Source organism: Gopherus flavomarginatus, chromosome 23 (assembly GCF_025201925.1).
Source record: "Gopherus flavomarginatus isolate rGopFla2 chromosome 23, rGopFla2.mat.asm, whole genome shotgun sequence".
Classification (NCBI taxonomy): Eukaryota; Metazoa; Chordata; order Testudines; family Testudinidae; genus Gopherus; species Gopherus flavomarginatus.
In genome coordinates this window covers 15,555,654-15,684,764 of record NC_066639.1, presented here as the reverse complement: position 1 = coordinate 15,684,764, position 129,111 = coordinate 15,555,654, and the positions used below count along the sequence as shown (strand labels likewise).

The following is a 129,111-nucleotide window of genomic DNA, read 5'->3' as shown; positions in this document are numbered from 1 at the left end:
CCCTCCCAAGATAACTTGTTTACGCACAGAGTGCTTAAGTTTTCATATAGACACCAAGAAAGCGACTGCAGCTTGATTAATTCTTCGGAAAAAAGAATTTCTAGTGAAAGATGTTTTTAAAAAGCCTTTTGGGTCTTCATACTCTTCCAGTTCCAATCAAGTCAAAGTGCCGACCATTTTAAAAGGCAGCACTAGCCACAAAAATCTATTAACTCAGCAGTTCCATCTATCCACCCTGTGACAACTGTATTTTACTTGCCTGTCAAAAGTAGGGTGACCAGATAGCAAATGTGAAAAATCGGGACAGTGGGGGGGGGGTAATAGAAACCTATATAGGAAAAAGCCCCAAATATCAGGGCTGTCCCTATAAAATCAGGACATCTGGTCACCCTAGTCAAAAGAACTCCCCCTGGTCAAACACGATTTTCAAAGTCTGGCCACTATTGGTCGAAAGCAGGTCTATTTCAGTTTTCATTTTATCATTCAGGTACACACAGGTTAATTTAAAAAAGCTGACCCCCCCAGTTCCAATTCAGCATTGTCCCTCGGGTATTCACACATCAGAGGGGAACAGGAATCACTCCGTGTCAACGGTGGTGGGAAGGAACTTGCAGGGCGGAGCAGAGGTGGGAATGTGTCACTGGAGCATGTCGGAGGACCACCAAAGTAGGACTCACAGTTGAGAAGCCCGAGGGGTCTCCTAAGCTCTGCGGTTTGCTCGGGAAAAGATGGTTACCACTGTCTCAGCTCCGCTTGAGAAAGCCTGATCCCTGCCCGACATTCTTCTCCCCGCCAGCGAGCCCCCCAGCCTCAGCCCCGATGAGTCCCAACAGGCTAAGCAGGGGGTGGAGAGCTCACCTGTTAATAAATCCGTAGCCGTTGCGAACATTGAACCATTTAACTGTGCCCAGCACCTGCGTTGCTGCAGGTTGTTTCCCAGGAAAGAAAGTTGAGAGGTTACAGGTCAGTCACCTGCCTCCCTCAGCCGGCAGCCCATCCGGCTGCACTGCTGATGGGGTAGGCAGAGAAGCACCTCTGTATAAGCCCTAGAAGTCTAGGGTGCTCCAGCCCCAAGGCAGAAACCCCATACTACTCACCCCCAGTCAGGGTCAGCCCTCCCAATACACACCCCACGCCGCCCTCTCCTTCACATCTCTTCCCCCGCACTCCCATGGCCAACCGAGTTCATAGACGCCGATTACAAGACCAGGCAGGACCACTGATAAGCCCATGATCTCCCCCTACACAACCCACATATCCCATCCCTCCTGATCCCACCACCCCTTTCCAAATGCAAGAAGCTAGTCTCCCTCCCACAAACCATCCCCCTTCCAGCTCCCTCCATCCCTCTTGCAGCCACAACCTCACACACAGAACCATCCCTCCCTGGAGGCTGCCTCCATTTACCCCCAGCCCCTTAGGATTCCCTCCCTCTCCAACACTTTCAGGTCCCAGCTTCCCTTTACAGGCCCCCAGGTGCCTTCCCACCCCCATCCCTCACCATTTGGCCCCACCCCCATCAGTTTGGCTCCACCCACTCTGGGGTCCAGCCCACTTTTCAGATTCCCCTCAGCTCTCAGCCATGCCACCTCCCATCCCCACCCCCTGCCCAGAATGGGTCTCCTCACAACCTCCACCCCCTCTACTCACCCAAAGAACGCTTAGCCCCATTCCTGCTTGATTTGGAGTCTGTTTGATTCCCCCCAAATGTAGCTGGCTCCACCCCACCCCTGCTGTTCCAGCTCGGTTTAACCCCTCCCTTGATGCACACAACCTACTCGCCCTTGACCTCATCCTCCCCCTTAGAGGCACTTGGACCCTCCTCCCCCAGGCTCCACCCCCAGGACATACCCACTGCCCCCTACTTCACCCCTTTCTCTCCCTTCCTTTGGGCAATGCTTGGCTCCACCCCCACTCAAGCCCCACCCTCTCAGACCCCACTTGGCCCCGCCCCACCCAAGTCCCACCCCTTACACCCAAACCCACCCCCTAGGACACACTTGACCCACCCATTATCCCCCTTGCACCCCTTCCCCTCCCTTTGACAGCGACTGGCCCTACCCCTGCCCCACCAACTACGCCCAAGCCCCACCTCTAGGACACACTTGGCCCCTCCCAATATCCCAGATCCCCCACCTCTCCCAGAGGACACACTTGGCCCTGACTCTCCCCAAGCCCCACCCCTAGGACACACCCAGCCGCCCCCACCGACGGACATGCTTAGCCCTGCCCCTCCCCAAACCCCACCCCAAGGACACACTTGGCCCCTCCCCTCCCCAAGCTCCACCCTTAGTACATACCCAGCCCCCCCACCCTGAGGATATGCTTGGCCTTGCCCCTCCCAAAGGACACATTTGACCCCTTAAATTATCCCAACCCCCCCCACCTCTCCCTAAGGACACACTTGGCCCCGCCCCTCCCCAAGGCCCACCCCTAGGACACTTGGCCCCTCCCACTATCCCAGCCCCCCACCTCTCCCCAAGGACCTGCTTGGCCCTGCCCCTCCCCAAGCCCCACCCTTAGCACACACTTGGCCCTGCCCAATATCCCAGCCCCCTGAGGACACACTCAGCCCCACCCCAAGGACACACTGGGTCCCTCCCAATATCCCAGACACCCCTAACTCTCCCAGGGGACACACTTGGCCGCACCCCTCCCCAAGCTCCACCTAGGACACCCCCCCCCCAGGATATGCTTGGCCCTGCCCCTTCTCAAGGACACACTTGGCCCCTCCCAGTATCCCAACCCCCACCTCTCCCTAAGGACACGCTTGGCCCCAAGCCCCACCCCTAGAACACTTGGCCCCTCCCACTATCCCAGCCCCCCACCTCTCCCTAAGGACACGCTTGGCCCCAAGCCCCACCCCTAGAACACTTAGCCCCTCCCCCAAAGCCCCACCCCTAGAACACTTGGCCCCTCCCACTATCCCAGCCCCCCACCTCTCCCTAAGGACACGCTTGGCCCCAAGCCCCACCCCTAGGACACTTGGCCCCTCCCACTATCCCAGCCCCCCACCTCTCCCTAAGGACACGCTTGGCCCCAAGCCCCACCCCTAGGACACTTGGCCCCTCCCACTATCCCAGCCCCCCACCTCTCCCTAAGGACACGCTTGGCCCCAAGCCCCACCCCTAGAACACTTGGCCCCTCCCACTATCCCAGCCCCCCACCTCTCCCTAAGGACACGCTTGGCCCCAAGCCCCACCCCTAGAACACTTGGCCCCGCCCCCAAAGCCCCACCCCTAGAACACTTGGCCCCGCCCACTATCCCAGCCACCCACCTCTCCTTAAGGACGCACTTGGCCCCGCCCCCCAGGACACTTAGCCCCGCCCCCGCACGCGCTCACCTCCAGGCCCCGCCCCTTCTCCTCACCTCCCGTAGGCACGCGCGCAGCCCCGCCCCCCGGCTCGAGGCCCCGCCCCCTCAACAGCCGGCGGGCGCCGGAGGCCCCGCCCCTTCCCCTCACCCAGGACGCGCTTGGCCGCCTGGCCGCGGGCCGGGGCGGGCGCGGGGGCCGGGGCGGCCCCGCCCGGGCCGGGCTTGGCCGCCTCCCCCGCGGGGCTCTCCCCGGCGCCGGCCCCGCTCTCCGCCTCGCTCAGCATCGCCCGCCGCTCCTCAGCCGCCGCCTCGCCTCGCGCCGCCGGCCCCGCCCGATCGGCAACCGCCCCGCGCGCGCGCGCCGCCCAATGGCCGGCCCGGCTTTTATCCCCGCCGCGCGCCCGGCCCCGCCCCCGCGCTCCCATTGGCCCGCGGGGCCGCGGCGGACCGCGCCCTCACGCCGCCGGCCGCCCCCACGTGGGGCCGCGTGGCGCGACGCCGGCCCGGGCGCGGGGCCTCGGGGAGGCGCCCAGCTGCACGGGTCGGCATATATTTGCATACTGATGAGGCTATTTGCATAGCGTGGTCTCGCGGGGCCCCCTCGTTGGGTGTTTTGCGTCTAAATGCGTCGAGGTCCTGTTCCTATATGTCTGTCTGCATAGCCTATTTGCATATCTTTGCATACATTTAAGTATATTTGCATATATTTGCATATGTCTCTCTGTCTATATAGTCTATTTGCAAATCTTATATATGTATTTACGTGTGTTCGCATGTTTTTGCACGTATTTGCATATATTTGCATACATATATGTCTGTATAGTCTATTTGCATATCTTTGCATATATTTAAGTATGTTTGCAACTTTTGCATATATTTGCATATGTCTCTGTGTCTGTCTATATAGTCTGTTTGCAAATCCTATATATGTATTTACGTGTATTCACATGTTTTGCATATATTTGCATATATTTGCATACATATATGTTTGTATGGCCTATTTGCATATCTTTACATATCTTTAAGTATATTTGCATATATTTGCATACGTCTCTGTGTCTGTATAGTCTATTTGCAAATCTTATATATGTATTTATGTATGTTCGCATGTTTTACATGTATTTGCATATATTTGCATACATATATGTCTGTATAGTCTATTTGCATATCTTATATATGCATTTACGTAGTTTTGCATGTATTTGCATGTATTTTGCATTGTTTTCTTCCGGAGGGGTCATTATTTGCATCTATTTCTGTTCTGGGTGCTGGTCCTCTATGTGCCTGTATTTGCATATATTTGCATTATGAGCTCTGTCCCTCCAGTTGAAGATTTTTGCACGGATGCCTTATTCTTCTATTTGCACAGCTGGCTCTATGCCCGGTGCAGCTCTATTTGCATAAATTCGCATATTGTGCATCTATTTACATATATTTGCATCGCTGATACTATTTCTTTCTTGGTCATAGGCAGATGCTTCTGCTTGCTCTAGCTCTGTGCAGGGCCGCCCGTGGGGGGGCAAGTGGGGCACCTTGCCCTGCCCGGCGGCGGTCCGGGTCTTCGGCGGCATTTCGGCGGCGAGGGGCCCTTCAGTGCTGCTGAAGACGTGGAGCGACTGAAGGGCCCCCCCTCCGCCAAAATGCCGCTGAAGACTCGGCCCACCACCGGGTGAGTACAAGCACCACAGCTCCCCCTGAACCCTCCGGGCGGCCTTGGGTCGGTGTGCGTCTATTTGCATTTATTTGCATATAAGTTGCTGTTGGCTTCATCCTGTGTTCGCATATCTTTGCAAATCATTTCATTGCTGGGTCCCGTTCCTCCATGTCCACATAGTGGCATATTTCTGGAACTGTTTACCAATAATTGCATACCTTCCAGTTTTGGCTTGCCCCTTCCCATCCATATATTAGCATAGATAACATATATTTGCATATATCCCCATCAATGGCTTTATCCCTCCGCATACATAAATATGCAGATTTTGCATCTATTTGTGTATGGCCCATTATATTTGCATATAATATAATTGCCGCCTTTAAGCCAGTGAGTGCCTAGCTTTATTCGCATATATTAGCATGTGGATCCAATTGAGACTGGTTTTGTTAAGCTATCTGCATCTGTATAAATATACCAGAATGAAAACTGTCCAGTTTTAATATAGAGTAACAGGCATTTGCATAAACCTAACTTTGCACTATTTGCATCTATTTGCATCGCCACTAATTATGATGTGTCATTTGCGTACATTATAATAGGAATCCCCACCAATCCTGGGCATATTGGAAAATTGCTTGCATCTGTTGGCTCCTAGGAGCACGGTTAATGATGCTTTATCATTGTATTTGTTGAAATTGTTAATACAGATGTTCTGTTGGCGTATCATTACCACAAAGTGGATCTTATTTGCATAAGTCATCGTTTTCTGTCATTACCAGGTAGGCTCATGCCTGTGAAATATTTATTTCTGCCATGAATTGAGGTCGTCTGGTTTGACCTCTCGAGACGACAAGCCGTAGTAGGAGCTTTTAACAGCCAATCTCGATCGGCGAATGGCCGGTGCTGGAAAATCCGGCCCAGATCTAGGTAAATCGTTTAATTAAAAAGTTGCATCTCATTTCCAGTCTGAATCTATCTAGCTTCAACTTCCAGTCACTGGGCCATGGTAGACCCGTAACCAGTGCTATTGATGTGCGTGTGCGAGTATTCATTGTAATCGTGTTCGGTTATCGGCATTTCTGCCTGTAACTATACGCTAAGCTGGCTGCAGTGCGCCGATATTTGCAAAGATGATTCTCTGCGTAGCTTTGTTCTGGGCACTTGTGTCAGCGGTATTATTCGTGCGCTTAAGATTAAGTGTGCGGTTGTGTGTTTGCAGGTGTTACCAGTGGTGGCTCCCCACCCCAGAGGCGGCTGCATCTCAACAGTGGGTGAGGGATCCCTGAATAAATATCTGTGCCATCCTAGAGGTGGGGACATCTCAGCAGCTCGTGAGTGATCCCTGAATAAACCACGGTGCCATTCCAGAGGTAGCTGCATCTCAGTGCCGGACAAGGTATCCCTGTATAAACAGCTGTCTCCACCCCAGAGCTGGCTGCATCTCAGCCTTGGGCAATAGATCCCTGTATAAACAGCTGTCTCCACCCCAGAGCTGGCTGCATCTCAGCCTTGGGCAATAGATCCCTGTATAAATAGCTGTCTCCACCCCAGAGCTAGCTGCATCTCAGCCTTGGGCAATAGATCCCTATATAAATAGCTGTCTCCACCCCAGAGCTGGCTGCATCTCAGCATTGGGCAATAGATCCCTGTATAAACAGCTGTCCCACCCCAGAGCTGGCTGCATCTCAGCCCTGGTCAATAGATCCCTGTATAAACAGCTGTCTCCACCCCAGAGGTGGCTGCATCTCAGCCTTGGGCAATAGATCCCTGTATAAACAGCTGTCTCCACCGCAGAGCTGGCTGCATCTCAGCACCAAGCAAGGGATCCTTGTCTAAACAGATGCCCCACCCCAGAGCTAGCTGCATCTCAGCCACAGGTGCGAGATCTCTGCAGGTCATATTCAACCAATTTCATCCTCTAACATCTGTTACACATTCATCCATCTGCAAACACGGTCTTTTACTGTCTCCCCCTCGTTCTTCATCTATTGTAGATTACAAACCATTTGGGACCCGGGGCCAAATTGTATCTTCGCATGTGTTTGTACAGTACTATGCAGGGCGCTAGGGTATTGGAAAAACGAACTCATAATAATCATTCACCCTGCGCTAAAATGGAGCTGCCTCTGGGTTGGGGCGCAGCAGCTGCGTATACAGGGAGCCTGCGCGAGGCATCCGCCTCTGGGACGGGGCAGCTGTTCATGAAAAGATCTTTTTGTCTGGGGTTGAGATGCAGCCGCCTCTGGGACGGGGCAGCTGTTTGTTTAACAGCCCACGACAACAGGCAGTGGGTGTGCTTGATCCTTTTGCAAAGTCCCAACATCTAGGCAGGTAAAGCTCCACTCTGCTTCCTTGAATCATTGGCCAAAGAAGTTGTGTTGCTGTGTGGGTGCAGAGCAGGACTTGGGACTCTTCCTGCCACACCCCTCCACCTGCCTCATGTCTCTCTCACAGTGCCCCCCCCCACACACACACTCACTCTCTCTCTCTCTCTCGGGCAGTGGGCAGCACACATGGATTCAGTCCAGCAAGGGACACTACAATAGACACAGACACACGCACTGATTCTCTCCAGCAGGGGGCAATGCACACACACACACACACACACACACACACACACACACACACACACACACACACACACACACACAGAGATTCTCTCCAGCAAGGGGCGGAGCGCAGACACACCTGTGCACACACACACTGATTCTCGCTTACCACTGATTCTCTCCAGCAGGGGGCAGTGCACACACACACACATGCACAAACACACAGAGAGATTCTCTCCAGCAAGGGGCGGAGCGCAGACACACCTGTGCACACACACACTGATTCTCGCTTACCACTGATTCTCTCCAGCAGGGGGCAGTGCACACACACACACATGCACAAACACACAGAGAGATTCTCTCCAGCAAGGGGCGGAGCGCAGACACACCTGTGCACACACACACTGATTCTCGCTTACCACTGATTCTCTCCAGCAGGGGGCAGTGCACACACACACACACACACACACACACACACACACACTGAATCTCTCCAGCAGGAGGCACTACACACACACACACACAATCTCTCTAGTAGGGGCCATCTCTCTCTGTCTCCCTCTCTCTCTCTCTCTCACACACACACACACTGATTCTCTCCAGAAGGAGGCACTACACAGACACACACACAATCTCTCCAGCAGGGGGTTTCTCTCTCTCTCTCTCTCTCACACACACACACACACACACACACACACTGATTCTCTCCAGCAGGAGGCACTACACAGACACACACACAATCTCTCCAGCAGGGGGCATCTCTCTCACACTCTCTCTCTCTCTCACACACACACACTGAATGTCTCCAGCAGGAGGCACCACACACACACATACACACACACACACACACACAATCTCTCCAGCAGGGGGTTTCTCTCTCTCTCTCTGACACACACACACACACACACAGATTCTCTCCAGCAAGGGGCACCACACACACAGACTTATTTTCTCCACCAAGGGCAGTGCATGCGCGCGCGCGCGCACACACACACACACACACACACAGCTTCTCTCCAGCAGTGGACACCACACACACACACACACACAGAGAAGGTGGAGGATCGTTAACTCTCCAGGATCTGCCAGGACAGGCAGGGGAGTGACCCCTGTGGAGGACAGTGATGGGGGGGGGGGACTGGGATGGGGTGACCTGGGGTGGGCTCAGTGAGGTAGCAAGGAGTGGGGTGACTTGGGGGGGACAACATGAGGGGGACAAAGGAGGCAGGTGAGCATGTGGGGAGGGGTGTGACCCCTTGAGGGGGCCAGCACATGGGGGGCAGGGAGAGGGGTGATCCTGTGGGGGGCAGCACATGTGGAGGCAGGGAGGGGGTAATCCCATGGGGGGAGGTGACTCGGGGTGGGTGGGAAGCAGAGACCTTCGGGGGAGAGGGGTGATCCTGTGGGGGGGGGAGACCCCACGAGGAGTATGGAGGATTGACTCAGGGGGGAAGGGGGAGGCCTTGGGGTAGGAAGGAGTGACCCCGTGGCAGGAGGGTTGACCTCCGTGGGGTGGGATGACCCCAGGGGGGTGGAGAGGGGGTGACTCCGAGGGGGCGGGGTAACCCCATGGGGGGCAGGGAGGGAGTGACCCTGGGGGAGGTGATTCAGGGGGGTGACCCCATGGGGGCGGGGATGATTCAGGGGGGTGGAGAGGGGGTGACCCCGATGGGGCGGGGTAACCCCGTGGGGGAGGGGTGACCCCGGTGGGGAGAGGATGATTCAGGGGAGTGGGACGGGGGTGACCTCATGGGGGAGGGGGGCGACCCAGGGGGCGGGGTGACCCCATGGGGAGGGGATGATTCGGGGGGGCAGGAAGGGGGTGACCCCATGGGGGAGGGGGGCGACCCAGGGGGGCGGGGTGACTCCGTGGGGGAGGGGATGATTGGGGGGGGCGGGGAGGGGGGAGACCCAGGGGGGCGGGGTGACCCCACGGGGGAGGGGGGAGACCCAGGGGAAGGGGGTGACCCCATGGGGGAGACCCGGGGGGCACGGTGACCCTGTGGGGGAGGGGATGATTGGGGGGGCGGGGAGGGGGTGACCCTATGGGGAGGGGAGGGGGGAGACCCAGGGGGCGGGGTGACCCCACGGGGGAGGGTGGAGACCCAGGGGGCGGGGTGACCCCATGGGGAGGGGGTGACCCCGGGGGTTGATTCGGGGGGGGCGGGGGGTGTAGAGCTCCCCGAATCCTTTCAGGATGCTTGTTCATTTTGTATTATTAAATTAGCCTCATTAATATTAACTAATTTGCATAAATGCAACGACGAAAGAGGCGCAATTTCACGGTTGCTATGGTAACCATGGCGGCCACCCGGCTTCCAAGATGGCCGCCTCTTTCCCCGTCCCCCGGCGGTGCGACTCTCTCTCCTCCCGGGTCCCGCTCTATGGTTTCCCCCAACGGGTTGACGGAGGGCAGGCCGGAGGGGCGGATAGAAGTGCGCATGGGTGCAGTGGACGGTCGGGGAGAGGGTGCACGTGGATTCCTGCGCGCATGCTCAGTAGAGACCCCAGCGCGGTGGAATGGCGCATGGGCACGGGGTAATAATAGAGAGGGGTGGGCGCTTTCGCGCCTGCGCGTTGGAGCGTTTTGCGGCGAAGCGATGAGGCAGGCGTTTTCTCGGATGCGCATGCGCCTTGAATGGCTAGCAGGATGGAACGAGGCGAGGTGTCATATGTACGCATGCGCATCGAGCCAGTCTGTGTGCCGGGGCCGGCTGCGATCCTCTGCGCATGCGCACTGTCGGCCTGGTGGCCGGGCAGCGCTCCTGCGACTTGGCCGGCGTGTGCGGAGGGGTGGGGCCTCGCCGCTCCTCGCGCGGCCCTCTCCCGAGCGCGCCTGCGCCGCGACGGCCGCCGGGCCGGCAGGCCGGAGCTGCGCAGGCGCGGCGCCCTCTGGCGCAGGCGCGCTGCGGCGTGGGCGTCTCCCCCCCCCTCCCCTCGCGCCGCTGTCAGGCGGGGGGCCGCCTCGTTTGGGTGTGGGGCGGCATAAGTGCGCGTGCGCACTGCGGGCTGGGTTGCAGCAGGCAGAGCACAGCGCAGGCGAAGCCCGGCGGCGGTTGAGCTCGCGGTCGGGTGAGTGCGCGTGCGCGCGGGAGCGAGGCCGAGGGGCGGTTGGGGGCAACCCGCTCCCCCTCCCCCCTCCCCTGGCGCGCGCGGGGAGTGCGGGGTCGGAGCGGCGCGCGAGGGAGGCCAGGCCAGGCCGCCCCGCCCCTCCCCCCGCCCCACGCCGCGTGGAGAGGCCCGGCCGGGGGGGTGGGAGTCCCCCAATGGCTAGTGGGGGTTGAGGGGGGTTGGGGTCCCCTGAGGGTTATGGGGGGGCTGGGGGTGGGCTGAGGTGGGTTTGAGGTCCCCTGAGGGCTATGGGGGGGCTGAAGGCTAGTGGAGGACGCTGAGGGCGTTTGGGGTCCCCTGAGGGTTGGGGGGGGCTTGGGAGTGGGGTTCTGAGGGCTATGGGGGGGTTGGGAATGGGCTGAGGTGGGTTTGGGGTCCCCTAAGGGCTGGTGGGGGGCTGGGGGTGGGTTGAGGGCTAGAGGAGGAGGCTGAGGGGGGTTGGGGTCCCTTAGGGCTAGTGGGGGGGCTGAGGGCTAGTGGAGGGGGCTGAGGGGGGTTGGGGTCCCCTGAGGGCTATGGGGGGGTTGGGGGTGGGCTGAAGGCTAGTGGAGGAGGCTGAGGGGAGTTGGGGTCCCCTGAGGGTTATGGGGGGGCTTGGGAGTGGGGTTTTGAGGGCTATGAGGGGGTTGGGAATGGGCTGAGGTGGGGTTGGGGTCCCCTGAGGGCTATGGGGGGGCTGGGGGTGGGCTGAAGGCTAGTGAAGGGGGCTGAGGGGAGTTGGGGTCCCCTGAGGGTTATGGGGGGGCTTGGGAGTGGGGTTCTGAGGGCTGTGAGGGGGGTTGGGGTCCCCTCAGGGCTTTGAGCGGGGTTGGGAATGGGCTGAGGTGGGGTTGGGGTCCCCTAAGGGCTGGTGGGGGGCTCGGGCTGGGCTGAGAGCTAGAGGAGGAGGAGGCTGAGGGGGGTTGGGGTCCCCTGAGGGCTTTGAGGGGGCTTGGGAGTGGGCTGAGGTGGGGTTGGGGTCCCCTGAGGGCTTTGAGGGGGCTTGGGAGTGGGCTGAGGTGGGGTTGGGGTCCCCTGAGGGCTATGGGGGGGTTGGGAGTGGGCTGAGGTGGGGTTGGGGTCCCTTAAGGGCTAGTGGGGGAGGCTGAGGGGGGTTGGGGTCCCCTGAGGGCTATGGAGGGGCTCGGGAGTGGGCTGAGGTGGGGTTCTGAGGGCAGTGGGGGAGGTTGAGGAGGTTGGGGTCCCCTAAGGGCTAGAGGGGGTGCTGGGGGGGTGAGGGCTAGTGGAGGAGGCTGACGGGCTTGGTGTCCCCTGAGGGCTATGGAGCGGCTTGGGAGTGGGCTGAGGTGGGGTTGGGGTCCCCTGAGGGCTATGGGGGGGTTGGAGTGGGCTGAGGTGGGGTTGGGGTCCCCCGAGGGCTTTGAGGGGGGTTGGGAATGGGCTGAGGTGGGGTTGGGGTCCCTTAAGGGCTAGTGGGGGGGCTGAGGGCTAGTAGGGGAGGCTGAGGGGGGCTGGGGTCCCCTGAGGGCTATGGAGGGGCTCGGGAGTGGGCTGAGGTGGGGTTCTGAGGGCAGTGGGGGAGGTTGAGGAGGTTGGGGTCCCCTAAGGGCTAGAGGGGGTGCTGGGGGGGTGAGGGCTAGTGGAGGAGGCTGACGGGCTTGGTGTCCCCTGAGGGCTATGGAGCGGCTTGGGAGTGGGCTGAGGTGGGGTTCTGCAGGCTAGTGGGGGGGGGGCTGAGGGGGTTGGGGTCCCCTAAGGGCTAGAAGGAGGGTTGGGGGTGGCCTGAGGGGGGTTGGGGTCCCCTGAGGGCTATGAGGGGGGTTGGGAATGGGCTGAGGTTGGGTTCTGAGGGCTAGTGGGGGGGCTGAGGGGGTTGGGGTCCCCTAAGGGCTAGAGGGAGGGTTGAGGGTGGCCTGAGGGTGGTTGGGAATGGGCTGAGGTGGGGTTGAGGTCCCCTAAGGGCTAGTGGGGGGGGAACTGTGGGGGCAGAAGGCTAATGGAGGAGGCTGAGGGGGGTTGGGGTCCCCTGAGGGCTATGGGGGGCCTTGGGAGTGAGCTGAGGCAGGGTTGGGGTCCCCTAATGGCTAGTGGGGGAGGCTGAGGGGGGTTGGGGTCCCCTAAGGGCTAGAGGGAGGGCTGGGGGTGGCCTGAGGTGGGGTTGGGGTCCCCTGAGGGCTATGGGGGGGTTGGAGTGGGCTGAGGTGGGGTTGGGGTCCCCCGAGGGCTTTGAGGGGGGTTGGGAATGGGCTGAGGTGGGGTTGGGGTCCCTTAAGGGCTAGTGGGGGGGCTGAGGGCAGTGGGGAGGCTGAGGGGGGCTGGGGTCCCCTGAGGGCTATGGAGGGGCTCGGGAGTGGGCTGAGGTGGGGTTCTGAGGGCAGTGGGGGAGGTTGAGGAGGTTGGGGTCCCCTAAGGGCTAGAGGGGGTGCTGGGGGGGTGAGGGCTAGTGGAGGAGGCTGACGGGCTTGGTGTCCCCTGAGGGCTATGGAGCGGCTTGGGAGTGGGCTGAGGTGGGGTTCTGCAGGCTAGTGGGGGGGGGCTGAGGGGGTTGGGGTCCCCTAAGGGCTAGAAGGAGGGTTGGGGGTGGCCTGAGGGGGGTTGGGGTCCCCTGAGGGCTATGAGGGGGGTTGGGAATGGGCTGAGGTTGGGTTCTGAGGGCTAGTGGGGGGGCTGAGGGGGTTGGGGTCCCCTAAGGGCTAGAGGGAGGGTTGAGGGTGGCCTGAGGGTGGTTGGGAATGGGCTGAGGTGGGGTTGAGGTCCCCTAAGGGCTAGTGGGGGGGGAACTGTGGGGGCAGAAGGCTAATGGAGGAGGCTGAGGGGGGTTGGGGTCCCCTGAGGGCTATGGGGGGCCTTGGGAGTGAGCTGAGGCAGGGTTGGGGTCCCCTAATGGCTAGTGGGGGAGGCTGAGGGGGTTGGGGTCCCCTAAGGGCTAGAGGGAGGGCTGGGGGTGGCCTGAGGTGGGGTTGGGGTCCCCTGAGGGCTATGGGGGGGTTGGAGTGGGCTGAGGTGGGGTTGGGGTCCCCCGAGGGCTTTGAGGGGGGTTGGGAATGGGCTGAGGTGGGGTTGGGGTCCCTTAAGGGCTAGTGGGGGGGCTGAGGGCTAGTAGGGGAGGCTGAGGGGGGCTGGGGTCCCCTGAGGGCTATGGAGGGGCTCGGGAGTGGGCTGAGGTGGGTTTCTGAGGGCAGTGGGGAGGCTGAGGGGGTTGGGGTCCCCTGAGGGCTAGAAGGGGTGCTGGGGGGGTGAGGGCTAGTGGAGGAGGCTGGCGGGCTTGGTGTCCCCTGAGGACTATGGAGCGGCTTGGGAGTGGGCTGAGGTGGGGTTCTGTGGGCTAGTGGGGGGGCTGAGGGGGTTGGGGTCCCCTAAGGGCTAGAAGGAGGGTTGGGGGTGGCCTGAGGGGGGTTGGGGTCCCCTGAGGGCTATGAGGGGGGTTGGGAATGGGCTGAGGTGGGGTTCTGAGGGCTAGTAGGGAGGCTGAGGGGGTTGGGGTCCCCTAAGGGCTAGAAGGAGGGTTGGGGGTGGCCTGAGGGGGGTTGGGAATGGGCTGAGGTGGGGTTGGGGTCCCCTAAGGGCTAGTGGGGGGGGACTGTGGGGGCTGAGGGCTAGTGGAGGAGGCTGAGGGGGGTTGGGGTCCCCTGAGGGCTATGGGGGGGCTTGGAGTGGGATGAGGGGAGTTGGGGTCCCCTGAGAGCTCGAGGGGTGGGCTGGGGTCCCCGAGGGCTAGTGGGGTTCCCTGAGGCTGGGGAGGTTGCCTACCCCCTGGAGGCGAAGGAAGCATGGAGGGGGAGTTTGGGTTCCCCTGGGAATGGGGAGGGGTCTTGCTGTGGGGGATGGGAAGGTGGGCCTCATGGGGAGGGAGAAGCAGCGATCTGGTTGGTGGCCCTTGGTTCCTCCTGGCGGGGCAGGAAGAAGGGGAGATAGGGGTCCTGCTGAGGGGAGGACTATGGGTCCTCCTAAGGGAAGGGGTTTGGGGTGATGGGGTCTGGTGGGGTCCCCCTTGGGAGGAATGAGATCTGGTTAGCTGTGGGGGGAGGAGGCCCTTGGATCCCCTGACAGAGGATTAGCTAATGGGGCCCCTTGTGGGGGCAGAGTGGGGAGGGGATGAGGAAGGTGGGGGGCTTGGGTCTCCTTAGAGTGGGGCACAGAGGGGAGGGGTTCTCAATGGCTTTTGCCTTGCTGTGGAGGAAATTAAAGGGGGTGAGGGGGACCGTGGGTTGCCCTAGAGTGAGGAGGATTTGGGGGAGGGGTCCCCTTAGCAGGGTGAGGGATTGGAGGTGATATCTGGTTTTCCCCTATAGGATAGAGGGGTTTGGGGGTGGGTGGGATCCCCCTAGGGAAGGAGAATTGGGGGGGTGGCTGTGGGGACTGAGCTGGCCATCTCCAGGGAGGGGTTGGGCGTGGGGGGAACCCCTGTTGGGGTGTGGGAGGAGTTCCCCTGGAGAGGGCTGCCTGGGAGATCTGGAGAAGCCTCTGGGGGGAAGAACTGGGGTTCAGGGAGTGAGGTCAGGACCGTGAGGTGAAGACATTAAGGGGGGGTGGGGAATAGATGGGGGAGACACTTGCCTCCCTCTGTAAGGAAGATCTCCGCCTCCCCCTGCCCCCCCCATGGGTCTGGAGATCCTTCGCTTCACTGAAATTGGGGGGCGGGGGGAGAGGGCCTGAGTGCTGGTGGCTGGGCCTGCATTGCTTAAAAGAGACTCTGGGTCGAGAGAATGGGGGTGCCTGGACCTGCATCGTGTCTTAGACCCCCCCTTCTTGGGGGAGTCACGGCTCCCTTCTGTGCTGGGGGGGAGGTCTGTTGTAATCATGTCATCGAGGCCTCTGGAGTGAGGAGGGGGAAACTGAGGCAGCCTGGAATCTGCAGCAGGGTTTTGGGGCTATAGCCTCTAGGCGGTTTGAGGGGTGCAAGGGGGGCTGTACCCTGGCCTAGGTGGGTTGTAGTGGCAGACCAATGTGGAGTGGCCCTTGGAAGAGTTCCCCGGCTCTGGGGTGCAGGAGAGCGATGGGTGAGTGGCCCCCGGATGACGCATAGGGCAGAGCCGTGGGGCAGGGAGGGCCCCAGCTCTGCATGTGGCGTGTGGGAGGGAGCTGCCCGAGCCACCGAGCCGGCCTGGTTCCTTCCCCAGCGCTCGGGGCAGGAACTTTTTTCACCGATTTCTCAGCTGCCGGAGTTTTTTTTTTTCCTGCCTCCCCCCCAGCTGCAGACGGAAGCACGTGTGTGGAGCCGCGGCCCGGCTGTCACCCTGCGTGAGCTATGGGGAGCAGTTGTGCTAATCAGTTATGGGTGGGAGTGGGGCGGCGGCTGAGCCGGTAATGAAACGGAAACGGAAAAGCCTGTCCCCGATCTGGTGCCCTCGGGAACCGTTAACCGACCCAGCCGCCTGCCTCAGCGGGGGAGGAACAGCCCCCCCCTCGTGGCTAGCGGGCCCTGCGGGGAACTTGCCTGCTCTGTAACCGGCCTCGTGGAGCCGTTTCTGGCCTGTCATCGCGCTTGGCAAGCAGACCTGGCCTCCTCGCTCCGCTCTGCTTGAACCTAGGTCAGGGCTGAGTCATCTGGTCCCCGCCCCCATGCCGGGGGGGGGGGGTGGGATCCAGGCCCTCACCCCATGCCCTGACTTGCTTTTGGGGGGGGGTGTTTGTATCTGACTGAGGTGGAGTTTGGAGCAGAGCCGGAGAACAGGTGCTGGGAGTCACCTCAAACAGAGGCACCAGGAGTCTCTGAACGGCCCTAATAGGGGGTTTTCTCAGAGCTGGGAAGAGAACCCAGGAGTCCTGGATCCCAGCCCCCCAGCTCTAACCACCAGCCCTCACTCCCCTCCCAGAGCCGGGGAGAGAACCCAGGAGTCCTGGCTCCCTGCCCCCCGCTCTAACCACCAGTCCCCACTCTCCCCCTAAGGAGGAGGGGCTGTGAAGCAGGACTCCTGGGTTCTTGTGCCCTAAGAGGTAGCCAGTAGCCCGTCCCCAGGCTGGTGCCCCTGGCTGGCTCCTGGCCGTCTGCCCTGTGGCTGGGGCTCCCTGGGGGAGGGGAAATCCCCTGGGGCTGCTGGGGAGATTTCCCCAGCTGCCATGTGTGCTGGCCCTGGCCCTGCTTCCCAATGGCCGGGGCTACCGGGCACCCGGCCCTGCTGGCCAGGAGGGGGCGGCTGCTGCACTCACTGGGTGGCTGTGGGGGGGAGTTGGGAGTCAAGTCCTTCTGTAAACCAGCGCTGCTGTGGGCTCCAGTGTGTTAGCCCCCTGCTAGCCCGGCCTGGGCTTCCTTCCCCTCCACCTGCTGTTAGCCCCCTGCTAGTCCGGCCTGGGCTTCCTCCCCCCCCTCCCGGTTAGCCCCCTGCTAGCCCGGCCTGGACTTCCTTTCCCCCTGCTAGCCTGGCCTGGGTTTCCTTTCCTCCCCCAATTCTGCCGGTGCCCCCCCCCCAGCTCTGCTGCAGCCCCCTGCCCCCCCCCCCAGCTCTGCTGGTGCCCCTCACTCCTGACCTGCAGCCCCCTGCCCCCCCCCCTCCCAGCTCTGCTGGTGCCCCTCACTCCCGACCCCTTTCAGACCCAGGAGCTGCAGTGGCCCTGGTGTTTCTGTCCTGTCCTCGCCCGCTGCCGCCTCTCCCCAGAGCTGGCTGCAGCCTGGTGCGCTGGCCCCTGGCAGGCTCGAGGCGGAGTCACCGTGCCAGGCCCCCCTCCCTGCCCCCTCTGTATTCTAGTGCCTCCGAGGTCGCGGGGGGAGCGGAGGAGGGTCTGAACCCAGCCAGGCCCATGTTGAGGGAGCAGTGGCTGGATCTGGGGGGGCTCTAGGTTACCCCTTGCCTGGAGGGGGGGGCTGATTGTTGATCAAGTGTTGTTCCACTCCCTGTGTCTGGTTAGGTGCTCCGGGACAGGGAGTGTCTCTTGTTGTGGAGCGGGGCAGAACATTAGTGTGTGTGTGTGTGTGTGGGGGGGGGGATCATCTCTGGGCAGAAGGGTCTGCGTAACCCCTAGTGTGAGGGGGGGGCAGATCTTGGTGGGGAGGGGTCTGTGGAGCCTCTGGTCTGTGTCCACCCTGGGGTCATGGGATGGGCCCCAGCTTTGGGGGGGGAGGGGTTTGTGCCACCCCACTGTGGTGGGGAGGGGTCTGTGGAGCCCCTGGTGCGGTGGGGGACCCAGATCTCTGGGGGAGGGCAGAGTCTGCATAAGCCCTGGTGTGATTGGGGGGGCCCAGATTTGGAGGGAGGGGGGCTGTGTAAGCCCTGGTGTGATGGGGGGAAGGGGTCATCAGCTCTGGTGTGAGGGGGTGGGCCCTAGATTTGAGGGGAGGGGTCCCTAAGCCTTGGTTTGCTGGGGGAGTGGGGGGGGCCCAGATCTCAGCTGGGGTCTCTGGGTGCCACCATAACCCGCCTGGTCCCTGCCCCCCGGCAGTTCCTCTCACGCCCGATCACCATGGCCGATGACCTGGACTTCGAGACCGGCGACGCCGGGGCCTCCGCCACCTTCCCCATGCAGTGCTCGGCCCTGCGCAAAAACGGGTTCGTGGTGCTCAAGGGGCGTCCCTGCAAGATCGTCGAGATGTCCACCTCCAAGACCGGCAAGCACGGGCACGCCAAGGTATGGGGCTCTGCCGCCGTGGGTCGCCCCAGGGGGCGGGGGGCACTGTGGGGCGGCTCCCCCCCAGCTCCCAGGCTGACTCTGTCCCGCCTCCCCCCAGGTGCACCTGGTCGGCATCGACATCTTCACCGGGAAGAAATACGAAGATATCTGCCCTTCCACCCACAACATGGACGTGCCCAACATCAAGAGAAACGACTTCCAGGTAAGGGGGGGTACCCTGGGGTGCCAAGCGGATGGGGGGCAGCTGAACCCCTTCCCTGCGGTGCCGCTGAGGGCCCCCCATCATGCCTTGCAGCTGATCGGGATCCAGGATGGGTACCTGTCCCTCCTCCAGGACAGCGGGGACGTGCGGGAGGACCTGCGTCTGCCCGAGGGCGACCTGGGCAAAGAGATCGAGCAGAAATACGACTGCGGAGAAGAGATCCTGGTAAGGGGGCAGTGCTGGTGGGGGGCTCCCCCCGGGTCCAAGGGGCGGGGCATTAACACCCCTTTGCTGCCCAGTGCGACTCAGTCTCGGCAACGGGCTCAGGCTCTCGGCAAACTCAGGCAGCGTCACTCCGAGGGCTGAGCCGTGACCCCGGGTCTTCCAGCAGCAGATCTCAAACACCTCGCGGAGGCGCTCGGCAACGCTAGCCCCATGATGGGGAAACTGAGGCACGGAGGGGTGCTTGGTGACTTGCCTGGAGTCACCCCACCAGCTAGGACTAGAACTCAGGGCCTTTTGCCCCAGTAGCATCTAGCGACCCCCCCCCGGAAGGGAGCGGGGGGGGGCAGGATCTTACCAAGTGTGGCCCCCTGACGCCTCCTCCCCTCTCCCCCCAGATCACTGTGCTGTCCGCCATGACCGAGGAAGCTGCTGTCGCCATCAAAGCTATGGCTAAATAAAGGAAGCACAGGTGGGTGCCGGGGGGCGGGGTGGAACCTGGACCCCCAGACCTGAAAGCACTAGCCACTTCTGGGTCTTGCTAGCCAAGCCTGGCTGCTGCGGGGGTGGGGTGGGGGTTTGGCAAGGGTTGGGGGGGCAGGGCTAGGTAGTGCCCCCCCATAACTGCTCCTTCCTTTTCCAGGGCAGCGGCAGCAACTTTTACTACGAACCAGAGAGAATTGCAACCCCCCCCAAAACCGGCTCCATGTGGCTCAGCCCCCCCTTACCCCCCCAGCCCCCCCCGGGGGGGAATTAAACCCACAGAACAAAAATCCTTTTAAGTTGGTCTTTTTGTTTGGTTCTGGAAGCTGATCTCTCCCCCCTGCCCCCCCCCCCCCGGGTGCTTGGAACACTACATGGGTGCGAAGGGGGGGGATTATTTAAAGGGGCGGGAGAGAAATTGACAGAAGTGGGGTGGGAAGCCCCCCAAGCATTTTTTGGAATGGCCCCCCCCAAACCTGGCCATTGTGGGTCTCAGAGCCCCCCAAAGTCCCTGCAGATCTCAGGCCCCTCTGTGGGGGGGGGGGTGCCCCAACCCCAGCAGAAAAGACTCTGCCCCCTCCCCCTGCAGGCCCCCCCTTGTTTAGCCTCTCCTAGATCAAAAAGGCTAGTGAGTGATGGGGGGGGGGGGGGCACAGTATCCTGCTGCCTACTCATTGGCTGAGATGACCCTGAAGTGTCTGCTTCCTGTTGTCCCCCCCCAGCTGTGGGGCAGCTGTTGCCGGGGCGATGCCCCTGTTCTGGCGCTGCCCCTCACTCTAAAAGGGCCCCCTGTCCACCCCACTGTTTGGAGGATGGGGCCCGCCTGGCTGAGGAGGTGGAGCTGCTCCCCCTGCCCCAGCACCCTCTGTTGCCTCCCTGCTGGAGTTCTCGGGGTGTGGGCAAAGGGGGGGTGTCCTTGGTCACTCACTAGCCCCCCTTCTCTTGCCCCCTTCTCCAGGATTACCCCCCCACCCTGCTGTCAAGGGGTCACGGCCCCCCCTTTGTTAATCAGCCTCAATAAAAGGAGTTTAATACGAAGCTGTGGGTCATGTCTCCTGCTGCGACCTGCTCTGGGGGGGAGCGGGGGGGAACCCTGCTGTCTCTCCATCTCCTCTCCCACTGTGGGGTGTTCACTTCCTGTCCTAACATGGGGCCTGCTCCCCTCTCTGCCCCTGATCTCATGGGGGGCCATGCAGCCTGCACCATGGGGGGGTGTCTCTCACGGCTGGTGTGATTTGGGGGGGGGGGTGCTGGGCAGTACCTAGCACAAGCAGGGGCCTTGGTTTTTTTGGGGGGGGGGGTGTCTGGCCCATGGTGCCCCCTGAGTTTGGCTGGAGGAGGAGCTCAAAGCCCTAGGGTTCGATGGGGCCAAAGGGGATGTCTCTTCTCTCCCTCGCGGGGGGGGGGCTGCTGCAGCCACTGGTGGAAAATCCACCGGGGTGGTGCCAGGCTGAGTGTGGGGGCAATTCCTGCCTCAGAATCACAGCCGGTGAGTGAGCGGCACGGGCGGCCCTGGCTCGGGGCTGGAGGCGGTTTACCTCCCGGGGCCCGTGAAGAGCCCTGGGCTGCAGGGGCGAGCTCCAGCAGAGGTAGCGCCCCCTAGAGGCCTGGGTAGCCATTGGCTCCTTCCTGTTCCCAGCTGGTGCTGGGGGCTCTCTCAGGGCAGCAGCTGCAAGCAGGGGGGGATGGGGTGTAGTTACATGCCAGGGCAGGATGTGACAGACAGGGGGTGGGGCCATACACTCCCAGGGGGTGGAGTTATGTGCCAGGGCAGGATGTGAGAGACGGGGTGGGGCCAGACACACCCAGGGGGTGGAGTTATGTGCCAGGGCAGGAGGTGACAGACAGGGGGTGGGGCCAGACACATCCAGGGGGCGGAGTTACGTGCCAGGGCAGGATGTGAGAGACAGGGGGTGGGGCCACACACACCCAGGGGGCGGAGTTACGTGCCAGGGCAGGATGTGAGAGACGGGGTGGGGCCAGACACACCCAGGGGGTGGAGTTACGTGCCAGGGCAGGATGTGAGAGACGGGGTGGGGCCAGACACATCCAGGGGGCGGAGTTACGTGCCAGGGCAGGATGTGAGGGACAGGGGGTGGGGCCAGACACACCCAGGGGGTGGAGTTATGTGGCAGGGCAGGATGTGACAGCCAGGGGGCGGGGCCAGACACACCCAGGGGGTGGAGTTATGTGCCAGGGCAGGAGGTGACAGACGGGGTGGGGCCACACACACCCAGGGGGCGGAGTTACATGCCAGGGCAGGATGTGAGATGGGGTGGGGCCAGACACACCCAGGGGGCGGAGTTACATGCCAGGGCAGGATGGGAGAGACAGGGGGCGGGGCCAGACACACCCAGGGGGCGGAGTTATGTGCCAGGGCAGGGTGTGAGAGACGGGGGATGGGGCCAGACACACCCAGGGGGTGGAGTTATGTGCCAGGGCAGGAGGTGACAGACGGGGTGGGGCCAGACACACCCAGGGGGCGGAGTTACATGCCAGGGCAGGATGGGAGAGACAGGGGGCGGGGCCAGACACACCCAGGGGGCGGAGTTACGTGCCAGGGCAGGATGTGAGAGACGGGGCAGGGCCAGACACACCCAGGGGGCGGAGTTACGTGCCAGGGCAGGATGTGAGAGATGGGGGGCGGGCCCAGACACACCCAGGGGGTGGAGTTATGTGCCAGGGCAGGATGTGACAGACAGGGGGCGGGCCCAGACACACCCAGGGGGTGGAGTTACGTGCCAGGGCAGGATGTGAGAGACAGGGGGTGGGGCCAGACACACCCAGGGGGTGGAGTTATGTGCCAGGGCAGGATGTGAGAGACGGGGGGTGGGGCCAGACACACCCAGGGGGCGGAGTTACGTGCCAGGGCAGGATGTGAGAGACGGGGGGTGGGGCCAGACACACCCAGGGGGCGGAGTTATGTGCCAGGGCAGGATGTGAGAGATGGGGGGTGGGGCCACACCCACCCAGGGGGCAGAGTTACGTGCCAGGGCAGGATGTGAGAGATGGGGGGTGGAGTTACATGCCAGGGCAGGATGTGAGATGGGGTGGGGCCACACACACCCAGGGGGTGGAGTTACGTGCCAGGGCAGGATGTGAGATGGGGTGGGGCCAGACACACCCAGGGGCGGAGTTACGTGCCAGGGCAAGATGTGAGATGGGGGGGTGGGGCCACACCCACCCAGGGGGCGGATTTACGTGCCAGGGCAGGATGTGAGAGACGAGGGGTGGGACCAGACACACCCAGGGGGCGGAGTTATGTGCCAGGGCAGGATGTGAGAGACGAGGGGTGGGACCAGACACACCCAGGGGGCGGAGTTATGTGCCAGGGCAGGATGTGAGAGATGGGGGGTGGGGCCACACCCACCCAGGGGGCAGAGTTACGTGCCAGGGCAGGATGTGAGAGATGGGGGGTGGAGTTACATGCCAGGGCAGGATGTGAGATGGGGTGGGGCCACACACACCCAGGGGGTGGAGTTACGTGCCAGGGCAGGATGTGAGATGGGGTGGGGCCAGACACACCCAGGGGCGGAGTTATGTGCCAGGGCAAGATGTGAGATGGGGGGGTGGGGCCACACCCACCCAGGGGGCGGATTTACGTGCCAGGGCAGGATGTGAGAGACGAGGGGTGGGACCAGACACACCCAGGGGGCGGAGTTATGTGCCAGGGCAGGATGTGAGAGACGGGGGCTGGGACCAGACACACCCAGGGGGCGGAGTTACATGCCAGGGCAGGATGTGACAGCCAGGGCGCAGGGCCAGGCACTCCCAGGGGGCGGAGTTACATGCCAGGGCAGGATGTGACAGACGGGGTGGGGCCAGACACACCCAGGGGGTGGAGTTACATGCCAGGACAGGATGTGACAGCCAGGGGGCAGGGCCAGGCACTCCCAGGGGGCGGAGTTACATGCCAGGGCAGGCTGTGACAGACGCGGGGCAGAGCCAGACACACCCAGGGGGTGGAGTTATGTGCCAGGGCAGGCTGTGACAGCCAGGGGGCGGGGCCAGACTCACCCAGGGGCCGGAGTTACGTGCCAGGGCAGGATGTGACAGCCAGGGGGCGGGGCCAGGCACTCCCAGGGGGCGGAGTTACATGCCAGGGCAGGATGTGACAGACACGGGGCAGAGCCAGACTCACCCAGGGGGCGGAGTTACATGCCAGGGCAGGAGGTGACACCCAGTGGGGAGGGCCAGGCACAGCAGAGAAGCTGGGGGGGGCGGTGTCTGACCATCCCTCGGTCACACAGCAGTTCCCTCCCTACCCCTTCCCCCCCCTACAATGTCCAGAGACCACACGCTGCAACTGGAGGCTCCCCATTTATTGGGGGGGGGGGGAGGCACGGGCCCCTCCCCAGAGCTGGGCGCCCCGCAGGCCGGGCGGGGGCTCACTTGTGGTAGAAGCGCTGGCCCTGGGCGTGCTGGATGAAGGGGTGACGCGAGGCCGGCTGGCCGCTGGCAGGGAAACCCGACTGCAAGAGACAGACAGACGAGGGTTAACAAGGGGAACCCTTACACCCCCCCCGCCAGGGTCACCCGGCCCCCACTCACCGTGTGGGGCTGCTGGGGGGTGGAGCCGTGCGGGAAGCTCCCGGGCGAGGCCAGGCCAGACTGTGGGGAGCAAAGATGGGTGAGTTAGAGAGGTGGGGGGCCTGGCCCCCGGAGAACGGTGGGGGTGGGGTGAGGGTCACACACCTTGCTGGCCGGCTGCATCTGGACGGGGATTTGGGGGCTGGGCAGCAGGGTCTGGTTGGGGTGCAGGGCCTGGGGGTGCATCGGGCGGAGGGTCGCCTGCGGAGACAGGAGCAGTGTTAGGGGAGAGACCCCCCCAGGGCAGAGGCCCCAGGCCCCATTTCCCACCCTGAGCCAGCCAGTCCCTGCCCTGGGGCCGGGTGGGAGCTGGCGCCCCCTAGAGGGGACAGGCCCCTGCCCCATTCCCCGCCCCCCTGAGCCAGCCAGTCCCCACCCTGGGGCCGGGTGGGAGCCGGCGCCCCCTAGAGGGGACAGGCCCCTGCCCCATTCCCCGCCCCCCTGAGCCAGCCAGTCCCTGCCCTGGGGTCGGGTGGGAGCCGGCGCCCCCTAGAGGGGACAGGCCCCTGCCCCATTCCCCGCCCCCGAGCCAGCCAGTCCCTGCCCTGGGGCCGGGTGGGAGCCGGTGCCCCCTAGAGGGGACAGGCCCCTGCCCCATTCCCCGCCCCCCTGAGCCAGCCAGTCCCTGCCCTGGGGCCGGGTGGGAGACGGCGCCCCCTAGAGGGGACAGGCCCCTGCCCCATTCCCCGCCCCCCTGAGCCAGCCAGTCCCTGCCCTGGGGCCGGGTGGGAGACGGCGCCCCCTAGAGGGGACAGGCCCCTGCCCCATTCCCCGCCCCCCTGAGCCAGCCAGTCCCTGCCCTGGGGCCGGGTGGGAGACGGCACCCCCCAGAGGGGACAGGCCCTGCGGGTGGGAGCCGGCGCCCCCTAGAGGGGACGGGCCCTGCGGGTGGGAGCCGGCGCCCCCTAGAGGGGACGGGCTCCAGGACACTCACCGAGTCAGTGAAGCCGGACTGCTGGTTCGCATGTTCCAGTTGCTTCTGCAGGGGGATGGTTGTGCTGGGGGGGATGAAACCTGAGACACAGAAAACCGGGGGGGGAGGGGGGCAGGGCTCAGTGCCGGGGGGCTCGGAACCAGAAGGGTGAGGGGGGGCAGCGGGGGGCAGGGCTCAGTGCCGGGGGGCTCGGAACCAGAAGGGTGAGGGGGCGCCGGGGGGGGGCAGGGCTCGGTGCCGGGGGGCTCGGAACCTGAAGGGGGAGGGTGGGCGGGAGGGGGGGGCAGGGCTCAGTGCCGGGGGGCTCGGAACCAGAAGGGTGAGGGGGGGCAGGGCTCAGTGCCGGGGGGCTCGGAACCAGAAGGGGGAGGGTGGGGCGGGGGGCGGGAGGGGGGGGCAGGGCTCAGTGCCGGGGGGCTCGGAACCAGAAGGGTGAGGGGGGGCAGGGCTCAGTGCCGGGGGGCTCGGAACCAGAAGGGTGAGGGGGGGCGGGAGGCGGGGGCAGGGCTCAGTGCCGGGGGGCTCGGAACCAGAAGGGTGAGGGGGGGCAGGAGGGGGGGGGGCAGGGCTCTGTGCCGGGGGGCTCGGAACCAGAAGGGTGAGGGGGGGCCGGGGGGCTCGGAACCAGAAGGGTGAGGGGGGGCCGGGGGGCTCGGAACCAGAAGGGTGAGGGGGGGGCGGGGGGGGGGGGCAGGGCTCCGTGCCGAGGGGCTCGGAACCAGAAGGGTGAGGGGGGGCGGGGGGGGCAGGGCTCAGTGCCGGGGGGCTCGGAACCAGAAGGGTGAGGGGAGCGGGGGGGGGCAGGGCTCAGTGCCGGGGGGCTCGGAACCAGAAGGGTGAGGGGGGGCAGGGGGGGGGGGGGGCAGGGCTCAGTGCTGGGGGGCTCGGAACCAGAAGGGTGAGGGGGGGCAGGAGGGGGGGGGCAGGGCTCAGTGCCGGGAGGCTCGGAACCAGAAGGGTGAGGGGGAGCCGGGGGGCTTGGAACCAGAAGGGTGAGGGGAGCAGGGGGGGGGGGCAGGGCTCAGTGCTGGGGGGCTCGGAACCAGAAGGGTGAGGGGGGGCCGGGGGGGGGTAGGGCTCAGTGCCGGGGGGCTCGGAACCAGAAGGGTGAGGGGGGGCAGGAGCGGGGGGTAGGGCTCAGTGCTGGGGGGCTCGGAACCAGAAGGGTGAGGGGGGGGCCGGAGGGGGGGGGGCAGGGCTCAGTGCTGGGGGGCTCGGAACCAGAAGGGTGAGGGGGGGCCGGGGGGCTTGGAACCAGAAGGGTTAGGGGAGCGGGGGGGGGGGCAGGGCTCAGTGCTGGGGGGCTCGGAACCAGAAGGGTGAGGGGGGGGCAGGGGGGGGAGCAGGGCTCAGTGCCGGGGGGCTCGGAACCAGAAGGGTGAGGGGGGGCAGGGGGGGGAGCAGGGCTCAGTGGCGGGGGGCTCGGAACCAGAAGGGCGAGGGGGGGCAGGGGGGGGAGCAGGGCTCAGTGCCGGGGGGCTCGGAACCAGAAGGGCGAGGGGGGGCAGGGGAGGGAGCAGGGCTCAGTGCCGGGGGGCTCGGAACCAGAAGGGTGAGGGGGGGCAGGAGGGGGGGGCAGGGCTCAGTGCCGGGGGGCTCGGAACCAGAAGGGCGAGGGGGGGCAGGGGAGGGAGCAGGGCTCAGTGCCGGGGGGCTCGGAACCAGAAGGGTGAGGGGGGGCAGGAGGGGGGGGCAGGGCTCAGTGCCGGGGGGCTCGGAACCAGAAGGGCGAGGGGGGCAGGGGAGGGAGCAGGGCTCAGTGCCGGGGGGCTCGGAACCAGAAGGGTGAGGGGGGGCAGGGGGGGAGCAGGGCTCAGTGGCGGGGGGCTTGGAACCAGAAGGGCGAGGGGGGGGCCGGGGGGCTCGGAACCAGAAGGACGAGGGGGGGCACGGCTCCGTCTCGGGGCAGACTCAGGGTCTCTCCTGGCCGGCGGGGAGAAGAGGTGTCGAGGGGTCACTCCCGGCCAGGCGGGTGAGGGGCACTGGGGGGTTCGGGCCAGGCGGGGGCACGGTTGTTGGGGGGGGCTAACGCTGGCGGGAAGGGGGTCTCCAGTGGCCAGGCGGGGGAGGTGTCGGGGGGGGTCTCACACGGCCAGGCGGGGGAGCAGGTGTTGGGGGGGCGGTCTCACACTGCCAGGTGGGGGAGCAGGTGTTGGAGGGGGGGTCTCACACGGCCAGGCGGGGGAGGTGTCGGGGGGGGGTCTCACACGGCCAGGCGGGGGAGCAGGTGTTGGGGGAGGGCGGTCTCACATGGCCGGGGGGGGGAGCAGGTGTTGGGGGGGGTCTCACGCGGCCAGACGGGGGAGGTGTCGGGGGGGGTCTCACACGGCCAGGCAGGGGAGCAGGCGTTGGGGGGGCGGTCTCACGTGGCCGGGGGGGGTCTCATACGGCCAGGCAGGGGAGCAGGTGTTTGGGTGGGGGTCTCACGTGGCCAGGGCGGGGGAGCAGGCGTTGGGGGGGGCGGTCTCACGTGGCCGGGGGGGGTCTCACCTGGCTGGGCGGGGGGGAAGTGCCCGTGGAGCGCGAACCCCGGCGGCTGCTGCGACAGGTACTGCATTGCGGGGAAGGCCGAGGGGCCTGTGGGGCAGAGATTGGGGGTCAGCGCTGTGCCCCGGCCCGGCCCCCCGCTCCCCCCCCGGCGGGCCCCGACTCACCGCGGATGGGCTGGCTGCCGGCGTAGCTGACGGGCACGGCCTGGCCCGGGGCGAAGTGCTGGCCCTGCCCCACGGCATAGGGGCTGTGCCCGGCCTGCCCGCTCTGGTACTGCCCGTGCTCCGGGGTGCCAGGCGCGAAGGCCGGCTGGGTGGCAAAGTGCCGCGTCTGTGAGACAGAGGGGGGGTCAGCAGCCCCACAGCGAACCCCCCCCTCCTGGAGGGGATCCGGCTCCCCCCACACCCCCGGCCCCCCGACACTCACCGTGATCACAGGGGGCGCGAAGATCTGCTTGCTCCGGTCGGCCGATATCAGTGTCCCGGCCCGGCTGTGCCCCCCGGGGCTCCCTGCCGAGAGACCGAGGTGAACCGGGGGGGGCGTGTCCCACACTCGTGGCCCCCCCCCAGGACTGCTGCCACCCCCTACCTGCCCTGGGCTACCTCGCAGCCCCCCGACTCCTCCAACCCCCTGCCTCCTGCCAGTCCCCGATCCTTCACCCCCCCAGCCCGGCCTCCCCAACTGCCTCCCTGATCCTTCCCCGACCTCCCTGTTACCCCCCAGCCCCTTCCCCACCCCTCCAAACTCCGTTACCCCCCCCAGCCTCCCCATCACCCCAACAGCCTCTCTGATCCCCCCGCACCTCGCTGTCACCCTCACAGCCCCCCGATCCTTCCCATCACCCCTAATCCTCCTCTGCCCTCAGGTCCCACCCCCCAACCCCATACCCTGCATGTTGAGGATGTGGGTCCCGGCGTGCGCGACCATGCCCTGCTGATAGGCTGCCGCCGTCAGCGTTGTCAAGTCGCTGTAGGGGTGAAGAGAGAGAAGAGGCTGGCATGGGGCCCCCTGCCCCATCTCCCCCCCCAAGTCAGCCCTGCCACCCATGCAAAATCACTGCAGCAGGGAGTTCCCCAGCTTAACAGTCACCTCTCCCCACCCCTGCCCACTTCGCACTTTATCCCAGCGATCTCTGGTGGTCCCCTGAGCCTGGACATGACCCTCCCCACCCCCCCCGAGCCTGGACAGGACCCCCACCCTGCTCCCCCCTCACCTCTGCTCCTTGCGCCGGCGCTTCTCCTCCTCATGCAGCACCTTCTTCAGCTGCAGGAAAAGCTGATGCTTCTCCTCTTGTAAAGCCTGCAGCCTTTCCCCCAGCTTACAGATCTGGGGGGGGGGGGAAGTGGGGCAGCGTGAGATGGGGGGCTGGGATCTGGGAGGACCCCTCCCCGAGGGCAGGACCTGGAAACCCATTCCTGAGGGCCGGGGATTGGGATCTGGGGGAGCCCCTCCCCAAGGGCAGGGCCCAAACACCCATTGCTGCGGGGAGGCTGGGATCCGGGGGAGCCCCTCCCTGAGGGCAGGGCCCAGACACCCATTGCTGGGGGGCTGGGATCCGGGGGAGCCCCTCCCTGAGGGCAGGGCCCAAACACCCATTGCTGCGGGGCGGCTGGGATCCTGGGGAGCCCCTCCCCGACGGCAGGGCTCAGACACCCATTGCTGGGGGGCTGGGATCCGGGGGAGCCCCTCCCCGACAGCAGGGCTCAGACACCCATTGCTGGGGGGGTTGGGATCCAGGGGAGCCCCTCCCTGAGGGCAGGGCCCGGATACCCATTGCTGGGGGGCTGGGATCTGGGGGAGCCCCTCCCCGAGGGCAGGGCTCAGACACCCATTGCTGGGGGGGGCTGGGATCCTGGGGAGCCCCTCCCCGAGGGCAGGGCTCAGACACCCATTGCTGGGGAGGCGGGCTGGGATCTGGGGGAGCCCCTCCCCGAGGACAGGGCCTGGAGACCCATTGCTGGGGGGCTGGGATCCGGGGAGCCCCTCTCCAAGGGCAGGGCCTGGGGACCCCGACACGGGGGGACGGGGGGGATGGTGCTGCGAACTGGGGCATCACCGATGTCGGACTGTGAACCAGGGGAGCCCAGACCCCCCTCCCCTGCCCGGCTCACAACCCCCCACCCCAGGAGGACCGGGGGGGGCGGTGGGGGGGGGGACCGGCGCCCCCGCCACCTGCTCTTTGGTCTCCTCCAGCGACATGCGTTCCTCCATCTCCTTCTTCCGGCGTCGTTCCTGCTCTTCCTTCATCTTCTGCTCCATCATCTTGTCCACCTCCTCCTCCTCTGCGGGGACACAGCCGGGGTCAGGCCGGGGCCGAGGGGGGGAATCGGATCCACAGCCCCCCCGCAAACACCCACCCTGAGGGGCTGCGAAACGGGGCAGGGAGAGGGGGGGGTTCACCCTAAAACAGGGCCAATTCGGGCTGGAAAGTAGCAAAAAGTTTTGACGCGTCGAGGGGTCTGTGGGGGGGCCCCATAGAGGTTGTGGGGGGCACGGGAGGGGAACCCCATTTTAAGAGCCAGCGGGAGAAACTAACAAGGACGAAAAAAGCAGAAACCTGCTTCGGAGGGAAACCGAATTCGAGGCGAACCAGGGGCCTCCCCTTTCGTCCCATCCCGGCCGAGTGTGGGGTTTGCCCCCCCCGGTTCTGGCATCCGCCGACCCCTAAGCCATTCTCCCCGGCAGGCGGGGGCCTCGTTGGAAAGGGGAAACCGAGGCTGCGCCCCCCCCCCCCCCGGCCCGTGGGTCGCAAACGGGTCCCTTCCGAAACGAAAGCGGCAAAATTTCGTTCCGACTCTGTGGCCAAGCCGGGGCGAACGGCTGCCCGTGGGGGGGGTCTGTGTGCGTCAGGCTTTACAACACCCCCCCTCCCTTTTGTGTTTAATTAGAAAAGACGTCGCTCCGGCCCGTGGCCTCGTTAGCGCCTCCGGTTCGTTACAAGCCCCCAGGTCGGGCTTGGAAGGGGGATTTAAACCGGTCCTGTGGGGGTGGGGGGCTTGGGGGGGCGGCCCCGGGGGCCCCTGCTGAAAGCGGAGGAGACTGGCCACCCCCCCCTCCCGTGTGTTGTGGTTCGGGGCTGCGAGGGGGCCGTCTCCCCGGTACTTGGGAGGACGTGGGGTGGGGAAGGAATCAGGACACGGGGGTCCCTGGGGCAGGACGGGGGGGGGGCTGTGAGGTACTGGGGAGGTTGGGGGGGTGCCGCAGGGGGCAGTAGGACATGTGGAGGAGTTTTAGGGGGGGGTCCCTGGGTCAGTATGATGGGGGAGGAGTTGGGGGGTAACCTGGGGACAGTAGGATGTGGGGGTGCTGGGGGGTCCGTGGGGGAAGGGTTTATGAGGGAGCATAGAAGGGGCTGGGGGGGTCCCTCGGGCAGTACGGTGCATGGAGGAGCCGAGGGGGGTCCCGGGTGGGGGTACCCTGGGGCAATAGGACATTGGGGGGGCTGCGGGGTCCCTGATGGAGGGGAGGGCTGGGAGTTGGGGGGCCTGGGGCAGTATGGAGTGGCCCAGGTGGGGGAAGGGGTTTTGGGGGTCCCAGGGGCACTATGGGGAGAGGGGGTCCTGGGTGGGGGAGCAGTTTGGGGGGGGATCCCTGGGGCACTATGGGTGGAGGGGGGGTCCCTGGGGTCAGTATGGTGGGAGGAGGGGGTCCAGGGTGGGGGAGAGGTGTAGGGGGGGTTCCTGGGGGAGGGGTGTGTGGAGGGGTCCCTGGGAGCACTATGGGGGGAGGGGGGTCCCGGGTGGGGGAAACGTGGGGGTCCCTGGGGGAGGGGTCCCGGGTGGGGATCCTTGGGGGCAGAGGGGGGAGGGGTGTGGGGGGGTCCCTGGGGGAGGGGTCCTGGGTGGGGGGTCCCAGGGGGCAGAGGGGGGAGGGGTCCTGGGTGGGGGCGGGGGGGTCCCTGGGGGCAGTGGGGGGGAGGGGTCCCGGGTGGGGGGGTCCCAGGGGGCAGAGGGGGGAGGGGTCCCGGGTGGGGGCCCGGGTGGGGGGGTCCCTGGGTGGGGGAGGGGTGTGGGGGTCCCTGGGGGCGGGGTCCCGGGTGGGGGAGGGGTGTGGGGGGGTCCCTGGGGGCACTGGGGGGGAGGGGGTCCCGGTGGGGGAGGGGAGTGAGGGGGTCCCAGGGGGCAGAGGGGGGAGGGATCCCGGGTGGGGGAGGGGTGTGGGGGGGTCCCTGGGGGCAGAGGGGGGAGGGGTCCCAGTGGGGGAGGGGTGTGGGGGGGTCCCAGGTGGGCGGGTCCCTGGGGGCAGAGGGGGGAGGGGCCCCGGGTGGGGGAGGGGTGTGGGGGTCCCTGGGGGCGGGGTCCCGGGTGGGGGCGTGGCTGACTCAGGCCCCGCCCCCAGGGGCGGCGGGCGGCGTTGCCGGGAGACGGAGGGGCGGGGCTCACCCTGCCGCTTGCGCTCGCGCTCCACCATGACGTGGCGGTGCAGGGCGCGCGCCATGGCCGAGGAGAGCTTGGGCCGCTCCAGCAGCGCCGGCATCTTCGCTGCGCGCCGGGCCCCGCCCCCGCCCCGCGCTTCCGCTTCCGGGGCACGCGCCGGCGCGCGGCCTCTGCCCCTCCCCGACAACGAGGCTGGGCCCCGCCCCTTCCCCTGCAGCCAGCTCACAGCGAGGCTCGGCCCCGCCCCGCCAGCCGAGACTCCGCCCCCGGGTGCCGGCTCAGAGCGAGGCCCCAGCGCGAGACGGATGACAGCGAGGCGCGGCCCCGCCCCCTTCCTCGCGCTTCCCAGGGAGCCCGCCTGCCCCCCCCCCCCGCCCGTCTGAGAACGAGGCTCCGCCCCTTGCCCAGTGGTGGCAGTAGTGGGATCCCGACTCCTCCCCCCGCCCAGGGCGCTGGGGGTGGGGAACGGCCCCGCCCTTTGCTGTTTGGGGGCGGGGGGGACCCCCCCCACCGCAGGGGGCAGCTCCCCATTGCTCCCCCCTCCCAGACCCCAGGCAAGGGCCGAACCCCAGCGGGGGGGGGGGAACAGGGGGAGGCAGGTGGAACCCCCCAGCTCAGACACCCCCCCCCAACCACATAGCTGGGGGAGAACCAATCTCCTGGGGGGCCAGGGGACCCCCACCTGGGGACCGTCACCTCGAGGGCTGTAGGGAGCCAGCCAGGGCATGCCGGGGGGGTAACTGCTGGGGGGGAGAAGTGGGGGGCAAATCTCAGCAGGAGGCAGTTCTGCACTAGGACCCCCCCCCGTATGACACACACACAGACACAGTTGAACTGGGTGGATGGCAGTTTATCAATGGGGGGGTGTGTGCTCCATGAACAACCCCCCCCTTACACCCCACATTCAACTCCACCCCACCCCACGGCTCTGCGTCCCCCTTCCCCCAGCCTTACATGGAAAAGCAGCTTAAATAAAAACTTAAAAAAAGTAACAGGGTGGGGGGGAGGCGGGAGCTGCCCCCCCTGCCATCCCCACCCCCAAGGAAATTCACATTTCAACACCACCGACGGGTAATAAATAAGGGGGGGGGACAAAATAGGGCTGATTTGGGGGACAAGAGCACCCTGGGGGAAGGAATGGAGAGCTGGCTGGGGGGGTAGGGAGGGAAGGGGGTAGCGGACAGTGATAGCCGGGGGGGCAAGGTCACTTAGTTGACATTTCCCCCCTCCAGCCCCCCTAACCAGAGCAGGGGGGCAGCTCTAAGTGCTAAAATTCACCCCCCTAAAATCCAGGGTTGGGGCACCCCCCAACAGACACCAAGAGGGGGGAGTAATTGAACAAACTCCCCCCCCAACTCCCCATGGACTAGTCCAACCCCCCTCCCCGCCCAATTCATCTAGTACTCCCCCCTTGAAATGTTCAATGGAAAACCCTAACCTAGGTCACAGCTGAAACTGCCCCCCCCCCCAACATGAAATCATGCGGGTGGTATACTTTCTCTACCCCCCGCCAACTGAAGTAGTTTAGGGGATCCCTCCCCTGCCGAGGTAGACCCCCCCACGAAAAAAATTAAGTCCTTTGTGGTTCAATAAATCCCCCTCCCCCAAATCTCCCAGCATGCTACAGGTGCCCCCCCCCCAAAATCCTTAGCATTTTCTATGTGCAAAAGACAGCTCTGGCCACCACACGGAGCTGTGTGTAGGGGGGGGCCTCCCCCCAAGGTTTAAAACAGTGTCAGACTCTTTGCATCTTGTCCAAATTCTCCCCCCCCAGGCTGTGCCACAGGAGGGGGGATGCCCCTCCCCAAAAATGGCAGCCGCTTCTGGTGTCATGCCCCTCTGCTGGGCATCTGGAGAGGGGGCGCAAAGACACCCCTCAGAAATACAGTCGTCCTCTGGAATCGGGGGGGGGGGGGGGTTCACACAGCTAGAAGCCCCCCCCACAGCATCCGGCGCCCTCTGCTGGTCCATATGGGGGGGGTCACTCGACACGCACCAGCAGGCCATAGAGGACGGTGGCCCCCTTCTCCTTGGTGACCCACTCGAGCTCAGCGGGGCTGAAACGGGGGTCCGGGGGGTCAGGGGCGCCGGCCGAGGGGGGGCCCGGCTTGTAGGAGCCGGGGCGCACGCACACTTGGAAGGCCACCTGCGCCCCGTGCTGCCGCTGAGACTTGGGGTCCCGGAATCTGTCCAGAGGGAAAAGAGAGAAGGGGTCAGGGACCCACTGCTGCCCCCCAACTCGCTGCCCCCCCGCCCCCCCAGTGGCGGGCAGCACTCACTGCACTTTGGTGGCGAAGGCCTCCAGGCCGGCGTAGCGCAGGGTGGGCGAGAGCAGGACGCGGTGGGGCTCAGCCCCCCGGCCGGGGGAGCTGTTCTCCGGCTCGTGGTAGCCCCCGCCCTGGGGGTCCGCCTTGGCAGGCCGGCAGCTCAGGATGGACGTGCTGCCTGGGGGGGGGTGGGAACGGGACAGCCAGTCAGTGAGCCCCGATCTGCGCCCCCCCCACCCCAGGCCCCACCCCTAAGCACTGCCCCCCTACCCCAGTGGGAGGAATCTGGGGCTTGGAACCCATTGGCCAGGGCCAGGTCATAAGAGCTGGGGGGCTGGGAGCCAGGACTCCTGGGTTCTCTCCCTGACTCTGGGAAGGGAGTGGGGTCTGGTGGGTTAGAGCAGGGGGGCTGGGAGCCAGGACTCCTGGGTTCTCTCCCCGGCTCCGGGACGGGAGTGGGGGCTGGTGGTTAGGGCAGGGGGGCTGGGAGCCAGGACTCCTGGGTTCTCTGCCCGGCTCTGGGAGGGGAGTGGGGCTGGTGGGTCAGAGCAGGGGGGCCGGGAGGGGCGCAACAGGCTCGGTGCCAGGTCCCTCCTACCTGCTCCCAGCTCCCCTTGGTCCAGCATCCTCCGGACGGCACCCACGCTGGTGCCGTGATAAGCCATGTGCCACTTCTTACAGGTGATGGCCACCTCCAGCTGGGGGTTCACCCTGTCAGGGGGGAGGGAGAGGGTATCAGAGCCAGGAACCCCCCCCACAACCCCCCCGTGCAGTCCATTCCCAGCTAGACACCGCCCCACCCCAGCCTCCCCCCTTCCAGTCCGATCCCCCTCCCGCCCGGCCGGGTACCTGAGGTTGAAACGGCACCAGCCGAAGGGCAAGGCGTAGTCCCGGGGGGGGTCCCCCCGCTTGTAATAGGCCTCGTCCCCCCGCAGCTTGTGGCACGACTCGCAGTAGCAGAGGCTGAATTTAGGATCTTCCACAAAGTAGTCGTCTGGGAGGGAAGGGGGGGGCGAGTCAGGTGTTGGGGGGGGAGGAGAGCTGTCCCAAGCCTGAGAAATTGGGTGTTAACTCTGAACCCTAATGACAACGTCCACCATCCAGCTCCCCCTCACGCACACGTTCCAAACCAGCCGGCCCTGTTCGGTCACTAACATGGCACCATCTAGGGCGGGTTCATGAGAAGCGGGGTGCCCCCCACCCCGATGCCCACGTAGAGGCGGGTCCCGGCTCACCTGGCAGCAGCAGGAGGTCCTTGAAGCGGGCGCAGAGGGCGTGGTACTCGCAGGTCTTCATGGTGTTCATGTCCACGGGGGGCGTCCAGCACACGCTCTCTTTAATGCCTGCAACAGAGAAAGAGGGTAGCCAGCCCCGCCCCACACACACCCTAGAGGCGCAGAGGGGAGGGCCCAGCCCCAGCCCCACTCCCTCACCGGGGCAGATCCTGCCCCCCACCCAGCAGAGGGCAGCCAAGCTCCATCACTCACCATCCACCATGTCTGCCTTCTCCATGTCCCCCTGGGCGTGGGAGTCTGTGCTCTCTCCTCCCAGCGCTGGGGTGTCGTTCGTTACTATGGTAACCTGGGGGGACAAATGCACTGGTTGGGGAGTGGGGGGGAGTGGGTGCCAGGGTTCTCCCCCCGGTTCTGGGAGGGGAGTGGGGGCTAGTGGTTAGAGCAGGTGGAGCTGGGAGCCAGGACTCCTGGGTTCTCTCCCCGGCTCTGGGAGGGGAGTGGGGACTAGCGGTTAGAGCAGGGGGGCTGGGTTGTCCCCCCTCCGGGGGTGGGGCTCACCTGCTCGCACTGCCCGTAGAGGTCGACGAGGACGTAGCAGGGACTGGGGATGTCCTGGGCGGCCACCCCCTGGTCCATGCCGTTGACGTAGAGGTGCAGGCAACTGCTCGAGTCCACCAGCAGGCCCAGCACCGTCCCCTCAGGGCACGTGTCCAGATTGGGCCCGTAGTTCTCACAGATCTGCGGGGTGGGACCATAGTGAGCCCCAGGACCCATTCCCCACCCCCCTGAACCAGCCAGTCCCTGTCCTGGGGCCGGGTGGGAGCTGGCGCCCCCTAGAGGGGACAGGCCCCTGCCCCATTCCCTGCCCCCCTGAGCCAGCCAGTCCCTGCCCTGGGGCCGGGTGGGAGCTGGCGCCCCCTAGAGGGCACAGTGGGGCCCCGGGCCCATCCCCACCTTGAGCGAGTTGTGGAAGACGGAGTCGCGCTGCAGCAGCCAGGCGGAGCGCTTGAGGGAGCAGGCCGTGGCGGGGAAGTTGAGGCGCTCGGGCGAGGTGCCGATGACGCCCAGGGACAGGGACGACGTCCACTGGGGGTTCAGGAAGTCGATCTGAACCTGGGAAAGGGGGAACGAGTGGGAGAACAACCATGATGCCATTGGAGAGGAAGTGATGTCAGAAGCCACCGGGACCCACCTCCCATGCGGCCCTGAATGTTGCCACCCTCTGTGAGGTCACATCCCCATCATGACATCACACACGCCCTAGACAGACAGGAGCAGGACCAACATCCTCCCTATCACGACATCACATCCTCCCCTAACAGGAAGTAGCAGACCCCATAGCCACCTCCATCATGACATCACATCCTCCCCTGACAGGAAGTAGCAGGCCCTACACTTGCTCGCATCATAACATATCCTTCCTCGACAGGAAGTAGCAAGCCCTACACCCACCCCCATCATGACATCACATCCTCTCCTGACAGGAAGTAGCAGGCCCTCCTCCCTCCCCTATCATGTCACATCTTCCCCCATAATGACATCACATTCTCCCCAGATAAGAAGTAGGAGACCCTACAGCCACCTCCCCCACCCATCATGACATCACATCCTCCCCTAACAGGAAGTAGCAGACCCTGCAGCCACCTCCATCATGACATCACGTTCTCCCCCGACAGGAAGTAGCAGGCCCTACACTTGCTCGCATCATAACATATCCTTCCTCGACAGGAAGTAGCAAGCCCTACACCCACCCCCATCATGACATCACATCCTCTCCTGACAGGAAGTAGCAGGCCCTCCTCCCTCCCCTATCATGTCACATCTTCCCCCATAATGACATCACATTCTCCCCAGATAAGAAGTAGGAGACCCTACAGCCACCTCCCCCACCCATCATGACATCACATCCTCCCCTAACAGGAAGTAGCAGACCCTGCAGCCACCTCCATCATGACATCACATCCTCCCCTGACAGGAAGTAGCAGACCCTGCAGCCACCTCCATCATGACATCACGTCCTCCCCCGACAGGAAGTAGCAGACCCTGCAGCCACCTCCATCATGACATCACGTCCTCCCCCGACAGGAAGTAGCAGACCCTACAGCCACCTCCATCATGACATCACATCCTCCCCCAAGGGGAAGGAGCGGGGCAAGGGCCACACCTGGAACAGCTGGCCCTGGGGCAGGGGCTGGGCGATGACCACGATGCCCTGGTTGTAGCTGGCCACGCGGGTGGCCGTCAGGTTGCCGTTGGACAGCAGGATGTTCTTGCCGTGGTTCTCCAGGAACTCCATGGCGGCCGGCGGCACGGGGGCCTCGTTCTCACACTGCAGCCAAGGGGAGAGGAAGGGGGTCACTCACCAGCTTGAGCCAGCGCCCCCTAGAAGGGACAGGCCCCTGCCCCATTCCCCACCCCCCTGAGCCAGCCAGTCCCCGCCCTGGGGCCGGAGGGGAGCTGGCGCCCCCTAGAGGGGACAGGCAGCATCTCCTACTCTTCCCACCGTAAGGCTGGAGCAGGGCTGGCGCCCCCTCAAGGCAAAGGGGCGAATTTCCCGTCTCCCAGCACTCACAGGTGTGGGCTCCTCCTCCTCCTCTTCCTCGCTGTACGTCTCAGAGGCGACTGACGGGGGCTTGGTGCCGTCCGACTCCTCCAGCACCGTGGAGCTGACAATGGAGACTGCGGTGACGCGTCCGTACAGATCCAGCACCACGTAGACGTTCTGAGGACACAGGACATGGGGGAAGAGGGGAGGCTGGTGGGTTAGAGCAGGGGGGGCTGGGAGCCAGGACTCCTGGGTTCTCTCCCCGGCTCTGGGAGGGGAGTGGGGTCTAGTGGTTAGAGCGGGGGGATTGTTGGGTTCATCCCACACTCCAGCGAGGTAGAGCCCCTCAGCACTGGACACGGCAGGGACAGAGACGTCCTGTTGTGGGGAGGAAGTGATGGGGGGCACTCTGGGAGCTCACGGGGCAGCGATTTCCTGCGACATCACATCATATGCCCCCCAAACAGGAAGAGGCGGGCCCTAACCCTTGCATGACATCACATCACATCTGCTCCCAGACAGGAAAAGGTGGGACCTATTCCCCCCGATGACATCATCAAAGGGCAGACCGACACCCATGACATCACTACCCACCCCTGACAGGAAGAGGCGGACTGAAGCCCATGACATCAGATGTCCCCACAAAAGGCAGCCCCCTTGGGGGACGCTGGCTGCTGGGGTGGGGGCCTGGAAGGGGGGAGGCTCCGACCCCTACCCAGCGGGGCTCACATGGGCTCTGCCCCCCAGCACCATTGGGCAGTTGGGGGTCCCAGCAAGGATTTACCTTGGCCACGCCGGTGGTGGCCGGCCCCATGTCCTCGCCGTCCACCAGGATGTGCATGGTGTCGTCCGCGCAGCGCTTCACCCCCACGCGGTTCCCCACCTGCCGGGAGGGGGGGCCTGGGTCACAGCCATGGTCCCACAACTCCTGCCCACTCCTCCCCACCCCCCAGGATCAGACCACTGGGCCGCCCATTCTCATGCCCCCTGCCCACCCCCCAGGCCAGACTGCTAGGCCCCCCATTCCCATGCCCCCTGCTCACTCCCCCCTCCAGACCAGACCGCTGGGCCCCCCATAACCCACGCCCCCCGCCCACTCCCCCCTCAGACTAGACCGCTGGGCCCCCCATAACCCACGCCCCCTGCCCACTCCCCCCCGCAAGACCAGATCGCTGGGCCCCCATAACCCATGCCCCCTGCCCACTCCCCCCCCCAGACCAGGCCGCTGGGCCCCCCATAACCCACACCCCCTGCCCACTCCCCTCTGCAAGACCAGACCGCTGGTCCCCCATAACCCACGCTCCCTGCCCACTCCCCCTTGCAAGACCAGACCGCTGGGCCCCCCCATCTCCACACCCCCTGTCCACTCCCCCCCCCACCAGACCGCTGGGCCCCCCAAAACCCACGCCCCCTGCCCACTCCCCTCCCCCCAGACCAGACCACTGGGCCCCCCATTCCCACACCCCCTGCCCACTCCCCTCCCCCCAGACCAGACCACTGGGCCCCCCATTCCCACACCCCCTGCCCACTCCCCTCCCCCCAGACCAGACCACTGGGCCCCCCATTCCCACACCCCTGCCCACTCCCCTCCCCCCACACCAGATTTCTGCCCCCAGCCCCCTGCCCACTCCCGCCACCACCTCGGGATCAGAGCGCCGGACCCCCCCATCCCCTCGCCCCCACCTCGAACCAGATCTCTGGGCCCTCCTCTGCCCACTCCTGCCACCCCACCCCCGAAGGACCAGACCACTGGGCCCCCCAACCCCATGCCCCTTGCCCACTCCCTGTCCCCGGGGACCAGACCACTCTTCCCCCCCCCCCCAACACAGGATCAGACCACAGGGCCTCCCATCCCTAAACCCCCTGCCCCTTCCCCCCCTACCCCCAGGACCATACCGCTGGGCCCCCCAAGTCCCTGCCCATCCCCCGACACACATCCCCACTCCCCCAACCCTGAGACCAGACTGCTGCCCCCCCCGCCCTCTGTCCACTACCCCCCACAGGGACCAGACCAGATCACTGGGCCCCTCCAGCTCCACATCTCTCCCCCCAGTGGGCCTCTGCAGCCCTGCATTTCCCCTCCGATCCCCCCCCCCCGGCCCCGGCCCGCCCAGCCCCACAGCTCCCCCGCCCCCGGCGCAACTCACCCCCAGCCTCTCCAGCGAGCAGCCGTAGTTCTGCTTCTGCAGCTGGCCGTTGCGCCGCACCTCGGAGCCGGCCACCAGCCAGGTGGCCTTGGAGTGCAGCTCCGGCAGGGAGGCCGGCAGCCCCGTGGCCGCGTAGGGCACCTCGGAGGGCAGCAGCGTGGTCAGCCCCACGTGGAAGGAGCCTGACCATTTCTCGTCCAGCTCCTCGATCTTCACCTGGGGGGGGCGAGCATGGGGGGGGGGCGGGATCCAGCCCTAAGGTCAGAGGTCACTGAGCAATGGCAGGGGATGGGGAGTGTGGCTCCAAGGGTCAGAGGTCACGAATCAATGGTGGGGAAGGGAGAAAATCCGGCTCCAAGGGTCAGAGGTCACCAAGCGACGTTGGGCAGGATCGGCTCCAAGGGTCAGGGGTCACTGAGCAAGGGGGGTGGGAACATGAGTGTGGGCCCCACCCCAGAGCCAGGCTGGGCACAGCTCCCCCTACTGTCCCCAGGATGAAGGCACCGGCTGTACCAGCCACCTTAGCTCAGACTCACCCCCCCCGCCCCGGTGATGGGGGCTGGGAGCAGCGATCTAGCTGGGGCCAGGCTCCATCCACTCTGATGGGGTGGCAGGGGGGCGAGACCTCCCCCACCCCACCCCAGCAGCAAATACCCCAGCCTGGCGGGGGGGGGGACGACTCACCTCAAACACCTCGTCGGCCTTCAGCTCCTTCATGCTGAAGACGATGCCGTGGCTGTAGCCAGTCACGCGCACGGCCCGGCACCCGTCGTCCTGGAAGGCCACGTTCTTCCCGCAGCTGCTGTGGAAGCGGTGAGCCACGCCCGGCACTGGGGGAAGACGTGGCCATCAACAATTGGTGGGACGCCAGTGGGGGCTCTCCCCCGGCAGGCAGGGCGGCGCTAGGGGCGCTGTGGGGCAGGGAGCAGGGTGGGGGCTCAGCAGGGGGTGCTCTCCCCTGGCAGGCAGGGCTGGCCCCATGGGGCACAAAGGAGGCGCTGTGGGGCAGGGGCTCAGCAGAGGGCGCTCTCCCTAGCAGGCCGGGTGGGGCTGCTACCAACAGAGGGGCCCCCGAAGTCAGCACAGCGATGCAGCCAGCTCTGGGGCGGGGCTCTCACCTGGCGAGTGGATGGGGAAGGATTTCTCGGTGACATTGCTGGTCGACAGGCTGTTGTCCATGGGGCCCGTGGCGCTGGTGATGGACACCTGGACGCACTGGCCGTAGAGATCCACCACGGCATACACCTCTGTGCCGCGCCACCGGGGGAGGGGAGCAAAGGGTTAACCAGGCCGCAGCTGCCATAACACCCAGCTAGACTATTACCCCCCTGTCCCCATCAGTCCAATGGATTCATCCAGTCTGGTACATTTCCACCCCCCTTCCAGTGAGCCCACCCACATCAGTATATCTCCCCCACCACAAGCCCAATGGGCCCATCCAGGTCCCCCCACGCAGATCAATGGGCCCATCCAGCCCATATATCCTCCCACCCTGGATCAGCCCAATGGCCCCATCCAGTCCCTCCCCCCCCCGCGACCAATGGGCCCATCCAGCCCAGTATATCCCCCACCCCCACCCCGGCCGGCCAGATCAGTCCAATGATCCCATGCATGGGGGAACACACTAGGCCGGATCAGACCAATAGGCCCATCCATGGGGGGACAAAAACACAGAAGGCCGGATCAGACCAATAGGCCCCACGCTGCAGAGGGAACGTGCCAGGCTGGATCAGACCAATGGACCTGTGCAGGAGGAGGGGGGAAATACACGCTTAGGGTGACCAGACGTCCCGATAAAATCGGGACTGTATCGATTTTGAGGAGTTTGTCCCATGTCCCGACCAGAGTACGGTCAGGAAGCCACTGATCCTGATATTTTGTTTCCTGGTCTTTGGCAGCAATTCGGCGGAGAGCCCTTCGGTCACGGACGGCCTTCGGCGGCTTCTGTCTTCGGCAGCAAGGTTTATTACCTGCCGCCGAAAAACCGGCAAAGACCATCCACGACCGCAGGGCTCTTCGCCGAACTCCCAGACGGGAGAATGTTAAAAAAAGGGCCCCCCCCAGCAGTCCTGATATTTTCCCCTTAACATCTGGTCACCCTAAACACACTGGGCCAGATGAGACCAATGGGCCCATCTGTGGGGGGAACACGCTGGGCTGGATCAGACAAATGGGCCCGTCTGTGGGGGGGGACATAGTGGGCTGGATCAGACCATTGGGCCTGTCTGTGAGGGGGGGACACACCAGGCCAGATCAGACCAAGAGGCCCATTGCTGGGGGGGGAGGGGGGGACACAGTGGGCTGGATCAGACCATTGGGCCTGTCTGTGAAGGGGGGACACAGCAGGCCAGATCAGACCAAGAGGCCCATTGCTGGGGGGGGAGGGGGGGAAGGGGAACACAGCTGGCCAGATCAGACCAAGAGGTGTGTCCGTGGGGGGGGGGACACAGCAGGCCGGATCAGACCAAGAGGCTCATTGCTGGGGGGGCGGGGGAAGAGACACAGCGGGCCGGATCAGACCAACAGGCGTGTCCGTGGGGGGGGGGACACACAGCGGGCCGGATGAGACCAAGAGGTGTGTCCATGGGGGGCGGGGCACAGCGGGCCAGATCAGACCAAGAGGCGTGTCCGTGGGGGGGGAGGGTGACACAGCGGGCCGGATCAGACCAAGAGGCGTGTCCGTAGGGGGTGGGGGACACAGCGGGCCGGATCAGACCAAGAGGCGTGTCCGTAGGGGGTGGGGGACACAGCGGGCCGGATCAGACCAAGAGGCGTGTCCGTAGGGGGTGGGGGACACAGCGGGCCGGATCAGACCAAGAGGCGTGTCCGTAGGGGGTGGGGGGCTGGGGTGGGGCGGCTCACCCTTGGCGGGGGGCAGGCCGGAGCAGGCCACGCCCTGGTCCACGCCGTTGATGAAGTAGTGCAGGTCCCCCTTGGCCGTGCGCATCATGCCGATGCGGGATCCCGTGGTCAGCGAGTCCAGGTCGCAGCCGTAGTTGTTGCGCATGGTGTTGCCGTCCTGCATGATGGCTGTGCCGCTGCGGGGGGGCGGGAAGGGAGGGGTCACAAGGAGACACAGTCCCACCCCCCCACAGGAACCCAAGCGAGAGGTCCCCCCCCCCCATATCCCAGCTCCCCACCCCAAGACACGGCCTTGCCTCTCCTGTGGCTGAGCCCCCGGAAACTCACCTGAGACCCCCCCGACACACACACACACACACACACACACACACACACACACAAATCCCCCCCCCCCCAACACACACACACTCAGGGCTTGTCTACATCAGAAAGTTGCAGCGCTGGTGAGGGAGTTACAGCGCTGCAACTTTGAAGGTGTACACATCTGCAGGGCACCACCAGCGCTGCAACTCCCTGTTTGCAGCGCTGGCCGTACTCCCGTTTTGTCTCGGGTGTAGAGGATCCAGCGCTGGTGATCCAGCGCTGGTAATCCAATGTAGACACTTACCAGCGCTTTTCTTGACCTCCGTGGAAGGAGGAAGCCTCTGGTAATCAAGCTGGTCTCCTTTCCCGGTTTGCTCTCTCGTTCCCGGAGCCCAGAGCAAGCAGGTCTCCTTCCCTGCGGTTTGCTGGGTGGCTCCGGGAACGCGAGAGCAAACCGCGGCGAAGCGGGTCTCCTTTCCCGGTTTGCTCTCTCGTTCCCGGAGCCCAGAGCAAGCAGGTCTCCTTCCCTGCGGTTTGCTGGGTGGCTCCGGGAACGCGAGAGCAAACCGCGGCGAAGCGGGTCTCCTTTCCCGGTTTGCTCTCTCGTTCCCGGAGCCCAGAGCAAGCAGATCTCCTTCCCTGCGGTTTGCTGGGTGGCTCCGGGAACGAGAGAGCAAACCGCGGCGAAGCGGGTCTCCTTTCCCGGTTTGCTCTCTCGTTCCCGGAGCCCAGAGCAAGCAGGTCTCCTTCCCTGCGGTTTGCTGGGTGGCTCCGGGAACGCGAGAGCAAACCGCGGCGAAGCGGGTCTCCTTTCCCGGTTTGCTCTCGCGTTCCCGGAACCCCCCTTGAAGCCGCCCAACAGCGCTGCAGTGTGGCCACATCTAACACCACTTGCAGCGCTGGTTGCTGTAAGTGTGGCCACTCTGCAGCGCTGGCCCTATACAGCTGTACTAATACAGCTGTAACAACCAGCGCTGCAAAACTTTAGATGTAGACATGGCCTCACTCACCTAAGCATCCAGGTGTCGTAGTCAATGTCCGTCATGGTGTTGGGGAACTCCAGGTCTTCGGGCCGGATGGCCGTGACCCCTGCCGGAGGGAATCCGAGCCGTGAGGGGCTGGAAGGGGCAGGGAGGGGTCCGCCCGGGCCTCCTGCACCCCTCCCGCCCTAGATAACACACCGCGGAACGGGCTCTGCCCTGCAACCCACCCTGAGCGACGTTTCGGCCATACGAGCCCCCCATTGGTTAGCCCCCCATTGATTTTCCCTTCCTAAGTGGGGGCCGGGCGGCTGGTCTTCACTGAATTTCAAGTTGGCGAGGTCAGAAAAATTTGGCACAGTCAGTTCGACTTCTGATCCGGCCCCCGGAAGCAGTGGCGACCCCTCCCGGCTCGGGGGCAGCCACGAATTCGGAAAATAGACTTGCCACTCCGTTATCCAGGTGAGTCACCAGGTCTCAGTGCGATTTGCCCGGTGCTGAGATGCAGCCACCTCTGGGGCGGGGCGGCCAGTTACCCAGGGATCCCTCACCCGGCACGGAGAAGTGCCCACCTCTGGGGCGTGGGGCGTCTGGTTCCCCAGGGACCCCTCATCCGGCGCCGAGATGGGACAGGAAGTGAAACCGACCGCCGTCCCCCAGCGGCGCTCTCCCAGTGGGTGGGGAATTACACCAAGGAAGTGGGGGCCCCCCTGTCTCTCACCCGCCTCTATCGAGCCGGACCAGCGATCCACCATCTTCTGGATGACGATCTCGAAGAGTTCTCCGTCCCGGAGGGCCCTGCGTGGGGAGAGGGGAGAGCCATGAAGCCCAGGGAGGGGGCAGGCCGGGGGGGCAGCACAGGGGGGGCGGGCGCAGTGCCACACACACCAACCGGTTGGAGATGACGATGGCGTCGTTGAACTCGCTGCGGCAGTTTTGGCGCAGCGCCGTGCGCCCGCCGTTGGTGATCACCGCGTTGGCGCCGTGCAGCTGGTGGAAACGCAGGTCACTCACCGAGGCCGTGGACGAGGGGCTGCTGGGCGACAGCTGGTGGTTGCCCTCCGACAGGTCGTCGGGCAGCGGGAGGAGATCTGGGGGGGGAAGCGAGGGAGGGGGGGTGTTCCTGGGGTGCACGGGCCCCGCCCCTCGGCTGTAGCCCAGCCCCCGGGACACCCCCCTGGGCACCAAGAGACAGGGTCCCCCCGCCAGGTATATCCCAGCCCCCCAGGATCCCCCAGCATCGAGACAAGGCCCCATCCCCCTCCCACTTCTATCCCAGCCCTGGGACCCACCCCTCACTGAGACACGGCCCCCGCCCCCAATATCCCAAACCCTAGGGCCCCCCAGCACCAAGACATGGCCCCCACTCTGATATATCCCAGCCCTGGGACCCCCAGCACCCAGACATGGCCTCGTCCCCCTCCCCCTCCCACCCCCAATTCTATGCCAGCCCTGGGACCCCCACCAAGACGTGGCCCCGTCCCATTCCCCCCCCATATCCCAGCCCCCCAGCACCGAGACATGGCCCCATCCCCGTTGCACCCGGAGTTCTGTCCCAGCCCTGGGAGCCTCAAGCACTGAGACATGGTCCTATCCTGTCCCCGCCCCATATCCCAGCCCCCCCAGCACCAAGACATGGCGCCGTCCCATCCCTGCCCCGTATCTCAGCCCCCCAGAATACCCCAGCACTGAGACATGGTCCCATCCTATCCCCCCCCCCCATATCCCAGGTCCCCCAGGCACCAAGACATGGTCCTGTCCCCCCTACCTAGATGCCAGCCCCTCCGGGAGCAAGACACGTCCCTGCGACCGCCCCCCCCCGCTATCCCCCAGCCCCACGCCAGGCCCCACCCGGCTCACCTGTGTCGTCGAGGATGGTGGCCTGCGCCGCCTGCCCGTACAGATCCACCACGGCGTAGACGTTGGGTGGTACGTTCCAGGCGGCCGGCCCCTGCGCCACCCCGTTGACGAAGAAATGCAGCGTGCCGTCCTCTTTGCGAACCACGCCCACCGTGTCGCCCGCCTGGGGGGAGGGGGGCAGCAGAGGGGGTGAGGGCACTGCCCTGCAGTGTGTGGGGGGGACGGGCTGCCCCCCCCGGCACCCAACTCACCTTGAGCCGATCCAGGTTGTGCCCGTATTCATCCAGGATGGTGGTGCCGTTGTGCATAACCCCGTTGCCCGTCATCATCCAGGTGCCTGGAGGAGAGGGGACGAGGGGGGGGTCACCAGCGGTGCCCGGCCCAGTCACTCAGCTCGCCGTTAACCTGCGGAACTGCCTGCCGCAGGACCCGGGGACCAGCTCAGCCGCGTGGGGTCATCAGCAGCCTATGAGGCATGACCACTAAACCCGCCCCCGCAGGCATCAGTTAACCCGGGGAACTACCCATCCGTCTGCCCTGGGGAGAGATTAACTCGCGGAAAGGTTAACCCGGGGAACTACCTGCCACAGGACAGGTACTACTCCACCGGGGGAGAGCTTAGCCCAGGGAACTACCAGCCACAGGGTGCAGCCACCAGCCCTCTGGGCAGCAGTTAACCCAGGGAACTACCCACTGCAGGGCACAGCGGCCAGCTCCTGCTTCAGCCACGAATTATCCCAGAAACTACCAGCTTGCCAGCACCCCCAGCTGGCAATAACCCAAGGAACTACCCACCAGTCGGTTCTGGAGAGAGGTTAACCCGGGGAAAGGTTAACCTGGGGAACTACCCGCCACAGGACAGGTACTAGTCCGCCCAGGGAGAGTTTAACCCGGGGAACTACCTGCCCCACGCCATGGCTGCCAACTCTCACTCCACTCACCAATTATCCCAGGAACTACCAGCTGCCAGCACCCCCAGCTGGCAATTAACCCGGGGAACTACCCGCCACAGGACAGGTACTAGTCCACCCGGGGAAAGCTTAACCCAGGGAACTACCCGCCATAGGGTGCAGCCACCAGCCCTCTGGGCAGCAGTTAACCCGGGGAACTACCCACCGCAGGGCATGGCTCCCAGCTCCTGCTCCAGCCACAAATTATCCCGGAACTACCAGCTGCCAGCACCCCCAGCTGGCAGTTAACCCTGGGAACTACCCGCTGCAGGGCACGGCTGCCAGCCCCACTTGGGGGGCAATTGGGGGCCAGAACTCTCCCAAAGGGAGCTGGCCACATGCTGGAGGCAGGGTGGGGATGGAGCCAGAGCCAGCCGCCAGGTATTATCCCCCCCCTGCCCTCGTGGGGCGCCCGGGTCCGGACCTGAGCGCAGGTTGGTCATGGTGGAGGGCAGCTGCAGGTAGGTGGGGTTGTGCGTGGTCACCCCGATCTCGATGGAACCTGCCCACTTGTCCACCATCTTGTCGATCCGCACCTGGAAGACCTCGTTGTTACGCAGGGCCCGGTTGCTAAGGACGACCCCATGGTTGAAGTCGTCCGTGGCGCTAGGGAAGAGAGACAGGTTAGCTCGGACACGAGCCACCGACTCAGGCGCCAAGATGCGGCCACTTCTGGGGCGGGGCGGCCAGTTACCTAGGGACCCCTTGCCCCGTGCCGAGATGCAGCCACCTCTGGGGCGGGGCAGCCGGTTACCAAGGGACTCCTCGCCCAGTGCTGAGATGCAGCCACCTCTGGGGCGGGGCAGCTAGTTACCCAGGGACCGCTGATCCGGCGCTGACATGCAGCCACCTCTGGGGTGGGGCGGCTGGTTACCCAGGGACCCCTCACCCTGCGCCGAGATGCGGCCACCTCTGGGGCGGGGCAGCCGGTTACCAAGGGACCCCTCGCCCAGTGCTGAGATGCGGCCACCTCTGGGGCGGGGCAGCCGGTTACCCAGGGACCCCTCACTCGGTGCTGAGATGCAGCCACCTCTGGGGCAAGGCAGCTGGTTACCCAGGGACCCCTCGCCCAGCGCTGAGATGCAGCCACCTCTGGGGCAAGGCAGCTGGTTACCCAGGGACCCCTCGCCCAGCGCTGAGATGCAGCCACCTCTGGGGCGAGGCAGCTGGTTACCCAGGGACCCCTCGCCCGGTGCTGAGATACAGGATACGTGATGGCCCCAGGCCCTGGCGGGGGCAGGCTGCCACTCACTGCGGGCGGAGGGCCGTGCGCCCGTCGTTGATGATGGCTGCCTTCTGGCCGCAGTTGGCGTGGAAAAGCAGGCGCTCCGGCTCGGGTTCACCCACCCCACCGGCCTCGAGGGCGCGGCGCCCCACGTCCGGGGAGAGGGCCCGCATGATGGCGTTGTTCCGCCGCAGCCGGTCGCTGTGGTTGTGGTTGTGGACGATGGTGACCTTCACCGCCATGCCGTAGAGATCCACCACGCCATACACCACCAGCGGGGTCAGGGTGGTAGCCACGCCTGGGGCAGGGAGGGGGAGAATCACACACCATGCATCCACTTCTGGGGCAGGGCAGCCGGTTACCCAGGGACCCCTCGCCCGGCGCTGAGATGCGCCCACCTCTGGGGCGGGGCGGCCAGTTACCCAGGGACCCCTCGCCCGGCGCTGAGATGCAGCCACCTCTGGGGCAGGGCAGCCGGTTACCCAGGGACCCCTCGCCTGGCGCTGAGATGCAGCCACCTCTGGGGCGGAGCAGCTGGTTACATAGGGACCCCTCACCCAGCGCTGAGATGCAGCCACCTCTGGGGCAGGGCAACCGTTTACCCAGGGTCTCCTCGCCTGGCGCTGAGATGCGCCCACCTCTGGGGCGGGGCGGCCTGTTACCCAGGGCCCCCTCGCCTGGCGAGGAGATGCGCCCACCTCTGGGGCGGGGCGGCCGGTTACCCAGGGACCCCTCGCCCGGCGCTGAGATGCAGCCACCTCTGGGGCGGGGCGGCCGGTTACCCAGGGACCCCTCGCCCGGCGCTGAGATGCAGCCACCTCTGAGGCGGGGCGGCCGGTTACCCAGGGACCCCTCGCCCGGCGCTGAGATGCAGCCACCTCTGAGGCGGGGCGGCCAGTTACCCAGGGACCCCTCGCCCGGCGCTGAGATGCAGCCACCTCTGAGGCGGGGCGGCCCGTTACCCAGGGACCCCTCGCCCGGCGCTGAGATGTAGCCACCTCTGGGGCAGGGCGGCCGGTTATCCAAGGACCCCTCGCCCGGTGCCGAGATGCAGCCACCTCTGGGGCGGGGCGGCCGGTTACCCAGGGCCCCCTCGCCTGGCGCTGAGATGCGCCCACCTCTGGGGCGGGGCGGCCAGTTATAACAGCACCAGAGTAAACCCTGCCTGCCAGGGGAGAGCGCCCCCTGCTAAGCCCCTCGCTCCGCCCCCTACCTTGGTCAATGCCGTTGATGTAGAAGTGCAGAGCGTTGTTGGATTTCCGGGTCAGGCCAATGTGATCTCCCTCCTGTGGGGACAAGAGGGGGCAGTTAGGGGGAGCTGCAGCCGAGGAACCCAATGAGGGGGTGAGGGCAGAGGCAGAGGGGGGATGATGGGGGTACAGGAGGATGAGGGAGGTGCAGGGGTACAGGGGACTGAGTTTGGGGAAGCTTGGTTCGCACGAGGGGTGCACGTGTATGGCAACCCCCTCACCCTCAGGGGGCTGGCAATGGGGTTTCGGGGCGCCCGCAGGGGGCGGCTATGGGGGGCTCACCCGCAGTGGGGTAGCTAGGAGGGTTTGGGGGGACAGGGGGATCAGTCACAGGGGGGCTCTCACCTGCAGCTCGTCCAGGCTGAATTCGCAGTATTCCCGCCGCGTCCCTTTACCGTTGGTCAGGATCCCGCAGCCGCTCATCATGATCGTGCCTGGGGTGTGTGTAGGGGGGGCCTCCTGTCAGCCAATCAGCTACGGGGACCCGCACCCCAGGGAAACCCCCCCCCCGCCTATTCAGCTCCTTCTTCCCCCCAAATTCAGCCATCAAAAGAGCTGCACAGGCGTGCAGGAGGGGGAAACTGAGGCACAAAACGACATAGGGACCTGCCCCTCCCCGAGAAGGGGATAGAACCCAGGCATCCTGGCGCTAACCCACAGACCCGCCCCACCCCAAGCCAGGAGAGAACCCAGGAGTCCTGGCTCCCAGCCTTCCCCCAGTTCTAACCAACAGCCCCCCACTCCTCCCCTAGAACCAAGGAGAGAACCCAGGAGTCCTGGCCTCCCCCCGCCCCCACAGGCAGGTACCAGAGCGCAGGTTGGTCATGGTTGCGGGGTACTCCAGGCTGTTGGGGTTGTGGGTCGTCACCCCGATTTCAATGGAGCCAGACCACTTGTCCACCAGCTTGTCGATGCGGATCTATGGGGCAACAAGGGGGGGGGGTCAGGGGACTCACCGCTCCCCTAGCCAGCCCCCCGACCCCACCCCGCTGCTGTATTTCTCCGCCTCTGGGTGTACCCCAACTCCCTCCCCTCCTGCCCCAAACCCCCTGGATAATGCCGGTGCCCCCTCCCCAAGACTCACCCCCTGGGTACTCCTGGCCCCACAGCCTCACCCCGCCGCCCTCCTGCCCCATCCCTCCCCTATGTGCTCCCCTCCTGGGCACCCCACATCGGCGGGCACCCCCGTCCTCACCACCACCACCTGTCACACAGCACCCCCCCATTCCCCATACGCCCCCCAACATCTCAGAGCATCCTGCCCCCCCAATGCCCCAGCCCCCCTATATCCCATCCCAGTCCCACCCCAGACGTAGAACATTTCTTTGTCCAATAGCTGGTTCCCCATGACCCCACCCCAGCCCTTGGTGTCTGGCTGGCCAGGACCCCCATCCGGAACCCACCCCCCATCTTCCTCCCAGCCCCACCAAGAACCCCACCCCAGCCCTCGGTGTCTGGCTGGCCAGGACCCCCATCCGCAACCCACCCCCCCCCATCTTCCTCCCAGCCCCACCAAGGACCCCACCCCAGCCCTCAGTGTCTGGCTGGCCAGGACCCCCATCCGCAACCCACCCCCCATCTTCCTCCCAGCCCCACCAAGAACCCCACCCCAGCCCTTGGTGTCTGGCTGGCCAGGACCCCCATCCGCAACCCACCCCCCATCTTCCTCCCAGCCCCACCAAGAACCCCATCCCAGCCCTCGGTGTCTGGCTGGCCAGGACCCCCATCCGCAACCCACCCCCCATCTTCCTCCCAGCCCCACCAAGAACCCCATCCCAGCCCTCGGTGTCTGGCTGGCCAGGACCCGCATCTGCAACCCACCTCCCCATGTTCCCCCAGCCCTCCCACCTCAAACACCTCGTCATGATTCAGTGTCTGCTTGGCCAGGACCCCACCCCAGCCCCCTCATGTCCTCCCAGCCCCCCAACTCGGCTCCCCACCTCAAACATCTTGTTGTCTCTCAGTGTCTGGCTGGCCAGAACCCCGTCCCACCCCCCCGTGTCCTCCCGGGCCCCCATCCAGACTCCCCACCTCGAATATCTCGTCCCGCAGCGGCCGGTTGGTCGTGACCCAGACCCAGCCCCCCGTGTCCCCCCAACCCGGCCCCCCACCTTGAACATCTCGTTGTCCCGCAGCGGCCGGCTGGTCATGACCCTACCCCAGCCCCCTGTGTCCCCCCAGCCCAGCCCCCCACCTCGAACATCTCGTTGTCCCACAGCGGCCGGTTGGTCATGACCCCGCCCCAGCCCCCCGTGTCCCCCCAGCCCCCCACCTCGAACATCTCGTTGTCCCGCAGCGGCCGGTTGGTCATGACCCTGCCCCAGCCCCCCCGTGTCCCCCCAGCCCAGCCCCCCACCTCGAACATCTCATTGTCCCGCAGCGGCCGGTTGGTCATGACTACGCCGTTGTTGAACTCGTCCAGGGGCCGGCGCCGCTCGGCCGTCTTGTTGCTGTTGCTCAGCTTGATGAGGGTCCCGCACTTCTCGTGGAAGAGCAGCGCGTCGTTGGAGGTGAGGGGGGCGCCCCCCTCGCCCGGCGGGGGGCTGCCCAGGCTGACGCTCAGCAGGCTGCCGTTGTAGGCCGACAGAATGGCGTTGCTCACCACCTCCGACAGCTCCACGCTGGACAAGCCTGGGGGGACGGACGGATGATGGTCTAGGGGTGGGGCGGGGGGGGGACAGGAATCAGGGACGGACGGAAGGATACGGGGAGGGAGAACCAGGGACGGACAGTCGTATGGACGGACAGATGGGGGAGGGGGAGGGAGAGGAATCACGGACGGACAGACAGACGGGGGGGGCAGGAAACAGGGAGACAGACAGACGTGGGGGGGGGGAAGGGGACCTGAGTCTCCCCGTTCCTCCCCGTCAAGCCCTCTGGGCCCAGATTTACCACCCCAGGGCTAGGAGGCGGGAACAGCCCGCAACGGGGAAGTCCCGCCCCCCTGGAGGCGGGAACAGCCCGCAACGGGGAAGTCCCGCCCCCCTGGAGGCGGGAACAGCCCGCAACGGGGAAGTCCCGCCCCCCTGGAGGCGGGAACAGCCCGCAACGGGGAAGTCCCGCCCCCCCCAGGCTAGGAGATGGGGCCAGGCCAGCTGGGGTCTATTTGAAAGTCTGACCTGGCAGCGAGGCCTCCTGCCCCAAACTCGACCTGGGGCCCCAGCGCCAGGCCACTGCTCAATTCACGGGTGGGGTGGACACGCCCCTCTCCATGCACCCATCCCACCATGCCCAGCACTCCCGCTGGGAGCGAAGGCTTCTGGGTAACGTCCAGGGCAAAGCACGATGGGACAGGCCCACCCGGGGGCTGCACCGGCTCAGTGGTCCGAGCCCGGCTCGCGCTGCGGGAGTGGTGTAGACGGGGGCGGGGGGGGGCAGGTCGGGGTCACTCACCGTTCTCAGACTCCAGGCTGTTGGGGAATTTATCCGGGCGGCTCTGGTTACGGGGCAGGGCCAGGGCTGGGAAGAGAAACACGAGGAAGAAGAGGGAAGCCGGTGTTACACCCCTCGATCCCGACCTGCTAGCCCAGCCCTGCCAACGCCCCTCACTCCCGACCCACAGCCCTGCCCCCCAGTGCCCCTCACTCCTGACCCGCAGTCCCTGCCAGCCTGGCCCTGCCGGTGCCCCTCACTCCCAACCCGCAGTCCCTGCTAGCCCAGCCCTGGCCCCCCAGCTCTGCCGGTGCCCCTCACTCCTGACCCACAGCCCCTGCGAGCCCAGCCCTGCCCCCCCCCAGCTCTGCCAATGCCCCTCACTCCTGACCGACAGCACCCTGGCCGGAGAGGCGCAGAAGGGGGGAGTATTGGGGCCGGCCCGGGCTGCAAGAGAGGGCCTTGCCGAGGCGCGGGGGCATTGGGGCCGAGGACGCGGAGGAACAGGCTGGGGCTCCGGGTAACCAGAACGGACCAGAGACACGGGAACCAGGTGGTCATCGGGGTTTCTTTGACCCTCTACTCCTGGGCGAATCTGTGCATGGTTACAGACATCCTGGCCGAGGAGTATTTTGCAAATAAATTACCAAAATAATTGAAATTGGTGTGACTCCCCAGCGTTATTTTGACAAAACATTTGCAGGATTTTAAAATATGGTGCGCAGGATTTTTAGCCTTTTGGCGCAGGATTCACCCAGGAGCAACCTCTAGAGCAGAAGCATCACATCCCTGGGCACAAAGGGGGCACGTTTAAGTGGCCGGGCGGCCTCCAGGCTCCGAGAAGAGGTGCCCAGGAAACGAGCCAGACAGGACCCGGCACTTCAGCCTGTCAACCGAGGAACGCAGCCCGGAGGTTGGGCTCCCCAGCCCCAGCAAGGGGGACGTTGATACCAGCTGGCGTAAGGGGCGCAGAGGGGATCCCCCAGGTCGCCAGCACACCGACAGGCAGCACGTGAGGTCTCTGCAGCCAGCCAGAGACGTGCTTGGCCGGCCTAGCGCTTGCAAAATGTACAGACGGGCGATACCAAAGGAGTTCTGCGTCTACACTGAAAATGACGTTCTTCGAATCCAGGAGTGAAGACGGCAGACAGGAGAAAGCAGCCGCTTCTCTCTCCGTCCGGCCCCCGGGGTCACCTCGGGAACGTCTCCTTGGAAACAGAGCCGGCAGCTAATTGAGATTGGGGCGCCGGCAAGGAAGGAGCCCCCGGAACAGCACGGGGTGCGTGCTGTTTGCAAGTGAAGACAACAGGTTGGACGGGGGGCTAAGTGGTGGTTTGGAGGGGGACCCGGAAAGGTGGGGAGGCCGGTTCTGTGAACACTGGAGCGTCCAGCGGACACCCCATGGGGACGGTGGTTTGGGGGGGGGGGGGCCGGAAAGCTGGGGGGGGCCGGTTCTGTGAACACTGGAGCGTCCAGCGGACACCCCATGGGGACGGTGGTTTGGGGGGTTGGCCGGTTCTGTGAACACTGGAGCGTCCAGTGGACACCCCGTAGGGATGGTGGTTTGGGGAGGACCCAGAAAGGGGGGGAGCTGGTTCTGTGAACACCGGAGCGTCCAGCGCACACCCCGTAGGGATGGTGGTTTGGGGGGGGACCTGGAAAGGTGGGGTGGGCCGGTTCTGTGAATACTGGAGCATCCCGCAGACACCCCGTGGGGATGGTGGTTTGGGGGGGACCCAGAAAGGGGGGGAGCCGGTTCTGTGAACACCGGAGCGTCCAGCGCACACCCCGTAGGGATGGTGGTTTGGGGGGGACCTGGAAAGATGGGGGGGCCGGTTCTGTGAACACCGGAGTGTCCAGCGCACACCCCGTAGGGATGGTGGTTTGGGGGGGACCTGGAAAGATGGGGGGGCCGGTTCTGTGAACACTGGAGCGTCCAGCGGACACCCCGTGGGGATGGTGGTTTGGTGGGGACCCGGAAAGGTGGGGGGGCCGGTTCTGTGAACACTGGAGCGTCCAGCGGACACCCCGTGGGGACGGTGGTTTGGGGGGGGGACCCGGAAAGGTGAGGGGGGGGCCGGTTCTGTGAACACTGGAGCGTCCAGCGGACACCCCGTGGGGACGGTGGTTTGGGGAGGGGACCCGGAAAGATGGGGGGGCCGGTTCTGTGAACACTGGAGCGTCCAGCAGACACCCCGTGGGGACGGTGGTTTGGGCGGGGACCCGGAAAGGTGAGAGGGGCTGGTTCTGTGAACACCGGAGCGTCCAGCGCACACCCCGCGGAGGAGGTCGGGGAGCGCCTGTTGCTCACAAGACAGCGATGCCAATTGCGTCGGCCGTGGAAATCAGGGGGCCGACCCACCGCAGACACACATGGGGCACTTGTTAGTGGGGTGCCCCCGGGAAGCGTCCCCACACTCCGCCCCCTCCTGCCCCCAGGGACCCCCCCACACACACGCTTCGTCCCGAGTCTTGGGCGGCGGGAAAAGGGGGGTCTCTACCTTCATCTCCCGCGGCGCCGTCCTCGGCCTCCTCCGGCTCGCCGGGCACCACGGTGACCTGCGTGCACTTGCCGTAGAGATCCACCACGGCCCAGACGCGGGGCGGGATGCCGGTGGCGGCCACGCCGCAGTCCTGCCCGTTGACCCAGAGGCGCAGCTCCCCGGCGGCCGTGCGCTGGATGCCCACCCGGTCGCCCTCGCCCAGCTGGTCGAGGTCCTGGCCGTACTCCTCGAGGATGGAGCGCCCGTCCCGCAGCACGGAGCAGCCCGAGACGATCCACGAGCCGCCCTTCAGCCCCGTGGCGCTGCTGGGGAAGTCCAGGTGGTCGGGGTCCAGCGCCGTCACCCCGATCTCGATGGAGCCGCTCCACGAGTTCACCTGGGGGGGTGGGGGGGAGACGGCGGGAGTCAGGGCCGGCCCTTCCGCGGGGCTCCCTTTGCAATCAGGGCCGGCCCCAACGCCCCCCCCTTCTGCGCCTCGGCAGGGCCCCCCCTTGCAGCCAGGACCAGCCCCGACGCCCCCCCCTTCTGCGCCTCGGCAGGGCCCCCCCTTGCAGCCAGGACCAGCCCCGACGCCCTCCCCTTCTGCGCCTCGGCAGGGCCCCCCCTTGCAGCCAGGACCGGCCCCAATGCCCCCCCCTTCTGCGCCTCGGCAGGGCCCCCCCTTGCAGCCAGGACCGGCCCCGATGCCCCCCACTCTGCGTCTTGGCAGGGCCCCCCCTTGCAGCCAGGACCAGCCCCAATGCCCCCCACTCTGCGCCTCGGCAGGGCCCCCCCTTGCAGCCAGGACCAGCCCCAATGCCCCCCACTCTGCGCCTTGGCAGGGCGCCTCGTTTCTGGCGGTGGTGGTTGAAGCCCCCCCCAATCTCCCCGCCCCCCCCCGCGCCGGGTGCTCGGCGCTGCGCACCTTGCGGTCGATGCGCCCCTCCCCCCCGCGCCGGGTGCTCGGCGCTGCGCACCTTGCGGTCGATGCGCCCCTCCCCCCCGCGCCGGGTGCTCGGCGCTGCGCACCTTGCGGTCGGTGCGCCCCTCCCCCCCGCGCCGGGTGCTCGGCGCTGCGCACCTTGCGGTCGGTGCGCCCCTCCCCCCCGCGCCGGGTGCTCGGCGCTGCGCACCTTGCGGTCGGTGCGCCCCGCCCCCCCCCGCGCCGGGTGCTCGGCGCTGCGCACCTTGCGGTCGGTGCGCCCCCCCCCCCCGCGCCGGGTGCTCGGCGCTGCGCACCTTGCGGTCGGTGCGCCCCTCCCCCCCGCGCCGGGTGCTCGGCGCTGCGCACCTTGCGGTCGGTGCGCCCCGCCCCCCCCCGCGCCGGGTGCTCGGCGCTGCGCACCTTGCGGTCGATGCGCCCCGCCCCTCCCCCCCGCGCCGGGTGCTCGGCGCTGCGCACCTTGCGGTCGATGCGCCCCGCCCCCCCCCCCGCGCCGGGTGCTCGGCGCTGCGCACCTTGCGGTCGGTGCCCCCGCCCCCCCCCCCCCCCGCGCCGGGTGCTCGGCGCTGCGCACCTTGCGGTCGATGCGCACGGCGAAGACGCGGCCCGGCCGCAGCGGCTCGCGGCTCAGCACCAGCCCGTGGTTGAACTCCTGGCCCGGCTGGGAGCGCGCGGCGCTGCGGCCCCCCTGCGAGAGCGTCACCAGCTTCCCCGTGCGCGGGTGCAGCGCCCCGCCCGGGCCCGACATGGCGCCCCCCGGGCCGCCGGCCGCGCTTTACGGCAGTGTCGCGACCGCCCTCCCACCGCGCCGCCGCGCTTTACGGCAGCGCTGCGGCTCCTCTCCCGCCGCGCCGCCGCGCTTTACGGCAGCGCCTCCAGTCCTCTCCCGCAGCGCCGCCGCGCTTTACGGCAGTGTCGCGACTCCCCTCACACAGCGCCGCCGCGCTTTACGGCAGCCTCGCGACACCTGTCAAACGGCCACCCTCTCCTTTCAGACGGCGCCGGCGCGCTTTATGGTAGCGTTGACAATTTGCTCTCGCGACAATCTCGCTTTACGGCAGCGTCGCGCTGTCCCGCGAGAGAAGCACGACCCCCTCCTCCCGGCAGGTTGATGGCGCTCTCAGGGCTGCCGCGTTTTACGGCACCACGGAACCAGGGCTAGGGTGGCGCTTTACGGTAGCGGCCGGGGCCCTTTTCGCTTTTACTACACTCGGGGAACAGTTCCACCACTGCGACCTCGCTTTACGGCACAGTGAATGCTGCCAGCCGCTGGGCTTCACGACCGTGAATGCACGATCGCGCTTTACGGCACTGCGGAACCCACACTCACCATAGACCAGCTTTTGCGACCGACGGGAGGGATCGCTTTACGGCAGCACCGTCTGCTGCTTTACGGCAGCGTGGCATTTACAAAAAAAGAACAGGGGTGGCTTTGCATCACGGACACTTTACGTTGACACGGCACCGTCTGTTGCTAGGGCCTGCCGTGAACAGGCCCCATTCCCGCACCGCCTCTCCCACTTGGACGGCTAGGTCGGCATCGGCCCTTTTTTTACGACAGTGCTGTGCTGCACAGAACCAGGATGTTTTGCTTGACGGCAGCGTGGCCGAAATACTTTTCCCCTCCTTGCAGCTGTTGCCCGGGTTACGGAAGGGCGGGGCTGGGGAAGGGGGCGTGACGCAATGAGAACGATTAGCCCCAGTGACAGCGAATGGCCATAGGAATTGTCCCGGGGAAACCATCAGCAAATGGCTAATTAGTGCCAATCCCTGGTGCCAGTTTAATTAGTGCAAATGACTGGTGCAATTCACTAATGGGCAGAATCGGTGCAGGTATAATTCGTGCAAAGAAATATCTAGTGCAAAGTGGTGCAATGAAGCTGCTCGTGCAGATAGTCGTGCAAGCAATACTTTAGTGCAAGGGATTGGTGCAACAGATTAGTGCAAGGGAGTGGCTCTCGACCCTGCTTCCCGGGCCGTAGTTTGCCCACCCCTGAGGTGGATTATCTAGTCTGCCCTCCGACAGATCACACGGAGGCCAACAATTTATTCCGGATTAAAGCATCGGCCAGAAAAGGCATCTGGTCCGGAGCGACAGCCGTCAAGAGACGGAGAACGCAGCACTGCCCTTGCCAGTTTGATCCCTTAGCTAATCCGCCCCGGGACCCCTCTCCGAGGTAGGGCTGGGCTCCCTGCGCCCCCTCCCCGAGGCGGGGCTGGGTTCGTGCGCCCCAGGACCCCTCTCCGAGGTAGGGCTGGGTTCGTGCGCCCCAGGACCCCTCCCCGAGGCGGGGCTGGGCTCCGCACCTCCCCGTGCGCCCTGGTCCCCTCCCCGTGCGCTCTCTCCTCTCCCCCCCACCCCGTGCAGGTGTCGGTGCCTCCTTGCGCGGCCGCTCTCGTCTCTCTGCCCGAGGCGCTCGGGTGGTTTCGGAGCCTTCTCCGCGCCGGGCCGGGCCGGACCGCGCCGGGGAGCCCCGACCTCAGTGGCTGGTTCTCTCCCTCCGTCCAGGATGACGGTGAAACTGGACTTCGAGGAGTGTCTGAAGGACTCTCCCCGGTTCAGGTGGGTCTGACGCTCGGCCGGGGAGTCCGGTTCGGGGCCCGGTTCCGGTCCCGTGCTCCCCTCTCCCCCCGCACTGGTCTCAAACCCTCCCCTTTCCCCGGGGCAGCTTGTGCGCTTTTACGCATCTCTCCGTGCGCCTGGGGCGCCCGTGCCGTGCCAAGCCGTGCCGGGCCGGGAAGCGAGGACAGGAGTGGGGGGCTGGTGGCTCCCCGGCTCTGTAGCGGGGGGCTGGAGCAGGGTCCCCTGGGACCTGGCCCTCTGTAAACGCTGGTTAAATTTTTTGTCTGGGTGGGAACAGGCTGTTCCCAAGCTGGTTTATTGTGGGGGGCAGGTTGAGCTGTTGGGGAACCCCTCGGCCAAACAGCCCCCCCAATTTAATCTCTCGGGGGGGAGAGCCTGGGGGGGCTGGGAGCCATCTCCCTCGGGGTGAAACCGGGGGGTGATCTGTCTTAGGGAGGGGTACTGGGGGGCTGTGAGGTGACCCCCTCACTTGCCCCCTGTGCCACCCCCCTGTAGTTCTCCACTCCACCTCACCCCCCGTCCCCTCTCTAGGTGTCCCCCCCTGCACACATTATCCATCCCTCTGCTCTTCCCTGCCCCCCTGTGTCCCCCCTCCCATACAGCCAGCACCCCACGCCTGCTCATAACACATTTCCTGCGGGTGTCTTCCAGACGCCAGTGAGCCCACGTGGCGTGAGGTTCCCCCCCCACACACACACACACACGCACACCCTGAAGCAAGGAGGGCAGGAAGCAGCCGGTGCGCAAGGTGCTGCGCAACCCGAAGGGCCGGAAACCAGAGCTGTGGCCGGGGAGGATGAGCAATTGGGGGCAGGGAAGACACGGCTCCCCCACAGGGATCCGGGACCCTGGGGACAGGGGAGGGAGGGACAGACACACACGCCTCTCCCCCCAGAGGGGATCAGAGCTCTGGGGCAGGGGACAGAGGGACAGATACACACCGCCCCCCACCCCCTGAGGGGATCAGGGCTCTGGGGCAGGGGACGGAGGGACGGAAACACACGGCCCCCTGCGGGGATCAGGGCTCTGGGGCAGGGGACAGAGGGACGGACACACACGGCCCCCCAAGGGGATCAGGGCTGTGGGGCAGGGCATGGAGGGACGGATACACACGGCCCCCCCGAGGGGATCAGGGCTCTGGGGCAGGGGATGTAGGGATGGACACACAGCCCCCCCACAATGGGGATCAGGGCCCCAGCAGGCCCAGAGGGCAGGGAGGGGTTTGTAGCCAGGGGCCGAGCATGGCTCTGCCTGCCTGGCTGCGTCTCCACGCCCCAGTGCCGCTTTGGGGATGGGGGCGTAGCTACCCCCTCCCGAGATCTGTGTCCCTCGGGGGGCATCCCTCGCTCTAACACACAGACACACACAGACAACACACACACATACACACACAGACAACACACACACACACGTCCCCCTTCTGTGTGCATGTGTGTATTGAATCTCTCTCATACACCCGCAAACACACACACCATGTCCCCCTCGAGAGTGTCTCTCTCTCCCAGCCACCCCCCCCTGCCCCCGATACCAGCTCGGAGATGGGGCTGGCCACTTTCCCCACCTCCCCACCCAAATCTGCTGCCACTTCCCTCCCTCACCCTCCTTTTTGGGGGGCAGGAAGAGGGCATGAGACCCCCAGTGCATGCTGGGATGGCTGGGACCATCTTGGCCCCCTGAGCCAGCCAGTCCCCCTCCTGGGGCCGGATGGGAGCCAGCAACCCCCAGAGGGGACAGGCCCCTGCCCCATTCCCCACCCCAGAGAACGTGTCTCCCATGATCCTCTCTGCTCGCGTCAGGGGTGGTTTTGCAGGGTTTATTTTTTCCATTTCCAAAATGGTCCTCGCCCACCCCCCTCCCCGTAACTGGTGTGGGGGGGTTGCCAGGCGACAAGGGGGGGTGACAGGAAGTGGTTGTGGGGCTGGTGAAGGTAGCAGGGCCAGGCCGGAAAGAAGTGACCGCAAGGGAGAGCGAAAGGCGGCTCCTGGGGTGGGGGTGGGGATGGGTGCTGCCAATTTACGCCCCCGCCCCCGGGAAAATACCTCTCCTTCCTCAGCCCCCGTTGACCCCCCAGGAACCCTGTCCCCTACCCCATTGATCCCTGACACGCCCGGGAACCCCCCCACCCCATTGGGCCCTGCCACCCCCTCCCGTCCCCCATCTCCTAGTGAGTCCTGATGTCCCCCACCCTCCCTTGTGGCCCCCAAATGGCCCCCCAGCAGTTGACCCCCACAGCACGCCCCACTCTCCCTGCCCCCTGGGACCCTGATCCCTTCCCCAGCCCCCTGCCCCTGGGGAACCCCAATCCCCGCCTAGTCCCTGGCCCCACCAGCTGCCCCTTCTCCCCTGCTGCCACAGGGCACCTGCTCCTGGGGTAACAAAGTGCCCCCCCTCCGTGTGCTGTGGGAGGTTGGGGGCGGCTGTTAGCGACCCCCAAATCCTCCTTTAACCCCATCCTGCCCCCCCAGGGCTGCCGTCGAGGGGGTGGAATGTGATGTCTTTGAGCTGGAGACGCGGCTGGAGAAGGTGAGGTGGGGGGGTGGGGATGGGACCCAGGTGTCCTGGTGTCCATAGAGCTGCCCTGGGAGGCTGGAGGGGGGGGGGTAGGAGGCAGGTTCTGGGGGGCTGGATGGAGGGCAGGGGGGTTAGTTCAGGGGGGCTGGATGGAGGGCAGGGGGCTGGTTCTGTGGGGATGGAGGGAAGGCGGGGGGCTGGTTCTGTGGGGATGGAGGAGAGCAGTGGGGTTAGTTCTGGGGGCTGGATGGAGGGCAGGGGCTGGTTCTAGGGGGCTGGATGGAGGGGGCACTGGGGTTAGTTCTGGGGGAGCTGGATGGGGGCAGGTGTCTGGTTCTGGGGGGCTGGATAGTGGGTGGGGGCTGGATGGAGGGCGGGGGGCTGGTTCTGAGGGGCTGGATGGAGGGTGGGGGCCTGGGGGGCTGGATGGAAGGCAGGGCAGGGCTGGTTCTGGGAGGCTGATAGTGGGTGGGGGGCTGGATGGAGGGCAGTGGGGTTAGTTTGGGGGGCTGGATGGAGAGGGGTAGTGGGGTTAGTTCTGGGGGAGCTGGATGGGGGCAAGTGTCTGGTTCTGGGGGGCTGGATAGTGGGTGGGGGACTGAATGGAGAGCAGGGGGCTGGTTCTGGGGGACTGGATGGAGGGCAGGGGGCTGGGTCTGGGGGGCTGGAGGGAAGGCAGGGTGGGGCTGGTTCTGGGGGGCTGATAGTGGGGGGCTGGATGAAGGACGATGGGGTTAGTTCTGGGGGGCTGGATGGAGGGTGGGGGGCTGGTTCTTGGGAGCTGGATGGAGGGCAGCGGGGTTAGTTCTGAGGGGCTGGAGGGGGACAAGGGGATGGTTCTGGGGGGGCACTGGTTGGGGGGAGAGGCACAAGGGGGGCCCAGGCTGCATGTGGCTGACCCCCCCGTCTCCCCGACAGCTGCTGAAACTCTGTGGGGCCATGCTGGATTCGGGGCGTCAGTACTGTGCCGCCAGCAAGGCCTTCGTCGGGGGGGTGCGCGACCTCTCCCAGCATGCCCAGGGGGACGCCATGATGAGCGTGAGTCTCCCCACCCCCACCCCGGTTGGGCTGGGGGGTCCGAGAGGCCGATTCAGGGGGATCTGGGGCTGGGGGAGCCTGGGGGGAGGATTCAGGGGGACCTGGAGCTGGAGGGGCCCATGGGGCTGATTCAGGGGGATCTTGGGCTGGGAGGGGCGTGGGGCTGGGCTGGGGGGGCCAGTGGGGCCAATTCAGGGGGGTCTGGGGCAGGGGGCTGATCTGGGGGGCTCTGTTTGTGGCACTAGCTCCTGTCCCCCATGGGGCCCTGAGCCAGCTGGGGTGGGGGGTGCTCCAGTCCTGCCCCTCCCCCCCACGCAGCTTCCCTAGGGGCACGGGGAGGGGGGCTCAGCTGGGAGCGCTGGCCCCCCACCCCCCAGCAGGCAGTGCTGGCCCCCATGCCCCAGTGCAGCACTAGGGGGTGCTGTAGTGCAGGTTCTCCTTGGCCTGGGGAACTCACTGCCACATGACGCTCTCTCTCTTAAGGGTGCAAAGAGGAGGGGCTTGGCCTCAGGGCCGGGGAATCACCTTGGGTGGGTAACGGTACAGGGGCATTGACACCCAGCAGCTCGGGGAGGGGGCCCTGTGGGCCCCTCACTCACCTTCTGCCCCTCTTTCTGCCCCCCCAGGAGTGCCTGGAAAAATTCTCCGACAGCCTCAACCAAATGATTGACAACCAAGTGGTGAGAGATGCTCCCCCCATTCACCCCCAAGACCCTGTCCCCCAACACCTCTGACTCCTCCCCCCTCCAGCTGGGTCCCCATCTCCGTCCTGCTCTAGGTTTCTCTGCCCCTTTCCCCTGGGGGGCCCTCTCTCCCCTCCCACCTGCCCTGGTCCAGCCCCCGCCTCCTTGGGACCCCATTCCCCAATGTCCCCCTGGCACCTTTCCTGATTTGGGGGTGTGGGGGTGAACCCCAAATAGTGTCATCCGGCTCGATCTCTCCCAGGGACCCCCAACTATCTCAGACCTTTTCTCACTCCCCCCGGGGGTTCGCCCCAATCTCTGAGCCCCTCCCTCCTTTTTCCCTGGGCCCCCCAATCTCTGACCCCCTCTCCATCTCTCTGGGAGTTCCCCCAATCTGACCCCCCTCCCTCCCCTCTTGCCTGGCCCCCCCATCTCTGATCTCCTCCTTCCTCTCTCTGGGTGTTCCCCCAATCTCTCACCCCCTCCCTCCTCTCTCCCCGGGACCCCCCAATCTCTGATCCCCTCTTTCCTCTCTGGGGGTTCCCCCAATCTCTGACTCCCTCTACTTTCCCCTGGGGGTTCCCCCCAATCTCTGACCCCTGCCTCCTCTCTCCCTGGGCCCCCCAATCTCTGACCCCTTCTCCCTCTCCCAGCTGTTCCCCCCAATCTCTGATCCCTCTCCTTCCTCTCTCCCCAGTCTCCCCAATCTTTCACCGCTGAGCCCACGAAGCTGTGACACCCCCAATCTCTGACACCCCCACCCCTTTCCCGGCTCGTTGCAGGAGCTTCTGGACAGCACCCAGCAGTCGTCCCGGCAACACATCCATACCCTGGTGAAAGAGTGAGTTTGGGGGGGGCTAGGGGGGCAGGAGGATGGGGAGGCTTCCCAGGGGTATCTGTGAGGGGCAGTTTTGGGGAGGTGCAGGGTAGATGGTTAGGGCTGTGGGGGGGGGCGAGAGGTTGGAAACAGATGAAGGGGAGCATTGTGGGGGTGCCCTGATGATCGGGGGGGCTGGGTGGATTTAGGATGAGGCGCCTGGAGTCGGGGGGAGAGGGCTGGATTTGGAGTTGGGGGCTGGTTGGGAGTGGGGAGGCAGGCTGGGTTCTGGACGGGGTGGGAGGGGTGCCGATTCTGGCTTGGGGGGCAGCGAGGGCCTGGGTTTGGGGGGACCAGGTTGGGGGGGCCAGATTCAGGGTCCCCCCTGACCCCCCGCTGTCCCAGGGACGTGAAGCGGTTCAGGGAGGCGCGGAGGGAGTTCGAGCGGGGCAGCGAGGGGCTGGCCAGCGCCTTGCACCACAACGCCGAGGTGCCACGCCGGAAGCAGCACGACGCGGAGGAGGCTGCCCTGGCCCTGCAGGCCGCCCGCACCAGCGCCCGCGCCCGCGCCCTCGACTACGTCCTGCAGGTGGGCACCGGGGCACGTGTGTGTCTGGGATGGGGTGTGTCAGAAAGGGACCCTGGCGGCTCCGGTCAGCACCGCCGACAGGGCCGTAGAGTGTCCGGTCGGCGGCCTGGCAGGGCTAGCAGGCTCCTCGGAAGAACCCAGCACATCCCTGCTCCGGCTCCTATGCGTAGGGGCAGCCAGGAGGCTCCTCGCGCTGGCTCCGCCCCAAGCACCACCCCCAGAGCTCCCATTGGCCGGGAACGGCAGCCAATGGGAGCCGCAGGGGCAGAGCCTGCGGAGGGGGCAGCGCGCAGAGCCGCCGGGCTGCCCCTCCGCGTAGGAGCTGGGGAGGGGATGTGCCGGCTGCACCACCTGGAGCCTGCACCCCTGACACCCTCCTGCACCCCAAACCCTTCATCCCGAGCGCCATACCAGAACCTGCATCTGCAATCAGAGCCCTCAGCTCCTCCTGCACCCCAATCCCCAGCCCGGAGCCCCCTCCTGCACCCCAATCCCCTGCTGCAGCCCAGAGCCCCCTGCCGCAGCCCGGAGCCCCCTCCTGCACCCCAAACCCCTCATCCCCAGCCCCACACCAGAACCTGCATCTGCAATCAGAGCCCTCAGGTCCTCCTGCACCCCAATCCCCTGCCCCAACCCGGAGCCCCCTTCTGCACCCCAATCCCCTGCCCCTGCTGCAGCCCAGAGCCCCCTGCCACAGCCCGGAGCCCCCTGCTGCACCCCAAACCCTCATCCCCAGCCCCACACCAGAACCTGCATCTGCAACCAGAGCCCTCAGCCCCTCCTGCACCCCAATCCCCAGCCCGCAGCCCCCTCCTGCACCCCAATCCCCTGCCCCTGCCGCAGCCCGGAGCCCCCTCCTGCACCCCAATCCCCTGCCCCGCCGCAGCCCAGAGCCCCCTGCCGCAGCCCGGAGCCCCCCTCCTGCACCCCAAACCCCTCATCCCCAGCCCCACACCAGAACCTGCATCTGCAACCAGAGCCCTCAGCTCCTGCACCCCAATCCCCAGCCCGGAGCCCCCTCCTGCACCCCAATCCCCTACCCCCGTCCAGATCCCCCTCCTGCACGCTAATCCCCTGCCGCAGCCCAGAGCCCCCTCCTGCACCCCAATCCCCTGCCCCTGCTGCAGCCCAGAGCCCAGTGCCCCAGCCCAGAGCCCCCTCTTGCACCCCAATCCTCTGCCCCTGCTGCAGAGCAGAGCCCACTGCCCCAGCCCAGAGCCCCCTCTTGCACCCCAATACTCTGCCCCCGCTGCAGCCCAGAGCCCACTGCCCCAGCCCAGAGCCCCCTCCTGCACCCCAATCCCCTGCCCCTGCTGCAGCCCAGAGCCCACTGCCCCAGCTCAGAGCCCCCTCTTGCACCCCAAACCCCTCATCCCCAGCCCCACACCGGAACCTGAATCTGCACCCAGAGCCCTCAGCTCCTGCACCCCAATCCCCTGCCCCAACCCGGAGCCCCCTCCTGCACCCCAATCCCCTGCCCCTGCCGCAGCCCAGAGCCCCCTGCTGCAGCCCGGAGCCCTCTCCTGCACCCCAATCCCCTGCCCCTGCCACAGCCCAGAGCCTCCTGCCGCAGCCCGGAGCCCCCTCCTGCACCCCAAACCCCTCATCCCCAGCCCCACACCAGAACCTGCATCTGCAATCAGAGCCCTCAGCTCCTGCACCCCAATCCCCAGCCCGGAGCCCCCTCCTGCACCCCAATCCCCTGCCCCTGCCGCAGCCCAGAGCCTCCTGCCGCAGCCCGGAGCCCCCTCCTGCACCCCAAACCCCTCATCCCCAGCCCCACACCAGAACCTGCATCTGCAATCAGAGCCCTCAGCTCCTGCACCCCAATCCCCTGCCCCAGCCCGGAGCCCCCTCCTGCACCCCAAACCCCTCATCCCCAGCCCCACACCAGAACCTGCATCTGCAATCAGAGCCCTCAGCTCCTGCACCCCAATCCCCTGCCCCAGCCCGGAGCCCCCTCCTGCACCCCAAACCCCTCATCCCCAGCCCCACACCAGAACCTGCATCTGCAATCAGAGCCCTCAGCCCCTCCTGCACCCCAATCCCCAGCCCGGAGCCCCCTCCTGCACCCCAATCCCCTGCCCCAGCCCGGAGCCCCCTCCTGCACCCCAAACCCCTCATCCCCAGCCCCACACCAGAACCTGCATCTGCAATCAGAGCCCTCAGCTCCTGCACCCCAATCCCCTGCCCCAGCCCGGAGCCCCCTCCTGCACACCAAACCCCTCATCCCCAGCCCCACACCAGAACCTGCATCTGCAATCAGAGCCCTCAGCCCCTCCTGCACCCCAATCCCCAGCCCGGAGCCCCCTCCTGCACCCCAATCCCCTGCCCCAGCCCGGAGCCCCCTCCTGCACCCCAATCCCCTGCCCCTGCCGCAGCCCAGAGCCCCCTGCCGCAGCCCGGAGCCCCCTCCTGCACCCCAAACCCCTCATCCTCAGCCCCACACCAGAACCTGCATCTGCAGTCAGAGCCCTCAGCCCCTCCTGCACCCCAATCCCCTGCCCCTGCTGCAGCCCAGAGCACCCTGCCGCAGCCCGGAACCCCCTGCTGCACCCCAAACCCCTCATCCCCAGCCCCACACCAGAACCTGCATCTGCAACCAGAGCCCTCAGCCCCTCCTGCACCCCAATCCCCAGCCCGCAGCCCCCTCCTGCACCCCAATCCCCTGCCCCTGCTGCAGCCCAGAGCCCCCTGCCGCAGCCCGGAGCCCCCTCCTGCATCCCAAACCCCTCATCCCCAGCCCCACACCAGAACCTGCATCTGCAACCAGAGCTGAGGCTCCTGCACCCCAATCCCCAGCCCGGAGCCCCCTCCTGCACCACAATCCCCTACCCCAGTCCAGATCCCCCTCCTGCACCCCAATCCCCTACCCCCGTCCAGATCCCCCTCCTGCACGCTAATCCCCTGCCGCAGCCCAGAGCCCCCTCCTGCACCCCAATCCCCTGCCCCTGCTGCAGCCCAGAGCCCAGTGCCCCAGCCCAGAGCCCCCTCTTGCACCCCAATCCTCTGCCCCTGCTGCAGAGCAGAGCCCACTGCCCCAGCCCAGAGCCCCCTCCTGCACCCCAATCCCCTGCCCCTGCTGCAGCCCAGAGCCCAGTGCCCCAGCCCAGAGCCCCCTCTTGCACCCCAATCCTCTGCCCCTGCTGCAGCGCAGAGCCCACTGCCCCAGCCCAGAGCCCCCTCCTGCACCCCAATCCCCTGCCCCTGCTGCAGCCCAGAGCCCACTGCCCCAGCCCAGAGCCCCCTCCTGCACCCCAATCCCCTGCCCCTGCTGCAGCCCAGAGCCCCCTGCTGCAGCCCGGAGCCCTCTCCTGCACCCCAAACCCCTCATCCCCAGCCCCACACCAGAACCTGCATCTGCAACCAGAGCCCTCAGCTCCTCCTGCACCCCAATCCACAGCCCGGAGCCCCCTCCTGCACCCCAATCCCCTGCCCCTGCCGCAGCCCAGAGCCCCCTCCTGCACCCCAAACTCCTCATCCCCAGCCGCACATCAGAAACTGCATCTGCAATCAGAGCCCTCAGGTCCTCCTGCACCCCAATTCCCAGCCCGGAGCCCAGAGCCCCCTGCCCCAGCCTGGAGCCCCCTCCTGCACCCCAAACCCCTGCCCCTGCTGCAGCCCAGAGCCCCCTGCCGCAGCCCAGAGCCCCCTCCTGCACCCCAAACCCCTCATCCCCAGCCCCACACCAGAACCTGCATCTGCAACCAGAGCCCTGAGCTCCTGCACCCCAATCCCCAGCCCGGAGCCCCCTCCTGCACCCCAAACCCCTCATCCCCAGCCCCACACCAGAACCTGCATCTGCAATCAGAGCCCTCAGCCCCTCCTGCACCCCAATCCCCAGCCCGGAGCCCCCTCCTGCACCCCAATCCCCTGCCCCAGCCCGGAGCCCCCTCCTGCACCCCAAACCCCTGCCCCTGCCGCAGCCCAGAGCCCCCTGCCGCAGCCCAGAGCCCCCTCCTGCACCCCAATCCCCTGCCCCAGCATGGAGCCCCCTCCTGCACCCCAATCCCCTGCCCCAGCCCGGAGCCCCCTCCTGCACACCAATCCCCTGCCGCAGCCCGGAGCCCCCTCCTGCACACCAATCCCCTGCCGCAGCCCGGAGCTCCCTCCTGCACCCCAATCCCCTGCCGCAGCCTGGAGCTCCCTCCTGCACCCCAAACCCCTCATCCCCAGCCCCACACCAGAACCTGCATCTGCAACCAGAGCCCTCAGCTCCTGCACCCCAATCCCCAGCCCGGAGCCCCCTCCTGCACCCCAATCCCCTGCCCCTGCCGCAGCCCAGAGCCTCCTGCCGCAGCCCGGAGCCCCCTCCTGCACCCCAAACCCCTCATCCCCAGCCCCACACCAGAACCTGCATCTGCAATCAGAGCCCTCAGCTCCTGCACCCCAATCCCCTGCCCCAGCCCGGAGCCCCCTCCTGCACCCCAAACCCCTCATCCCCAGCCCCACACCAGAACCTGCATCTGCAATCAGAGCCCTCAGCCCCTCCTGCACCCCAATCCCCAGCCCGGAGCCCCCTCCTGCACCCCAATCCCCTGCCCCAGCCCGGAGCCCCCTCCTGCACCTTAATCCCCTGCCCCTGCCGCAGCCCAGAGCCCCCTCCTGCACCCCAATCCCCTGCCCCAGCATGGAGCCCCCTCCTGCACCCCAATCCCCTGCCCCTGCCCCAGCTCGGAGCCCCCTCCTGCACCCCAATCCCCTGTCCCTGCCACAGCCCAGAGCCCCCTGCCACAGCCCGGAGCCCCCTCCTGCATCCCAAACCCCTCATCCCCAGCCCCACACCAGAACCTGCATCTGCAACCAGAGCTGAGGCTCCTGCACCCCAATCCCCAGCCCGGAGCCCCCTCCTGCACCACAATCCCCTACCCCAGTCCAGATCCCCCTCCTGCACCCCAATCCCCTACCCCCGTCCAGATCCCCCTCCTGCACGCTAATCCCCTGCCGCAGCCCAGAGCCCCCTCCTGCACCCCAATCCCCTGCCCCTGCTGCAGCCCAGAGCCCAGTGCCCCAGCCCAGAGCCCCCTCTTGCACCCCAATCCTCTGCCCCTGCTGCAGCGCAGAGCCCACTGCCCCAGCCCAGAGCCCCCTCCTGCACCCCAATCCCCTGCCCCTGCTGCAGCCCAGAGCCCACTGCCCCAGCCCAGAGCCCCTTCTTGCACCCCAAACCCCTCATCCCCAGCCCCACACCGGAACCTGAATCTGCACCCAGAGCCCTCAGCTCCTGCACCCCAATCCCCTGCCCCAACCTGGAGCCCCCTCCTGCACCCCAATCCCCTGCCCCTGCCGCAGCCCAGAGCCCCCTGCTGCAGCCCGGAGCCCTCTCCTGCACCCCAAACCCCTCATCCCCAGCCCCACACCAGAACCTGCATCTGCAACCAGAGCCCTCAGCTCCTCCTGCACCCCAATCCCCAGCCCGGAGCCCCCTCCTGCACCCCAATCCCCTGCCCCTGCCGCAGCCCAGAGCCCCCTCCTGCACCCCAAACTCCTCATCCCCAGCCGCACATCAGAAACTGCATCTGCAATCAGAGCCCTCAGGTCCTCCTGCACCCCAATTCCCAGCCCGGAGCCCAGAGCCCCCTGCCCCAGCCTGGAGCCCCCTCCTGCACCCCAAACCCCTGCCCCTGCTGCAGCCCAGAGCCCCCTGCCGCAGCCCAGAGCCCCCTCCTGCACCCCAAACCCCTCATCCCCAGCCCCACACCAGAACCTGCATCTGCAACCAGAGCCCTCAGCTCCTGCACCCCAATCCCCAACCCGGAGCCCCCTCCTGCATCCCAATCCCCTGCCGCAGCCCAGAACCTCCTGCCGCAGCCCGGAGCCCCCTCCTGCACCCCAAACCCCTCATCCCCAGCCCCACACCAGAACCTGCATCTGCAATCAGAGCCCTCAGCCCCTCCTGCACCCCAATCCCCAGCCCGGAGCCCCCTGCTGCACCCCAATCCCCAGCCCGGAGCCCCCTCCTGCACCCCAATCCCCTGCCCCAGCCCGGAGCCCCCTCCTGCACCCCAATCCCCTGCCCCTGCCACAGCCCAGAGCCCCCTGCCGCAGCCCAGAGCCCCCTCCTGCACCCCAATCCCCTGCCCCAGCATGGAGCCCCCTCCTGCACCCCAATCCCCTGCCCCAGCCCGGAGCCCCCTCCTGCACACCAATCCCCTGCCGCAGCCCGGAGCTCCCTCCTGCACCCCAATCCCCTGCCGCAGCCCGGAGCTCCCTCCTGCACCCCAAACCCCTCATCCCCAGCCCCACACCAGAACCTGCATCTGCAACCAGAGCCCTCAGCTCCTGCACCCCAATCCCCAGCCCGGAGCCCCCTCCTGCACCCCAATCCCCTGCCCCTGCCGCAGCCCAGAGCCTCCTGCCGCAGCCCGGAGCCCCCTCCTGCACCCCAAACCCCTCATCCCCAGCCCCACACCAGAACCTGCATCTGCAATCAGAGCCCTCAGCTCCTGCACCCCAATCCCCTGCCCCAGCCCGGAGCCCCCTCCTGCACCCCAAACCCCTCATCCCCAGCCCCACACCAGAACCTGCATCTGCAACCAGAGCCCTCAGCCCCTCCTGCACCCCAATCCCCTGCCCCAACCTGGAGCCCCCTCCTGCACCCCAATCCCCTGCCCCATCCCGGAGCCCCCTCCTGCACCCCAATCCCCTGCCCCTGCCGCAGCCCAGAGCCCCCTCCTGCACCCCAAACCCCTCATCCCCAGCCGCACATCAGAAACTGCATCTGCAATCAGAGCCCTCAGGTCCTCCTGCACCCCAATTCCCAGCCCGGAGCCCAGAGCCCCCTGCCGCAGCCCGGAGTTCCCTCCTGCACCCCAAACCCCTGCCCCTGCTGCAGCCCAGAGCCCCCTGCCGCAGCCCGGAGCTCCCTCCTGCACCCCAATCCCCTGCCCCAGCCCGGAGCCCCCTCCTGCACCCCAAACCCCTGCCCCTGCTGCAGCCCAGAGCCCCCTGCCGCAGCCCGGAGCTCGCTCCTGCACCCCAAACCCCTCATGCCCAGCCCCACACCAGAACCTGCATCTGCAACCAGAGCCCTCAGCTCCTGCACCCCAATCCCCAGCCCGGAGCCCCCTCCTGCACCCCAAACCCCTCATCCCCAGCCCCACACCAGAACCTGCATCTGCAACCAGAGCCCTCAGCCCCTCCTGCACCCCAATCCCCTGCGCCAGCCCGGAGCTCCCTCCTGCCCCCCAATCCCCTGCCCCATCCCGGAGCCCCCTCCTGCACCCCAATCCCCTGCCCCTGCCGCAGCCCAGAGCCCCCTCCTGCACCCCAAACTCCTCATCCCCAGCCGCACATCAGAAACTGCATCTGCAATCAGAGCCCTCAGGTCCTCCTGCACCCCAATCCCCAGCCCGGAGCCCAGAGCCCCCTGCCGCAGCCCGGAGTTCCCTCCTGCACCCCAAACCCCTGCCCCTGCTGCAGCCCAGTGCCCCCTGCCGCAGCCCGGAGCTCCCTCCTGCACCCCAAACCCCTCATCCCCAGCCCCACACCAGAACCTGCATCTGCAACCAGAGCCCTCAGCCCCTCCTGCACCCCAATCCCCTGCGCCAGCCCGGAGCCCCCTCCTGCACCCCAATCCCCTGCCCCAGCCCCCTCCTGCACCCCAATCCCCTGCCCCATCCCGGAGCCCCCTCCTGCACCCCAATCCCCTGCCCCTGCTGCAGCCCGGAGCCCCCTCCTGCACCCCAATCCCCTGCTGCAGCCCGGAGCCCCCTCCTGCACCCCAATCCCCTGCCCCAGCCCCCTCCTGCACCCCAATCCCCTGCCCCAGCCCGGAGCCCCCTCCTGCACCCCAATCCCCTGCCCCATCCCAGTGAAAATGAGCGAGTGAGGTAGGGTGGCAGGAGGGAGCGAGGGGCGGGGGAAATGGAGTGAGCGGGGGCGGGGCCTTGGAGAAGGGGCGGGGCGTGGGCGGGGTCTCAGAGGAGGGGCGGGGCAGGGTGTTGGGTTTTGTGTGCATAGAAAGTTGGCAACCCTTGTCTGGGACGGGTGGGGTTGTGGGAGGCCGGGAAGGGAGAGGGGCCCGGGGTGGGTGGGGGGATCTGGGGGGCAGGAAAAAGGGAGGGGCCTGGAGTGGGGGGGATCTGGGGAGCAGAGAAGGCAGAAGGGCTGAGGTGGGAGGGCCCTGGGGGATCTGGGGGGAAGTGAGAGGAGTCCAGGGTGGGGATATCTGGGGGGCAGAGTGTCCTGGGATGGGGCTGGAACTGGGGGAGCAGGAGATAGGCTGGGGTCTCTGGAACTGGGGGTGTCTCTGGGAGGCTCGGGGGCTTCCTAGGACTGGAGGGGCAGAGGGGGAGGGAGGGGGCTGGAGCCCCTTTGGGGCAGGGCTGGGAGTGGCGAGCTTAGGGGGGCTCAGCCCCCTGTTCTCTCCAGAATTGACCAGAGTTGCCCCCCCTGCCCCCCAGATCAACGTGATCCAGTCCAAGAAGAAATTTGAGATCCTCCAATTTGTGAGTCGGGTGATGGTGTGGGGGGGGGCAAGAGGTAGGGGTTGTGGGAACGGGGGGGGGCTGTGAGGGAAAATGGAGGGATTGGGGTCTGTGGGGGAGGAGATCTCTGGGGGACAGGGAGTATGAGGGAGTCCTGGGGGGGGGTCTGTATCTGGGGAGCTGGGCAGGGTGTGGGGGGCTCTGAAAGGCATTGGGGGGGCCATCAGGGGGATGGAGGGATAAAGAAGCTGGTGGGGGGCAGGGTACAGCGGGGAGCATGTGGGGGGCCCATTGGGGGCAGGATGCAGGGGTGGGGGCAGTGTGTGGGGGCAGGATTGGGGAATGTAGGGTTGGGGGTTCAGGGTGGGGGCAGTGCGAAGGGGCAGGAAGGGGGCTGTAGGATGGGGGATGGGGCAGTGCGGGGGGGCTGTGGAATGTGGGGCTTCGGGGGGGCAGTGCAGGGGGCCGTGGGGAGGGGGGTACAGAGTGAGGGCAGTGCGGAAGGGCAGGAAGGGAGGTTTGAGGGGGCAGGGAGGGGGATCTGTGGGATTGGGGGGCAATGCATAGCCAGGCTGTGACCCCCCCCCATCTGCCCCTTAGATGCTGGCGCTGATGGACGCCCAGGCCTGCTGCCTGGAGCAGGGGCACCGGCTGGCAGAGCAGCTGGAGAAATACCGCCGGGAGCTGGGCGCCCAGGTGGGGGAACTTGTGGGGCAGAACTGAGGTGTGGGGGGGCAGAGAGATACGAGGGGGCAGGGGACAGGTCCGGAGGGGGCCGAGGAGGGCGGGGCTATGGGAGGGGGCGGTGACTTCCCACCGGGGGCCATGCAGCAGACAGGATGCCGGCGCTCACATCCCAGCCGGCGGCGCGGGGCCCGGGGCCTCCTCTGCCCGGAGAACAGGCCCCCACCCCGGGGAGCCTGCGCCCGCGGCCTTCGAACCCACCTCGGCCAGGTGGGTGCAGGACTCCTGGGTTCTTTCCCAGCTCTGGGAGGGGAGTGGGGGCTGGTGGGTTAGAGCAGGGGTGCTTGGAGCCAGGACTCCTGGGTTCTCTCCCCAGCTCTGGGAGGGGAGTGGGGGCTGGTCAGATAGAGCAGGGGGGCTGGGAGCCAGGACTCCTGGGTTCTCTCCCAGGCTCTGGAAGGGGAGTGGGGGCTGCTGGGTTAGTGGCAGGGGGGGATACAGTGTGGGGGGGTGAGCTGTTGGTGGGAGGTCATAGGCTGCATGGTGAGCATGTAATGGGGAATCAGACACCCCTGGATCTAGCAGCTGTGGGGGGGAGGGGTTCACCTGGGCGATTTCACGCGCCCCCCCACCCCATAGACAACTACAGCAGCTGCCAAGTTTGACACTCGCTTGGCCGCTTCCTGTTTTCACTTCAGGTTTCCTGCCCGGTGACCTCTGACCCCCCCCCCGACTTGGGGGGGTTCCTCCTGGGGCGGTGGCGGGGGGGATGTAGGCTTGGTCCCTTCCCAGCCCAGATGTTCAGGGGTGTGGGGAGGGGACGGGGAGTTGTGGAAAAATCGACAGGGCTCAAATGCCAGGCACAGAAGCTGTGGGGAGAGAACCCAGGAGTCCTGCTCCTGCCCTCCCCTGCTCTAACCACCAGCCCCCACTCCCCTCCCAGAGCAGGGGAGAGAACCCAGGAGTCCTGGCTCCCAGCCCCCCCTGCTCTAACCACCAGCCCCCACTCCCCTCCCAGAGCCGGGGAGAGAACCCAGGAGTCCTGGCTCCCAGCCCCCCCTGCTCTAACCCACCAGCCCCCGCTCCCCTCCCAGAGCCAGGGAGAGAACCCAGGCGTCTGGGCTCCCAGCCCCCCCTGCTGTACCCCACCAGCCCCCACTCCCCTCCCAGAGCCAAGGAGAGAACCCAGGCATCCGGGCTCCCAGCCCCATGCATGGCCGGGGCAGGGGGTATCTGGGAAGTTCACCCGCCATCCTTTGCCCTCCGCAGCTGCACCAGCTGGTCCTGGAGTCCGCGCGGGAGAAGCGGGACATGGAGCAGAGACACGCCATGATCAAACAGAAGGTGGGGGGGGCTGGGGGCAAGTGTCGGGGGGAGGGGGCCTCTGGTGGGGGGGGCTTCTGGGGAGAGACAGCTATGGGGTGCAGTGGGAGGAGCCTGTGGGCAGGGGGTGTGGCTACCATATGGAGGGGTGGGGCCTGGGCCAGTGAGCGTGTGCTGGGGGAATATACTGGGGTGGGGGCTGGTTCTGGGGGGGTAAGCCCTGGGGGTTTGTGGGCGGGAGCAGGGCTGGCTATGGGGCAGAGGGGGCAGCGGCTGGTGAGCTGAGGTCTGGAGTGGGTGGGGGCAGTGCTGGTGTAGGGGAGCAAGACCCAGGTGGAGGCGGGGCTGCAGCTGGTGGGGTGGGGGTGGGGCTCGGTAGGATGGAGGCGGGGCTGGTGGGGTGGGGGCAGGGCTTGGTGGGGCAAGGGCGGGGCTGCGGCAGCTGGGGCGGGGCCATGGGAGGAGGGAACCTGGCTGGGGCTAGTGGGGCAGGGCCTTAGGGTTATGGGCGGCTCTGCTTGGGGGGGGGGGTGGGCTGGGGCGTGGGGCCCTGGGAAGGCAGGACCATAGGGGTGGATGTCGAGGCGGGGCTGTGGCTGGTGCGGTGGGGGCGGGGCTCGATGGGGTGGAGGCGGGGCTGCGGCTAGAAGAGTGGGGCGGGGCTCGATGGAGTGGAGGCGGGGCTGTGGCTAGGAGAGTGGGGGCGGGGCTCGATGGTGGTGGAGGCGGGGCTGTGGCTAGGAGGGGGCAGGGCTCGGTGGTGGTGGAGGCGGGGCTGTGGCTAGGAGAGTGGGGGCGGGGCTCGATGGTGGTGGAGGCGGGGCTGCGGCTAGGAGAGTGGGGCGGGGCTCGATGGGGTGGAGGCGGGGCTGTGGCTAGGAGAGTGGGGCGGGGCTCGATGGGGTGGAGGCGGGGCTGTGGCTAGGAGAGTGGGGCGGGGCTCGATGGGGTGGAGGCGGGGCTGTGGCTAGGAGAGTGGGGGCGGGGCTTGGTGGGGTGGAGGCGGGGCTGTGGCTAGGAGAGTGGGGGCGGGGCTCGATGGGGTGGAGGCGGGGCTGTGGCTAGGAGAGTGGGGCGGGGCTCGATGGGGTGGAGGCGGGGCTGTGGCTAGGAGAGTGGGGCGGGGCTCGATGGGGTGGAGGCGGGGCTGTGGCTAGGAGAGTGGGGGTGGGGCTTGGTGGGGTGGAGGCGGGGCTGTGGCTAGGAGAGTGGGGGCGGGGCTCGGTGGGGTGGGGGCGGAGCCCTGGGGCGAGGGCAGGGCTGTGGAGGGGGGCGGCCCTGGCCCCAGCCCCCCAGTAACAGCCCTGCCCCCCCAGGACCTGTCCCAGGACGAGGCGGTGCTGGAGGGGCGCGGGGAGGCGCCGGACGGGGTGGTGATGGAGGGGTACCTCTACAAACGAGCCAGCAACGCCTTCAAGACGTGGAGCAGGTCAGAGAGCCCCCCCTTTGCCCCTCCAATTCCCCCCACGCCCCCCCAATTCCCCCCACGCCCCTCCCGACTCCCCTGCCCCCCATGCGCATCCGCATCGTCCGGGGTCCCGGAGACCCACACGTCCCTCCCCCAACCCACCTCCTTCCCCTCCCACCCTCCCCGCCCCCTTATGGCACTCCCCCCCCAGGTGGGGGGCTGTGTGCCCCTAACCCCTCTCCCCCCCACTGACAGCCCCCCCGCTCTCCGCCAGGCGCTGGTTCTCCATCCAGAGCAATCAGCTGGTGTATCAGAAACGGGCCAAGGTGAGTGGGGGCATTTGGGGGAGGAACTGGGGGGGCCCCCAAGAAGTGGGGGGGACGGGGCCCGGCCAGGGGTGAGTTTGGGGTGCTGTCTCTCTGTAGCAGGGAGGGGGCTGGTCTCAGCCTGCCTGGGGGTGTTGAGGGGGGCTTTCCTCTCTGCCCCCCCATAGGCAGGGTTTGGGGGGGCTATGGGGTAGCATCTCTCTGTCCCCCCCAGGACGCGCTGACGGTGGTGGTGGAAGATCTGCGGCTCTGCACCGTCAAACCCTGCCCCGACCACGAGCGGCGCTTCTGCTTCGAAGTCGTCTCCCCCTCCAAGTAAGTCCTGCCCCCCCGCCGCCCCCCAAGCCTCCCTGCTGCCCCCCCTTCGTCGGTGCCAAGCCCCTACCCCCCACACTGCGCCTCCCCAGCCCCCCCCGTCACCCTCTTCCTCTCCCCCTGCTCAAGCTGGGATTCCCGCCCCCCCTCTGGCTGGGGAGAGGGGGCCCCACGGAGCCCCCCCTCACGCCCCATGTCCCCCCCCCGCAGGAGCTGCCTGCTGCAGGCCGACTCGGAGAGACACCAGCAGGCTTGGCTGACCGCCGTGCAGAACAGCATCGCCTCGGCCTTCAGCGAGGGGCGGGCCGAGCCCCCCGGCCAGGTACGGACCCCCCCGGGAATCCCCCATCCCCTCGGCCTTCAGCCAGGGGCGGGCCGAGCCCCCCAGCCAGGTACGGATCCCCCCAGGACCCCCCCGTCCCCTCCACCTTCAGCCGGGGGTGGGCCGAGCCCCCCGGCCAGGTACAGACCCCCCTGGGGCCCCCCCATCCCCTCCACCTTCAGCCAGGGGCGGACCGAGCCCCCCGGCCAGGTACAGACCCCCCTGGGGCCTCCCCATCCTCTCGGCCTTCAGCCGGGGGCGGGCTGAGCTCCCCAGCCAGGTACAGACCCCCCTGGGGCCCCCCCATCCCCTCCACCTTCAGCCGGGGGTGGGCCGAGCCCCCCGGCCAGGTACGGACCCCCCCGGGAATCCCCCATCCCCTCGGCCTTCAGCCAGGGGCGGGCCGAGCCCCCCAGCCAGGTACAGACCCCCCCGGGAATCCCCCATCCCCTCGGCCTTCAGCCAGGGGCCTGCCAAGCCCCCCAGCCAGGTATGGACCCCCGGGGCCCCCCCATCCCCTCAGCCTTCAACCAGGGGTGGGCCAAGCCCCCTGGCCAGGTACGGACCCCCCGGGGCCCCCCCATCCCCTCAGCCTTCAGCCAGGGGAGGGCCAAGCCCCCTGGCCAGGTACGGAGCCCCCCGGGGCCCCCCATCCCCTCAGCCTTCAGCCAGGGGGCGGGCCGAGCCCCCAGGCCAGGCATGGACCCCTGGGACACCCCAGGAGCCCCCCTTCCCCTCCGCCTAGGAGTAAGGGGGCTGCGGGTGGGCAACATGGGGGCTGTAGGGGTAGGGGGAAGGGGAGGCTGCGGTCAGAGAGCAGGGGACACCGTAGGGGAACGGGGCTGCAGGTATGGGAAGGGGGGGCCTATGGGTGGGGAGCAGGGGGCACTATGGGGGAAGGGGGGCTGCGGGTGTGGGAAGTGGGGGCTGCGGGCGGGGAGCGGGGGACACCATGGGGGAAGGGGGGCCTGCGGATGGGGAGCGGAGACCCCAGGCAGCCCCCTAACCCCCTCGTTCCCCCCCCCAGCACCCGGAGCGCCCGGCCTCGCTGGTGGGCGGCACCCTGGAGGCGTCGGGCCGGGGCCCGCGGGCGGGCGGGGACAAGCGGGTGCTGGACCAGGTGCAGCGGCTGGAGGGGAACGCGCAGTGTTGCGACTGCCGGGAGCCCGCGCCCGAGTGGGCCAGCATCAACCTGGGCATCACGCTGTGCATCGAGTGCTCCGGCATCCACCGGTACCCCCAAACCCCCCTGGTGCCCCCCTGTACCCCTCGGTACCCCCCAATGCCCTCCGATACCCTCCTGAACCCCGATCAAACCCCGCTCCGCCCGCCTGGGCATCACGCTGTGCATCGAGTGCTCTGGCATCCACCGGTACCCCCTGTACCCCTCGGTGCCCTCCTGTACCCCTCGATGCCCCCCTGTACCCCTCGGTGCCCCCCAATGCCCTCCGATACCCTCCTGAACCCTGATCGAACCCCGCTCCACCCGCCTGGGCATCACGCTGTGCATCGAGTGCTCCGGCATCCACCGGTACCCCCTGTACCCCTCGGTGCCCCCCTGTACCCCTCGGTGCCTCCCAATGCCCTCCGATACTCTCCTGAACCCCGATCGAACCTCGCTCCGCCCGCCTGGGCATCACGCTGTGCATCGAGTGCTCCGGCATCCACCGGTACCCCCAAACCCCCCCGGTGCCTCCCCCCGGTGTCCCCCTGTACCCCTCAGTGCCCCCCAATGCCCTCCGATACCCTCCTGAACCCCGCTCTGCCCGCCTGGGCATCACGCTGTGCATCGAGTGCTCCGGCATCCACCGGTACCCCCAAACCCCCCCGGTGTCCCCCTGTACCCCTCGGTGCCCCCCAATGCCCTCCGATACCCTCCTGAACCCCGCTCTGCCCGCCTGGGCATCACGCTGTGCATCGAGTGCTCCGGCATCCACCGGTACCCCCAAACCCCCCCGGTGTCCCCCTGTACCCCTCAGTGCCCCCCAATGCCCTCCGATACTCTCCTGAACCCTGATCGAACCCCGCTCCGCCCTCCTGGGCATCACGCTGTGCATCGAGTGCTCCGGCATCCACCGGTACCCCCAAACCCCCCTGGTGCCCCCTGTACCCCTCGGTGCCCCCCAATGCCCTCCGATACCCTCCTGAACCCCAATCGAACCCCGCTCCCTCCGCCTGGGCATCACGCTGTGCATCGAGTGCTCCAGCATCCACCGGTACCCCCAAACCCCCCTCGGTGCCCCCCTGAGCCCCCCTGTACTCGATGCCCCCCAATGCCCTTCTGAACTCCGATCTCCCCTCTCTCCCCCCGTCTGGGGATCACGCTGCGCATCAAGTGCTCCGGCATCCACCGGTACTCCCAAACCCCCCAGGTCACCCCCTGAGCCCCCCTGTACCCGTCGGTGCCCCCCAATGCCCTCCGATACCCTCCTGAACCCCGATCCAAACCCGGTTCCCCCCGCCTGGGCATCACGCTGTGCATCGAGTGCTCTGGCATCCACCGGTACCCCCAAACCCCCCTGAGCCCCCTTATACCCCCAGTGCCCCCCAATGCCCTCCTGAACCCCGATTTCCCCCTGCCTGCGCATCACACTGTGCATCGAGTGCTCCGGCATCCACCGGTACGCCCAACCCCCCCCCGGTGCCCCCCATACCCCCGGCCCCTCACTGTACCCCCATCTCCCCATTACCCCGATCTCCCCCTTCCCCTCTCCCCGTGCATCCACCAGTACCTCCTCCCCACCCCCTGATCTCCCCCTGTAGCCCCCCAGCCCGGCCATCGAGCGCTCCGGTGCCCGTGGGCATTGGGGGGCAGCTGGGGGGGATCCCCTCTGAGCCCCCCCTGGCTGACACCCCACCCGCTGTCTGTCACAGGAGCCTGGGGGTCCATTTCTCCAAGGTTCGCTCCCTGACGCTCGACTCCTGGGAGCCGGAGCTCGTCAAGGTAACAATGGGGGGAGGGAATCACTCCGGGGGGGCAATGGGGGTGGGTTTAAGGGGGGGCTGTTTGCCTAGGAACTCATCCCCCCCCCCGCACGTTGGTGGCTCGCGAGGTCCGGTTGCTGGGTCGGGACCCTCCATGGATGGGTGGGGGGTCAGGGCTTGCGGAGGAGGAGGGATTCAACATCTGGATTGTGACTGGCCCCCCCGTGTGTCCCTCCCCCCCCAGCTGATGTGCGAACTGGGGAATGGAGCCCTGAACCGCATTTACGAGGCGCGTGTGGACGAGATGACCGTCAAGAGACCCCAACCCGGCTGCTCCCGGTGAGGCCCCCCCCGGCCCTCCCCGCAGCGCCCCCTTGAACCCTCCAGCCCCTCCCTCGTTCCCTCCCCCAGTGAGGCCCCCTTGGCCCCAGCCCCACCTGCCTTCCCTCTCCAGTACCCCCCGAGCCCCCCGGCCCCTCCTCTAGCCAGGCTGCTTATGGTGAGAGCCCCCCCCACGTCCACAACCCCCCCCGTACAAGGCTATGTGTGTCCCCCCGCCCCCTCTCACCCCCTCTGTGGGCTCCCCCCACAGGGCAGAGAAGGAGAGCTGGATCCGGGCCAAATACGTCGAGAAGAAATTCATCACCAAATTGCCAGAGGCACGGCTGAGCCGGGGGGGCCGCCGTGGCCCCTCTGACCGGGACCGGCCCCCCCGGCCCCCTCTCAAGCCCAAACCAGGCAGCATTGGCCGGGCTCCAGGTACCTGATTGGGGGGGGGGGGTTTGTGGGATCCTGGGGAGGGGGGGATCCTGTGGGGCTCGAGGCGGGGTGTGTCTAACCCAGCCCCCTTCATTGGCCCCTGCAGAAGCAGGGAGGGTGGTGCGGCTGGGTTAGGGGGGCAGTGTAGCTGTGGGGGGCAGTGTGGCTGGGTTGGGGGGGACGTGGGGCTGTGAGAGGTGGTGTGGCTGGGTAGGGGGGATGTGTGGCTGTGGGGGGGCGGTGTGGCTGGGTTGGGGGGCTGTGTGGCTGGGTGGGGGGGTACGCGTGGCCGGATTCGGGACTGGGTGTAGCCTGGTGGACATGGCCGGGTGGCCCCCTGTCCCTGACAGCGCCCCCCCTCTTTTCCCTGCCCCAGAGCTGGGGGAGGCCGGCTCCCCCCCTGAAGACCTGCGCAGCCTCCACCCGGGGGCGCTGCTCTACTGGGCCGCCGGTCACCAGAACCTGCCCACCATGGCCGACGCCCTGGCACACGGCGCCGACGTCAACTGGGTCAACACCGCCGAGGAGAGCCGGACCCCCCTGCTGCGGGCCGTGGCTGTGGTAGGTGGGGGGACGGGGCTTAGCTGGGGGGGGGGGCGTTAACCCCTTGTGCCCCTGGCTCACCCCGACTCTCCCCCTCCCCAGAACTCCCTGCTGGCCTGCGAGTTCCTGCTGCAGAACGGAGCCAACGTCAACCAGGCGGACAGCGCCGGGCGGGGGCCCCTGCACCACGCCACCATCCTGGGCCACACCGGGTAGGTGCGGGGGGCTGGGGCCCACCCAGTAGGTCAGAGGGGCTGGGGCCCGCCCGAGAGGTCAGAGGGGCTGGGGCTCACCCAGTAGGTCGGGGGGGTGGGGGCCGCCCGAGAGGTCAGGGGGGCTGGGGGCTCACCCAGTAGGTCGGGGGGGTGGGGGCCGCCCGAGAGGTCAGGGGGGCTGGGGCCCACCCAGTAGGTCAGAGGGGCTGGGGCCCGCCCGAGAGGTCAGAGGGGCTGGGGCTCACCCAGTAGGTCGGGGGGGTGGGGGCCGCCCGAGAGGTCAGGGGGGCTGGGGCCCACCCAGTAGGTCAGGGGGGCTGGGGCCCGCCCGAGAGGTCAGTGGATCTGGGGCCCGCCCGAGAGGTCAGGGGGGCTGGGGCCCACCCAGTAGGTCAGAGGGGCTGGGGCCCGCCCGAGAGGTCAGGGAGGCTGGGGCCCGCCCAGTAGGTCGGGGGGGCTGGGACCCGCCCGAGAGGTCAGGGGGGCTGGGGCCCACCCAGTAGGTCAGGGGGGCTGGGGCCCGCCCGAGAGGTCAGTGGATCTGGGGCCCGCCCGAGAGGTCAGGGGGGCTGGGGCCCACCCAGTAGGTCAGAGGGGCTGGGGCCTGCCCGAGAGGTCAGGGGGGCTGGGGCCCGCCCAGTAGGTCAGGGGGGCTGGGACCCGCCCGAGAGGTCAGGGGGGCTGGGGCCTGCCCGAGAGGTCGGGGGGCTTGGGCCCACCAAGTAGGTCAGGGGATCTGGGGCCCGCCCGAGAGGTCAGGGGGGCTGGGGCCCACCCAGTAGGTCAGAGGGGCTGGGGGCCGCCCGAGAGGTCAGGGGGGCTGGGGCCCACCCAGTAGGTCAGGGTGACTAGGGCCCGCTGGAGAGGTCAGGGGGGCTGGGGCCCACCCAGTAGGTCAGGGGGGGTGGGGGCCGCCGGAGAGGTCAGGGGGGGTGGGGGCCGCCGGAGAGGTCGGGGGGGTGGGGCCCACCCAGTAGGTCAGGGGGGCTGGGGGCCGCCCGAGAGGTCGGGGGGGTGGGGGCCCGCCCGAGAGGTCAGGGGGGCTGGGGCCCACCCAGTAGGTCAGGGGGGCTGGGGGCTGTCCCAGAGGTCAGGGGGGCTGGGGGCTCCCTGAGAGGTCAGGGGGGGTGAGGCCCGTCCAAGAGGTCGGGGGGTGTAGGTCAGGGGGGCTGGGGGCCCACCCAGTAGGTCGGGGGGGTGGGGGCCGCCCGAGAGGTCAGGGGGGCTGGGGGCCCACCCAGTAGGTCAGGGGGGTGGGGGCCCGTCCGAGAGGTCAGGGGGGCTGGGGGCAGCCAGAGAGGTCAGGGGGGCTGGGGGCTGCCCCAGAGGTCAGGGGGGGTGGGGGCCACCCAGCCAGGAGGGATAATTCCTGGGGCTGCTGTTCCACACCTGGCCACTAGACGGCGCGGTGGCGCCAGCACCGACGCCCTGGTGGCACCCGCCACCCCTGGGGTGCGCCGGCGGCGAAGCTAAGCAGGGCCGGGGCCGTGTTCCCCGCCTGGATGGGGGACCTTGCCCCGCCTCTCACGGCTCTGCTCTCTGCTAGGCTGGCCTGCCTCTTCCTCAAGCGGGGGGCCAATCTGAACGCGGTCGACACGGAGGGGAAGGACCCGCTCTCCATCGCCATAGACACGGCCAACGCTGATATCGTCACCCTGTGAGTTCCCCCCCCCCCCCCGGGGTTGGGGGGTGGGGGATGCTGATGGAGGGGGAGGGGTGAAGCAGGGAGATGGGGGTGCGGAACGTGTCTCATTTTCTGCCCCTCCCACCCCACCGCCCCCTGCAGGCTGCGGCTGGCCAAGATGCGGGAGGCGGAGGTCGCGCAGGGACAGTCAGGTGGGTGTCTTGTCCTTGGGGTCCAGGGCTGGGCTAGCGGGTGCTGTGGGACAGGACTGGGGGGCAGGGGCAGAGCTGGGGGGACAGGGCCAGGCTAGCAGGGGCTGTGGGACAGGACTGGGGGGCACTGGCAGAGCTGGGGGGGCAGGGCCGGGCTAGCAGGGGCTGTGGGGCGCGACTGGGGGGCACCCGCAGAGCTGGGAGGGCAGGGCTGGGCTAGCAGGGGCTGTGGGGCAGGACTGGGGGGCACTGGCAGAGCTGGGGGGGCAGGGCTGAGCTAGCAGGGGGCTGTGGGGCAGGACTGGGGGGCACTGGCAGAGCTGGGGGGGCAGGGCTGAGCTAGCAGGGGGCTGTGGGGCAGGACTGGGGGGCACTGGCAGAGCTGGGGGGGCAGGGCCGGGCTAGCAGGGGCTGTGGGACAGGACTGGGGGGGGCAGGGCTGAGCTAGCAGGGGGCTGTGGGGCAGGACTGGGGGGCACTGGCAGAGCTGGGGGGGCAGGGCTGAGCTAGCAGGGGGCTGTGGGGCAGGACTGGGGGGCACTGGCAGAGCTAGGGGGGCAGGGCTGAGCTGGTAGGGGGCTGTTGGTCGGGAGTGAGGGGCACCGGCAGAGCTGGGGGAGCAGGGGGCTGTGGAGCGGGACTGGGGGGCACTGGCAGAGCTGGGGGGGCAGGGCTCAGCTAGCAGGGGGCTGTGGGGCAGGACTGGGGGGCACTGGCAGAGCTGGGGGGGCAGGGCTGAGCTAGCAGGGGGCTCTGGGGCAGGACTGGGGGGCACTGGCAGAGCTAGGGGGGCAGGGCTGAGCTGGTAGGGGGCTGCTGGTCGGGAGTGAGGGGCACCGGCAGAGCTGGGGGAGCAGGGGGCTGTGGGGCGGGACTGGGGGGCACTGGCAGAGCTGGGGGGGCAGGGCTCAGCTAGCAGGGGGCTGTGGGGCAGGACTGGGGGGCACTGGCAGAGCTGGGGGCAGGGCTGGGCTAGCGGGTGCTGTGGGGCAGGACTGGGGGGCACTGGCAGAACTGGGGGCAGGGCTGGGCTAGCAGGGGCTGTGGGGCAGGACTGGGGGGCACTGGGGGGGCAGGGCTGAGCTAGCAGGGGGCAGGGGCAGAGCTGGGGGGGGCAGGGGACTGGGGGGCAGGACTGAGGGGCACCGGCAGAGCTCGGGGGGGTAGGGGGCTGTGGGGTGGGACTGGGGGGCACCAGCAGAGCTGGGAGGGCAGGGCTGAGGTGCAAGGGGGCTGCGGGTTGGGAGTGAGGGGCACCGGCAGAGCTGGAGGGGCAAGGCCGGGCTAGCAGGGGGCTGCGGGGCGGGACTGGGGGGCACTAGCAGAGCTGGGAGGGGCAGGGGGCTGTGGGGCGGGACTGGGGGGCACCTTGCCCCACTCCTACGCCCTGTGCCCTCGCAGGCGACGAGACCTACCTCGACATCTTCCGGGACTTCTCCCTGATGGCGTCCGACAACCCCGAGAAGTTGACCCGCCGAGACCTGAAACTCACCACCCTCTAGGCCCCCCCCCGGGGGGGGGGCCGCCGAGCCACCATCCCCTTGTGTATGTGTGTGCAGGTGGGGGGGGGGATCCCCTCCCCCACTCCTGGATCCTCCCCCTTCCCCGGCTGGGAGGGGCAGCGAAGCAGCAGGGACTCCCCCCCACCCCTATCCCTGGCTGCTTTGTTAATGACCATAATCCCCCCTGCACCCCCGTTCTTCTGCTGCTTTGATGTGACTCTTCGTTAGGGGGCGGTAGGGGGTAGGGGCCGATCTCCTCTTCTGCCCCCCATCACAGGCCCCCAGGTCACTCTCTCATTGTAAGGCAGGGGCTTCTCCCTCCATCCACCTCCATTATGGGGCAGGGGCTAATCCCATGTCCCCACCCTCCTATTTATTGTTTCTATGGGACCATCCTCCCTCTTCGTCGGTTTAACCCCCCCACGTACATGCATGTGGCCCCCTTCCTCCGGTTGAGGTGTCTTCTGAGGGGGGGCGTCTTTGAATGGAGGGGAAGGGGGAGCCCCCCACCAGGGGAGTAGTGGGAGCTCCGGGCATCTGTACAAAGCTGGCGTGCAATAAACAGACCAGGCTGGAATATCAGCTCTTGCTTCCACCTTTGGGCGGGGCGGCCGGTTACCCATGGACCCCTGGCCCGGCGCTGAGATGCAGCCACCTCTGGGGCGGGGCGGCCGGTTATCCAGGGACCCCTCGCCTGGCGCTGAGATGCAGCCACCTCTAGGGTGGGGCGGCTGGTTACCCAGGGACCCCTCGCCCGGCACCGAGATGCGGCCACCTCTGGGGCGGGGCGGCGACTGACACAGGGATCCGGTTGCCACGGCAGTGCCAGATTTATCGCCTGTTTCTCCATCTCGCCACCAGGTGGCGGTGTTGTCCCTGCATCGCCGCCCCACAGCATTCTGCCCCTAGAGAGCAGCGCTGGGTTGACCCTAGGGCAGTGGTCCCCAACCTTTGTGGGACCAGTAGCACATGTATGTTTTCAGAAGAGCGTGACGGGTGCCAACAATTTTTCAAGGCTTATTTTGTATTTATACATTAAACAATACAAAAAAAATTAATATTACATCATATATGATTCCAGAGAGAGACGCTGGAGAAAAGCCACCAGGACAGAGAACACCAATGCCCGCAGCCCTGGAGTCCTCTGTCCCCAGCAGGCGCGGGACCCCAGAATCTCTTCTCTGCTGGGCACTAGGTGCGCCCGGCACCTGCCGGGGACCGAGAACACCAGCGCCCGCAGCCTGAGTCCTCTGTCCCCAGGAGGTCCCCTGGTGGGCACTAGGCGGGCGCACATAAATGCCCTGGCGGGCGCCATGGCGCCCATGGGCACCACGTTGGAGACCACTGCCCTAGTGGCTGGAGGAGGCGGCATCTCACCCAGCCCGGTCACTGGCGTTCCCAGGTGGGCACGGCCTCCCCCTGCTCTAACCACCAGCCCCCACTCCCCTCCCAGAGCTGGGGAGAGAACCCAGGAGTCCTGGCTCCAAACCCCCCTACTCTAACCCACCAGTCCCTGTTCCCCTCCCAGAGCCGGGGAGAGAACCCAGGAGTCCTGGCTCCTCCCTGCCCCCCATTCTCCTTCCTTGAAAAGCTAGTTTTTGTCCAGCCCTGTGATCAACGTCTCTGGAGCCTCTTTCAGCCGCTCACCCCGAAACCGCACGTGGGAGTCCAGCCTGGCGCCTCTCAGCCTCCCCGTCTCTACCCTCCAAGGGGCACGTCCACCCGTGGGCCCGGGGCCCCGAGGTAAGCGCGGGTGGAGTTGGGCAGGTGCGGATAAGAAAGGGCGTCTGGCGTCCCCGCACAGGCTCGGCTGCCAGGGTGAGCCTGGTGCCTGCCCTGCGTTTAACACCGAGAGCGTCATTTGCCGGCAGGCTGCACGCGCTGTGTTTTTTCGGGAGGGTCCCCACACACTCAGCTGGAGGAAGAGCGGACCTGAGGTGTGAAAATGGCGTAACCCTCTCAGAAGGGACTGAAGTGACTCCGGATTTAAATTTAGTGACTGAACTGGAGTCACTCTGGATGTACACCGTTGAGAGAACTGGAGTGGCTCGGGATTCACACTGACCTCAGTAGGTGGCCCTTTCTGCACTGCAGTGACACGGGATTTACGCCGGTGGAATTGAGATCAAAGTCCGGCCCTTATAGCTTTTCTTGACTGGAGTGACTCTGCATTTACACCATTGAGTGAATTGGGGTGACTCTGGATTTTTCGCCTTGGTGGTTCTAAGGTCAGTAGCTGGCCCTTTTTTGCACTGCAATGACTCTGGATTTACACCAGTGGAATTGAGATCAAAGTCTGGTCCTTATAGCTTTTATCGATCTGGAGTGACTCTGGATTTACACCATTGAGTGAAGTGGAGTGGCTCTGGATTTGCACCATTGGAACTGAGATGCGAATCTGGCCCTTACACTGAACTCTGGATTTACGCAAGCATCACTGAGCTCAGAGTCTGGTCCTTATACCATTGGCCAAACTGGAGCCACTCTGGATTTACACCATTAACTGAACTGGGGTTACTCTGTATTTACACCACTGGAACTGAGCTCATAAACTAGCCTGCTGTGATTACTCTTCTCCCCCATTTCCAATGTCACTTAATCTCACTCCTCTCTAGGATGTTATTGTCCTGATTTAAGGGTGGACAATTGTCCTGGGACGTTCCCAGAGCCCAGCACCTGTGGTTCCCTTGAGCAGAGGGTGGTCGTACCATGTGGTCCATGTCTCCTCTGTCTTGTTGCATGGAAAGCAACTGCTATTTTCCATTCTCAGCAGGCAGACGAGGTTCTCCTGTCACAGGGGTGGTCTCCATTCTGGTGGGTTTAATTCCCAGCATCCTCTGGGTCACCCGACTGTTTGAGAGGAGAAGCAGTGGAACAGGAAACCTAGAACGCAAAAGAACATGAGTTATACCAATATTTGGGATACCTAGAACCCAGCATGCATCATTTTGTGATACCTACAACGTACTGAGTTGGATTGGACTATAATTTATATCAGGGATTGGCAACCTTTGGCACGTGGCCTGTCAGGGAAATCCGGTTCGCTGTTCCAGGCCAATGGGGGCTGCGTGAAGTGGTGTGGGCTGAAGGTTGTGCTGGTCGCTGCTTCCCACACCCCTCATTGGCCTGAAATGGCAAACCACAGCCAGGGGGAGCTGTGATTGGCCAAACATGTAGACGCTGCAGATAAACAAACCGTGCTGGCTCGCCAGTGGATTCCCCTGTCAGGCCGTGTGCCAAAGGTTGCCGATCTCTGGTTTATATGGTGTGATGCTTCTAGAACATGCCATGTTACACCATTCTAGAACCCAGCGTGGATATTTGTGTTACCTAGAATGTACTGAGCCTGAATATACTATATCTTATGTGATTATGATGCATCTAGAACACAGCATGTTAAGCCTACCTAGAACCCAGAAAGCATCATATTTGTGCTACCTAGGACGTATTAACAAGAGTTGACTGTAGCTCATTCAGACGGCGCTGCCTAGGATTCAGCTAGTTATGGCTACCCAGAACCCAGCATGCAGCCAATGGTAGGTATCTAAAATGCAGCAAGATTGGAACTGCGTCTAAACTGCCATGGGTAAAGTCAGCCAGAACAATGGAGGCTATGGGCTATTCACAACCCAGCAACGTTGTGATTTCTAGAACATAGGCTGGAGTAGTCACCAAGAGAGTTTTTGAGGCTGGAGTTACATGCAGGTTATAGGTTTAGGGCTCCATGGAAAACACAAGTCTACCTAGAACGCAGAGCTGATAGTGATCCAGTTGCCTAGAAAGCTGGATTCAGGAGATGCTCATGACCCACAGGGTTAGAGCTACCTAGAACCTAGGGAATATAGTGTTCCAGCTATCCAGAAAACCAAGTACTGGAGTTGTCCTTAACCAATATGGTTAGAGCTATCTTGAACCCAGGGCTTCTAGTGATCAAATAATCTAGACAGCTGGGATGTGAAGTCAAGTCTCACACATAGGGTTAGAGCTACCTAGAACCTAAGCATGTAACATTCCAGTTCGCCCAGAAAGCCAGGTTCTAGAGCTGCCTACAATGCATAGGGCTAGCACTACCTAGAATGTACAAATTTTGAGGTCTGTGAATGACAAAACCATGGCCCCAGTGGTGACCCCGAAGGTTAGAGGGTGGGTGAAATGGTGCTCAAACTGAAGAGAGCAACTACAATCTGGTTCCCTCTTGCACAGCACCGGAACATCCCTGGCCACTTCACACTGGCTGATCCATGATGTGGAATGAGCAGTCAGGGGATGGGAGGTGCCTGCTGCTTAAAGTAGGGGAAGAAAGGCAAACTTCAAGACCTTACCAGATAACAGGGGGGCAGCCAGAGCCCCAAAACTCTCCAATAGGTTTACAAGCCCAGTAGCTTCTAAGATCTGACCAGTCCTCACAATTTCCACCAGGCTGGAGAATTTCAGTGGCATAACGGCACCGGCTAAGAACCCATAGCTGATGTCAATGCCCATCAGGATGGGGTGGGTGTGCCCAAAGGGAACCAGGAGCAGCGTGACACCTGTCAGGAGGATCCAGAGAGTCAGGCTGTGAAGGAGGTGGAAGGCCCTGTGGGCATCCAGCCATGAGGCAGCCACACAGATCAGTGGCACCCATCATGGACACGAGGCAGGCCGCCTGGTATTCATCAAAGCCCATCTCGCAGGCGTGGGGCACTAGGTGGGAAAAGGGGACAAGATAGCCCAAATTCATCAACAGGCCAGCCACAGCAAAGCTAAACCAAACAGAGAGGACAGCTTCACCAGCCATGACCTCTGTGGGGCTGGTGCCAGAGGCAAGTCCTCTGCTAGGGCCAGCGGGCAGAGGAGGGTGCTACATGCCACAAGATGGAAGGTCGTGCCTGCCATGATCAGGAGCCCTCCGTGCCAGCCAAAGGGGTCCACCAGGAACTGGAAGAGGGGGGCGAAGGCCAGTGAGGACAGCCCGGTTCCAGAGAAGGCCACAGCAGTGTCCAGCACCCTGTGTCATTTGACATAATGGGCAAACAGAAGGGACAAAGACTAGCACGCCACCAAAGCCTTCAAGAGAGGTGAGGAACTGGGCTTACGGGGGTTGGATAGGTGGGCTCTCCTGCTTTGAGTCAGGAGAATGTGCTACCTAGAATGGTTTGAGTCGGAGTTGACTACAGCTTGCATGGATGCATCTAGAATGCACCATGCTGAGCCAGCCTAGGACCCAGCACAAATCCTGTTTGTGCTACCTAGAACGTATTGAGCTGGAGCAGACTAAAGTTTACAGAGCTGGGATGCATCTAAAACACTCTGTGTTAAGACAAACCTAGAACTAGGCATGAATCCTGTCTGTGCTACCCAGAACATATGGAATAAGAGTCAACTACAGCTTGTACAGCTGTCACGCATCTGGAATGGCCCATGTTAAGCCAGCCTAGAACCTATCATGAATCCGGTTTGTGCTACCTGTAACTTATTGAGCTGGAGTAGACTACAGTTTATAGACCTGGGACACATCTAGAATGTACCATGCTATGCCAACCTAGAACCCATCGTGAATCCTGTTTGTGCTACCTAGAACGTCTGGAGCTGGAGTAGAGTACAGCTTAGAGGGCTTGGAGAGGGGGAGAGATAGCTCAGTGGTTTGAGGATTGGCCTGCTAAACCCAGAGTTGTGAGTTTAATCCTTGAGGGGGCCACTTAGGGATCTGGGGCAAAAATCTGTCTGGGGATTGGTCCTGCTTTGATTTGAGCAGGGAGTTGGACTAGATACCTCCTGAGGTTCCTTCCAACTCTGATATTCTATGGTGCATCTGGAGCACGTTGTGTTAAGCAAACCTAGAACTAGACATGACTCCTGTCTGTGCTACCTTGAACCTATTGAATTGGAGTAGACTACAGCTATCATGCATCTGGAATGGCCCATGTTAAGCCAACCTAGAACCCATCGTGAATGCTGTTTGTGCTACCTAAAACATATGGGAATTACACCAAAATGGTTGGTGGATCCGTGTCATCATCACTGTGTGCGTGTGATGAAAAACTTCCCCAAAAGTTCAAACATTCTCATTGTGTCAGGTCCAAATTTCTTTCAACTCTCTTTCCAAACGTGCTCGAAATCAGAACATGCAAAGCTGAGATTGGTTCAGACTTTTTGATGCACCGCAAACTTCGACAAATGTCAGTTTTGACCCAAAATGCATGGCCCTCCTTCCCCCCACATTCCCCGCACACCAAAAACCCTATGTCCTCCCTTGTATTATCCAAACACCAGAGGCTACTGAGGAGGAGGGAGTGGAGCAGAGATTTCACAGCTCGACAGGTGGGGTCAGCCCTTTGTTATAGCAATGGCTGGAGCCTCAAAGCTCTAGATCCTCATGTTGGGATTGAGACTAGGGTTGGCTGATCTAGAACCGGGTTTGCTGTTCTAGAACCTGGTTCTCCAGATCCTTCATTATAGAAGGTTCTAAGCTACAGCCAAGGGCCAGTGAATCCTCACTGTCCGAGCCCAGAGCATCCTTCTGTCCAGGTTTTACCCAGAATACCTTGCTTCCAGGAAGAGGCCTGTGCAATATGCTAGACTCCCATGGTGCACTGAATTACCCAGAAGCCTTTGCTCCCAGCCTTGAGTGAGGATACTCCCAGAGGGCACTGAGGCGCGGGGGGGCCCAGGGCAGGACCTACCTGAGACCAGCCCAATGCTTAGGTACAGGTGGGTCAGGCTGGTGGCGAAGAAAGCCAGGAACATGCCCAGCCCTGAGAGAACACCCTCGGCCACACTCCCCCCATACCGGGTGCTGAGGGCAGTGCCCACCAGACCTGCAGGGGGCAGCAGAGGGATACCGGTTGGGCCCCGTTACCCTGTGATGCAGCTGAGTCTGGGGGAGAAGTGGAGGTATGTGGAGCTCAGAGCATTCTCCTCTCCTGGAGGATGGTGCAGGAAGCAGGTTTGGGAGAATCCCAGCAAAAACAGCCGCCCCGCACCAGAGCTGGCTGCATCTCAGCGCCGGGCGAGGGGTCCCTGGGTAACCAGCCACCCCACCCCAGAGGTGGCCGCATCTCAGCACCGGGCGAGGGGTCCCTGGATAACCAGCTGCCCCACCAGGCGAGGGATGAGACGTTCTGCCTAAGAGGGTAGGGAGAAGGCCGGCGAGTTGATACTCACTAGCAAACAGCAGGACGGCGATCGTGATGGACGTAACCCAGGACACAGGCCCCACCAGCTCTCCAAAGTGCCCCCCCAAACTCCACAAAGAAGACCCCCCAAAGGAGCAGATCACCCCAAAAATCAGCCCCGACTCCAGGAAGCCTGCCAGTGCCACCAGCCAGCCCCATCCCCCGTTGTGGGAGCTCCAAGAGGATGGGGGGGCTCCATGAAGATTCAGTGCAGCACGCCGGAGGTGAGTCTGGCATAATCAGTTGCCTCGCTCCTCCCCAGAGGGGGTAACCCCTCGATGCTGGGTGAGTGATCTCTGTGCAGCCTTGCCATGCGGCTGGTCAATGTGCTCCACCCCAGAGGTGACCGCTGTTAAAGCCACGATGAACGATCCCCGGGCAGCGCAGCCGTGAATCAGCAGCCCTGCCCTATGACATAGATGGCTGCATCCCAGTGCTGGGTGACCGAGCGCCATGTGTCATGAAAGCCCCTTGGAAAAGAGCTACAGGCACAACTTGTGGGCCGGGGGTGGGGGTTGGAACCACCCAATCCCGTTGGCCTGGGAGATCAGCCATTCAGGGTTTGCGGTTCCAGGGGAAGGCATCTGAGCTAGTCCAGGCATTACATTTCTGCCATCAACAACCAGTTGTCTGAGCTAGAGACCCTCCCAGAGCTGTAGGGGGTCTGAGCTACAGAGCTTTGCTGTGTGTCCCTCTTCCCCACTTTCTGTGTTTTCCAATCTCCCCCTAAATCAACAGGGTTCTAGCTACTAATGCCCGGAACATGCCCTGAAAGTTTGGAACCGATCGGCCGGGGCGTCCGGTCGCGATTGCGTTACGCACAGACAGACAGAGAAACGCAGTCAAGGGGAGGAGACGATCTTCACTAGCTGGGCCAATCAAGTACAAATTTTTTCACGGGGAGGGCAATTAACCAGTGGGGCCAATTTCCCCTAGAGTGGTGGCGTCTTCTCCATCATGCGTGTCCTTTTCAATCGAGACCGAAAGCTACCCGCTAGCTCGACCACCAGTTATGGGCCGGAGTTCTCTGGGCTGTGCAGAAGGTCAGACTAGGGGACCATTGGGGTCCTTTCTAGCCTGAAAGATCTAGGATGCTCTGGATACCAGCTTGCAAAGAGGAGTGGATCTGGACTGGGTAGCTCCCTCCTTCCGTCTCTTATGCATCCTCCAACCTTACGATGGTCAGCGAAGAAGAAGACACATATCAGCTGGATTGGTATACTTGATGCTCTGCTCCCTGCTGACTTCTCACTTCCGATCTGGCTCTCTGGGACAACCCCCCCGCCCAGGAGCTAAAGTCTCAGGGGTCCCCCATGGTCTCTTCCTCAGTTGTCGAGTCCATGGAGCAGGAGAAATAATTTGGCAGGGCAAAAAGGAGCAAACTTCCAGCGAGGAGGAAAGCCCCTGCTACAATGAAAGAGGCTGTGTAGTCCCCAGTCACGTCCCGCAGCCAACCTAGAACATACAATGCTTTGGGTTACCAAGAGCGTACTGCATGTGTCACCTAGAACCCAGAGTATCTAATTATTTAGACATCCTAGAACAGACAATTATTTGCATGATCTAGAATGCACTACATGTTACCTGAAACCCATAATATCTAATTCTCTAAACATCCCAGAACATATATGGCTTTGAGTTATCTAGCGCATACAATGTGCATTACCTAGAACCCAAAATGTCTCATTGCCTAGACATCCTGCACAAATTATCTAGGAAGTACTGTAGTGTCACCTAAATCACAGAACACCTTGCTATCTAGACAGACTAGAAGGTACGAAGTGATGGTTTACCTAGAAAGTACTGGAAGGGCTACCTAGAACCCCAAAGCCTGATGGTTTTGACAGCCTAGAACATATCTGCTTGACAGTCTCATGGGACTATGGAGACCACAGTCATGGATTATCTCAAACACATTTTCAGTGATACTTAGACTTCAGAACACCATATTCTGTATAGTCTCCTGTTTTATACTTAGATGATAAGGGCTTTCGGGGAGGGACCATCTTTGGATTCTATACTGCACCTAGCACAATCGAGTTCCAGTCCATGACAAGGGCTCCTGTCTCAACAGTAATCAAAACAATCACTAATAATGTTCTAGCTACCTAGCCTACATCAGGCATTAGCCTACATGATTTCAGGCTAGATAGGTCCACACAGTTTTATTGGCTACCTAGAACCCATACTTAGAACCCAGAATGCTACAATTTAGTTCTCAGGATTGGAGTCATCTATAGATCATAAGATTAGGGCTTTTCAGAGTTGGTAGAGCTACCTAAAACCCAGAATGCCACAGCCTAACTCCCCGGATTGGTACCCCTTTTTGACCATATTCCTAGTGCTAGTTAGACAATGGGAGGTTTGGGGTGACCTAGAACATGTTACTCAACTACAACCCAGGTCTTCCGAGTCCCAGGCCAGGACCTTGTTTTGGGGGAAGGTTTAACTCTGGGGGTTACCTGTAATTAATGGGTCGCCTTCCTTCTTGTTTCCCTCCCTCCCCGCAGCCCTCTCTATGACGCTAGATCAATGAATTCATGGAAGAAAGGCTTAGAATTCGTGGGGGGGGGTCCACACCACACAAGACTGGAAGTGGGGGACGGTGGCCCAGTAGGGATTCTAGAGGGTAGTCCATAGTTGCTCCCTGGGAGGAGGGAATTGGAAGGCTGGCGAACCCAGAGACAGGGGAGAGGGGGAAGCCAGGACCTAGGGCAGTGACTGGAGAGCCTATGAGCTGGAACTCGCCGGGTTCCCCTACCAGCCCCTGGGGATGTGGCAGAGACCAGGCAAAGCACATTGGGCCACCTGAGACCACTTGTCAGGAAAGACTTTTATCTGCCTCCTTCCTCAGTTTCTCCTAGTAGAAACCATCCCAAATATGGGGTCCAAAAGGGACGGGGGAGCATGGGAGGAAAGGGAACCTGGTTCCTTACCGGACAGAGGGGCCCCCACGAGGGAGCCAGCGCTTTCCATCATTTGCATGAGCCCAATCCCCTCCATGATGTGTCCCGTTCCCACGATCTCCGCCATGCCGGAGAACTGGAGGGGCACCAGGGCGCCGGCGCAGAAGCCGTAGCAGATGCAGAGGCCCATCAGGAGGGAGTAGATCTGCCCCAGCGGCAGCAGCAGCATGGAGAGGCCCGTCAGGACAGTCCAGACGGTCAGGCTGTGGACCAGGCGGACGGCGAGGCGGTCGGCCAGCCAGCCGCCCGCCACGCGGCCGCACAGGTCAGCCACGGCGGCCGAGGACAGGAGGAAGGCGGCTCGATATTCATCAAAGCCCAGCTCCCGGGCGTGGGGCACCAGATGGACGTAGGGTACGTAGTAGCCGGCGTCCACCAGAACAAAGGCTGCAGCAAACAGGAGGAAGGGCCTGTGGCAGGCCAGGCGTGGCCGGCAAAGGGATGAAAAGGCTGGCAGTCGCAGCCACCCCGCCTCCGGCACGGATGTCTCCTTGCCTTCTGGCTCCAACGGCCGCAGCAGGGCCCCGGCGGCCACCAGGTTGAAGGAGATGCCAGCCACCACCAGGAGGGCCCCCCGCCAGGCGTAGGTGTCCACCAGCAGCTGGAAGAGTGGGGAGAAGGCGAAGGAAGCCAGGCCTGCCCCCGAGACAGCCAGGCCGGTGGCGAAGGTCCGCCGCTTGGCGAAGTACCGGGCCACAGAAGCCACAGAAGGGGTGAAGACCAAGGCCCAGCCCAGCCCTGTGGGGGGGGAGGGAAGGGGGAAGGAAAGGGAACAGGTGACCAAAACCAGGCAGGGTGGGTCTGATCTGTGGGTGGAGCAGGTGGGACACCGGGCTGAATGGAGCATTCTAGATAATGCAAAGCATTGTATGTTCTAGGATGTCTAAGCAATTAGATACTCTGGGGTCTAGGTGGCACATGTCATATGTTCTAGGTAACCCAAAGCGTTGTATGTTCTAGGATGTCTAAACAATTAGATACTCTGGGGGCTAGGTGACACATGCCGTATGTTCTAGGTAACCCAAAGCACTATATGTTTTAGGTTGACTGTGGGACATGACTGGAGAAAGAGCCATTGTCTGGGGGGGGGGTCTAGCCCTTTCGCGTCTGGGGTGGGGGTGGGAGGGTCGTTAGCAATTAGAAACACATCATCTCAAGCCATGCTGTCTGGGTCTGGGATGGGGGGAGAACTCCTGGTGAGGCCTGCGTGTGGAGGGATCTAGGTGTTGGCTGCCACAGTGCTGGGTTCTAGATCATTGCTCTGTCCTCTCTCCAGCTCGCCTGAGCTGGGGCGGGGAAGGGACTGGGTGAAATGGGCTGGCCTGAGCTAGGCAGAAAATTGAGCTAGCGATGATCTAGGCCACACTCATGAGCATGAAGATCTGGGCTACAGCAACTATGGATGATCCAGGGCACAGGGTTCTAGATCTCGGAAGGGGCAGCAAGAGTTTCGGCCATGAGCACCACACGGCTCAAGAACCACGGCCCTGGGAGGTGTGGGGGATTTTCCACTGCTTAGCGTGCCATGGTCTAGCTCAACCACCAGATATGGGCTGGAAGGAAGAGTAGGCAGGAGGGATGGTCACCTCCTGGTCTTAATGCCTAGGACCCATCTGGGAGGAGGAATCGCTGGAGAACCCTAAAAGAGTCACCACCCACCAGGAACCTAACCCGAGGACCCAGATGCCAGGATTTTACCCAGGAGCCCCTGCTCTCTGGGCCACTATACCTAGACAATGGTGCACTAGGTTACCCAGAAGCCCTTGCTCCCAACCTTGAGCGAGGATACTCCCAGGGTGCACCGAGGCAGGGGGAGCTCAGGGAGGGACCTACCTGAGAGCAGCCCGATGCTCAGATACAGGTGGGTCAGGCTGGTGGCGAAGGAAGCCAGGATCATGCCCAGCCCCGAGAGGAAGCCCCCGGCCATCACCACGGGGCGCGCGCCGTACTGCGTGCTGAGGGCGCTGCCCACCGGACCTGCAGGGGACGGCAGAGCGACATCGGTTGGGCCCTTGTTAACCTGCGATGCAGCTGAGTCTGGGGGAGGAGTGCACTTTGGGGGGAGCTCGGGGCCTCCCCCAGCAGGGGGCACTTTGGGGAGTGCTGGTGGGAGGAGGGGGGTGTCCCGGCTACTCCACTTCTGGGCCTGAGATCGTAGCCCCCTTCTCCCCACCCGGCCGGCGTCCCTCACTCACCCCCTAGCTGCAGCACCGCGATCCCGATGGAGGTCACCCAGGAGACGCGCCCCGCCAGCTCCCCGAAGCACCCCACAAACTCCATGAAGAAGACGCCGAAGGAGCGGATCACCCCGAAAACCAGCGCTGATTGGAGGAAGCCGGCCAGCACCACCATCCAGCCCCAGCCCCCGTCAGGGGGCTCAGGGTGCATGGGGTCTGCCATGGGGTCCCCCGTCGCTGTTCCCTGGAGACGGGAGATCAGAGGTCGGGCGGGCAGGGGGAGTGGAAAAACAAACCTGTTGGAGGGAAAGAGACGAGGGTCAGTCCATGAACTTTTATGCTGTGAGTTCTCTGGTGAGCTAATCCTCAATTCCTGAGACGCTGCTGGGGAAACTGAGGCACAGGGAGATGAAGGCTCCTGACAGCAACTCACCAGCACAGCTGACGACACAATGCAGGAGTGCTGGCTTCTAACCTCCTCCCCTGCCCCACTACACCCCCCCACTCCTCTCCGGGTTACAATCCAGGAGTCCTGGCTCCCAGCACACACACCCCGTACTCTCACCACTACACCCCACTCCCCTTCTGGAGTCCTGGCTTCCAGCTTCCCCTGTTCTAACCATCAGACCGAGCTCCCCTCCCAGAGCCAGGGAGAGAACCCAGGAGTCCTGGCTCCCAGCTCCCTTCTCTAACCCACCAGCCCCCACTCCCCTCCCAGAGGTGGGGAGAGAACCCAGGAGTCCTGGCTCCCAGCTCCCTACTCTTACCCACCAGCCCCCACTCCCCTCCCAGAGCCGGGGAGAGAACCCAGGAGTCTGGGCTCCCAGCCCCTCCTGCTCTAACCCACCAGGCCCCACTCCCCTCCCAGACCCAGGGAGAGAACCCAGGAGTCCTGGCTCCCAGCTACCTCTGGGTCTGCGCTGAGCTCTGAGAGTCCTAGGACAGGCTGGGGGCTGGGGGCTGCAGGCCGTGTCCAAGGGGGGGGGGACTCAGATCACACGGCATGTGGGGGGGACAAAGTCCACTTTGTGTCCTCAAGAATTCCCTCCCCCACCGCCCAGCCAGGCCACCAGCTCCTTCCCCCTCCCCCTTCGCAGTAAGGCAGCGGTTCTCAAAGGGTGGGTGGGGACCCCCATTTCAATGGGGTCACTGGAGCTGGTGGAGAATTGCTGGGGCCCTGGGGCCGAGGCCTGAGCCCCATCGCCCGGGGCCAAAGCTCTAGGGCTTCTGCTTTGTTCCTCTGCCTGGGGTTAGAGCGGAGGGGGTGGGTGCTGGGAGCCAGGACTCCTGGGTTCTCTCCCCGGCTCTGGGAGGGGAGTGGGGGCTGGTGGATCAGAGCAGGGGGTGCTGGGAGCCAGGACTCCTGGGTTCTCTCCCCGGCACTGGGAGGGGAGTGGGGGCTGGTGGGTTAGAGCAGGTGGGGCTGGAAGCCAGGACTCCTGGGTTCTCTCCCCGGCACTGGGAGAGGAGTGGGGGCTAGTGGTTAAAACAGGGGGTGCTGAGATCTCATCTGCTCTTTCGTTACCCAGTTTTGTGAGATCCTTTTGTGACTCTTCGCAGTCGGCTTTGGACTTAATTATCTTCAGTAGTTTTGCATCATCTGCCAGTGTTGCCACCTCACTATTTACCCCTTTTTCCAGATCCTTTATGAGTCCGTTCAATAGGACCAGGCCCAGTACAGACACCACTCGTCACCTCTCTCCGCTCTGAAATCCGGCCATTTATTTCCACCCGTTGTTTCCTGTCTTTTAACTGGTCACCGACCCCTGAGAGCACCTTCCTTCTTATCCCGTGGCTGTTTACTTTGCGTAAGAGCCTTTGGCGAGGAACCTTGTCAGAGGCTTTCTGAAAATCTAAGTACACTAGATCCACCAGATCCCCCTTGGTCCACAGGCTTGTCGACCCCCTCAAAGAATCCTAGTAGATTGGCGAGGCGTGATTTTCCTTTACCAAAACCAGCTTGACTCTGCCCCAACTAATCGTGTTCATCTCTGCGTCTGATCATTCGGTTCTTTGCAAGAGTTTCAACCAGTTTGCCCAGTACTGAAATTAGGCTTAACGGCCTGGAATTGCCGGGATCACCTCTGTTCCCTGATGTTTAGATTATGTATTAATTACATTGATTACTTAAAAATCTCACTGGACACCAGGGCGAGATGTTTCCACAGCTTCCACCTTCCTGGGTTTGACCTCGGAGCATCCAGCATCCCCCGTCCCCCCGCAGTGAATCCACACAGGTGGGGTTTTGGGGGAGCCAGAGGGCCCTGCACCCCAACTCCGCAGTCAGACGTGACTCTCAGCCAGCCGGTAAAACGGGAGGTTATTAGTCGGCAGGAACATAACGAGAACAGAACTTGTTAGCACAGAAATCAGTGACTTTCAACCACATCCATTTTGGAGGAATCCCGGGCCAGAGGCCCTGGACTCCCCCTCTTCCAGTCCCCCCAAAGCAGACTGCCCGGCTTCCAGCAAGCTGACCTCAGACATTCCCATTGTGTCTCCTCCTTGTCATTGTCTCGCTTTCTAGGCACAATGTCACCTGGTCACACACCCCTCCTGCGTCTCAGGTTACATCTGGCAGCCTCAGCAAATGTTACACACCCAATTCCCACCACCTCAGCACTGGTGCAGAACAGAGGGAAACTGAGGCACACACCGTCTTAATACAGGACAGTAAGACTCACATGCAACATAACAAGGTGCATAAAACCCCACGTTGTTACCTCTCTCCCCTCCTCTGAGACCAAACTGAGCGGGGGTCACTTTAGCCAGGGGCCTGGGGAAGTTCAGGGCCCCCCCTCTCCAGGACAAAGCATTGGCTATAATGTTGGCCCTCCCCTTAACGTGGGCCACCTCCATGTCGTAATCCTGGGAGGGACAGAGTTCACCTCAGGAGCTTGGCATTGACCTGATTCATCTGGCGTAGCCACGTCACGGGTGAGTGGTCGGTGCACACAGCGAAGTGCCACCCAGATAGATCCAGCTGCAGCTTTTTAAGGGCCCATCCCAGAGCCAGGCCTCCCTTCTCCATGGCCGCGTAGTTCTGCTCCCGGGAGAGCAGCTTCTTGTTCAGATACGCGGTGGGGTGTCTCTCCCCCTTTTCCTCCTCCTGCATCAACACCGCCCCCAGTCCCGTGTCCGAGGTGACACCTCTGCCATCCCCACCTTGCACGTCCCGGCTTTCAGAGTCAGACCTGCATCCCAGAGCCGGCCCAGCACCTGTTTAACCTGGGACACGTGGTCTTCCCAGGTCTGGCTAAAAACGTAGATATCATCAATATGCACCGGGGCGAAACTCCCCGTCCCCTGGAGGAACTGGTCCACAAGGTGGCAGGTGCCCCGTTGAGGCCAAAAGGCAGGACCAGGAACTCACAGAGCCTCAGAGGGGTGATCAGTCGGGCACCCGGATCCAAATGCATTTGCCAGTAGCCCTTGGTGAGATCCACAGCTTGTCCAGGAGCCTATCAGGCCTAGATATGGGCAGGCACCGGACACGGTGGTGGCATTGCTTCCGATAGTCCTCACAGAACCAGATCGACCCGTCCTTGGGAACCAGCGCCACGGGAGAGACCCAGGAGCTGGCAGACGGCTGGATCACCTCTAAAGCCAGCAAGGCTCTGACCTCTCTCTTCAGGTCCTGGGCTGTTTTCCCCCATGACTCTGAATGGGGAACATCTTCCAGGAGGGTGGGCTCCCATCTCCACCCGCTGGAGAACCAGGTTAGTGAGCCCAGGCTGGTTGGAGAACAGCTGCTAGTAGGAACCCAGCACCTCTCTGATCTCAGCCTGCCGGGCCGGGGTTAGCTGCTCAGAGAGGAGAATTGATTCCAGCGAGGGGCCGGCTTCTGTCTCAGGAAATAGATTCACCAGGAGATTTTCCCCTTCTCCTCTCGCTGGCCACACGCGGCCAGGACCGAATTCTCCCTGGCAAAATACGGCTCCATCATGTTGACCTGGTCCCCTCGGTGGCTCAGTTCCACCTCATGCCGCTGTGAGATGACCTTAAAGGGCCCATCTGTGACATTACACGCCATATTTTTCATCGTAATCATAGGGTTCCCTAGGGAGGTGGTGGAATCTCCGTCAAGCCGAGCCTTAAAAACCTCTAAGGTTTTGGGATGATTTAGTTGGGGGTTGGTCCTGCTTTGAGCAGGGGGTTGGACTAGATACTTCCTGAGGTCCCTTGCAACCCAAATCTTCTATGGTTCTATGATAACGTATCTTATGCGAGACAGGTCATGTGAGGGATCATCGGAAAGGCTGTGATTTACTGAATACGATGACCCTATTGGGACGCACATGTCATTTTTGTATCTGAAGTTAGGAATATTGACAATAGGGGACAGGAGCAGTGATGGGGTGACCAGACGGCAAGTGTGAAAAATCGGGACAGGGGATGGGGCGGTAATAGGACCCTATATAAGAAAAAGACCCTGAAATCAGGACTGTCCCTATAAAATTGGGATATCTGGTCACCCCAAGCAGCGAATCTCTCACCGGGGAGTCTTCCTGAGGAGGCTACAAACACCTCCTGACTCACGGCTGCTTGGCCATGTGATCAGGTCACCTGGGGCCGGACTCCATCTTGGAATACCAGTGTTTTTCCACGGACTTGCGTGGGAACCAAACTTTGAAACAATGGGCTCCCCCCGCTCCCAGGCAAAAGCTTTTTAAGGCAGGGAAGTGACCTCCTCATGGTTCTTCACTGACTCCCCACCCCAGGGGACTCTTGAAAACAGCCGAGGAACAAAGATTGACCTGGGGAAAGTGCTGGACCGAGGCAAAAGGGGTTTTTTAGCATGTGAATGGTGCTTGAAAGAGCAAAGTGCTGGTGGGTCAGGGGTGGGGGGGCTCAGTTCCAGCTGGCACCCTCGGGAGGGGAACCCATCACACTGTCCCACACAGCTTGTACTTCGTTTTTTTCTCATGGGGATGAGAACTATCAACTGGTTCCCGGTGTCAGAGGATCTTCTGCTCCCCTGGGCTCTGGTGAGGTTCTCCCTGGCCAAGCCCATGGGTTTGGCGAGCTTTTCCCAGAAAGTCAATACGCACCCCACCACTGATTCTCCGTAGGGGGGAGGCCTTCCCCTCCCAGTCATCCCTCCCCAAGCATCACCGAGTCCCCGGGCGATGCTCTGGATCTGCTCCCTATGAAGCCAGGCAGGACTCTGGGGGAGTCTGAACTGCCTCCAGGGCAAGTTTACACAGCTTCCATCTTTCTGGGTCTGACCTCGGAGCATCCAGCATCCCCTTCCACGCCGTGTGCTTCCCGAAGCGAGTCCGCCCAGGCGGCGCCCTGGGGGAGCCAGAGGGCCCTGCCCCCCAACTCCGCAGCCAGACGTGACTCTCAGCCAGCTGGTAAAACAGAAGGTTTATTAGCCGACAGGAACACAATCCAGACCAGAGCTTGTAGGTACAGAGAACAGGACCCCCTCGGTCAGGTCCATCGTGGGGGGCAGGGAGCCAGACCCGGTTCTAGCCCCCCTCCATTTCCCAGCCAGCTCCAAATTGAAACTCTCCAGCCCCTCCTCTGACTTTCTCTTTCCTGGGCCAGGAGGCCACCTGGTCTCTGTTCTCCAACACCTTCAGTTGGTACCTTTGCAGAGGAGGGGCCCAGGCCATCAGGAGACAGGGCATCGGCCGTTCTCTGTGCAGACACCATCACACTAGGCCCCAAGGGCTCTGCAACAATCACACCCCCTTATCCCACCACCTAGAAACTTAAGAACTGCATAGGGGAAACTGAGGCACCCACACAGTATTCAGAGAGAACATTAAGAACATTCCCACTTCGTCACACCCAAGTCCAGGGATCCCTTTATCTCCTCCCCTACAGCAACTCAAACGGGGAGAACGCTGTAGATTCCTGGGGCACTTCCCTATATGGGAATAGCAGGTGGGGTAAATACTTGCCCCAGTCCTGTGGGTGCTGGTCTGTAAAGGTTTTCAGCATCCTCTTTAGGGTCCTCTTGAATCTCTCCACCAGCCTGTTGGCCTGAGGGTGGTACATTGATGCCCACGTGTGCCGGACCCCTCACTTCTCCCACAAGCACTGGAGCAGGGTTGACATGAGGTTGGAGCCCTGGTCTGTAAGGACCTCCTTGGGGGAACCCCCACGCGGCTGAAAACAGTCAGCAGCGCGTCGGCCACAGTGGCTGTCTCGGTCGAGGACAGAGCCACTGCCTTGGTCGGGGTAGTGAGCAGCGAAATCCAGCCCCGCCAGGATGTCTTTCTTCCCCAACCGGGTCACTGCGCCGAGGGGCCCCACCGTGTGCATGGCCTGGAATTCAGTGGCTGGGGAAGGGATGGGGACCGGCCCTCTTCTAGCAGCTGAGGTGTGAAAACTGAAGAGGTCTTAGAAGATGCTGATCTCTCATCGGGGAGCCTTCCTGGGGACACTACGAACCAACCCGTAACTCATGGAGGTTATGGCCCTACATGTAACCCATCACCTGGTATTCTCCATCAGAGTGTTTTTCCACTGACCAGCGTGAGAGCTAAAAAGTTGGAGACGGTATGATTTTGGGCTGACCCTCCAGAGCCAGGGAGAGGAAGTGCGGCTGAAGGGCTGGTTAATGAAGATACCCCCAAACTATCATTAAGGGAGCCCCAAGGTAAGGGTGAAGAAGGGAGAAGCAGGAGAGCTATGGGGAAGTGGCCCAGGGAAATGGGCAGTGAAAGGTCGGCTGCCAACAGTTGCTACCATGAGGGTCCCTGGGCCGGAACCCGGAGTACAGGGTGGGCCCGGGATCCCCCCAACCCACCACAACAGGAACATCTCCTGGGAGGGGAAATCAGGCCCCTGTCAGGACAGGAGGCGAAACTGTTCTGAAATAAGCCCCCCAGGACAACAGAGACTGGGGGAGTTCTCTCTCCAACCTCCTTGCTGGCCTATGATGAACAGGGCTCAGTAGACTAACCCTGGCCCGAGAGTCACAGTGAGCCACTCAGGGAAACTGAGGCACACCCAGTCTTGGTATAGGACAGTAAGTCTCACATGCCACATAACCAGGTGAAAAGCCTCACTTGGTCACACCATGCCGGGGTGCGCTGTTAAGTTTCTGAATTTGGGGAAAGCCCACTTGCTTTAACACATCCTCCATGTTAAAGGGCGCAGCCCGACACGGACCTTATGTTGTACCTCTTCAGCCTCTAGGTGAAAAGTCCCAAACATATGTAGGGTAACGTCACCTTAGCTCAGCGTATGGGGTGTGGCCTTCGGGTCCCTTCTGCTATAGCCAAAATATACTCAAATATAAACCTAGAATAATCAAACCCATAAGAAACGATAGATATATAAGCAAGGATATATCCCATGTACCTGTTATATGCGTCAGTTCGTTGCCAGGACACTTATGTGGTTGACATGTCCCTGTGGCCAGAACTTCCCCGTAAATCATATTTCCAGCTCCCCGAATATTCAGGGGGATTCCCGTGGGGCTGTTTATCGGTGCACAGTCTAAGCCCCAAGCCTTCTGCTGACTTGCAGGAATGAGTTTTTTCAGACGTTTGGGTGAAGCCCATCTGGTCCCAGTGATTTACTGCTGTTCAGTTCATCAATTTGGTCCGAAACTTCCTCTCACGACCCCTCGATCCGGGACAGTTCCTCAGCTCCGTCACCTAAACAGAAGGGCTCCGGTTTGGGAATCGCCCGCCCGTCCTTGGCTGGGAAGAGCGACGCAAAGAATTTCATTTCTCCGCAATGTTGTCCTTGAGTGGTCCGTCAGCACCTCACTTGGCCAGGGCCCCACCAGTCGCTTAGCTGGCTTCTGATGCACTTCACCCATCGTTTTTTTTTGCTGTTACTGTTTGAGGCTTTGGTTCCCTGTGCTAGATTCCTTTGGGATCTTCCTAATTGTGTTTTTATCCAGAGTTTATGCTCCTTTCTATTTTCCTAGCTAGGATTTAACATCCACTTTTTAAAGGACGCCTTTTCATCTCTCGCGGCTTCTCTTACTTGGTTGTTCAACCAGTGCGGCACGTTTTTGGTCCTTCCTGCTGTGTTGTTTTTTTTTAATTTGGGGGTATGCATATCAATGGTGTTTTTAAAAGGGTTCCATGCTGTTTCCAGGTATCCCTGTATAATGGGCTGCCCCACCCCAGAGGTGGCCGCATCTCAGTGCCAGCCAAGAGGTTCCTGGGTAAACGGCCCCCCCACCCCAGAGGTGGCTGCATGTCAGCATCAGGCGAGGCATCCCTGGGTAATTGGCCGCCCTGCCCCAGAGGTGGCCACAACTCAGCACCGGGCAAGGAGTCCCTGGGTAACCAGCCCCATTCCAGAGGTGGCTGCCCCGACCTAGAGGTGGCCGCATCTCAGGGCCGGGCGAGACCATGTGTAACCAGCCCCACTCCAGAGGTGGCTGCATCTCAGCGCCGGGTGAGGGGTCCCTGGGTAACTGGCCACCCTGCCCCAGAGGTGGCTGCATATCAGCGCCGGGCGACACGTCCCTGTGTAACCAGCTGCCCCGCCCCAGAGGTGGCCACATCTCAGCACTGGGTGAGGGATCCCTGTATAACCAGCTGCCTCCAAAGAGCTTGGGAAAAGCTGGATTACAAAGGGTCTGTGCAACATTGCAGGCAATGGACAGGTGCCAGAATCACAGGGGGAGCCCAGGCCAAACTATTTCTAGGACAGGATGGTTCCTGCTCTGCCAGAAAAGTCGGTAACTGTCTGCTTTGTGCTCAGAACCTCTGACCCCCTGGTTCCAGGAGGCAGGGCTGGTGATTAGAGGAGTGGGGCTGGGAGTCAGGACTCCTGGGTTCTTTCCCCGGCTCTGCGAAGGCAGTGGGGGCTGGTGGGTTACAGTAGGGGAGGCTAGGAGCCAGGACTCCTGGGTTCTCTCCCTGGGTCTGGGAGGGGAGTGGGGGCTGGTGGGTTAGAGCGGGGGGGCTGGGAGCCAGGACTCCTGGGCTCTCCCCCCGGCTCTGGGAGGGGAGTGGGGGCTGGTGGTCAGAGCAGGGGGGCTGGGAGCCAGGATTCCTGGGTTCTCTCCCCAGTTCTGGGAGGGGAGTGGGGGCTGGTGGGTTAGAGCAGGGGGGGTTGGGAGCCAGGACTCCTGGATCCCATCATCACCACGTCTGCCCTGTACTTGAATTAATCCCTTTTCTTTGTCCTTTCCCCCCTCAACTCTGCAACCCCCCTCACAAGCTGTTTTGCCCAATCCCTGGAGAAACCTACCTTGTTAATCCTCCCTCTCCTCAGCCGACGTTAATATTTATCCTCCCTGCCCGTTCCCTCCCGCCCCACCGTGAAGACACCTGTTCATTTCAATCCCTCGAAACTCAGATGAACTTTCACACCGCTCTGCTTCTATGAGGCACTTTCAACCTTTGGTCCACCTAGTCCGGAGGCGGGGGGGACACGCACTCTGGCCGCTTTCAAGCTACAGTCACGTCCACTTGGGTCCCTTCCTCTCCCGCGCTGGTCAGGGAACCATGAACTCGGACACCTGCCAGAGGAATTGTCTGGTTTTAATTCCCCCCCCCTTAACACAGCTCTGTTCCAGAAAAGGTGGCACTCGAAACCACCGCTTTTGTCCCCTCTCAAAACTGTCATTTCTCGAAATACCCCCCTCCCCCATTTTAAATCACCAAATACTACCTTTTGAAGGGTAAACGATGCCCCCTGAGACCCCCCCCTTTCCTTCCCCAGCCACACCCGTCTAATTACACATCTAGCAGCACAAAATCCATAAATCCGGGCAGGGGGGAGACGTTTTTACATCGGTAACTGCATTTCTGGGCTCTGGGACATCCCTCATGCCCCCGGAGTGGGGTGCAAAGCTGGGTGTCCATTTCAAGCCAGCCATTCCCAGAAGCAAGTAGGAAAACTGAGGCAGGGGCCTGCTGACCACGAGATTACAGGATGGGGCCTTTTACTTCCCTGTTTGCATACACCTGCCCTCGCTGGGGCAGTGCTATATTTCCCCAAATGAATGGAGCAGCCTGATCCCCCTCCCCCTTTATAAAACATTCTCTGCGTTAGACCCAGGCTCTGATCTAATTTCTGTTCCTCGCTGGGGTCCCCTCCCGTTCCTCAGTGTCCTCCCCACATTATGGACCTAGGCTTCCAGCCCATGGGAGGCACCGGAGAATCCAGGAGGGCAAGGGTGGTAGTGAAGTGGCTTATTTCTGTGAAGGAACATCCTTCTAAGTCGAGATGTTGAAGAGGGGGGTGGCAGGGAAGAGAGAGAAAACTGTAGGACCCCTCCCCAGGCTCGAATTTACCACATTAAGCCTTCCAGAACCTGGTTATGGTCGCACTGAAGGAGGTTCACTCCAGGGATCAGAGGATACAAACAGGGGATTGGACCCCTGAGAGAGGAGGAGAAACCCCATGCTGTAATAATGGATTGAGGGGCCCCAACAGAGCTGCGGGGGGTAGGATGGAGCTGTCCCTCCTTGGTCCCCCTCCCCTTCACCCAGCCACTGGCCGGCACCGCCAGCACCCCCTTGTAGTCACGTCGGCTTCCTGAGATCTTGGCTTCTGGCCAGACAGTCTCTGTCCTGGGAGGAATGTTTCCCACAGGCCGGTGTCAATAGGGACGGCTCTGTCCCGGCCTCCACCTGGCTGCAGGCAGGAGAGGAGGAGCTCAGACAGGAAAAGAAGTTGGGTAGAGTGACCAAAACCAGGCTTCCGGCCAAGAGGAAAGCCCCAGCTGCCAAGAAAGAGGCCGTGTAGTTCCCAGTCATGTCCCGCAACCAACCTGGAACAGAGAAAAGACCGAGTCATCTAGAGCAACAGCCGGAAAACCCAGGGCGAGCTAGAACAACAGCCAGAGAACATAGGGCAACCTAGAACACGAAAGCAAATCGAGAATGGCACAAGAGCCAAGTGTGATCTAGAACAACATCCAGAGAGCACGGGGCAACCTAGAACATGAAGATGACCAAGAATATCATACAAACCCAAGGTGACCTAAAACAATATCAAGAGAATGTAGGGAAAACTAGAACATGGAGGTGACCTATAGCACCATAAGAACCCAGGGTGACTTAGATCTAAACCTAGGGTGACCTAGAACCACAGTGACCCAGAATGAGGTCACAAGGACCTTGTGAGGTCTAGCCTGTTGGAGCAGGGGGAACTGGGCGTCAGGACTGCTGGGTTCTATCCCCACCTCTGGGCCTATCTCCAGGGGCTACCAAAATGGGGTTGGAGGGCAGCTAATCCCAAGCAGGATGATGTTCACGTGTCAACCACTGGTCCCAAGACCAGGGTGGGTGCTAGGAGTTTTGGCTCTAAGAAGGCCCAAGACTATGACTGAAGGTTACAGGGAAAAGGGTAGGCCTGGGGATTGATTTACTGGGGTGGGGGGAGCTCGTTTCCAACTAATTGAACAGGAGAAGAAGGAAGCCAGTGGCCATATACCAGAGAACGGTGCTCCCAGAAGCCCGCCGATGCTCTCCATCATCTGCAGCAGCCCCATCGAGCCGAAAATCCGCCCAATGCCCACGATTTCCGGCAGGATGGAAAAGACCACGGGGGTGAGCGCCCCGGAGAAGAACCCGTAGCAGATGCTGATGGCCATCAGCAACGGGTAGCTGCGTCCCAGAGGCACCAGCGCCAAGGAGATGCCAGTCAGGGAGGTCCAGGCCACCAAGATGTGGACGAGGCGGAAAGCCCGGCAGTCGGCCAGCCAACCCGAGAGGAGGCGGCCAGACAGGTCGGCCACAGCTGCCACGGACATGAGGAAGGCAGCCTGGTACTCATCGAAGCCCAGCTCCCAGGCTCGGGCCACCAAGTGGACATAGGGAATGAAGTAGCCGGTGTTGATCAAGGTCACGGCCAGGACAAATCTCATGAAAGGCCAGTGGGACAGCAAAGGCAGGCCAAAGAGGGTGGAAAGCTTCCCCAGGCAGCTCCCGCCAGGGTCCCTGGGGCCGGCCAGGTCCTCCTTGAGGGTCAGGGGGCGAATGAGGGCTCCGCATACCACCAGGTTGAAGGACATGCCGGCCACCACCAGGAGGGCCCCCCGCCAGGCGTAGGTGTCCACCAGGAACTGGAAGAGCGGGGAGAAGGCGAAGGAGGACAGGCCCACGCCCATGAAGGCCAAGCCCGTGGCGAACGTCCGGCGCTTTTTGAAGTAACGGGCCACCGAGGCCACGGAGGGCGTGAAGACCAAGGCCCACCCGAAGCCTGCAAAAAAGGGAAGGGGGGTAGAAAATACACCCGTCAGGGCCCCTGCAACCACATCCAGGTTGTTATGGCAACAGCCCAGGACATGGCCACAAATGAGACTGTTTTGGGCCCGTCCACTTTTTCCTCGTTTTTCCAAAATGGCTGCCGTGTGGCTGCAGCCATTTTGAATGAGGCCTAGCTCCTTACGCCTCTAACTCCCTACAGTGGCGGACATTTTAAAATTTGTCCAACTCCTTCTCCCTACCCCCACCCGTCAACCGGTGACCACTTTGATGAGCCTCTCTTTCCTTTGATGCCCTTCGTCCCCAAACTGTCCCCCTCAGTGGCAGCCATTTTGAATAATAGTCTGGCTCCTTCCCTGTAGCCCCACAGAATGGCAGCCATTTTGAAAAGGCCCTGCTCCTTTCCCCTCTGGACCCACAGTTCCTCCCACATACCCGCCTCCCAACTGTCCCCCTCATAAGCAGCCATTTTGAATAAGGTCTGGCTCCTTCTCTGTGGACCCACAGTTCCCCCCCTCCCTCCCAGGATGACAGCCATTTTGAAAAGGCCCCACTCCTTCCCCCCCCCGCTCTCCTCACGCCAAACAACTTCCCCACTGATTCCACAGACACAGTGGCAGCCATGTTGAATAAGACCTGGCTCCTTCCCCTCCTTGGGTCCATGGTTGCCCCCTCACATGATGGTAGCCATTTTGAAGAAGGCCCACCTCCTTCCCCCTGCCCCCCCCCATGGCAGCCATTTTGAATATGGTCTGGCTCCTTCCCCCTGGGCCTATAGTTCTCCATCTTTTCCCTACCGTCCCTTCCCCACGGCTCCTGCACCCCACTGATCCCCCCCACCTCCCCATTTTCTACCCCAGCACAAAGATATAACTGTGCACCAGTTGTCATTTGGTATGATTAGGGTCTATACAGGGTTGGCTCTCTTTTCTGGGGGGGGTATGGGAGATGAAGGGGGGGCATTTGATGATAATGCCCTGCCCTCTCCACCCATGGCCCCCGCCCTCCTTTTTCCACCCTCCACACCCTCACCGCAGCCCTGGAGCTGTGGCGGGGGGAGATTTTGCCAGCAGCCCCAAATATTGGCTGGGGTTCCTGGGCATAACCCGCCACTGACACCCCCCCACCCCCACCCGGCGGTCTGAGATTTGGGGAGGCTTAGCGACCCCCACCCTGCATTATGTGCCAGCCACGCCCTTTCAGAAGTCTGACTGGTCTTGTGTCCCCCACAAGTATCACCTCCCTTAAAAACGACTGCGACGTTACACTCCATAATGTTTGATGGAAATACGCTAATATGATGTAACTGGAATAAACTTCATGCAAAAGGTCTCCTGTAAGGTATCGTTACAAAGCTTATCATCCACCGAGTGTGTTCATCCTGTTTGTATGCATGGATCAGTCTTGTATCTGAAACTAGAAATATGAACTATACCTCTGAGGTCATCGCAATTATGCAAAGTGTTGGCCATTAATGGTGGTGTAGAGCCTTGATGGCTCCCCTCGACTAGGACAATTGGTTGCAACTGGTTTGTTTACCTGCAAGCCTTCGTGGGGTACGTGGGGGCCAACCCAGGAAGAATGGAGGCTGGGATCTTACAGGACATAGACTCATAGCAGATTAGGAGGAGTCTAACCTATGAAAGAATTGTGGAATTGGTCCTGCTTTGAGCAGGAGGTTGGACTAGATACCTGCAGAGGTCCCTTCCACCCTGATATTCTATGAAAGAAACGTATTAGAACACCTCTGAGGGTGAGATTGACCTGTATTCAGTTCCCTAATGTATTAGGCTTAGATGTGTGTGTTTTGTTTTATTTTGCTTGGTGACTTACGTTGTTCTGGTTGTTATTACTTGGATCCACTTAAAAACTACTTTTTATACTCAATAAAAATCACTTTTGTTTATTGATAAACCCAGAGAAAGTGATTAACACCGGGGGAGCAAACAGCTGTGCATCTCTCTCTCAGTGTTATTATGAGTTTACTCTGTATAAAGCTTTAAACAGAGTGCGGAAGTAGAGAAAGAACTGACAGGGATTCAAAGGGGATTTCAACGCACGACAGTCTCCGTTCGCAAGAGGCAGGCTAGCTGTAACCCTAATAACGCGAGATCTGTAGACGCGAGGAGTGCGTGAGGCGAGTGAGAAAAAACTGTGTGAGAAGTTGTTGCGACCTTGTGTCGATAAATATGGAATATAGACTAGAGTCCAAATAAGTGAGAAAAATAACATGTTGAGGTGACCTACGTATACACAACATGCAGGTGTTGCTTATTATTGTATGTAACAAAAAGTATAAATGCTTGCTGGAATTGTTTACCTGTACAGAGACCTGCCTAGGAGGGGGAAAACCCTGTGTCCTAGCGCACTCTCTCCCTCTATGCAATTGCTTGAGAATAAAGTATCTGACTTTGCTGCACCCAACCAGAGAGTGAGAACTATGTTTTTCTCCGACAAGAGTAAAATGGATTTGGATCCCATTGGGAGCTGGGGGTCTGGGTGCTGGAGAAAGTAGCCGAGTTAGCGTTCACTTAAAGCCTCTAGACCTCGACTCTGGGTTGCAGCAGGCGTGTGTGTCTGGCTCAACCAGGCAGGGTTCTGGAGTCCCAAGCTGGCAGGGAAAACAGGCTCCGAGGTAATCTCAGCACATCAGGTGACAGTCCCAAGGGGGTCTCTGTGACGGAACCCGTCACACATACAAAAGTGTCACAGACCACTAGGACGGAAAACTAGCTTCCTTGCTCCTTTTTACCATAGCATTATAAAACCAATTGATTGGAATATCAATTTTGGACTAACCTATATAGAGCTCTACCAACCAGTCGTGGTTTGTAAGCACTCTCTTTGTACGGACTTCATTAGTGCTCTTTACGGCACCTGTCGTAAAACCAGGCAAATATCTAGATGTACCCCCTGGAAAACCTTGGCGTAGACCCATGGCTCTAGTGTCCGGGGGAAAAAGCATTCAGGGGGAAGAAAACCAGGAAGCAGATAGCCGGAGGGGCAGAGAGGCTTTGTGATGCTTAGAAAAATGTCATTTCTTCCCCACTGAATAACTCCCCAAAACAGCAAAGGAATTGCACCGGTGCATGCTGATTCGGTGGGATGACGCGGGTCAGTGTGACAAGAACAAGGGGGCGGGGCAGAATAGCGCCAAGTAGCCACCACTCTCAGAGGCTGCTGGGAGTAGGCGGAGCCTGCGGGGCATATATAAGCCAGATCCGCGGAGCAGAGGCAAGATCCAAGGAGATTGAAAGACTGCCAAGGGGAAAAATAGCCCCAGAAAGGAGGCGGAGCAGTGGTTTTCAAGGGGGTTTGCAGTTTAAGAAAAGCCAGACTGGGTCAGATCAAAGGTCCAGCTAGCCCAGATTCTCTGCAGCTTGAGGTCTTCTAACCACAATTTGAGGACTTCAATAACTCAGACATAGATTAGGGGTTTGTTACAGGAGTGGGTGGGTGAGATTCTGTGGCCTGCATTGTGCAGGAGGTCAGACTAGATGATCATAATGGTCCCTTCTGACCTTAAAGTCTATGAGTCTAAGTGATCCATCCCCTGTTGCCCATTCCCAGCTTCTGGCAATCAGAGCTTGGGGACCAGGGAATCCAAAGGGGTCCGCACCTCCATTATGTTTGAAAGCCACCGAGGTTGAAAGCCACCGAGTGAGAGGGTTCTGGGCTCCGATATAAGCCAGATCGGACTCACGGCTGAAAGGAAGAGAACCAACATCTCAAGAAGATCGGAGGTCTGCGAAGGGGAAAAACTAGCTCTGGAAAGGGATGTCACCACAATGAGGTATTGACTTTGGGGAGAGGTGAGACACCGACGGGAATTTGCCTCCTACAGAAATTTTGGACTTGTCTCAGAGGAACTGATGGGTAAATGGGACGAAAGACTTGGCGTATATAGATGATAATAAATTGGATTTGGATATCTGGCACTGGTGAGGCCACATCTGGAGTGCTGCTTCCAGTTTTGGGGCCCCCGCTACAGAAAGGATGTGGACAAATTGGAGAGAGTCCAGCAGAGGGCAACAAAAATCATCAGGGGGCTGAGGCACATGATTTATGAGGAGAAGCTGAGGGAACTGGGGTTATTTAGTCTGCAGAAGAGTGAGGGAGGATTTGATAGCAGCCTTCAACTACCTGCAGGTGGGTTCCAAAGAGGATGGAGCTTGGCCGTTCTCAGTGGTGGCAGATGACAGAACAAGGAGCAATGGTCTCAAGCTGTAGTGGGGGAGGTCTAGGTTGGATATTATGAAACATTATTTCACGAGGAGGGTGGTGAAGCAGTGGAATGGGTTCCCTAGGGAGGTGGTGGAATCTCCTTCCTTAGAGGTTTTTAAGGCCTGGCTTGACAAAGCCCTGGCTGGGATGATTTAGTTGGGGTTGGTCCTGCTTTGAGCAGGGGGTGGGACTAGATACTTCCTGAGGTCCCTTTCAACACTGATGTTCTACGATTCTATGATATATGAGCATTCCTGCGGTTGGGCATTGGTCTTGTCCAAAAAACAACTATCAAATGACTTGTTAATTAATTTTAAAGCGAAGCAGTGGTCCATATGGATAAGAGGAAATACTCTGAAATCCAGTTTTGTTTGGACACGTGATGTGGACCACTTCTGTTTTTATGGCTACCAAGGTCTAACTTTTTCAACCTCTGCATCTGTTGGCCCACAGTTGTCCGACCAGCCCTTGTGATTTCCCGCTGCTGTGCAAATTTCAATCAGTAAGAACCGGGGAGGGGAAAAAAAAATGCCTCATCCATCGTTTTATGTAATGGTGCATGTTTAAAATCACTAACAATTGAAAAAATAAACTGGTTCCAACCCGTGATCTTACGCAACTGTGAAAGCGTAAGCTGGTAAAAATCTCAAAGAGATGCTTTAAAAATAAAAGCATTGAAATTATCCATAGAAATTATCAAAAAAACCCAACACTGAATGCTGCCAAGTCTTAGCTCGGGTCATTACGAGCACCAGGCTGTCTGGACTCAGGAAAAGGCAAAATGCAATGAAATGAAACTCTTTAAACACACCACCGACAAGAACTGGTCATTCCTGTTTGGAATACCTGATATTAGACCCAGAATCCCTTGCTCCTGGTCTTGGGTAAGGATACTCCCAGAGTGCACTGAGGCAGGGGGAGCTCAGGGAGGGACCTACCTGACAGCAGCCCGATGCTCAGATACAGGTGGGTCAGGCTGGTGGCGAAGGAAGCCAGGAGCATGCCCAGCCCCGAGAGGAAGCCCCCGGCCATCACCACGGGACGCGCGCCGTACTGCGTGCTGAGGGCGCTGCCCACCGGACCTGCAGGGGGTGGCAGAGAGACACCAGTCGGGCCCTTGTTAACCTGCGATGCAGCTGACTCTGGGGGAGGAGTGGGGTTCTCCCTCCTACCCTCCAGAAAAAGAGGGTCAGGATCCCCTGCCCACCACCAAACTCACTAGCAAATTGCTGCACCGCGATCCCGATGGAGGTGATCCAGGACACCCGCCCTGACAGCTCCCCGAAGTACCCCACAAACTCCATGAAGAAGACGCCGAAGGAGCGGATCACCCCGAAAACCAGCGCCGACTGGAAGAAGGCGGCCAGCACCACCATCCAGCCCCAGCCCCCGTCAGGGGGTTCGGGGTGCACCACCGGCATTGGGGCTCACTGTAGGAGAAAAAGGGGCATTAGAAAAGGCTATTTTGCCCTGGAGTACAGGCCCTCCAGTCCCGGCCTCTCCCAGCAGGGAGCGCTGTGGGGTGTGAGTCAGGGGGCTGGCTGTGGGGGGAGCTCCCGGCTCCTCCAGTTCCACCCTCTCCCAGCAGGGGGCACTGTGGGGTGCAGGGCAGGGGGGCTGGCTGGAGGAGAAGCTACCGGCTCCTCCAGTACCAGCCTCTCCCAGCAGGGGGCGCTGTGGGGTCCAGGGCAGGGGGGCTGGCTGCATTTTCCCTCCCTTTGCATCTCTCGCGTGGGCTCAAAACTGCCCCCCACAAAAAGACTCCATGCCCGGGGCTCTGGGTGGCCCCCCACCTGCCCCTCTCCCCATACCAGGGGCCCCTATTCTCTTTGCATCCCCTGTCTCTCCCAATGCCAGGGGCCCCCATACCGCTCCATCTTATTTCTCGTCTTTCTGTCTAGGAGATTGACACCCTATGTGACCAATGCAGTCAGCCCCATTAAGAGGGGCACCATTCAGCGGGAAGACCCTAATTTCTGCCCTCCCACAGTCCTTCATTCTATAGGCAATCCCAGAGGCACGCACTGAGGCCAGGGGTGACCCCCTCAAATCAACAGGCGTCTCCCCACTGCTAGACCCTGTGGATGAAGCTAGATCGGAACGAAGCCCTCTTCATCCAGAGAGTGTCCACAGATATTCAGTGCACAATTAAACCAGCCATATCATGTGCAAAGGAGAGCGAAGATGCTACCACCCGGAACAACAGATGCCAATGAAAGCTCTCCTGCCCGTCGGGAAACGTACGCAATGCTTGAAGCCGGCCTTGCAATAACTTTGGGTCTCCAGACCTGGTCAGTAGCAGAAATGAGTGTGAAGTTTGCGGACAATACCAACCCAGGAAGGGTTGCAAGTGCCTTGGAGGGTAGGATTAAAATTCAAAGTGATCTGGACAAACTGGAGAAATGGTCTGAAGTCAATTGGATGAAATTCAATAAGGACAAATGCAAAGTCCTCCACTTAGGAAGGAAGAATCAGATGCACGCATACAAAATGGGAAAAAGACTGCCTAGGAAGGAGAACTGCAGAAAAGGATCTGGGGGTCATAACGGATCACAACCTCAATACTAGTCAGCAGAGTGACCCTGTTGCAAAAAAAAAAAGCAGCAAACATCATTCTTGTATCCATATATTAGCAGGAGCGTTGTAAGCCAGACACAAGAGAAGTCATTCTTCCACTCTACTCCGCACTGATTAGGCCTCCACTGGAGGATTGTGTCCAGTTCTGAGCGGCACATTTCAGGAAAAATGTGGCCAAATTGGAGCGATTCCAGAGAAAAGCAACACAAACGATGAAAAATCTGGAAAACATGAGTGACAAGGGAAGATTGAAAAAATTGGGTGTTTAGTCTGGAGAAGAGAAGACTGAGAGGGGACATGATACCAGTTTTTGAGGACATAAAAGGTTGTTTCGAGGAGGAGGGAGAAAAATTGTTCTTAACTTCTGAGGATAGGACCTTGGTAGCCATAAAAACAGAAGTGGTCCACATCACGTGTCCAAACAACGCTGAATTTCAGGCTATTCGAAGAAAAATTGTTCTTCTTAACCTCTACACAGAACAAGAAGCAGCAGGCTTAAATTGCAGCAAGGGTGGTTTAGGCTGGACATCAGGAAAAACTTCCTAACTGTCAAGGTGGTTAAGCACTGGAATAAATTGCTGAGGGAGGTTGTGGGATCTCCATCATGGGAGATTTTTAAGAGCACATTAGACAAACAACTGTCAGGTGCTCGACCGCCGCCACGGTCCTTCATCTGGTGCCCGCCAGACGAAAAGTTTGGGGCCCACCGGTCTAGATAATACCTAGTCCTGCCTTGAGGGCAGGGGACTGGACTAGATGCCCTCTCGAGGTCCCTTCCAGTCCTATAATTCTATGATTCAGCAATTCGTAGCTTGTGATATACGAGCAAAGCGCAGAAGAACAGAGCACTGGAATGGGTTCCCTAGGGAGGTGGTGGAATCTCCTTCCTTAGAGGTTTAAGGCCTGGCTTGACAAAGACCTGGCTGCGATGATTTAGCTGGGGATTGGTCCTGCTTTGAGCACAGGGTTGGACTAGATACCTCCTGAGGTCTCTTCCAACCCTAATATTCTACGATTCTACAAACCCAAGTTGAAAACATTAGATTTGGGAGGGCGGGGATTTGGGGTGCTTGCCCCCAAAAGTACATAACAGCCATCCTGGGTCAGACCAAAGGTTCATCTAGCCCACTGTCCTGTCTTCCGACAGACGCTTCGGAGGGAACAAACAGAACTAAGTATCAGAGGGTAGCCGTGTTAGTCTGGATCTGTAAAAGCAGCAAAGAATCCTGTGGCACCTTATAGACTAACAGACGTTTTGGAGCATGAGCTTTCGTGGGTGAATACCCACTTCCTCAGATGCATGTAATGGAAATATCCAGGGGCAGGTATATATATGTGTGCTAGCAAGCAAGCTAGAGATAACGAGGTCAGTTCAATCAGGGAGGATGAGGCTCTGTTCTAGCAGTTGAGGTGTGAAAACCAAGAGAGGAGAAACTGGTTCTGTAATTGGCAAGCCATTCACAGTCTTTGTTCAATCCTGAGCTGATGGTGTCAAATTTGCAGATGAACTGAAGCTCAGCAGTTTCTCTTTGAAGTCTGGTCCTGAAGTTTTTTTGCTGCAGGATGGCCACCTTAAGGTCTGCTATAGTGTGGCCAGGGAGGTTGAAGTGCTCTCCCACAGGTTTTTGTATATTGCCATTCCTAATGTCTGATTTGTGTCCATTTATCCTTTTCCGTAGAGACTGTCCAGTCTGGCCGATGTACATAGCAGAGGGGCATTGCTGGCATATGATGGCGTATATTACATTGGTGGATATGCAGGTGAATGAACCGGTGATGGTGTGGCTGATCTGGTTAGGTCCTGTGATGGTGTCGCTGGTGTAGATATGTGGGCAGAGTTGGCATCGAGGTTTGTTGCATGGATTGGTTCCTGAGCTAGAGTTATTATGGTGTGGTGTGCAGTTACTGGTGAGAATATGTTTCAGGTTGGCAGGTTGTCTGTGGGCAAGGATTGACCTGCCACCCAAGGCCTGTGAAAGTGTGGGATCATTGTCCAGGATGGGTTGTAGATCCTTGATGATGCGTTGGAGTGGTTTTAGCTGGGGGCTGTATGTGATGGCCAGTGAAGTCCTGTTGGTTTCTCTCTTGGGTTTGTCTTGCAGTAGGAGGCTTCTGGGTACACGTCTGGCTCTGTTGATCTGTTTCCTTATTTCCTCGTGTGGGTATTGTAGTTTTGAGAATGCTTGGTGGAGATTTTGTAGGTGTTGGTCTCTGTCTGAGGGGTTAGAGCAGATGCGGTTGTACCTCAGTGCTTGGCTGTAGACAATGGATCGTGTGATGTGCCCAGGATGGAAGCTGGAGGCATGAAGGTAGGCATAGCGGTCGGTGGGTTTTCGATATAGGGTGGTGTTAATGTGACCATCACTTTTCACACCTCAACTGCTAGAACAGGGCCTCATCCTCCCTGATTGAACTGACCTCGTTATCTCTAGCTTGCTTGCTAGCACACATATATATACCTGCCCCTGGATATTTCCATTACATGCATCTGAGGAAGTGGGTATTCACCCACGAAAGCTCATGCTCCAAAACGTCTGTTAAACAGAACCAAGACAACATTTGAGCGTTCGTCCAGGCTGATATTCCCGCATAACCCAAGCCAGGGAACTTCGCCCAAAATAATTCCCAGAGCCGCCCACGCTCTCCGCTGCCTGCTTTCTTCTGTCTTTGCTTCCCGTCATCTTTTGGAGTTGATGACATGGCAATCCGAGCACCTGTTATGCCAGATCTATCGGGATTTTGCAGAACCGCATTCAAGCCCTGGTTCATTTGGGTTTTTGAGAACGTCAAGCCCCTACATGTGTGACGCATTGATCTCGCTTCTAATGTAGGAGTTCTATGGGAGCGCCTGAGCACAGAACCGGTGATGGGGGACTCGTGTGGGTTGCGCCCGAGAGAGAGTTGGTCTGGAGCAGTGGTTTTCAAACTTTTTACTTCTGGCGACCCAGATGAAGAAACTTGATGCCTATGATGCTTCGAATGATTTAGTTGGGGTTGGTCCTGCTTTGAGCAGGGGGTTGGACTAGATCCCTCCTGAGGTCCCTTTCAACCCTGATATTCTATGATTCTATGACCCAAAAGAGCTGGGGATGAGGGGTTTGGGAGGGGCTCAGGGTTGGGGCACAGGGTTGGGGTGCGGGGGTGAAGGCTGCAGGGTGGGGCCGGGAATGAGGGATTCAGGGTGTGGGAGGGGGCTCTGGGCTGGGGAAGGGGTGCTGGAGGGGGTCAGGGCTCTGGGCTGGGGGTGCAGGCTCTGGGCTGGGGCCAGAGATGAGGGATTTGGGGTGCAGGAGGGGGCTCCGGGTTTGGGGAGGGCTCAGGGCTGGGGCAGGGGATTGGGGCACACCCCACACCCCCAGCTCCCATTGGCCTTGCAGTAAATGGTTCGCGACCCACAGTTTGAAAACCACCGGTCTAGATAATACTTAGCCCTGCCATGAGCACAGGGGACTGGACTAGGTGACCTCTCGTGGTCCCTTCCCGTCCTACGATTCTCCAAAGGGAAATTGTTCTGATCAATGGCTTCCTTCACACTTCGCCCCACAAACCACTTAACCAGGTTGCCTTCGGTTTTATGCATCTTGAATAAGGGGTTCTCCGTGCATGGAAGTGACTGGCACGGAAGATGAAGATAGATCGGAATGAAGCCCTCTCAATCCAGAGTCTCCAGAGAGATCCAGGAGCAGCTCCAGTGCTTAAAGGCTTAGCTGACAGACTTTCATTACTGCTTATTAACTCCCACCCGCCCCCGGCCTCCCTTCCACAGGACCCCATTCTGCTTCTGGCTGGTCTGTGCAAAGGTGGTTAACCCACTTTCAGAGCCGATTTAAACAGCCCTTAATCCAAATTAACTTCCCAGTGTAGACAAACCCCTTAAGAGGACCAGAAATTTCTCCCCCCCCCCAGACAGTTAAGAGTAAATCTGCAATAAATTGACCCCCTCAACCCCCCTCCCACAAGGGTGCTGAACTCTATAATCTTGCAACCAGGCTTTTAACATCTTCACCCCCAGCAGTGCCAAGACATACCAGGGTGAACCCACCTCCATAATCCCCAAAATCACATGCCCCCCTCACTGCCCCACAGCAGCAACTCACCCCAGAATCAGCAGCCCCAAAAGCAGCAGAAGGCATCTAGTGGAGGCAGCTGGGTTGGGGGAGAGGGGGCATTACCCCTTTAGCTAGGTGACCCCCCCCACCACAAGCCCACTCCGGGGAAGAGTGAAGCAACAGCAGCTGTGTCGGGGGGGGGCTAGTTTAGAGTCTCCCCCTCCCCCACCACCGGAGCTAGTGTAGCCAGGGTCAAAGTCTATCGAATCGCAGCAGGAAATCAGGGACCCAAACACCATTGCCTCCCTTCTCGCCTCCAGCCTAGGCGGTGTGTGGGCTCCCCCGCCCCTCCCCACCAGGCGTTACACCTGTATACCCGCCTGGTCTCTTATCTCCCCCCCCCCCATCCTTCCTTACCTGACCAAGAATCACATCAGCCTCCACTGGTCTCCCGAGAAAGTCAGGGCAAAAAATCCTCCTCCCACCCGCTGCCCCCCTTTAGAAATCCCCCTCTGGGCGTTATACCCAAATACCAGCCTGCTCCCCCCTCCCCCGCCTTCCCGGGGGCTGGCGATCCAGATCCCCCTTAAGAGGAGGGGGGCGGGGATGCGAGGATCAATGAACCCCACAAATCCGACCCCTCCCCTTCCGCCGGGCGCTACAGCCGGGCCACCCGCTCACGTGGAACGCCGCGGCCGCGCCACCGGGTCGCAACGTTCCAAGGGGGGCGGGGCGCAACCTTGTTGCAACGTTCCAAAGGGGCGGAGCGCACCTGCCGGGCAGAAGAGCCGAGACTGAAGTCGGTGGGCGCAGGCCACGCCCCCTTCGCCCCGCCTCCCGCTCTCACCCCTCCGGAGCCGGCGCAGGCGCAACTGGGCTGCACCGGAGCATCCGCTGGATGGGCTTAATTTTGGCCACGCCTTCTTTCCCTGCCCCCTCCCCCGGGCACGGAGGGGACATCGGGGGTGGGGGCTATGGGGCTGCACAGAGGGGACATCGGGGGCGGGGCCTATGGGGCTGCACAGAGGGGACATTTTGGGTGGGGGTTATGGGGCTGCACAGAGGACACATCGGGGGGCTATGGGGCTGCCCAGAGGGGGACATCAGGGGTGTAGACGTCTGGCATTGAGGCTCGACATTGGGGTGGGGGTTATGGGGCTGCACAGAGGACACATCGGGGGCTATGGGGCTGCACAGAGGGGACATTTTGGGTGCGGGTTATGGGGCTGCACAGAGGCGACATCAGGAGTGGGGGCTATGGGGCTGCACAGAGGAGACATCAGGGGTGGGGGCTATGGGGCTGCACAGAGGGGGACATCAGGGGTGGGGGCTATGGGGCTGCACAGAGGGGGACATTTGGGGTGGGGGCTATGGGGCTGCACAGAGGGGGACATCAGGGGTGGGGGCTATGGGGCTGCACAGAGGGGGACATCAGGGGTGGGGGCTATGGGGCTGCACAGAGGAGACATCAGGGGTGGGGGCTATGGGGCTGCACAGAGGAGACATCAGGGGTGGGGGCTATGGGGCTGCACAGAGGGGGACATCTGGGGTGGGGGCTATGGGGCTGCACAGAGGGGGACATCAGGGGTGGGGGCTATGGGGCTGCACAGAGGGGGACATCAGGGGTGGGGGCTATGGGGCTGCACAGAGGGGGACATCAGGGGTGGGGACTATGGGGCTGCACAGAGGAGACATCAGGAGTGGGGGCTATGGGGCTGCCCAGAGGGGGACATCAGGGCTATAGACGTCTGGCGTTGGGGCTCGACATTTGGGGTGGGGTTATGGGGATGCACAGAGGACACATCGGGGGCTATGGGACTGCACAGAGGAGACATTTGGGGGGTATGGGGCTGCACAGAGGGGGACATTTGGGGTGGGGGCTATGGGGCTGCACAGAGGGGGACATTTGGGGTGGGGGCTATGGGGCTGCACAGAGGGGGACATTTGGGGTGGGGGCTATGGGGCTGCACAGAGGGGGACATCAGGGGTGGGGACTATGGGGCTGCACAGAGGAGACATCAGGAGTGGGGGCTATGGGGCTGCCCAGAGGGGGACATCAGGGCTATAGACGTCTGGCGTTGGGGCTCGACATTTGGGGTGGGGTTATGGGGATGCACAGAGGACACATCGGGGGCTATGGGACTGCACAGAGGAGACATTTGGGGGGTATGGGGCTGCACAGAGGGGGACATTTGGGGTGGGGGCTATGGGGCTGCACAGAGGGGGACATTTGGGGTGGGGGCTATGGGGCTGCACAGAGGGGGACATCAGGGGTGGGGGCTATGGGGCTGCACAGAGGGGGCATTTGGGGAGCTATGGGGCTGCACAGAGGGGGCCTTTGGGGAGTTATGGGGCTGCACAGAGGGGGACATCTGGTGGGCTATGGGGCTGCACAGAAGGGGCATTTAGGGAACTATGGGGCTGCACAGAGGGGGCATTGGGGGACCTGCTGAGCCCCTCTACTGGAAGTTTGTCTCCCCAAGCTGAGGCAGGGCCCTCCCTGACAGCTGTTTGTCCAACCTGTTCTCAGACACCTCCAGTGACCAGAGAGGGAGAGAATCACACAGAAAATATCCTGATGCCTCCCTGTAAATCCACGGGACGCCCACGTCTTGAATGCCGCGTGCCCATGTGGCCTCCCCATCTCCGAAAAGATCGATTGGGATTGAAAAAGGTTCAGAAAAGGGGCCTCAAAAATGATTGCGGGTCTGGAACGGCTGCCGTGTGAGGAGAGATTAATCAGACTGGGACGTCCCAGCTTGGAACAGAGACGGTTGAAGGGGGGACATGAGAGAGGTCGAAAAAGTCATGACGGGTGGGGAGAAAATACGTAAGGAAGCGTTATTTATTCCTTCTCGTAACACAGGAACCAGGGGTAACCCAATGAAATGAACAGGCGGCAGGTTGAAAACACACACAAGGAAGTATCTCTTCACGCAACGCACAGTCAACCTGGCAAACTCCTTGGTAGATGTGACGCTTTGGAGAACGATGAAATGCTCCACGCCGATTGTATAAATCGTCCGAGACTCTTCGCGGACTGCAAGTAATTAATGCAGAATCCCTCAGGCACCCCAACAAGTCTGGGGACGTTTGCGTAAACCGGTTTAACTGATCCCAGGGAATTTGTAGACCGGCCAGGTGGGAGGTCACCAGCAACCAGGGAGGGTTCAGAGAAGAGCCACCAAAACGATTCAAAGATTCGAAAATGTGGCTTTGACTGAGAGATGCCAGGAGCCAGGTGGGTTTAGCTTTGCAGAGAGAAGGCGAAGGGGTGATTTGATCCCGGTCTACAAGGGGGAAGGGGGTTTTGATTTAGACTCTTCTGTCTAACAAAAGCCGACGGGCGGATATTGAAGCTAGACGGGTTCAGACGGCAATCAGCCATTGATTTATTTTTTTTACCAGAGCTCGTTAATTACTCTGTGTTAGACCGTCCTCTGCCAGCCCAGCCTATCCAAGGCTGGGATCAATTGTCTTGATGTTGGTGGTCTTTTGGCCTCGAGACGAAAACCTTGTCCGCGTCTCTCGGACCTTGAAGTAAAAATATCGTCTAAGCCAGTGGTCCCCGGGGGGCGCCAGACGAAGGACCGTGGCGGCAGTGGAGCATCCGCCGAAATGCTGCCGAATTTCACCGGCGCCGCCTCTCAATGACATCACTGGTCGGCGGCAGGCGGTGTCACCGAGAGGCGGCGCCGCTGAAATGCTGCCAAATTTCGGTGGGTGCTCAACCGCCGGCCAGGACGCTGGTGCATTTAGATGCCCCTGCGGGCGCCATGGCACCCATGGGCACCGTATTGGGGACCCCTGGTCTAAGTTATAGCTATAGCCAGGGATCCTGTCACCCTTGGGCGTCTCTTTGTGACGCTACGTGCATCGGACTCCTGGATCAGATCGGCGTAAACCGGGCTTTCTAACCCTGGGAATGGTTCTCCCGGCTTGTATGGCCCGGGGATGTGCCAAGCTCCGGGCAGGCTGCGAAAGGGAGAGCAGATGCTCCCCAAAACTGGCGGTTAACACCGATGTCAAACTCCCCACCCCAGACTGTGCTCCTGGTCCCCCCCCACGCTGGTTGCCGAGAAAAGAAATCGCCCGGCCCCTTTTCTTGCATTCGAGTTCTCCGGTTCTCAGTCAGCAACTACTCCCGCCAGCCCTTCCCAGAGCCCTCTTCCTCGCTCTGCCCCCCAAGACCCCAACCCCCATGCCACCCCCTCCCCTGAGCCCCCCTCGCTGCACCCCAGGACCCCAACCCCCATGCCAACCCCTCCCCCAAGCCCTCTCCTTTGCTCCGCCCCCTCCTCCCCCTCTTCCAAGGCCCCTCCCTTGCTCTGCCCCCTTCCTCCATCCATCCCCCAAGACCCCAACCCTCTCTCCGCCCCCTCCCCCAAGGTCCCTCTCTCACTCTGCCCCTTCCCCAAGGCCCCTCCCTCGCTCCATCCCCCTCCCTCGCTCTGGCCCCCAAGACCCTAATTCCCACGCCACCCCCTCCGCTGAGCCTCCCTCACTCCTCCCCCTCTTCCAAGGCCCCTCCCTTGCTCCAAACCCCCTCCCCCAAGGCCCCTCCCTCGCTCCGTCCCCCAAGACCCCAACCCTCTCTCCACCCCCTTCCCCAAGGCCCCTCCCTCACTCCGCCCCCCAAGACCCCAACCCCCAAGCCAAGCCCTCCCCCGAGCCCCCTCCTTAGCTCTGCCCCCTCCCTCGCTCCATCCCAAGACCCCAACCCGCATGCCAACCCCTCCCCCAAGCCCTCTCCTTTGCTCTGCCCCCTCCCTCGCTCCGTCCCAAGACCCCAACCCACATGCCAACCCCTCCCCCAAGCCCTCTCCTTTGCTCCACCCCCTCCCTTGCTTCACCCCCAAAACCCCAACCCTCTCTCCACCCCCTCCCCCAAGGCCCCTCCCTCACTCCATCCCCCTCCCTTGCTCCACCCTGCAAAACCCCATGGGTGCTCCGGGGCTGGAGCCACCGGGGAGCCGGCACCGATGGTCGCGGCAACCAACCACCCGCCACGAGGCCACATTGAAGAAGAAACACGCTTCCCGCTCGCCTGTGGGCCGTTACACCCGTGTCTTTGTGTGATGAAGCGGGAATGTTCTGAGTGTTTTCTCTGACTAGCATGTGGGTGCCTCAGTTTCCCCCTATGCAATTCTCAAGTATCTGGGTGGTGGGATAAGGGGGTGTGATGGTGCAGAGCCCGAGAGGGCCAGCGTGAAGGTGTCTGCACAGAGAATGGCCGACACCCTGTCTCCTGGCCACTGATGACCTGGGCCCCTCGCCTGCAAGGTGCCAACTGAAGGTGTTGGAGGACAAAGAGACCAGGTGACCTCCTGGCCGGGGACAGTGTGTGTGTGTGTGTGTGTGTGTGTGCATGTGTGTGAGATGCCCCCTGCTGCAGAGGATCTGTGTGTGTGTGTCTGTGTGAGAGAGAGAGATGTTCCCTGCTGGAGAGTGTGTGTGTGTGTGTGTGTGTGTGTGTGTGTGTGTGTGTGTGTGTGTGTGTGTGATGCCCCCTGCTGGAGAGGATTTGTGTGTGTGTGTGAGATGCCCCTTGCTGGAGAGGATCTCTGTGTGTGTGTCTGTGTGAGAGAGAGAGAGATGTTCCCTGCTGGAGAGTGTGTGTGTGTGTGTGTGTGTGTGATGCCTCCTGCTGGAGAGGAGCTGTGTGTGTATATGTGTGTGTGTGATGCCCCCTGCTGGAGAGGATTTGTGTGTGTGTGTGAGATGCCCCCTGCTGGAGAGGATCTGTGTGTGTGTGTCTGTGTGAGAGAGAGAGATGTTCCCTGCTGGAGAGTGTGTGTGTGTGTGTGTGTGTGTGTGTGTGTGTGTGTGTGTGTGTGTGAGATGCCCCCTGCTGGAGAGAATCTGTGTGTGTGTGTGTGTGTGTGTGTGTGTGTGTGTGTGTGTGTGATGCCCCCTGCTGGAGAGAATCTGTGTGTGTGTGTGTGTGTGTGTGTGTGTGTGTGTGTGTGTGTGTGTGTGATGCCCCCTGCTGGAGAGGATCTCTGTGTGGTTGTGTGTGTGATGCCCCCTGCTGGAGAGGATTTGTGTGTGTGTGTGTGATGCCTCCTGCTGGAGAGGAGCTCTGTGTGTGTGTGTGTGTGTGTGTGTGTGTGTGTGTGTGATGCCCCCTGCTGGAGAGGATCTGTGTGTGTGTGTCTGTGTGAGAGAGAGAGATGTTCCCTGCTGGAGAGTGTGTGTGTGTGTGTGTGTGTGTGTGATGCCCCCTGCTGGAGAGAATCTGTGTGTGTGTGTGTGTGTGTGATGCCCCCTGCTGGAGAGGATCTCTGTGTGGTTGTGTGTGTGATGCCCCCTGCTGGAGAGGATTTGTGTGTGTGTGTGTGATGCATCCTGCTGGAGAGGAGCTCTGTGTGTGTGTGTGTCTGTGTGAGAGAGAGAGATGTTCCCTGCTGGAGAGTGTGTGTGTGTGTGTGTGTGTGTGTGTGTGTGTGTGTGTGTGTGATGCCCCCTGCCGCAGAGGGTGTGTGTTGGGGGGGGAGAACCGCCCCTTTTAGCAAAGGATTGGGTTGCAGCTCTTCTGCCTCAGATCCCTGTGAGACATTTTGACAACAGGCCTGATGCCGGGGTAGATGGGCCCCTGGCTGTGACATGAGGAGGCAGGGGCTGGGGGTGGCAGGCTGGGTTGGGGGCACAGCGGGAGACCAGGGTTCCTGGTTGGAATAATTAATTGTGAACGGATACCGATCGCCGACGCCGGGGGCCGGTTCGGGAACCCAAACCGGCTTCATTTGGTGCCGCCGCTAAAAAGCGAAGGTGGACGCCGACAAGCTGAGATGCCCAAGTAGGGCTGCCCAGGGCTGGGGCTGGGGGGTGCAGGGACCTGCCGAGCTTCAGCGGGTCACAGCCCCCTTCCGCAGGTGGGGAAACTGAGTCACGGAGGCGCGTCACGGCTTGACCTGGGAAACTTGTATCACCCTCTGGGGCACCATCCAGGGCTACCGAATCCCCTCCCACACCCCACCACCCCCACTCCCTGGAAATGAGGGAGAAGGAACTGGGAATGAACCAGGAATGAGAGGCCAGCTCCTGCCAGTAGGGGGCAGCCCCGGGCTGCAGAATAGCTGGGGAGGGAGGTTCCGGAGAGATGGATCCGGTGGGGCGGGAGGTCAGGGGTGGTTCTGGTTTTTCTTGGCCATTGGGCCTGGAAGTTTCTAGCTGATCTGTTTCCTTCTCCTCCCCCACCCCCCCAGCCATGCAGTAATGCAGGAAACTGGGAGGAAGTTGAGGGGGGGGACTGGAGCATGGGGGGGGCGGCGTGTGTGGGCACAGACGAGGAAGGAGATGGGGGGTGCGCGTGCACAGAGCAGTATGTGATTGTGCGTCGGCTGTTTGTGTGTGTTTGTGGGGAGGGGTGGAGCGGGGGGGTGGGGACGTGGATTGTTTAGCTGCGTTTTGCCCCGCTGCAAACGGCGGGTGTGTCTCAGCGCCGGGTGAGGGGTCCCTGGGTAATCAGCCGCCCCGCCCCAGAGGTGAGCGCATCTCAGCGCCGGGCGAGTGGTCCCTGGGTAACCAGCCGCCCCACCCCAGAGCTGGGTGCATCTCAGCGCCGGGTTAGGGGTCCCTCAGTAACCAGCCGCCCCACCCCAGAGGTGGCTGCATCTCAGCGCCGGGTGAGGGGTCCCTGGGTAATCAGCCGCCCCGCCCCAGAGGTGGGCACATCTCAGCGCCGGGTGAGGGGTCCCTGGGTAACCGGCCGCCCCGCCCCAGAGGTGGCTGCATCTCAGCGCCGGGTTAGGGGTCCCTCAGTAACCAGCCGCCCTGCCCCAGAGGTGGCCGCATCTCAGCGCCGGGCGAGGGGTCCCTGGGTAACCAGGCTGAAATAGTCCCAGAAAACACAGGGACCAGGGCAGCAGGCTGGATACCGGGCTAGATGGGCCTGTCACTCTGATCTGTCTGGGCTCCCCTCTCTGCCTTCCCGGCCTTACCCCATCTCCCGCAGGCCCACGGCCCGGCTGCCGCCGTGGGGCCGTGACTCACCCCGGCTCTCCGGGTTCACTGGGGCGTGTGTTTGTGTCGGGGCGGGGTGGGGAACAGGGATGACGTCTTCGCACCTGTTTCCTGCTTCGGTGACCGTTGCGGAAGGAGCTGGGGGGGACCCCATCTCCGCACTCCACCCCGCCCCCTTGCCAGCTCCAAGGCACAGGAAGGAAATCCGGCCAGCTGGGCCCGGGCCGCAGCAGAGGGCCGCTGGCCGAGACCGGAGCCCCGCTGAGCCTGGGGGTGTGGAGGATGGGGTGGCCCCACAGCATTAGCCCCCCCACAACTCCTGTAAGAGGGGGTGTCAGGGGTCATGAGGGACTGTGAAATTGGGGGCCATGTCTTGGCTGCCTGTGGGTAAGGCAGGGGAAATCCTCTCGGGTGCGGAGCAGTACAGGGGCCCAGACAGACAATGCTACCTGGGGGGGGCTGGCTCCCACCCGGCCCCAGGGCGGGGACTGGCTGGCTCAGGGGGGCAGGGAATGGGGCACGGGCCTGACCTCTCTAGGGGGTGCCAGTTCCTATCCAGCCCCACAAATCGAAGCCCCCCCCACTTTTCCCCCCACACACTGTTAGTGTCTAAGACCTGCCCCCCCATCCCTTCCAGAAGTGAACCTCATCACAGATCAAGGAGTGCAATTGTCTACATCTGGTGTGCAGGGGAAACCTGAATTAATAATCGAGGGTGTAGGACTCCTGGGTTCTCTCCTCGGCTCTGGGAGGGGAGTGGGGGCTAGTGGTTAGAGCGGGGGGGCTGGGAGGCAGGACTCCTGGGTTCTCTCCCCGGCTCTGGGAGGGGAGTTGGGGCTGGTGGGTTAGAGCAGGCGGGGCTGGGAGCCAGGACTCCTGGGTTCTCTCCCCGGCTCTGGGACGGGAGTGGGGCCTAGTGTGTGATTCTGAATTCACCACGGTGTTGCTGAATGCAGCCCTGCCCGCACCTGCAGTTCGTAAGGGGGGGGGGGTGACTCTGGCTTGACCCCAGGGAGCCTTGATCCAAACTGAGACCCCCATTCCTGCCTCCCCACCCCCAAGCTCTGCAGGAAGCTCCCAGCTCCGGCAGTGACGCTCTGCGGGGACACGGGCAGGACACAGCTGCCCGGGGTCCATTGTTAGGGCAGGAAGCTGGGATGGGGCGTGTCTGTGGGGCCCCCCGCCCCTC

At 63.0% G+C, this 129,111-nt stretch overlaps 6 protein-coding genes, 2 long non-coding RNA genes and 1 pseudogene across 15 annotated transcripts; 3 read left to right on the top strand and 6 right to left on the bottom strand.

Annotated features, from left to right (window-relative positions):
• The first annotated feature begins 10,486 nt into the window (after positions 1–10,486).
• Positions 10,487–20,084, top strand: EIF5A (eukaryotic translation initiation factor 5A). 2 transcript variants are annotated; one of them, XM_050933366.1, is made up of 7 exons: positions 10,555–10,594; positions 15,766–15,814; positions 17,951–18,136; positions 18,237–18,341; positions 18,435–18,566; positions 18,962–19,035; positions 19,207–20,084. In XM_050933366.1, the coding sequence occupies exons 3-6, from the start codon at positions 17,972–17,974 to the stop codon at positions 19,022–19,024; spliced, it is 465 nt and encodes a 154-aa protein (XP_050789323.1). In that variant the 5' UTR covers positions 10,555–10,594; positions 15,766–15,814; positions 17,951–17,971; the 3' UTR covers positions 19,025–19,035; positions 19,207–20,084. The 2 variants fall into 2 exon arrangements, with proteins under 2 accessions (XP_050789322.1, XP_050789323.1); XM_050933365.1 differs by lacking the exon at positions 15,766–15,814 and having other exon boundaries at positions 10,487–10,594.
• Positions 20,085–21,508: 1,424 nt separating this feature from the next.
• LOC127039529 (uncharacterized) lies at positions 21,509–23,288 on the top strand. The gene is made up of 3 exons (XR_007771108.1): positions 21,509–21,985; positions 22,921–23,157; positions 23,220–23,288. It is a non-coding gene; the product is annotated as an uncharacterized LOC127039529 (long non-coding RNA).
• A 59-nt stretch (positions 23,289–23,347) lies between these two features.
• GPS2 (G protein pathway suppressor 2) lies at positions 23,348–31,587 on the bottom strand. Of its 3 annotated transcripts, XM_050933245.1 has the most exons (11): positions 31,443–31,587; positions 29,233–29,342; positions 28,274–28,386; positions 27,948–28,027; positions 27,487–27,569; positions 27,225–27,390; positions 27,061–27,147; positions 24,571–24,650; positions 23,742–23,837; positions 23,598–23,657; positions 23,348–23,518 (listed from the first exon to the last, which is right to left on the bottom strand). In XM_050933245.1, exons 1-11 carry the CDS (start codon positions 31,534–31,536, stop codon positions 23,435–23,437), a joined length of 1,053 nt encoding a protein of 350 aa, XP_050789202.1. In that variant the 5' UTR covers positions 31,537–31,587; the 3' UTR covers positions 23,348–23,434. The 3 variants fall into 3 exon arrangements, with proteins under 3 accessions (XP_050789202.1, XP_050789203.1, XP_050789204.1); XM_050933246.1 differs by lacking the exon at positions 23,598–23,657; XM_050933247.1 differs by lacking the exon at positions 27,061–27,147.
• A 1,501-nt stretch (positions 31,588–33,088) lies between these two features.
• Positions 33,089–56,615, bottom strand: NEURL4 (neuralized E3 ubiquitin protein ligase 4). 2 transcript variants are annotated; one of them, XM_050933549.1, is made up of 29 exons: positions 56,433–56,615; positions 54,934–55,312; positions 52,454–52,519; positions 51,417–51,691; positions 49,868–49,979; positions 49,406–49,494; positions 49,024–49,096; positions 47,838–48,108; positions 47,010–47,191; positions 45,887–45,972; positions 45,636–45,798; positions 44,668–44,866; positions 44,497–44,573; positions 43,806–43,884; positions 42,493–42,668; positions 40,749–40,877; positions 40,315–40,460; positions 39,631–39,846; positions 38,268–38,366; positions 37,511–37,660; positions 37,103–37,267; positions 35,893–36,051; positions 35,497–35,676; positions 35,191–35,284; positions 34,939–35,046; positions 34,553–34,697; positions 34,302–34,414; positions 33,716–33,881; positions 33,089–33,622 (listed from the first exon to the last, which is right to left on the bottom strand). In XM_050933549.1, the coding sequence occupies exons 1-29, from the start codon at positions 56,604–56,606 to the stop codon at positions 33,418–33,420; spliced, it is 4,476 nt and encodes a 1,491-aa protein (XP_050789506.1). In that variant the 5' UTR covers positions 56,607–56,615; the 3' UTR covers positions 33,089–33,417. The 2 variants fall into 2 exon arrangements, with proteins under 2 accessions (XP_050789506.1, XP_050789507.1); XM_050933550.1 differs by lacking the exons at positions 51,417–51,691; positions 52,454–52,519; positions 54,934–55,312; positions 56,433–56,615 and adding an exon at positions 51,255–51,303.
• On the bottom strand, positions 48,133–49,017 carry LOC127039705 (uncharacterized). 2 transcript variants are annotated; one of them, XR_007771304.1, is made up of 3 exons: positions 48,869–49,017; positions 48,509–48,628; positions 48,133–48,328 (listed from the first exon to the last, which is right to left on the bottom strand). It is a non-coding gene; the product is annotated as an uncharacterized LOC127039705 (long non-coding RNA). The 2 variants fall into 2 exon arrangements; XR_007771305.1 differs by having other exon boundaries at positions 48,809–48,871.
• Positions 56,616–58,149: 1,534 nt separating the features above from the next.
• On the top strand, positions 58,150–85,249 carry ACAP1 (ArfGAP with coiled-coil, ankyrin repeat and PH domains 1). Its single transcript, XM_050933551.1, has 22 exons — positions 58,150–58,421; positions 60,908–60,965; positions 61,872–61,991; positions 62,618–62,671; positions 63,457–63,515; positions 63,897–64,080; positions 72,486–72,530; positions 73,110–73,205; positions 74,463–74,537; positions 75,833–75,945; positions 76,199–76,250; positions 76,465–76,565; positions 76,776–76,887; positions 77,915–78,120; positions 79,762–79,831; positions 80,057–80,151; positions 80,405–80,571; positions 80,948–81,132; positions 81,217–81,326; positions 82,876–82,986; positions 83,116–83,165; positions 84,567–85,249. The coding sequence occupies exons 1-22, from the start codon at positions 58,369–58,371 to the stop codon at positions 84,665–84,667; spliced, it is 2,217 nt and encodes a 738-aa protein (XP_050789508.1). The 5' UTR covers positions 58,150–58,368; the 3' UTR covers positions 84,668–85,249.
• Positions 85,250–88,951: 3,702 nt separating this feature from the next.
• Positions 88,952–92,276, bottom strand: LOC127039752 (monocarboxylate transporter 13-like; annotated as a pseudogene).
• Positions 92,277–92,663: 387 nt separating this feature from the next.
• On the bottom strand, positions 92,664–106,153 carry LOC127039692 (monocarboxylate transporter 13-like). 2 transcript variants are annotated; one of them, XM_050933540.1, is made up of 5 exons: positions 106,142–106,153; positions 96,983–97,260; positions 96,621–96,764; positions 94,758–95,525; positions 92,664–93,276 (listed from the first exon to the last, which is right to left on the bottom strand). In XM_050933540.1, the coding sequence occupies exons 2-5, from the start codon at positions 97,185–97,187 to the stop codon at positions 93,122–93,124; spliced, it is 1,272 nt and encodes a 423-aa protein (XP_050789497.1). In that variant the 5' UTR covers positions 97,188–97,260; positions 106,142–106,153; the 3' UTR covers positions 92,664–93,121. The 2 variants fall into 2 exon arrangements, with proteins under 2 accessions (XP_050789497.1, XP_050789496.1); XM_050933539.1 differs by lacking the exon at positions 106,142–106,153 and adding an exon at positions 99,092–99,544.
• A 262-nt stretch (positions 106,154–106,415) lies between these two features.
• LOC127039693 (monocarboxylate transporter 13-like) lies at positions 106,416–120,726 on the bottom strand. Of its 2 annotated transcripts, none has more exons than XM_050933542.1 (5): positions 120,697–120,726; positions 114,551–114,761; positions 114,270–114,413; positions 108,335–109,102; positions 106,416–107,669 (listed from the first exon to the last, which is right to left on the bottom strand). In XM_050933542.1, exons 2-5 carry the CDS (start codon positions 114,750–114,752, stop codon positions 107,422–107,424), a joined length of 1,362 nt encoding a protein of 453 aa, XP_050789499.1. In that variant the 5' UTR covers positions 114,753–114,761; positions 120,697–120,726; the 3' UTR covers positions 106,416–107,421. The 2 variants fall into 2 exon arrangements, with proteins under 2 accessions (XP_050789499.1, XP_050789498.1); XM_050933541.1 differs by lacking the exon at positions 120,697–120,726 and adding an exon at positions 120,375–120,632.
• Between the last annotated feature and the right edge of the window lie 8,385 nt (positions 120,727–129,111).

Bases quoted from the DNA above. Each gene is read 5' to 3' on its own strand.
- EIF5A (XM_050933365.1), top strand. From the start codon at position 17,972: ATGGCCGATGACCTGGACTTCGAGACCGGCGACGCCGGGGCCTCCGCC. The intron at 18,342-18,434 runs GTAAGGGGGGGT...CATGCCTTGCAG, and splicing joins TCAAGAGAAACGACTTCCAG to CTGATCGGGATCCAGGATGG. The intron at 18,567-18,961 runs GTAAGGGGGCAG...CTCTCCCCCCAG, and splicing joins ACTGCGGAGAAGAGATCCTG to ATCACTGTGCTGTCCGCCAT.
- GPS2 (XM_050933245.1), bottom strand. From the start codon at position 31,536: ATGCCGGCGCTGCTGGAGCGGCCCAAGCTCTCCTCGGCCATGGCGCGC. The intron at 23,838-24,570 runs GTGAGTGTCCTG...CTGTCTCCGCAG, and splicing joins AGTCCGGCTTCACTGACTCG to GCGACCCTCCGCCCGATGCA. The intron at 23,658-23,741 runs GTGTGTGACCCT...TGCTCCCCACAG, and splicing joins AGATGCAGCCGGCCAGCAAG to TCTGGCCTGGCCTCGCCCGG.
- NEURL4 (XM_050933549.1), bottom strand. From the start codon at position 56,606: ATGTCGGGCCCGGGCGGGGCGCTGCACCCGCGCACGGGGAAGCTGGTG. The intron at 34,698-34,938 runs GTGAGCCGGGAC...CTTCCCTCCCAG, and splicing joins GGACCTCCTGCTGCTGCCAG to ACGACTACTTTGTGGAAGAT. The intron at 33,623-33,715 runs GTGAGTGCTGCC...CCCTCTGGACAG, and splicing joins GCCTTCGCCACCAAAGTGCA to ATTCCGGGACCCCAAGTCTC.
- ACAP1 (XM_050933551.1), top strand. From the start codon at position 58,369: ATGACGGTGAAACTGGACTTCGAGGAGTGTCTGAAGGACTCTCCCCGG. The intron at 62,672-63,456 runs GTGAGAGATGCT...GGCTCGTTGCAG, and splicing joins AAATGATTGACAACCAAGTG to GAGCTTCTGGACAGCACCCA. The intron at 79,832-80,056 runs GTAACAATGGGG...CTCCCCCCCCAG, and splicing joins GGGAGCCGGAGCTCGTCAAG to CTGATGTGCGAACTGGGGAA.
- LOC127039692 (XM_050933539.1), bottom strand. From the start codon at position 99,171: ATGCTGGATGCTCCGAGGTCAAACCCAGGAAGGTGGAAGCTGTGGAAA. The intron at 97,261-99,091 runs GTAATCAATGTA...TCCCTCCAACAG, and splicing joins GTGTCCAGTGAGATTTTTAA to GTTTGTTTTTCCACTCCCCC. The intron at 95,526-96,620 runs GTAGGTCCCTCC...CCCCCCCCACAG, and splicing joins GAGCATCGGGCTGCTCTCAG to GGCTGGGCTGGGCCTTGGTC.
- LOC127039693 (XM_050933542.1), bottom strand. From the start codon at position 114,752: ATGCCGGTGGTGCACCCCGAACCCCCTGACGGGGGCTGGGGCTGGATG. The intron at 114,414-114,550 runs GTGAGTTTGGTG...CACCCCCTGCAG, and splicing joins CGCGGTGCAGCAATTTGCTA to GTCCGGTGGGCAGCGCCCTC. The intron at 107,670-108,334 runs GTATATGGCCAC...TCTCTGTTCCAG, and splicing joins TCTGGGAGCACCGTTCTCTG to GTTGGTTGCGGGACATGACT.